Below are 144,179 nucleotides of genomic sequence, written 5' to 3'. Positions count from 1 at the left end.
ATAATAATAATAGCTATGACTTACAAAGTGACTGCTATATATCAAGAACTGTTCTAAGCACTTAATATTTACATTTACTCATCTAGTCCTCATGACAACTTATTAAATGAGCCCCATTTAATAGATGAGGACTTGAGACCCAAAAAGTTTAACCTATCTGAATCAGCATACCTTAGGGAAACAAGAATCTGTGTGAAACAGGTATTCTTATTTTGTTTGTTTGTTTTGTTTTGTTATTTGTTTTAGATGGAGCCTAGCTCTGTCACCAGGCTGGGATGCAGTGGCACAATCTTGGCTCTCTGCAACCTCTGCCTCCTGGGTTCAAGCAATTCTCCTGACTCAGCCTCCCAAGTAGCTGGGACTAGAGGCACCCACCACTGTCCCTGGCTAATTTTTGTATTTTTGGTAGAGACAGAGCTCTACCATGTTGGCGAGGCTGGTCTCGAACTCTTGACCTCAGGTGATACACTCACCTCAGCCTCCCAAAGTGCTGGGATTACAGGCATGAGCCACCATGCCCAGACAAAACAAGTATTCTTTCAGGGTGCTACAAAGCATAACACATTCTCTATATCCCTGGAAATCTATGGTAGTCTCAGTCTAAACTATTCTGCCAGGGAATCACTCTCTGCTTATTCACCAAACAATAATTAGAAATAGCTTTCCCTTATGGAAAGCTCATTGTGCAAATAAACACTGTGCTAAGTGCTTCACGGGCATTAAATTTCTGTATTTTATTTTTTGTTTCTATTTAGAAAACTGAAAGTCAGAAGGGTTAATTAACGTGCCTAAAGTCACATAGCCACTAAACAAGAAACAATGAACTTATGCTATAAGTCCTGCATCACACCTGGCAGTAAGCACCACCTATGTGTTCATTTTTGAGTAAGTATCATGGTAAGGTCTTGGTTAAGTATCAGAGATACTGAGATAAAAAAGCAGGAGATAAGGGTCCGTTGAGCAAAACATGTGGAAAACAGTAATTACAATGTCTTAAAAATGGTTGTTTTAATTAAATGGACTGCAGCATCAGGAAAGCACCTCACATAGGACATAGCACTTGACCTGCCACTTGAGTGCCACATGGGAAGTTAACTGTCGCAGTGACGTTGGACTAGACGCAAAAGGAGTCTGACAGAGAATAAGAATATGCTTTTTCTTGTCTGAAATATTAGCCTTCTAAAGATGCCACAGTTGGAAAAACATTTTTAATATGCAAGCAATATTTTACTATGAACTATTATACTATTTTGCATGGGCTTGTACCATACCATGGCCTAGAATGCTCCTTCATCCCTCTCCACAAATTTCTATCTCATCCACCCTCAATTTTTACTCAGCCATAAGACTCACTATTCCTAGGGCAGATTCAGATCATACCCTCCTTTTACAAAGTGTTTAGCTCACTATATTGCAATTATTTCTTTCCATCTCTATTTCACCCGTTGAGTTGTGAGCTTTAGAGATCAATGTGGAAGGCCCTTCATATTCATGAGTTTTAGTTCCAGGAAACTCATCAGTTCTCAGCATAAACACTGGAAAAACAAACAAACAACAAAATCTCCCCTTTTGCTTCTCAGGGGGAGAGGAAAAGTAACCATTTTGAAATATGTTCAAAATATTGACCTCCTTAATAATGCTTGCCCTCAAGGGAAACTATTTTACCAAAGACTAAGTGATTTGGGATTCACAAAGGTCTAATAAAAGGAAATTAAGTGAGGAGGGAGCTGAACAGCATTCATGAAGGTAACAGCTCAGGGGCAAAGTCTCGTGAAAAACCTGAGACCTTGTCAGAAGTATATAGAACATCTCCTCTTAATCAAACAGTTTACACTACCTATAAGGGGCTCATGTATAATAACAGGACTATAGCTAAAAGAACTGCAAGCCTCTTTAGGACCCTATTTAAGAAAGAGTCTCTGGGGAAACCCAGTAAACGCAACCTTACACTTAGCCAGATAAACATGAAACCTCACAATCAAGATGTATTTACTTGAGTTCCTTTACAGAATACATGTCTAATATTCAGCAAAAATTGTAAATCATGGTCACAGGCAAAAAAAAAAAAAAACACAATCTGAAGATATAGATAAAGCATCAGAGCCATACAGATGGAGCAGAGATTTTGGAGTTATCACACTGGGAACTTGAAGTTACAATGATTGATATTGATGTGCAAGAAATATAATGGAAAAAGGAGAGAACATGCAAGAATGGATAGGTAACATAAGCAGAGAGATGAGAACTCTAAGAAAGAATCAAGAGGAAATAAAGAACACTATAATAGAAACTGAAAATTCTTTGTATTGGGCTCATCAGTGAGTAGATACTGCCAAAGAAAGTGCCAGTGATCTTGAAGATAGGTCAATATAAATTTCTCAAATAGAAAAATAAAAAGAAAAAAATGAAATAAGCAGAAAAGAAATTTAAGAAATTTGGGACAATTACAAAAAGAATAATATATACATAATGATAAGCTCAGAAGGATAATAAAGACAGAACAAAGAAGAAATAGTTGAAGTAATAATGGCTGAGCACTTTCCAAAATTAAAAACAGACATTGTACTACAACTATGCAGGAAGTTCAAAGAACCCCAAGCAGAATAAATACAAACACTAACATCAAGATATCTCGTATTGAAGCTGCAGAAAATTGAAGGCAAATAAAATATCTAAAAAGAAGCCAGAAAGCAGAAAAAGGAAATAAAAACACCTAACATATAAAGGACCAGAATTAAGAATTACATCAGTCTTATTTTCAGAAACAATGCAAGCAATAAGAGAGTGAAGTAAAATATTTAAAACATTGGAAGATAAAAAACCCACTAACCTAGAATTCTATGTCCAGGAACCTTTTTTCAATAGTTTCCAAATTTTTGTCAAAGATGAAGGAGAAATAAAGACTTTGTCAGGGAAACAAAAATTGAAAGAATTTGTTGCCAGTAGACCTATTTTGCAAAAATGTTTTAATGTTCAGAGAGAAAGAAAATGATACAGGCTAGAAACTCAGACCTACATAAGAGATCATTTGAGAAGGAAAGGTAAAATAAAACCTATTTTTCTTGGTCTTAGCCGATCTAAGACTGGTGGTAATAGCCTGTAGATAAATTAAATGAGTGATAGAAATGTCATAAGAAATAGGAGGGACAAATTAAGAATACTCTGTTAAAAGGTACTTACAGTGACTATGAAGTGATATGGTGTTATTTGAAAGTGGATTTAAATTAGTTACATATTTCATATATTAGTTGTATATGCCACCACTAAAGCAAACACTAATTTCTTTAAAGAAGTATACTTGAGGGCTGGGCACGGTGGCTCACGCCTGTAATCCCAGCACTTTGGGAAGCCGAGGCGGGTGGATCACGAGGTCAACAGATCGAGACCATCCTGGTCAACATGGTGAAACCCCGTCTCTACTAAAAATACAAAAAATTAGCTGGGCATGGTGGCGCGTGCCTGTAATCCCATCTATTCAGGAGGCTGAGACAAGAGAATTGCCTGAACCCAGGAGGCGGAGGTTGCAGTGAGCCGAGATCGCGCCATTGCACTCCAGCCTGGGTAACAAGAGCGAAACTCTGTCTCAAAAAAAAAAAAAAAAAAAAAAAAAAGAATTATACTTGATATGCTAAGAGAAAAGAGAAAAGATAAAATAGAGTCATATAAATGCTCATTTAAAGCCAGAGAAGGCAGAAAAACAGTGGAAAACCAAGAGAAAAGAAACAATTAATGCACCAAGGAAAACACAATTATAATATGATAGATATTAATCTAACTATATCTATAATCACTTTAAATGTAATAATCTAAATATACCAGTTAAATATACAGTCTGTCAGAGCAGATTTTTAAAAAAATTTATGTTTCTACAAAAGAGTCCACTTTAAATATAAAAATATAGATAAAGATGCATAATGTGAATGCTAATCAACCAAAGCTGAGATATTCATATTAATTTCAGACAAATCAGTCATCAGAGCAAGAAAAATTGTCAGAGATAATAAAGCGAATTATATATTGATAAAGTAGTCAATTCCCTAAGAAGACTTTACAATTCTTAATGTAAACCCAATAAAAGCATTACAATAAGTTGGACCAAAAAATGATAGAACTATAGGAAACATAGACATGTTACTATTTTAGTTAAAAATTTTGGAATACCTCTATCATTAATTGACAGATCCAGCAGGCAAAAAATTAGTAAGCATGTAGTTGAACTGAACAACACTATCAATCAGCAGTATTTATTTGACATTTGTAAAATACTTCATCTAACAGCAGAATGTTCATTCTTCTCAAGCTCACATGGAACATTCACCAAGGTAGAGAGCTTCTTATGACATACAACACATTTAAAAGGAATGAAATAATAAAAAGTATGCTGTCAGAATACAATGGGATTAAACTGGAAATCAATGAAATTGATTTTTTAAAATCCTAAAATATTTGGAGGTTAAGCAGCCCACTTCTAAATAACACAAGGGTTAAAGAAGTCTCTAGAGAAATTTTAAAAATATTCTAAACTAAATTAAATAAAAATATTACTTATCAAAATGTGTGAAATGCACAAAAAGCAGTTATTTTAGAGGGAAACAGAATTAAATGCATATATTAGGGAGAATATATATATATATATATGGAAAATAGAAAAAAGATCAAATTAAATAAAAAAATATGCAGGATAAAAAGATTAAAATTAAAGCAAAAATAATTGAATTGAAAACAACTGGATTCCAAAGGGAATGCTTCCAGTTTTTGCCCAATCAGTATGATATTGGCTGTGGATTTGTTGTAAATAGCTTTTATTATTTTATGATATGTACCATATATACCTAGTTTATTGAGAGTTTTTAGCATAAAAGGGCTGTTGAATTTTGTCGAAGCACAAGACAAGGATGCCCTCTCTCACTGCTCCTATTCAATATAGTATTGGAAGTCCTAGCCAGAGCTATCAGGCAAGAAAAGAAAATAAAGGGTATTCAATTAGGAAAAGGGGAAGCCAAATTGTCTCTATTTGCAGATAACATGATTGTATATTTAGAAGACCCCATCATTGCAGCCCAAAATCTCCTGAAACTGATAAGCAACTTCAGCAAAGTCTCAGGATACAAAACCAATGTGCAGAAATCACAAGCATTTCTAAACACCAATAACAGACAGACAGAGAGCCAAATCAAAAGTGAACTCCCATTCCCAATTGCTACAAAGAGAATAAAATACCTAGGAATACAACTAACAAAGGATGTAAAGGACTTCTTCAAGGAGAACTGCAAACCACTGCTCAAGGAAATAAGAGAGGACACAAACAGAAGGAAAATACATTCTATGCTCATGGTTGGGAAGAATCAATATTGTGAAAATGGCCATACTGTCCAAAGTAATTTATAGATTCAATGCAATCCCCATCAAGCTACCAATGACCTTCTTCACAGAACTGGAAAAAACCACTTCAAACTTCATATGGAACCAAAAGAGAGCCCCTATAGGCAAAACAATCCTAAGCAAAAAGAACAAAGCTGGAGGCATCATGCTGCCTGACTTCAAACTATACTACAAGGCCACAGTAATCAAAACAGCTTGGTACTGGTACCAAAACAGACACATAGACCAGTGGAACAAAACACAGGCCTCAGAAGCAACACTACACATCTACAATCATCTGATCTTTGACAAATCTGAGAAAAACAAGCAAAACAAACAGGGAAAAGTATTCCCTGTTTAATAAATGGTGTTGGAATAACTGGCTAGCAATGTGCAGAAAGCAGAAACTGGATCCCTTCCTGACACCTTACACTAAAATTAACTCCAGATGGATTAAAGATCTAAACATAAGACCTAACACCATAAAAATCATAGAAGAAAACCTAGGCAAAACCATTCAGGACATAGGCATAGGCAAGGACTTCATGACTAAAACACCAAAAGCATTGGCAACAAAAGCCAAAATAGACAAACGGGATCTGATTAAACTCCAGAGCTTCTGTACATCGAAGGAAACAATCATTAGAGCAAACCAGCAGCCAATGGAATTGGAAACAATTTTTGCAATCTACCCATCTGACGAAAGGCTAATATCCAGAATCTACAAAGAACTAAAACAGATTTATAAGAAAAAAAAAGAAACATTCAAAAGTGGGCAAAGGATATGAATAGACACTTTACAAAAGAAAACATATGAGGCCAAAAAACATGGAAAAATGCTCATCATCACTGGTCATTAGAGAAATGCAAATCAAAACCACATTGAGATACCATCTCACACCAGTTAGAATGGTGATCATTAAAAAATCTGGAGACAACAGATGCTGGAGAGGGTGTGGAGAAATAGGAACACTTTTACATTGTTGGTGGGAGTGCAAATTATTTCAACCATTGTGGAAGACAGTGTGGAGATTCCTCAAGGACCTAGAAATAGCAATTCCATTTGACCTAGCAATCCCATTACTGGGTATATACCCAAAGAATTATAAAATGTTCTATTATAAAGACACATGCACACATATGTTCATTTCGGCACTGTTTACAATAGCAAAGACCTGGAACCAACCCAAATGTCCATCAACAACAGACTGGATAAAGAAAATGTGGCACATATACACCATGGAATACTATGCAGCCATAAAAAAAGATGAGTTCCTGTCCTTCAAAGGCCATGGATGAATCTGGAAGCCATCATTCTTAGCAAACTGACACAAGAACAGAAGACCAAACACCACGTTATCACTCATAGGTGGGTGTTGAACAATTAGAACACATGGACACAGTGAGAGGAGCATCACACACTGCAGACAGTTGAGGGGGCTAGGGGAAAGACAGCGGGGGTTGGGGAGGGATAAAGAGGAGAGAAATACCAGATATGGGTGATGGGGGATGAAGGCAGCAAACCACCTTGCCATATGTGTACCTATGCAACAATCCTGCATGATCTGCACATGTACCCCAGAACCTGAAGTACAATAAAAAAGAAAAATGAAAACAATTGGAAAATAAATCAGTAAAACCAAAAGCCAAGTCTTTGGAAAGTTCAATAAAACTAATAAATTTCTAACCATGTCAACCATGAAAAAAAGAGCAAAGATATGAATTATTAACATCAACATAAAAGAGGGCTCTCTCTACTGATCCCATAGACATTGAAAAGAAAATAAACATTTTGAATGGTACTATGTGCGTAAATGTGATAACTGAAATAAAATGGATGAATTCCTTGAAAAGATAGTCAAATAAATATATATATATCTAGTAAAGAAATTAAATTAATCATAACCTTCCAAAAACAAAACCTCATGCCCTAATGGTGCCTCACTGATTAGATGTGTGAAACATTTAAGAAAGAAATTATACCAATTCTCTACAAACTGTTTCAGAAAATAGAGAATATTTTCTAACTCATTCTGAAAGTCCAGCATTACCATCATACCAGAACCTCAGAAAGACATTACAAAGTATGAAAACTACAGACCAATATCTCTGGTGAGTATAGATGCAAAAATTCTCAGTGAAACAATAGCAAATTGAATCCAAGAATATATAAAAAGAATTGTGTACCACAACCAAGTGAGATTTATCCCAGGTATGCAAGACTGATTCAGAATTCAAAATCAATATAATCTATCATATCAACTGACTAAAAAGGATAAATTATAATATTTTATCAGTAGATAAAGAAAAAGCATTTGACAAAATTTAAAATCTATTTATGAAAAAAATAAATAGAATCTCAGAAAAAGTAGAAATAGAGGTGAACTTCTTCAACTTGTAAGTACCTCTATAAAAAACTTAGAGCTAACATTATACTTTAATGGTAAGAAACTAGAGGCTTTCAGGCTTTCCTCCTAAGATGAGGAATAAGGTGAGGATGTTCACTCTCATCACTTCTACTCAATATCGTACCATAAGCCCTAGCTAATGAAATAAAACAATTTTTTAAAAAGTCATAAAGATTGGGAAGAAATAAATAAACTGCCTTTATTTGCAGATGACATAATTGGCTATGTAGAAATTTCTCAAGAGCTAACAAAAACAAAATAAAAACTTCTGGAACTACAATGTGATCGTAACAAGGTTGTAGATTACAATTAGAATTTAAAATTAAAAATACAATACCATTTACATTAGCACCAAAAAATGAAATAGGTATAAACCTAACAAAATATAGATAAGATCTGCATGAGGAAAACTTAAAAACTGTGATGAAACAAGTCAAAGACCTAAATAAATGGAGATGTATCCAATGTTCATGGATAGAAAGACTCAATAGTGTCAAGACATTAGTTTTGATCTACAGATTCAACGCATTCTCAATCAAAATCACAGCAAGTTATTTTGTGGATACCAACAAGCTGATTCTAAAGTTTACATGGAAAGACAAAAAAATCCAGAGTAGTCAAAGCATTAATTTGAAAGAACCACAAAGTCAGAGGACTAGTACCATCTGACAAACAACAAACTAATATTCCTGATACTTACTGAAACAAAAATCCTCAATGAAATACTAGCACCCCACATTCAATAGCATATTAAAAGGATTATACACTTTGACCAAGTAGAATTTCTTCTCACAATGCAAAGACATTTCAACATGTGAAAATCCATTAATGTATTACACTACATTAACAGAATGAAAGACAAAACCACATGATTATCTTAATTAATATAACAAAGGCACTTAACAAAATTCAACATCCTTTCATGGAAAAAAAACAACACTCAACAAACTAAAAACAAGAGGAAACTACCTCAATATAATAAAGTCCATGTATGAAAAGCCCACAGCTAACATTACACTCAATGGTGCAAGACTAAAAGCCTTTCCTCTAAAATCAGGAATAAGATAAGGATGCATGCTCTTATTACATTTACTCAATAAAGTCCTGAAAGTCCTATTCAGGCCAATTAGGCAAGAAAAAGAAATAAAAGCCATCCAAATAAAAAAGGAGTAAAATCATGTGGATGACATGATCTTATATGTTGAAAACACTAAAGAATCCACACAAAAAAACTGTTAGAACTAAGAAACAAACTCAGCGCAGTAGCAAAAAATGAAGTTAACATGCAAAAATCAGTTATGTTTCTATGCACTAACAATAAACAATCTGAGAAGAAAATTAAGAAATCCCATTTACAGTAGTAATAAAAAGATTAAAATATTTAGGAATAAACTTAACCAAGGAGATGAAAACATTGTACACTAAAAACTACAAAACATTGCTGAAAATAATGAAAGAAGAAAATAAATGGAAAATTATCCCATGCACATGAATTGAAAGACTTAATACTATTAAATGTCAGTACTACCCAAAGCAGTCTACAGATTCAATGTGATCCCTGTTAAAATCTCATTGGTATTTTTGTTGCATAAATAGAAAAAAAAATCATATTAAAACTTATGTAGAACCTCAAGTAACCCCAAATAGCCAAAACAATTTTGAAAAAGCAGAACAAAGTTGGAAGAGTCACACTTTTTGATGTGAACGCATATTACAAGGCTACAGTAACCAAAAGAGTGTGGCATTGACCAAAAAAAAAAAAAAAGACATAAAAATTAATGGAATAGACAGCACAGAAATAAATCTATGCATACATGGTCAACTAATCTTCAACAAGAGTGCCAAGACTACTAAATGGGGAAAGGACAGTCTCTTCAACAAAAGATGCTGTAAAAACTGGAAATCTACATGCTAAAGAATAAAATTGAAACCTTATGTTACTCCGCATACAAAATAAAACTCACCTAATGAATTAAAGGCCTAAATATGTGCCTTAGTGTATGTTGCTATGAAAGAATACCACAGACTAGGTAATTTATAAAGAAAGGAAGTTTGGCTTATGATTCTGGAAGCTTGAAAGTCTAAGGGCCTGGTGCTGGCTTTTGGTGAGGGTGTTCATGCTGCCTTGTAACATGGCAGAAAAGCAGAAGGGTGAGTGAGAGCACTTAAAAGACCAGAAGCATGTGGTGCAGACTCGCTCTATAACAACTGGCTTTCAGGGTAACAATATTAATCCACTCAGAAGTGACCCATCCCTATAACCCAAATACCTCTTCAGAGGTCCTACCTCCCAAGAACACTGCATTGGGAATCAAGTTTCCAACACATGAATTATGGAGGATAAATACTCGAATCATACCAATTATAAGACATCAAAACTATAAATCACCTAGAAAAAAGTATAAGGCAAAAGCTTCATGATGCTGGATTTGGCAATAATTTCTTAGATATGACACCAAAAACACAAGCAGCTATTGTAACAAGAAACAAATGAGACTACATTGAACAACAACAAAAAAAAAAACTCATGACTCAAAAGACACCATCAACAGAGTGAAAAGGAAACTAGAATGAGGAAAAGTACTTATAAATCATATATTTGATAAAGGGTTAATACCCAGAATAGAAAAAGAACTGCTACAACTCAACAACAACAAAATCAAATAAACTTGTTAAAAAACAGGCAAGACTTGAATCAACATTTTTCCAAAGATGATACAAAAAATGGCTAACATGAACATGAGAAGATATTCAACATCACTAATCATCAGAGAATAGCAATCAAAAGCACCAGATATCATCTTACACTCATTAGGATGGCTAACACCAAAAAGAAAGAAAGGAAGGGAAGGGAAGGGAAGGAAGGGAAGGGGACGGGAGGGGAGGGGAAGGGAGAATGACAAGTGTTGGTGGGAACATGGAGAAGATGGAACTTGTGCACTGCTGTTGAGATTATAAAATGGTACAACCACTATGGGAAAGAGTATAAAGGTTTCACAAAAAAATAAAAGTAGAATCTAGCAATCTCACTTCTACATAAATATTCAAAGAGAACTGAAAGCAGGATCTGGAAGAGATATTTGCACACCGACGTTAATAGCAGCATTATTCACATTAGCTAAGAGGTGGAAGCAACCCTAGTGTCCATTGTTGGATGAATGGATTTTAAAATGTGGCATATATGTACAATGTAACATTATTCAGCCTGTAAAAAGAAGAAAATCTTGTCACATGTTACAATATGGATGGACCTTGAGGATGAAGGAGTGACAAACATACCACTCCCACATATTTACTATTTAAGTTAAAGGCACTTTAAAAATAGCAGGTGCAAAAAAATCATCCTGACTTTTTTGCTGTTTCTTAAAAGCAGAAGATGAAATTCTCATTTGAAAGTTGTCCTTGCTATGCTAAGGAAAAAGCAACCTTCTTATCATCAAGGATGAGGAAATGGAGGCTGAAAGAATTTTGTACAAACAAGCCTTGTTAAACTAACCCTTACCTTCCTAGCTGTTTCTCCACTCAATTAATCAAATTTCCTAGCATAATCCCCTTTGCCTTATCACATCTTCACAACATACCATTCTTTATCTTATTCAGGTTATAAGTAACTGACTCTAACTGCTTCTTTGAGTCTTCATTTCTTTATGAATGCTCCTGTACCACTAAAAACTTGGATTAGATATATTTGTATGTTTTTTTCCTGTTAATCTGTCTTCTGTCAATTTAATTCCCAGACCCACTAGGACCCTAAAAGGTAGAGTTCCTCCACCCCACTACAAAGACATTACACTAAGTGAAATACGTGTATCACAAAAAGACAAATACTGTATGATTCCACTTATATGAAGTACCTAAAGTAATCAAATCCATGAAGACAGAGAGTTGAATGGTGGTTTTTCAGGAGCTGTGGGGGAAAGAAAATTGGGAGTTGTTTAATGGATATAGAGTTTCAGTTCTGCAAGAGAAAAAAGTTCTGGAGAGCTGTTTCACAACAATGCGAATGTACTTCACTACAGAACTGCACACTTAAAAACAATTAAGACAATAAATTTTATGTTATGTGTTTTTTATCATATAAAAATAACACTTTTTTTGAGAAAAGTTCTCACTCTGTCACCCAGGCTGTAGTGCAGTGTCACGATCATGGCTTCCTACAGCCTCAAATTCTAGCAATCTCCCCACCTCAGCCTCCCCAGTAGCAGTTACTATAGGCATGCACCACCATGCCTGGCCAAAAAAATTTTTTTTAATTAGTAGTTGCTAGAGGTTAGGGAAAGGTGAAGAAGAATGAATGGTTGGAGCATGTGGGACATTTAGAGCCATGAATCCATTTTGCATATTATAATGGTGGCTATGTGACCTTATGAATTCACTGAAACCCATAGAATATACAATACTTGACATTAACTGTGGACTTCAGTTCACAATATTGTATCCATGTTTATTAATTGTAGCAAATGTGCCACACTAATGCAAAATGTTAATAATAGAGAGCATCAACAAGAGAATGAGGTGCATAGAAACTGTACTTCCTGCTCAAGTTTTCTGTAAACCTAAAAGTGCTCTAAAGAATAAAGTCTATTAGATAAAACTAATTAGTTAATTCGTAAAGCAAGTAAAGATAAGAATAAATCTCTCTTTGAGCTCTGTGGCTCCATGCTACCCATGTGCTGTCTATTCCTATGAAGACCCTTAGTTTTAGAAGTCTCCCTTGGCATTCATATGTTCTTCCATATGTGTTCATATGCTATAGTCTATATCTTAATTTAAGCATTGCAGAACTTTGAAACATCATTTCATTTTTAAAACAAACATACTGGCCATGTCTTTGCCTCTGTTTCTGCCCACACTGTCTCACTCCTAGATGTCCATATAATTCTCACCTGTTCAATGTATCCAGAGGCATGAACAAGCATAAAATTCTCCCTCTAATAATGGAATTAGAGCATCCTGCTACACATATCCCCCAGAAAATAAAAGGTTAAAGTACACCAAGTTACAAGTCAGACTCCTCAAAGGCATCTCCATCAGTGTCTCATCAGACAGAGCCTGTGTCCCTTTGGGTCCTAGACATTCATCATGGGTTGTTTTCAAGGGTCCTACATATGAATGTATCTACGAGCAATCTGATGGCCACACCTATTTTCATCTCTTCTCTCCTTCCTCTCCTTGTCCTCATACAGCTCAGCAGTCAGAGCTCCTTTGCTCAATTATTAACTGTACTGAATACATTGAAAAAAGACACAGGAAAACCAACAGAAGAGAGGGATTTTGGTTATTACTTTATTCACCATGATCTTGACAACTCATACATTTTTAAATGTTAGCAGGCAGTGCTCTAATATTTACTATGCATGTGTCCTACCCTATAATATATTAATATAAGTTCCTTCTTTTTAAGGATGAGCACTTCTGGTTTGACCTTTTAGAAAAAAGAAACATTTCATTATAGTGCCCTGACTCTCCTTTCAGATTTACTCTAAGTGAAAATGACTTTCAGGTATTTATGTAATCCTCAGATTTTTCACAATTCACACAAAGCTGAGAACACGTATTGGTGTGGGCTCCTTTACCTGGAAAAGGTAAACTATTTCAGCTCACGATCATCAACTGGGCCAAGTAAGTACTTTAGTTAGCAAGTATATCAATGCCAAGTAAAAGATCTTTAGCTAGTATCACCAAACATTAAGAATATCATCCAGTCTCCCCATCCGTAAATAAATCAGGAGGATGGTGAGAGAATTGTGTCCAGAATCATTTCACCAAAGGGAATTTGGGAGTTGAAACTAAACCCAGGTCAGCAGCTGCTCCAATATGCCACACCTCTCTGAACCGGCTGCTGTATGATAATTATAATGCTTTTCTAACTTAACTTTTAAAATCCAAGCAGCACAAGCAATTAAAAAAACAAAAACTGAGTCAGAATGCTTTGAGCTGTTTAGCTTAAACAATAAACAGATTTATTATGCCATATAATGAGAAGTCTGGATGTGAAATAGCTTGACAATTGGCCGAGAATCACAACAACTTCCCCAAGGACTCACGTTCTATCACTTCTTGTTCTGCTATTTGACTTTTACCACCCCACTTGTTATTTCCATGGCTGTAAGAAGGCTGAAGCAAGGTGAAGCATCCTATCTTCAAACAGCAACAGCCAAGACCTAGGGAGAGAGTGCTCCTTCTTCATGCCACCTTTTAATAATGAAAGAACCCTTTTTAGAGAGCCGCAGCACTGCTACTACCAAAATGAATTCTGTTCAGATGTTAGGCCCATTTAAAAGTGTGGTTGTTTGCTTTTTTATTGCTGAGTTTTAAGAGTTCTGTGAATATTTTGGATACCAGTCCTTTACCCGATATATGTTCTGCAGAGATTTTCTCCCAGGTCATGGATGTCTTCTCATTCTCTTTACAGTGTCTTTCACAGAGCCAAACTTTTTCATTTTACTCAAATCCAACTTGCTCATTTTTTTTAATTTCATGTATCATGCTTTTGGTGTTGTATCTAAAAAGTCATCACAAAACCCAAGGCCACCTCAATTTTCTCTTATGTTATCTTTCAGAAGTTTTATAGTTTTGAATTTTGCAATTATGGTTATTCTATTTTTCTTATCAGTGATTGCTGTAGGAATGGGCAGAAATACATTTGCATTCCTACAGCAATTTCTGGTAAGAAGAATGGACTGACCATAATTGGTTTCAACTATCAGTTTTCTAATTTCTTCTGACATTCTAGTCATCTGGCCGATTAGTCAGAATTCTCCAATAAACAGAAAAAAGGGGATGCGTATGGAGATTTACTATAAGGAATTGTCTTACATGGTTATGGAAGCAGGGGGATACAACATACGCAGTCTGGGCTAGTAGGCTGGAAACCTAGAGGAGCCAATGATGAGCTTCCAGTCTGAAGGCAATATGATAGAGAATGCCCCCTTGCTCGGGTAGGGGGAGGGCTATTGTTTTCTTTTTCTATTCAAGCCTCCAACTGATTGGATAAGGCTGACACACATTACGGAGGACAATTTGGTTATTTGAAGTTCACTTATTTATATGTAAACCTCATCCAAAAACACCCTCCAAGTTGACACATAAAATTATCCACTACAAGTCTAAACTTGTCAACTTGGCACTTGTATGCGTCTCCTTAAACCACACGTAACCTCCAAATAAACACAAAAACTAGGTCATACTTCAACCTACCCTTAGTGCAACCAAAAATGCACCATTTTCCTCAAAAAAGGATGAAAAGTCCTTTTTTGATGTTTTTTATGATGTTTATGCTTCTTGATATCTTATAACTTAAATACTATGATAAAAAGCCAGTACAACTTATGTTACCAGATAAGGGAAAAAGAGAGGGGAGAAAACAAAGGTATTTGCTATATATGTATGTATGTGTATACAGTAACATGCCACATAACTCTGTTTCAGTCAGTGATGAGCAATATATATAATGGTGGTCCCATAAGATTATGATATTGTATTTTTACCATATGCTTCCCATTGTGTTACAGTTGCCTATAGTATTTAGTACAGTAACATGCTGTACAGGTTTGTAGCATGGGAGCAAGGGCCATATAACCTAGGTATAACCTAGGTATATAGCAGGCTATACCGTCTAGGTGTGTGTAAGTCCATGCTATGATGTTCACACAATGACAAAATCACCAACCAATGCATTTCTCAGAACATACTCCCATCATTAAGCAACATATGACTGTATACATGCGTGCACGCACACACACACACACACACACACATATTTATAACAAAACAAAGAGAATCTACTCATAAACATTATAGACCTCATTTTGGTAACAGGTTACTTATACATAGATGGTATTCATACTATGTTCTTCCACTACTCATTCACATTCATTCTCTCTCTCTCTCTCTCTCTCTCTCTCTCTCTCTCTCTCTCTGTCTTTTGAGACAGGATCTTTCTCTGTCACCCAGGCTAGAGTGGAGTGGCATGATCTTGGCTCACTGCAACCTCCACCTCCTGGGTCCAAACAATCCCCCACCTCAGCCTCCTGAGTAGCTGGGATAACAGGCACACACCACCATGCCTGACTAATTTTTGTAGTTTTTCCTGAGACAGGGTCTCACTATGTTGCCCAGACTGGCATTTTATATTCTCTTTACCTTCAGCAAGCACCTCAGCTGGCCATGGTTCTTTAGCTGGTGGGGTGATGCAAACCTTTACTCTTGAAAAGTCTGGGCCATTCAGAGTCTGAATTGGGATACTGTCAATTTCTATTGATTTTAATCACAAGGCATGGTGATACTCAGAGATGCCCTAGGGATCTCCTGAACTCCAGACATGCTCTTCCTAACCTCCATTGTGGAGCAGTCAGGATCAGTCGCTCCAGTCAGCACAGTAACTTACTTCTTAGCCTCCTAATTCAGAGGTATGAGGAGTCCAAAATGGCTGGGTGGCAGTCAACTTCCAGTTCAATGGAATCATTTTTGTGTTTCTTGGTGGAAGCATTTTTTTTTTTCAGAAATAAGTTCTCTAGATCAGCCAAGAATAAAGTCATGATGAGAGAAGGCAAAAATTTTGCTAGTGGATCACTAGGGATAATGGTGAGTGGTGCTACTCCCATTTCTGTCCCTTGATTTCTAGACCTGTAAATCTTGGCCATGAGAGAAACAGGATCACATGTTGATGCTGATTCAGAGCATACACAGCCTCCTGGACAATATTGCTCTAGCCCTGCAAGTCATTGCCACCTTGCTGGCACCATAGTTGAATGTTCATAAGGCCATGCAGCATTCTATCAGATCAGCTGTTTCAGGATGGCAGAGAACGTGGTGAGACCAGGAGACTCTATGAGCTTGGGGTCATCACTGCACTTCTTTTGCTGTGAACTCAGTCATGTATCAGAAGCGATGCTGGATGGAATACCATGACAGCTGATAAGACACTTCCTAAGTCCACGGATGGTAGTTTTGGCCAAAGCATGGCATAGAAGGAAGGCAAATTTGTATCCAGAATAAATATTGAATCCAATAAGAGCAAATTTCTGCCCCTTACATGATGAAATGGTCCAATGTAATCAATCCACCACCAAGTATGTGGCTGATCACCCCCAAGGAACGGTGCCATGTCAGGGACTCAGTGTGATCTCTTGTGGTGGCAGATTGGACACTCAATGGTGGCCATAGCCAGATTGACCTTGGTAAGTGAAAGTCCACTTTTTTCATGAGCTCATTGAGCTCATTGAGTGATGACTAGAGAGGCTGGAGAAAGAGACTGACTGAGACTCACATAACGGTTTGTCCCATCCACTTTATTAAAATCTTCTCCTGAAGTCATGGTGTACAAATGTCTCCATATTTCTGCCAAATTCAGAGAAATGTTGCCAAAATCAGATAAATCTATCCATACACCTCTTTTTGAAATTTCTTTGTCACCAAGTTTTCTAATCGTTCTTTCCACTTTCTTGACCATACAGCCAAACCACTGGCCACAGCCCATGAATTAGCACATAATTATATTTTTGGTTCTTTCGCTTTCCAAGCAAAGTGAACAATCAGGTGCGCTGCTCAAAGTTCTGCCCACTGGGAGAATTTTTCTTCACCGCTGTTCAGGAATGTCCCAGAGACAGGCTGTAGTGCTGCAGCTTTCCACTTCCAGCTGGAGCCTGTATGTTGTGAAGCCCCATCTGTAAACCAGACTTGAGTCTCCTCTTCCTCTGCAAATTGATCCAAAAGAACTCCCATGAGGCCATAAATGCAGGTTAGGAGAGGGAGAGCAGTATAGCAGGACTGGGGCCATGGGTACTTGGGCCACTTTTTCATGTAAATTACCTGTGCCTTCAGGGCCTGCTTGAGTTCAGTCTTATATATACCACTTCTATTTGACTGTTGCTGTGCCTGCCAAACTTAATGCTTTAGTGGATTAGATTACACTGGTTCATGATGGGCAGGACATGTCCCATAGTAACTCTGTGGCCAATGATTAAATGTTCAGTCTCCACTAAGGCCCAGTAGCAAGCCTAGAGCTGCTTCTCAAAAGAAAAACAGTCATTTGTGCACCATAATTCACCTGTAGAAGCCTGCCAAAGGTGCCAAGCCAGCATGCCTATCTGCTACTGATGCTTCAACCACCACTGGATATGCTGGATCATATGGCCCAAGCAGTAGAGCAGCTTGGACAGCAGCCTGGACCTGTTGTACAACCTTCCTCTTTCTGGGTCCCATTCAACACTAGCAGCTTTTTGGGTCACTCGATAAATAGGCCACAGCAACAAACTCAAACGAGAAATACGTTGCTTGCAAAATCCCAAGGGGCTTCCTAGGCTTTGTGCCTATTTTGTGTGTGTGTGTGTGTTTTAGGAGGGGACAGATGCAACAACTTATCCTTTACCTTAGAGGGGATATCTCAAGGTGCCCCACTCCACTGGGCCCCTAGAAATTTCACTGAGGTAGAAGCCCTCTGCGTATTTATCATATTTATTTCTCATCTTTTGGCAAGCAACTATCTTACCAATTTGTCTAGAGTACTTGCTATTTCTTGCTCACTAGGTCCAGTCAGCATAATGTCATCAATGTCATGAACAATGTTAAATCTCAGGGAAGGGAAAGGTGATCATAATCTCTGTGAACTAAATTATGACTCAGGGCTGGCAATCTGATAAACCCCTAAGGCTAACTGCTTATGGTGGATCTTATGAACAGGAATGGAGAAAAAGGGATTTGCCAGATCAATAGCTACATATCAGGCACCAGAAAATGTGTTAATTTGTTCAAACAATGCAAACACATCTGGTGTAGCAGCTGCAATTGGAGTCATCACCTGGTTAAACTTCCAATAATCCACTGTCATTCTCCAAGATCTATTTGTCTTCTGCACAGGCCAAACAGGAGAATTACATGAGGATGTGGTGGAAGTCACCACCCCTGCATCTTCCAAGTCCTTGATGGTGGCACTAATGTCTGCAGTCCCTCCAGGAATGTGATGTTGCTTTTGGTTTACTATCTTCCTAGGCAGAGGTTGTTTTACTGGCTTCCACTTGGACTTTTCCATCATAATAACCCTCACATCATAGCTCAAGGAACCAACGTGGGGATTCTGCCAGCTGCTGACTATATGTATTCAAATCATGCTTTCCAGAACTGGGGAAATAACCACAAGATGAATCTGGAGACCCACTGGGCCTATGCCAAAATGTATCCTAGCTAAAGCTTTATTGATCACCTGACCTCCGTAAGCCCCTACTCTAAACGATGTTTGGGTCTCCTAGAATTAGTGTCAGTTCAAAGCCAGTGTCCAGTAGTTCCCAAAATGACTATTTCCTTTTACCTGATGCACTGCTACCCTAATAAAAAACTGAAGAAAAGATAGGAGAGAAAGATAGGAGAAAGATTAACAATATAAATGTTTGGTAGTATGTAAGGGTCTTTCCTCAAGGGGATGCAATGCAGTCCCCCTCCACCTATCATCCAAGAGGTTCTGAGTCTGTAAACTGGCTCAAGTATATAATCAGTTGAGGAAGTGTGACTCTCTATTTTTATGACTTAGGTTAGACTTTTGTTCACTTGATCAAGAACTTTCTGCTTAGACAGATCAAGTAAACATTTAGTAGGCTTCCTACCCATTTTGGTTCTAAGAACACCATCATCAGATAGCCCATGCCTAGGTCTGCAGTAGCCAAACTATTCTGCTTGCCGCCTTGACTCTGCTTTTCACTGCCTTAACCATGCTCATCTTACATTTGATGGTTGAGTGCAGCCCCCACTTGGCCCTTGCCACCCTAGGATTCAGTTACACTCATCACATTTAGGTTTCCCAATTAAGTGGCCATAGTTCCCACGGAAGGGTCTGGCCTACAGAGAAGAGCAATTATGGAGCTTTTCAACAATAATGCAGCTTTCTTCACAAATATATTTCTCACAGTATTGGTGAAAGCAAGTCTTCTTTATCTTCCCAGTGTGGGTGAGTAGATCTTAAATGATATATCCACTGTAATGTTCCACTCTAAGACTTTGAATCCTTCCTCCACATTAAATTAGGACCCACTAGACATTTTCAATTTGCTCACCATGAGACATCTTTTGGTCTGTATTTCAGCCAGTCAACCAGTTAGAACCCTTTATGACTCCACAAGCTACAATATTTAATGTCAAATCTCTATTTAGTGAGACCATATCAATAAATTTGACTTGATTCAACTTTATTTTCCTTCCATCATTATCCCACGCTCTTAGTGTCCATTCCCATGCAGATTCCACAGATTAGAAAATTCAAGAAGTTCTTTTGGAGTGTAGCACACCTCATCATGGGTCATACTTTGTACCTTTGGGCCAAAGGTACAAAGGACACCTTGTCATGAATCAAAGCACACTTTGTCATGGATCGTACTTAGTACCATTGGGAGTCTTCTGAGATTTGAAGTTGTGGTTTAGGAACAATGAGAAATGGTGTGGTGGGTACTGAGGAGAAACAGTGCTGCCTAGCATAGCAAGTGCCTGAGGAGAGACCATTCTACTTTACTCTGGCAATGCAGCATTCTATCCCTCAAATAGGGGAGGAATGGCAGACCAGGGTAAGGCTGCTGCCACTGGGATGGAGTAGCTTCTTCTACAGGGGAGACCTCTTTCACTAGCAAAGAAGACAGAATTTAGGGGCTCAACTTCCCCAACTTCACCAGTATTTTCGTACATGTCCCCAACTCAAATTATAGGGTCCCGTTCCCATTCTTTCTCAGTCAGTGGTCTCAATCTAACAATGCAACACTGTGAGTCAGGGGATTCAATTCAACCAGTGATAAGATGAGATTCTGCATTTGATTTTCAGCAATCTCAGCTCTGCAGCTGCAGGCGATAAGAATTTCCTTCAAGGCACATATTAAAGTCTTTAACTCACTTATACGGGACTGGAGCCAGGAATTCACATCCCTGAGCTCAACCTTTTCTTTCACCATTTTGTCCAGTAACATTAGGAGCAATTAGCCAACCTTATTATGTTCATTAGTTTTCCAGAAATATTTCAAAATATCATATGTACAGTTACCCAGCTTCTTTCTTCCTATAAGTGGTTGATAAAGATATACCCATGTGGATATATTGTGCATTATTTTTCCAGATCACATCGTGAACACTCAAGAGTTCTCCTTACTACTGAAAACAGTCATCAGAATCTTTAAATCTAATCAGAATGCAGAGCCAATTCCAGAAACCCCAGGACACTCATACTTAAAATTATATTTCTCTATAACCATTTCTGGTTCCAAAATCTCTGTGAGTCAAGGATCTCCAGAGAAATAAGACCTCTAAGTGATATATATACCTATAGTTCTCTCCCTCCGTCTCCCTCTTTCTTTCTCTCTCTCTATGTATATACATGTATAACTACAAACACACATGTTCATGTATCTATAGATAGATAGATATAAACACACATATACACATACACACACACATATATATACACACACATATAAAGAAGTTTATTACAAGGAATTGGCTCATGTTATTATGCAGGCTTGTGAGTCCAAAAACTGCAATGTGGGCCAGGAGGCTGGATGCCCAGAAAAGCCAATACTACAGATTAATTCTGGACACAGTCTGCTGGAGAATTTCCTCTTGCTCAAGGAGGTCAGTCTTTTTCTTCTATTCAGGCTTTCCAGTTATTGGATGAGGTCCATTCATATTATGGATGTCGGTCTGCTTACTCAGAATTCACTGATTTAAATGTTAACATCATCCAAAATTACCCTTCAAGTTTACACATAAAACTGACCATTGCTCCTGGTGCACTTTATAAAATACTGATGCCCGGGCCCTATCCCCAGAGATCTTGATTTTCTTGGTCTGGTTTGCAGTCTGATCATCTGGAGGTTTAAAAGTCCCCAAGGTATTTCTGTTATGCTGCCAAGGTTAAGAACCTTTGGATTAGATCAATTAAGATTTACACTCTTAAAACTGGAGGACAGCCCAGCCTTTCGAGAACCACAGGCCTCCTGATACCAAAACAAAATTGGGGTTAGCAAGGAAGAAGCAAGAGAGACATGCCACAGTGAGTGAGTGGTTTTAGATTGGGAACCCATCATCTCTGCCACAAACCTTAAACATAAATTATTTTTTATTGTGTATTAATGTTTTTCATCCTCCTTGATTTATATGTGGCTATTTAAATTTACATGTATATAAATTAAATATAAATAAAACTAAGCATTGGATTGCCTAGTCACACTAGGCACTTTTCACATGCTCAGGAGGCGCCTATGATTAGTGTCTACCATATCAGTCAGTGCAAGGATAGGATATTTCCATCTCTACAAAAGGTCTGCTTGAGCATCACTGATCTGGAATAACACATATAAGCCCAGTTCAGTTTGCTCTGTGCCAAAAACTGAAGACATAGAGATTATTAAGGCCCAATTATGGCCTCACAAAGCTTACCATGCAACTGAAGGAACACGGGATGCAAACGCATAATTACAATAAAATGTGATATTAACAATCATAACATACTCATTCCACAAATATCTTGGAGGAAAAGGGTATCATAATCTACTTCTTTGGTTCTCTTTTTTTAACCATCTACTTTTAAAAATATTTCAATCCCATTTTTCCCCTAGGTATTAAAATAATACTCTCGAAAGAAGAACGTCTATAAGCATAGTTAATAGAGTGATGGGATAAAAGAGACTTTTTTACTTATTTATTTTTTGAAGTGGAATCTTGTTCTGTCACCCAGGCTGGAGTGCAGTGGCATGATCTCGGCTCACTGCAGCCTTCGCTTCCTGGGTTCAAGCAATTCTTCTGCCTCAGCCTCCTAAGTAGCTGGGACTACAGGCACATGCCACTACGCCCGGCTAATTTTTGTATTTTTAGTAGAGACAGGGTTTTACCATATTGGCTAGAATGGTCTCGATCTCCTGACCTCATGATCCATCGGCATCAGCCTCTCAAAGTGCTGGGATTACAGGCATGAGCCACCGGCGCCCGGCAGACATTTTGTAAAGTAGCTTGCCCACGCCATGAAAAACTATCTGTCCATCGTTTTCCTCAGATCAGGAGTTGACTTGTAGCAGCCATGTCTGTAAAGTGTGATCCCAAACTCTTAGCCATATTTGGTGGAATCAGAAAGACTTCCATCTTAGTGTATCTGTGTTGCTATAAAGGATTACCTGAGGCTGGGTAATTTATAAGGAAAAGAGGTTTATTTGACTCATGGTTCTACGAACTGTACAGGAAGCACGGCGCCAGCATCTGCTTTGGGTGAGAGCTTCAGGCTGCTTCCACTCATGGCGGAAGGTGAAGGGGAGCTCCCACATGCAGAGACCACACAGTGAGAGAGGAGGGAAGAGTAGGGGGTGCCAGGATATTTGTGGAAAACAACCAGTTTCCAACCTGAATGGAAATGAAAAGCATGAATCCTGAAATTTCACCAGGTGTTGGCCCTCCGTTGGAAAAGTCTCAAGACACAGAGGTCTGCAACCAGAATGCAGCTTGTGAACTCTGACGTTTACAGTTAAGCCGATAAAGACATAATTTTAGCTACTCTGGTGTAGACAAGCGCTTTGGGCAACTCAGTCATGAAAGGGTTGTGTGGCATTACAGTTATTCCATTTGAACAGGGCAGTCTGGGGTGGCCTGGGGTGGCTACTGTCACACACACAAAAATGAATATGCATCAGGCTGTCTAGACATGCCAAGAAAACAGGGGCCTCAACAGTGGAAAAGAGAAATAGATCCATTTTGGAAGTTTGTTTTTTTTTTGGTCAGCCAGCAAAATATTCTTTGTCTTCACTCTTTCTTCAGCCTCTGACTCAATCCTTGCCTCTAGAACTCCTAACAGAGACCTGTTTTAAGACATCGTGTTAGCTCTTGCTTTTGCCAGTTCACACTCCCCTGCACAGGCTGAGATGGATGGTCACACAAACCTGGTCTTGCTAATCAAGATCTTCCCTCCTGATGGGTCTGTCTGAAGCTGGCCAGAGGTGGGAGATGACCAGAGGCCTCTGATCTCTGCGGTTGTCGAGATTACTGAATGAGAAGGTGACTTCAATTCTTGAAGCCCTGTCCCCTGCCATGTGGAGGAAGCTTCTTGCACTAGCAGAGAACAGCAGGCATTTGGAAACATTTAGATAAATTTGCAAACCTTTAAGTGGATTAGTAATGTTGATTTTCAGAGAGCAGAAATGCTGGAAAAGGAAAATATAAATAGAGAACGAAAAGATGTTTGCTTTTCCAATATAGCCTTAATATTATTACAGCTTTAATTCTGTGAAGTACATCTGTAAAAAAAATGCTGAAGTGGATTGAATGATGGTCCCTAAAAAGATACGTTTGAGTTCTAACCTTTGGAACCTATAAATGTGACATTGTTTGGGCAAAGGGTATTTGCAGATGGAATTGAGGATTGCAAGATGAAATCACCCTAGATTATCAAGGTGGGCCATAAATCCAATGACCAGTGTCTCTAAAAGAGACACACAGAAGAAAGAGAGAGAGACCTAGAGATATAGGAGAATGCTTTGTGAAGATGAAGGCAGAGACTGGAGTGATACAGCCTAAACCTAGGAATACCTGGAGCCACCAGAAGCTGAAAGGGGCAAGGAAGGATTCTCTCTGATACGGTCTTCAGAGGGGGTGATCTTAACAAAAGCTTCATTTGGGGCTCTGATCATCAGAATTGGAAGGAAGTAGATTTCTATTATTTTAAGCCACCAATTTCATGGCAATCTTGACAGCAGCCTTGGAAAACTAATACAAATACTATATAAAAAAAACATGGTTTGCTGAATCATTCAAAACTTTGGCTTTAGGAGGTATATACCTAAAACCCACTTCCTGTTTGTGTTAATTCTTGGTCTAACATTAAAAGAAAATTCAATAAAATGTTTGGTGTTTATCCAAAAATATTTTCTTTCAAGCTAAGCCAGATTTGGGGAAAGTCCTGGCTTGGTTTCACAGATTGTCTTTGAATCTTATTTCTTAAGTCAAAAGCCATGTCACTTTTTACTGCCACTAGAGGTAGCAGATAAAGAGAATTTAAAAGAGAATCCTTATCTTTAAATAAATTTCAGACTTCTTATATAGGGTAAGATGTTTCTAACCATGTGAGTATTTTGACAGATACACTTATGTCATTTAAAAGGATTTTCATTGTTCAGTTCCATAATCTTACATTTCAGACTAAGATAAAACATGCAGAAAGGGTAAAATTGCTCTTATCCTTTATGAAATAGGGGACACAGTGTCTTCCATACATTTAAATTGGTTTCTTTGTATGTTTACATGTTTCTGAGGCTTGGAGCAACCAAGGAGCAGAAATGGCACCTCCCTCTTACAAAACATCATAGGGTCCCCAGCAAGGAAATCATCCTATGCGATTCTGGAAAAAAATTAAACAATTATATTTTAATTGATTCTTACAATGCCCCAGTGTGGTGGTTCAATATCTTTTCCAGTCTCTTGATAGATAAAGAACTGAAGTGTTAAATGATTTTCCCCACAGCCTTCAGTGGCTCAGGAAGGATAGAGCTCTGCCTCCCAGGCATTCACTTTAGAGCACCAGGTGCTAAGTATTAATTTAATCATCTGTACTGCTCACCTACCTGATCAAATCTTCAGAGAGGCACTGCTTGTCCTTAAGTCGAAGCCAGGGGTGCACTGCTTCCAGAACAGTTGCTTCCAGAACAGCTGTAGGTGGTGACCCATTTGCAGTTGCTTATGTCTGTTATCAAAGCCAGAAAAAATTGAAGCTGGCATCTCCCTCCCATCCCACAACAGGCAGCCACTCTCAAAGGCTCAGATGCCTGAACTGCCATTAAATCCTCATTCTCCTCTCAGAATGCAACTCTGCCTGCAGTGATAACACACTCAATTGCTATCATTACAGCATGGATTTGTCCAATGCCATATAAAGAGACGAAGTGTGGGGTACTTGAGAGCATGGGGGATGCTCTTGAAGAAGACTGAGACAGGCAAAGTTCTCACAAAGGGCAGTGGAGATGCTAAAGCATTCCCCCCAAACAGTGCTCCCACCCTACAGAGAAACAAAAATCACAGAGGAAGGATGCAGATTAAAGAGGCATTTTTTTAAATCCAGGTATTTTATGCTGACTATGAAAATGTGGCAGTGGAGCGTTACAGATATCCTCTAGGTAACATTGCTCATGTGGTACTGTGCCCACCCTTCATCAGGCTTTGCCGCTGTAGTGCACCAGCCTGGCTTCCAAATGCCTACCTGCCTATCTGCCTTCGCTCCTTCCTTCGTTCATTCCTTCCTTCCTTCATTCATTCATTCATTCTCCTCTTCCTCCCTCCCTCCCTTTCTCTCTCCCTTTCTTTCTTTTCTTCCTTCCTTCCTTTCTTCCTTCCTTCCTCCTCCTCTTCCTCCCTCCTTTTCTCTCTCCCTTTCTTTCCTTCTTTCTTTCTTTCTTTCTTTCTTTCTTTCTTTCTTTCTTTCTTTCTTTCTTTATAGTCTTGCTCTGTTGCCCAGGCTGGAGTACAGTGGTGCAATCTCGGCTCACTTCAGCTCACTTCAAACTCCAAGCAATTCTCTGCTTCAGTCTTCCAAGTAGCTGGGATTACAGGCATCTGCCACCATGTCTGGCTAATTTTTGTGTATTTTAATAGAGACAGGGTTTCACCATCCTGGCCAGGCTGGTCTTGAACTCCTGACCTTGTGATCCACCCATCTCAGCCTCCCGAAGTTCTGGATTACAGGTGTGAGCCACCGCCCCTGGCCCAAATGCCATTATTTTATCTCTGTGCCAGGGAACATTCTCTGGCAGCTGGAGTCCTGTCAGTCAGCACCAAGACTTGGTAACACCCCCTTTATCCCTAAGAAGCCCTTGAACAAAGACTGACAGAAAACAATGTGTCCATACACCAACTCCTCCATATTCTGAACTGTGTGTACCATGCTGGTACCCACAGCACCCCAGCAAGATAGAGCTCCAATGCCCAGGTTGGTCATTTGTGTCACGGCACACTCCTTTTTGACTGTCTTCCTTGCCTGCCTTCCTTTTCCTTCCTATTAGTGTTTCCTGGGATCACCTCCAAAGAAGCATACGCTTGTCTCAAGGTCTACTTCTGGGGAAACCCAACTAAGAGGGTTAGGAAAGTTGTCAATAGGGAGAACCTCTCTTCTGCCTAAATGACTTCTGACTTTGCATCTCCAACGGCTTCTCTGTTGAAGTGTGCTCTCATTCTTTCAAGAAAGTGTCAACCAGAATAGTCTTCTGGTCTAAATTCACATTTTCCTTCTTGCCTTATGATTTAATTGTTGACAGAGTAATACTTTCAGATCTATCATTTTTAATATACCTAGAAAGGGTAATATGCCAGGGTACCAAGGTGGTATGGGTGGGGGCCTAGGTGAGAACCTAAACTTTCTCCCTACCCAGCAATCCCAGGGAGTCCAACCCTGACCCCAGCTATCAACAGAGCCAAGTGAAGAACCGGAGCCATTTCCACCACCTTGAAAGTAACCAACTGACATCCACTTTTCCCCAATGGAATAGTGTCAGGTGAGCCCTTCTGAAACACAGAATTTAAATAAGATCCTGAATCTTATAATAGTCAAAACATCAGGTTTCAATAAAAAAAACTCTTGTTGTACAAGACACTAGGAAGATCTCAAACTAAATGAGAAAAAGTAATAGACACCAACACCAAGATGGCATCAATGTGAGAAATATCTGACAAGGATTCAAAGAAGCCCTCATAAAAATGCTTCGGTGGCCAATTATAAAAAGACTTAAGACAAATTTTTAATATGAAAAGTCTCATAAAAGATTTGAAGATATAAGGAAGAGCCCGAAAAAAGTTTAGAACTAAAAAATACAGTACTATGGAGATGTCTACACATATCATTTTGAAAATTGAGATGAAATGAACCAATTTCTCAAAAAATACGAACTACCACAACCCACCCAGTGTGAAATAGTTGATGTGAATAGCCCTACAACTGTAAAGGAATTGAATTTGTAATTTTAATACAGTTAAAATCTCCAGGCTCAAAGGGGAATGGAGAATTCTAACAGATGTTTTAAAAAGAATTAACACCATTCTACACCACATCTTTGAAAAAAATAAAAGAAAAGAAATTACTTCTCTTTTGGTTCAGATCAAAGACCTAAATACAAAACAAAACAAAAAGCATAGTCCAATATCCATTACTAATATAGATGTGACGATTCTTAACATAATATTAGCAAATAGAACTGTCAATATTAAAAGACAATGCAGGTCTTTATGTCATGACCACTTAGGGTTTATTGTAGAGATGTAAGACTGATTCAATATGCAAAAAGCAATCAATGTAATCCACCATATTAACAGGTTAAAGAAGCAAAATCACGTGATCATATCAACTGACAAAGAATTGACACTGTCAAATTTAACACTCATTAATGACAAATACTGTCAGAAAGCAATAAATAAAGAATAACTTCCTCAACTTCATAAAGAACATTTCTAAAAACCTATAGCTAATATCATACATATTGGTGAAAGATTAAATTATTTGCCCTTAACACCAGAAAAAGGCAAGGATTTTCACTATTAACACTGCTATCCAACATACTACTAGAAGTTCTAGATAGAGTAACAAGACAAAAAAAGGAAATAAAAGATATACAGATAAAGAAGAAATAATACTGCCCATATTTACAAATTTTATGATAGTCTATGTGGAAAATTCCCCCCAAAATCTACAAAATCTCATAGAACTAATAAGTGAATCTGGTAAGTTTGCAGGATACAAGATTGACATATAGGCACACATTATATATTTATATACTAGCAATGAACATGTGGAAACTAATGTTTTAAAAATGAAATTCTCAGAAATAAATCTAAAATCTGCACAGGAGTTGTATGCTGAAAACTACAAAATACTGATGAAAGAAATCAAAGTGGATAATAAATGGAGAAGCATACCAAATTTATGGATTAGACTCAATAGAGTCAAGAAGTCAATTTCCTCCAAATCGACAAACGGATTTAACAAAATTCCTATCAAAAATCCCAGGAATAATTTCTGTAGACATAGATACCATTATTTTAAAACTTATGTGGAAAGGCAAAGAAACTGGATAAAATAACTAAAACTATTCTGAAAATAAAGTGGGAGGAATTACTTAACCCAATTTTAAAACTTAGATAGCTACAGTAATCAAAAGTGTGTGCGATTGGGATAGTAATGACACTTAGATCAGTGGTTCAGATTAAAGACCTAAAAATAGCTCCACACAATTATGACCAACTAATAGCAAAGGTATCAAAGCATTTATATGGAGGAAGGCTAGTCTTTCTAACAATCGGTGCTAGAGTGATTGGATATCTAGTGGCAAAACATGAACCTACACCTAAGCCTCAGACCTACCTCAATGTAGATTTAAATGGTAAACATAAAACTGTGAAACTTTTTAGAAGCCAACAGAGAAAATCTTTGGGACCTAGTTCTTGGTGAAGAGTTCTAATATTTAACACTAAAAACATAATTCATAAAAGAAAAATATTGACACAGTGGACTACAACAATATTTGAAACTTTGGCTCCACAAAAGACCCTGTTAAAATTAAAAGAAAAAGTAATATTTGTGAACTACATATGTAACAAAAGACTAATCTATGCTGTATAAAGAACTCTCAGAAATTAACATTAAAAGCATAATCCAATTAAAAATTGGCTAACAACGTGAAGAGATATATGAATGGCAAATGAGCACATGAACAGATGTTCAACATAAGTAACCATTAGAAAAATGCAAATTAAGACCATGATGATATATCTGGACACATGTACCAGAGCAACTAAAATTAAAAATGGGGACAATACCAAATGCTGGCAAGGATACAGAGAAAATGGATCACCATACATTGTTGGTGGAAATGTAAAATGATCCAGCAATGCTCAGAGAACATGCATTATTTTGTGTCTGAACTATTTCAGTCAGCATTATGTTTGTGAGATTCACCCATGTTGTTGCATGTAGCTATAGTTTACTTATTTTATTACTGTATAATATTCCACATATGGATATATCATAATGTATTTATGTTTTATGGTTGAGGGACTTTGCAATGCTTGCACATTGGGATGATAGAAATAATACCACAACAATATTTTTAATTATTGGTATTGTCAGTTTTTTATTAAATTTTAGTCATTCTGTTATGGAAAATAATTACATATTTAATTTTCATATCTCTGATTACAAAAGAGGTTGAACATCACTTTGGGTTTGTGGGTCATTTGCACGTCCTCTTTTGTGAAGCACCTGTTCAATCTTGCTTATTTTCTATAGAGCTGCTGTGCCTCTTCATTTGTAAATGTTGCAACTGTCTTCCACTCTGTGAGTTGTATTTTGTCTTAGTAATGTCTTTGGATGAACGCTTTTTTATACAGTACAGACACATTTCCTGTTTCAAGGGAGGAGAGAGGCCAAGGCACTACCACGTTTCCATAAAAATGGTGTAGTTTTGGAAGAAGGATGAAGTCCATAGGTGAGGATGCTGCTTGGTGCACCTTTGGTGTACTGAGGCAGCAGCAAGCAGCACCCTCAAACTGCGGTGCCAACCCCAGGACCCAAAGCAGGCACTGACGGCTTGAAGTGCAGACAGTGCCCAGCACGGACTGAAGCACATGAAAGCTTTCTAAATGTAAACGAGATCCTACCCTTCCCTCCTTCCTCCAAATTCAGGAATCCTGGAAATAAAATGGGCAAGACTGAGGCAATGCAAAGTGGATAGCAATGAGGAACCAGAAAACAAGCTTGCAAAATTTAATTTGTTGGGGTTGATGGTCCTGGAAAAATAAAGGTGACCAAAGAAGGAAATTCCTTCTTGGATTTCAGAGAGTTACCAATCTCATCACAGAGGTAGCTGTTATGATATGGGAGCCAAAAGAGGAAGCGGCCAGTGTGAAGAAGGGACAGCTCCATTGGGTTGAGAAAGAAAATTGAGGTAGAAATAACTCGGAGAGGAGAAAAGTTTAAATGAAAGTTTCTCAAACTTAGTTTACCATGCCCTTTAGCATTTCAGAAATGCTTCTAGGTGCATATAAGCCAAAAGAAATGTCTAATAGCGTAATTCCACTTACTCATTAGTTAAGTTTGCACAACTTAAAACCTATCTGTTTTGACAGCTTACAAAGGATCCTCATTGTTTGCCTACTTGCTACAATGTGTTTGTAACCCCAAGACCAAGCCTCACAGTGCTTTTTCAAGTCATTGAGTGGCATGCGCAAGATAGTGAACATTCTGAGTTGCTTCAGCCACAATGTTCCCATCCGAGGTGGCAGTGGGTTGTTCTGTCTTCTTGTTGAAGCAAGTACCCTTTCTGTGGTTTGGTGCCTCATTTCTCTCACTTTTTGTGCTTTATGTTAGTGAATTTGCTGTTTAAAATGACTCAAAACATAGTACTGAAGTGTTTTCTAGTGTCCCTAAGCACAGGAAGGCTGTGATGTGCCTTACAGAGAACATATACGTGTTAGATATGCTTCTAACACCATTCAGGCAGGAGTTACACTGCTGTGCTGTCGGCCAAGAGTTCTATATTAATAAATCCACTATATATAAAATAAGGTGTTTTTAAACAAGCTCACATACAGCAAGGTTATGTGTTGGTTTGTTGACGAAACTGTTGTCAGAAGCTCACAAGAACCACTCCTTTATTTCCCCTAGGAATAATGGTCCAGTATTCACTAATTCAGTGTTTGAGGTGACTTTACGGAACATAACTACTGCAAATAATGATAATTAACTGTAGTTATTTGAAAAATAATATATATAAATTGAAGGGAAAAAACATGCCTTAACTTCACTCTTAAATACCCCAAATTGCTTAAGTAACTTTTGCTTGCTGATTGCTGCAAAAGTTCCCAAATGTGGAATCAGATTGAGAACCACCACCTTCATCTCTGGTTCCACTTTGCTTTTCACATACATTTAATAATAGCAATTGCTGGGAACACAATTTCAAGAAGATATAACATCAACAATACAAATATTGCATGTTTTAATGATGAGACTGGTAAGTTACATTACCCCACAGGAATATTACATATTCTGTGCTTCCCTTGAAAATTTAAACTATCCTGCAGAATCTTAGTAAATTTGCTGTGACTCCCTGGGCACCTCAGCACACTGTTTGGGAACTGTGGGTCTAATCAAAGAAAGTATAAAGACAGAGTGAAATTAGGGGTTTCAGCACCACTGCAACCTGCAGTGGTCAAGGATCAATTAATTGTATTCTGCTTACGAGATAACCAATATGGCTATTTTTCCAATATAGAAAATTTATGAGAAATGGTAAAAATGTGGCTGGAAAATGAATTTTGGACTAGCAGATGGATACCACTTTGAAATTGTTTAGTTTTAGCGATTCAAGGAAAGTTTTAAAGAGGAGAGAATGGATTGGTTAATTTATACATAGATATGCTTATATGACATGTAGATGTATCTATGTGTAGAGATAGATAAACTCATGTGTGTGTGTATTATTGTTATGTTTTAGAAGCATCATGAGGGATGGATTGAATTGAGAATAAGTTATAATTTATTCAATAATAAATATATTAATTAATAATAAATAAATAAATAATTTATTCAATAATTTTGGTGCAAGTTGAATAAGAATCTGATGCAAAGCATTAGGAAAATATTTTTTTCAAGAATATATTAAATTGGATTGGTGTGGTGGCTCATGCCTATAATCCCAGCACTTTGGGAGGCAAAGGCAAGTGGATAACCTGAGGTCAGGAGTTCCAGATCAGCCTAGGCAACCAACATGGCAAAACCCCATCTGTACTAAAAATACAAAACTTAGTCAGGCATGGTGGTGGGGGCCTGTAATACCAGCTACTTGAGAGGCTGAGGCAGAAGAACCTGGGGGGCAAAGTTTACAACGAGCCGAGATCACGCCACTGCACTCCGGCCTGGGCGACAGAGTAAGACTCTATCTCAAAATAAATAAATAAATAAATAAAAGACTATATTAAATAGATTATGTGAATACAGGATTCAAAGATTTAGTTGGCTACTAGAAATAAAGTGATGTGAACATATCCTCTGACTCCCAGCTTCTTTGGTTGGGCAGCTAGGTGGAAGATGATGCTATTAACTAAGCTATATCCCTCCCTCCCTTTCAGATTCTTTGCATTCCTGTGAGCTGAGGATAAATTAAAACTCGGTTTAGTCCGTGTGTCAGCTGATCTGTAACATCACTGGTGGTGTCCATCACTGTTTCATTTTTTCTGTCAATGCCAAACCATATTCTGCGCTGAAGATATGGAATGCGGCTAATTTTAGAGTTTCAGGGGCCCAAGCCTATACATTCCAGGCTATTTTCAGATTTTGTTTTCAAGTCAAGCCTTATTAAGTCAAACCTATGCCCATTGGTAAAGGTACCCAGGCAACTTTTCTAAGATGAGCATACATGGGTAACAATTATCACCCACCTTCCCTCTGGATTGCAAACACTGTCCATTAAACGAAGAGACAGGGCTTGCTAGGGGAGAATGGGGTTGGGGTGAGTGTGGGCAGGGGTAATGAGTTTGACCACAGTCCAAATCTGAGGAGTGCTCCTGGATCTGGTCTTCTGAAGAGGTCAGCATGTGCCCCAGACAGAGAGACATAATCTCTGTAGTGGAATGGTATCCTGCTGTCCTGCTGAAGAATGCTGAGCAGGCCAAGCCCACCCCCACTGAGGGAAGCCTCCGTTTGCAGGGTAGGTTGAGGGTAAGAAACTAAAGCAAGGGCAGCCAGATTTTACCAGCAAGAGGACGGTGTACTTAGATGGAAGCTACCTGATGAATGTCAGGTGAAGAGGCAGAGCCGGCACTGATGATTCCACATTCACCTAACAAACATTTACAGAACACAGAACACAGCAGATGACATCCTCGCTATTACTGATTCAAGCAGTCAAAGAATATATGTAATTATACTTTAAAAGTATTTACTGCCTTATAATATTTAATAAATGCTCACCTCTATTATCATTGCTTCTTGTTATTCCTTCTTCTCCTGATATCCTGGGGCTTGCTCCAGTTGGGTGTTCTCATTCATCTTTTCAGCAGGATTTCCTTGAACAGCCCTTTAAAAACAGCAGAACTCCCACTCCCAACATTCTCTGTCTTCCTTCCCATCTTATTTTTCTCTGTGGCTCTTATTATCACCTCATATAACTATATGATTCATGTATGAATGTGCTTATCGTCTATCTCCTCTTCACCCCACGCAAGAATGTCAACCCTATAAAACCTGGGATTTAAAAAAATCACATTTTCACTGCTGTTTTCCAGCATCTGAAATAGGTCCTAGCATATAGAAGACAATAAATATTTCCTCAATGTAATTACGGTTTTGTTAAATGCAACAACAAGAAAAAATCCCGTATGTCATGACGTTATATTTCAAAAGAACTTAACATGGTCTGGGGTATCAGTAAGTTTTCTCTGAGAAAATGAGATTTAAGCTGATGATATGGAAAGGGGGGTGGTCCTGGCTATGACTACAACACCTCCACCCCAACCTCCCCCCACCTGCCCCGCACCCTGCCTGTACCCACGCACCTAGGTGAGGACAGGCATTTTGTTTTCCTGCCCAAATGTTGCATTTCCCCAGACCACCCTGGCCTGCCACGCCCCCATCCTGTGCCTATAATAATCCTGAGACCCTAGCAGGCAGACCCACAGGTGGCTGGATGTTGAGAGGAGCACGTCAACTGAGGAACAAACTCGATGGCTGGAGATGAACGCACCAGGTACCGGCAGGCAACAGGCCATCCACGGGCAGAACTTTGTGGAGTCTGGCGGGGAGTGTCAGAGGAAAGCCCAGACCAACGAGCGGCCTGACTCCAGGAAAAACATTTCCCTCTGGCTTCTCCATCTTCTGAGAGCTACTTGCACTCCTTCTCCAAGCCCACATGTGATCTGATGGTTCTGATACACCAAGGCAAGAACCCCAGGATACAGAAAGCCCTCTGTCCTTACAATAAGGCAGGGGTCTAATTGAGCTGACTGACAGAAGCCGCCTATGGATGGCAGAACTAAAAGAGCACCCTGTAACACACACCTACTGGGGTTTCAGCTATAAACATTCATCCCTAGACCAGTACTTTTGTGGAGTGATGGGGTTGGAGCCCCACAGCCTACTGGTCTGTATACTCCCTTAGAGGTTTGAGCAGCAGGGCACTGAAGAAGCCAGCCACACCCCCATCGCACACCCTGCCTCCCCATTCACTAAGACCTGAAGGATGAAAAGAAATGAGATCGAGGAGGTAGAGGGCAGACACCAGGCAGGGAGACGCGGGCAGGGGCTGGGCAGGAAGGCCCCGTGCAAGGAGTGCGGGAATGAGTGCCGGCCAGAAGAGGGACCTGCACGACAGCAACTGCATGATGCCCTCACAGGCTGTGGAAGGCAATTACTGGGGGCCTTTTCAAGCAGAAAGGAGACTGTGGAGCTCAGGCTATCATGGAGGAGCTGAGCATCCTCGCCACATTTTAGAACATTTTCCTGGAAAAATGTGCTCCAACCCTGCAGTACATTGGTTCTTAAACTTTTTCATCTCAGAACTGCTTTCTATTCTTAAAAACCACTGAGGATCCCAAAGAACTTTCATGTTTTTATTTTTATTTTTTTAATATTTTTGTTTGTTTGTGAGACGGAGTCTCACTCTGTCACCCAGGCTGGAATACAGTAGCACAATTTTGGCTCACTGCAACCTCTGCCACCCAAGTTCAAGCGATTCTCCTGCCTCAGCTTCCGGAGTAGCTGGGTTTACAGGTGAGATCTACCATGCCTGGCTAATTTTTGTAGTTTTAGTAGCCACAGGGTTTTGCCATGTCTACTAGACTGGTCTCAAACTCTTGGCCTCAAGAGATCCATCCACCCGCCTTGGCCTCCCAAAGTGCTGGGATTACAGGCGTGAGCCACCCACGTCCGATCCCCAAAGAACTTTCATTTATGGGGGATTTATCAGTTTTATCTGTTGATATTTATTGTATTTGAAATTAAAACTGGGAAATTTTAAAAATAACAAAAACAAGCTATTACAGTAGCCTAGCCCTCTCGGTGGGGGATCTGTTTCAAGGCCCTCTGTCAATGCCTGAAATCAAGGAGAGTACAGAACCCGATGGCAGTAAGTCCCAACTTGTGTCCCTTCGTGTCTTCCACCCACAAATTTAATGACTTTTCACCTAAACTAAGCACTTAGCACTAACTGTGGCCATAACTTCTGCAGTTTGAGGTGTGACAGTAAAGCTAGTACAATGTTTTTTCTTCATTGAAATTTCATGGATAGAAGATTCATTCTTACTGTAGATCTTAGCAACCTCAGCATCTAAGTTTTTCTTAGTAAATCAGAAACTTTCGTTTTTGCTTAAAGGAAGAAATTTATAGCTTTCTCTTTGGCATATCCAAATTGCCAACATCACCACTCTTGTCCTTTGAGGCCATTACGAAGTAGAATAATGGTTTCTTGCATACAAATACTGCAATACTGAGACAGTGGATCTGATTGCTGAGACAGCTGAGTGACCTAGGGGTGGAGGGAAGAGACAAGCGTGGACCCATTGGACAAAGGGAGGATTCACACCCTGGGCAAGACAGAGTGATACAGCAAAGGTTTCATTATACTGCTTAGAATGGTGCATAATTTAACACTCAAAAATTGTTTATTTCTGGAATTTTCCATTGACTATTTTCAGACAGTAGACTGTTTCTGCAAGTAACTGAAACATCCAAATTCAAAACCAAGTTTAAGGGAGGAGTACTGCACATGCTAATGGAAAACACATATTTTGGTGGAAAAGTCACTATATTTTTTCAAATCTCGTGAGATAAATCACATCACTTCTCACTTTTGCAAACTGTTTTAATTTGCCTGGGTTAAAAAAACAGGTAGATCATGGCTGCATGTGCAGTCACTCTGCTGCAGTATCACATGCCACAGCCTCAAAAAAATCCACTCTGCCTCACGAGAGACAGAGAGTGAAAAAGGCAAACAACACTTAGTATTATTACAAAAATAGTACATCTGACTCCACTAGCCCTTTTGAAAGGACCTTGAGCACCCCCCAGATTCCCTGGCCACACATAGAGGCCTGTGCCCCAAGAACCTGCCTGCATGTGGCCAGTCCACGCTGACATTTTTGGACTGTGCCATCTAGAACATTCTTCCATGAACATTACCATTCTCAACAATAGTAAAATCATGAAAGTATGTGTTTTCCCTCTTATCATCTCTCAATGACTCATAGACAGGAACACCCCAAGCATCCTCAACCACCCATGTGTGTCAGACCATCCTTGCATGGCTGTAAATAAATGCCTGAGGCTGAGCAATATATAAACAAAAGAGGTTTGCTGGCTCATGGTTCTGCAGGCTATAGAAGCCTGGTGTCAGCACCTGCTCAGCTTCTGGAGAAGCTTGAGGGAGCTTTTACTCATGACAGAAGGTTAAGTGGGGGTGGGTGCATCACACAGCCAGAGCAGGACCGAGAGAGAGAGTGGGGAAAGGTGCCGCATACTTCTAAACAACCAGATCTCTTGAGAACTCACTCACTATCAGAAGATAGCACCCAGCAAGAGGGATCTGCCCCATGACCCAAAAACCTCCCACCAGGTCCCACCTCTACCACTAAGGATTACATTTCAACAAGAGATTCAGAGAGGACAACATCCAAACTACATCAGCATGTAAACTAGAAAAAAAAAAAAAGGCACATTTTAAAGAGTGCTAACCTTTTCAGAACCAATTATTCATTATGTCTCATCAATATTGCCACCATAAGTTAAGCTGAACTAAAAGAGTAGAAGAGATTGATTCTGTCCCTCTAATATTTGTACATGTCACAAGATAATTAGTTCCCGTAGGCAAGTCACTCAAAAATTTAAAAATTACATGGAATGTAATGCAGTTTACTTTCATATTTTTTCACTTTTATTTTTTGAATTAAGAAATCTATGGATATCTAAATTGTGCTATTTAATATATAACTTATCATCAATCCTAATCATGTAAAAATACTCTTGGGAAGCTAGAACTGATTTTAAGCTGTGTTGGAGACCTAGAACTATGTTGAGGGGAATAACTGGAGCTGAACAAGAGAAATATGAGACAATCTAGTACTACTTCTAAAAAACTGTGTAAGGTTTTTTGGAAGAAAAAAAAAATCGGCCCAAAGTTTCTACTTTGTATTCATGCTTCCGATGTCTCTTAAATTATCATCATTATTATCCATTAGTTTCTATAACTAAAGCTATTTTGTACCATTTCTATCATTGACTGAAAAAAATTTAAATTGCTGTAGGATTTAGACTTCTGAAATGGAATGGTGTTTTCAACTCTGCTGTAATTGTGCATCAGAACAGGCTGTTTCACCTTAGAGTGATTAGGGTTTTGTGAGAGATGTATAACAAATTGCAGGGCTAATCAAGGGAAAATTACCCTGCAGTCGAGGTGGGTTTTAATTAATTATATTGCCAGCTTGTTAGGGAGAGGTCTTTGAAAAGGTAATCAAAGAAACATCACATATGGGCTGTTGGTTCTCTTAGCACTATTTTTAAAATGGAAAATTCTTGACTGCTCTTCAGTCCATCTTCAAAGCCTCTCAAGGTCTTAGAGTGGAGTTATGTGTCCTTCTGGTAACTTTCTGATTTGTCTCCCTTCTCCCTGTGTGGAAATAAACAAAAAACACTGAAATAAGAACAAACGAAGGGCATTTGTTCAGAGCTTGCCATAGCAAGGGAGTTGGCCGCCATCACTTGTGTTGGCAGAGGCTCAAAGGCAGGCAGAGGAGTGGGAAAGCTTCTTAGTAGAAAGAGGGGAGGGAAGGCTCCAGGCATGCCCTGATTGTAGGCTGTTGGTGTGGAGGAGCTGGAAGTGACTGACTAGAAATAGGGCCTCCCGTGTGATTGGTTAGGCAGGTATGTTTGGCTTACTCTCTTACCTAGAAAATACACAAGACAATAGGAGCAGGCACCTGTTCTGTTATTAACTTCTATATCCACAAACTCTAGAACTGAACTCCTCTTTAAAGGAGGGTGACAGAAAGCACTTGCACATGGTGGGGCACGGTGGCTCATGCCTGTAATCCCAGCACTTTAAGAGGTCGAGGCAGGTGTATTATTCGAGGTCAGTATTTCAAGACCAGCCTGGCCAACATGGTGAAACCCTGTCTCTAATAAAAATACAAAATTAGCTGGGCGTAGGTGCATGCATGCCTATAATCCCATCTACTTGGGAGGTTGAGGCAGGAGAATCGCTTGAACCCAGGAGGCAGGAGGTTGCAGTGAGTCGAGATGGTGCCACTGCACTCCAGCCTGGGTGACAGAGAAGACTCTGTCTCAAAACAAAACAAAGCAAAAACCCCTTGCACCAAAAGCTTGTTATGAAATCAATAAGAAGGGAAGCAGAAAACACTCTTCTTTATGGCCAACATCAACGACAAGTAGAAAACCACCAGCGTTGCAGGTGGAACCATAAATGGTTCACTAAGACTAGCAGTGACTGTTTCTCACTTTCCATCCCTCTTTGAGACAGACTTCAAGTATGTCCACTTACATTATCTTTTAATTTGAAAGAAATGACTAGTAACTTCACAGTGGAGAAAACCGGTAGGTACCACCTTAACCAAGTAACCGGTTAACCTCACCCAGGATTGGAACAAATAAACATAATGGGCCTTGCAAACGATGCACTGGGGAAACATAACATTCTGTGCCCCGCCTGGCCGAAAAGAAAAAGGTACAAGATAAAAAGCATAACCTAATTTTTTTTAATCTAACTCTAGTCATCAGGGAAAAAACCGATGAGCCCAAATTGAGGAACATTTAACAAAACAAAATAAATAGTTTAGATTCTGCCAAAATGTTAATATCACGTAACCAGTACACAAAGGAACTGTTTCAGATTAAAAAAACTAAAGAGATATAACAGCTAAATAGAACACATGATGCTGGATTGGATCCTGAATGGAATGTGGGGGTTTTGGTTTGTTTGTTTTTATTTATTTTTTGCTTAAAGAACATTAGTGGGAAAATTGGTGAAATTTGAATAAACTCTGAGATGAGATAATAATATTATTATCTATTTCCCTAAGTAATTATGATAACTGCACTCTGGTTATCTAAGACAATGTTCCTGTTCTAAGTAAGAACAAAATGAAGTGTTTAGGGCTAAAGGGGTATGTTGTATGTAACTTGCTTTTTGACAGTTCAGGAGAAAACATAAACAGTCTAGGAATAATAAAGCAAACATAGTTAAGTGGTGATATTTAGGAAATATAGACAACTGGTATTATTTATCTAGTTCTTCTGTAAGTCAGAAAATATTTCTAAATAAAAAGTTAAATGTAGACAAAAATTAAAATAAAACCTTGTTCTGAGGATTAAATGAGTTAATGCTTACAAAGGATTTAGAATACAGGCCTTAAAATATTAATGATTAGATGTAATTATTATTATCATAGAATTAAGAAGTGGCAGGGCTACCTCAATCTGGCCTATAAACCTGTATCCTTAATCCCCTCATCCCTGTACTTCATCATTCAGAGTCTAGAGAAACCCAGTGAGATAATGGATAGAAAAGTCTTTACATAAACTGTGAAGTGCTGTGGTTTGGTGAATGTCTAAGCATGGGTATGAGCTCAGATTCTTGTGTACAGCTATCTGATGACCTTTGTGTCCATTGCTGATGAGGTTCTTTGGATTCAGAAAGCTCAAATAACAGCACTAAAGGGACAAAGTCAGAACTAAAACCCAGAGGTCCCAACTTCCAGTTCTGTCTTTTTAATATTGGGTAGTGGGCTGCAAGGAGAAGTTAGGAAAGGATAATTTCTCTCACACCCTGACATGTTTTTCTACTGTTCTGTCTGGTAGAGCTCATTGCCCGCTGAGATCAGGTGGTGGTCCCAGGACTCCGCCTCTGAGCCCAGCCTCTATTTCTGGACCGGAGCCCACAGAAGAGCACAGGTGTCAGCAAGCCTAAACGCAACCAACTGCATTTCAGTGTTATCTTTCCTACTGCAGATACTGAAAATGGCATCATTCCTTTATCTGATGCCGAAAAATAATGTTTTTCTCTCCACCTGAAAATACTGACAGAAGGGTAGAGGAAGCTCCTACTGGCCAAGGATTTTGGCCCCTTCATGTATCCAAATATCTGAAACATTTTTTTCTAATGGTGGTCTATTTCCTTATGAACATTTCCAAAGACAAAGTGAATTACTTTTTTTTTTTTTTAAATCTATGGATTGGCTAGGAAACAAATGTTCCAGTCTTAGCAGTGGATAACGTGCTCCAAAAAGCAAGAATCTGAAGTTCGTTTTTTTATACTGATCAGCCACATGAAAATTTGTTTCACTGATTAAGTAGGAAGAGCCCAGATATAGATGATTTTCCTTTCTGGGGTACTAACTTCCCAAGCAAGGGAAGAAGTCAATGTGTTTTTTGCAATGCTACGGATGGAAAATCTCAGGTAGATCTGAAAATGAAGATACCATTTTGAGAATATGGTCCTAAAAATTTCTATCGGTGACACTTTTCTCATCTGTAAAACAATCTATAGGTTTATTATAAAATTTGAGTAGCATAATAAGTGATAGAACAATATATTTCTATGAACAATAGTTAAGTGAAACAAAATAGCCCAGATGCAGCAATGGTGGAGTTAGAAATATTTACTTTTCATCCCTGCCCCACCTGAATGCTTCTCAGCTGAGTAACTGAGCTTCCTGATTTGGCTGACTGTTCATGATGTGCTTCAAGTTCCTGAAATGGGAAAGAATTGTCCCTGTGAAAGCTCAGCTGGCTAATTAACAGTGGGTAAGAAAAGGAGAATTGAGGAGCCCTGGCTTTAAAAAAAGAAAGAAAGAAAATTCATGTCATTATGAGCAAATGGATAACCTCAAGTGGATTTCTGAATGCCGCCTATCTGTAGCAGTAAGTTTATTCTGTTTTGTTGTTATTGATGATTTTTTAAGGAAAATAACAGTATAGTGCCAGAGGAGCTCAGGAATTCCTCACAAATCTATAGACCAATAAAAAATTAAATAATCTGCCCCGGTGTCTCTGAGCAATTAAACCAAAGGGTGCCACAATGTTTTACTTACTATTACACTTTGACAGAAGCGATCATCAGCATATAGCTTTTTGTATATAAACTGGCTTTGTGGTTTCGTTGGGAAGCAATAGATTTAAGTCAGTTTAGTGACTGTGTATTTACTGCCTCAATCATAAGTAATGAACTCAATCCACTTAAAGTTTTACAACAGTAATTTGCGTATTTGCCTTAAGATGGTAGTTTTTCTACTTCTATAAAGTTGACTGTTATTTGGGCACTTTTATTTAACTCATTAAAATTTCTTTAAGACATCAACTTTGGCAGTATTTATGCAAAAAGGACAGTAAGTGTATAAAATACATATACACTATAAAAAGTGTATAATTTTTTCTGTTTCACGGTGGTGTTTTAATAATGGCTACTGTCATTTATTAATTACTACAATTCATTAGGTATCACATTTCAGGAACTGAGGGAGACACTTTTAACACAGGAGCTCTACTTCTTACAACAAACCTTGAAGGTTAGGCACTTTTTTTTTTTTTTTTTTTTTTGGTGACGGAGTCTCTTTCTGTGCCCAGGCTGGAGTGCAGTGGCCCAGTCTGGGCTCACTGCAATCTCCTGCTTCAGCCTCCCCAGTAGCTGGGACTACAGGTGCGCACCACCACATCCGGCTAATTTTTGTATTTTTAGTAGAGAAAGGGTTTCATCACGATGGCCACGCTGGTCTGGAACTCCTGATCTCGTGATCCACTAGCCTTGGACTCCCAGAGTAGTGGGATTACAGGCGTAAGCCACCGCGCCCTGCCAAAGGTAGGTATTATTATGTCCATTATGCAGAAGAGAAACAGAAGCCCACAGACTTTGCAACCCTGTCTGTGCCCCTCTGCTATTAAGAGGGTGAGTCTTTCTGCAGGATTTCCTGTTTGTTTTGTCACTTTTAACCACACTGTATGTATTTCACATTTATAAAATATACTTTTAAAAAAATCTCTGTAACACATTGCCCATTCAGGCAGTTCCGCAGAATTCCAAGTGTCAAACACAATTAATACAATTGGGGAAATACTGACTAAGCGTTTTCGGCCCACCCTTTTGTTTGAGCACAGTGCACTATACCCACTCGGTTTTAGTTTCATTCCCGCGTTGTTTTACATTTCTGTAAATTCTTTGAGGGAGTTTGGGCGCCCACTGTCTAGCTCAGAGTTCCAGGCTTAAGGTAGGCACTGACTGCTGAATGAATTGGGTAGCTAGTTAATTGCTTCCTCCTCCAAAAAAAGCCTAAATTACTTAAATTAACGTACTTGTGGGTTTTTAAGTAATACATTTAATCGAAGATCTCTATCTCCAAAACGTGCATCCCTGTAGCGACTGAGGGTGTGGGTGGTGTGATGGGTGACTAACCAGTCCCACTGAGATGGGCCCAACCTTAAAAATATTACCCATCTACCTGGGATTCCCCTACACCTGAACAGCTCTTTGGGTTAGCGAGAGAACCAGCGGGGTGGAGCACCCAATGCCACGAGCGCGCGCGGAGGGCCACGTTGAAGTTCAGAGGAGTATTTACCAGCAAACAAAGAGCGGCGCGGTTCGGGGTCCTGGGATCAGCTGCCGCCGCCTCGAGAAAACGCAAGGGCCACGGTGAAAGTGGACATTCCGCATGCTACCAGATAGATACTCGATCTGCGCCTCCCCGCGGCCCCGCCCGCAGGCTCCAGCTGCCAGCTGCCAGGCCCGCAGCCGCCCACTAGCTCCCGAGGCCGCTTCACCACGTGTCCTGCCGGCCTCTACCCCAAGAACTTTCCGTCCCTCTTGGAGCTGGGGACCTGCAGTGGGGAGGGGCAGGCAGGTGGGGGTCTCCAGGGAGCACCGTCTCCGGACTTGGCGAGTTACCCTTCCCAAATGGAAGGTGTCCCGCAAATGGAAGGTGGCCCACTCCCAAGCCCATCCCAGATCTTTAGAGTAGCTCCGGAAGCAAGGGCCAGGCGGCAGCGCGGAGCCTGGCGGAGCGAGAGGAACAAAGGGAGAGAGCGAGCCGGGAAGGATGCTGCGCTCCCCTGCGCCCCACCCAGCAAGCCGCCAAGCGCGCAGGTAGCTTGGCCTTCGGCGGTGTAGAAGGGAGGTGTTGGAGCGGGTACACAAAGACTCACTTCCGCCGGGCCAGGCGCCCGGACTCCCTCCCCGCCGCCCACAGTCTGTGCGCATTCCAGCATCCCTGCTGCCGCCCGGGACCCGAGTGCCCCTGGGGTGCCAGGCGAGGTGCCAGGCGGGTACTGTGCTGGTAACCCTCGGAAGAACTAGGGCTGGATAGAGGCGGCGGCCGGGGAGAAACACGCCTTTTTAGGCAGCCGCGCTGCCCCGCACCGCCCCACGCAGCCCAAGTCTGCAATCACTCTCCGCGAGAAGCAGGGATCGGCGCGCAGCCTGGGAGCGCCCCGCCTGCGCTCGCCGGCTGGCCGAGCTGCCGGGTCGGGGGCGCGGGGAGGGGGCAGCTCAACTTCTCAGTGCCCAGCTCCCGCCCGCTAGGTGAATCTGGAGCCGGGAGAATGATAGGGATGGCGGAGAGGGAGGGGGCTCTGGGGCGAGCGTAGGGGGAGAGCGGAGCTCGGGGGCGGGGCGCGGCGCAGCCTCCGTGCGGGGGCCGGGAGCCGCCGCCTAGCCCCGGGGCTCGGGGCCGCGGTCCCTCCAAACGCTGGAGCCGCCGCCGCGCTGCCCGAAACAATGAGGCGCGCGGCTCGGGGCTGAGCGCAGCCCCCTGCTGCCTTTGAGGCCGAGCCACCCGCTGCGCCCCGCCGCCCGCGCTAGCAGCTGCCGCCAGCGCGGAGCTGCGCTGGCCCCGGGGAGGTGATCCCGCAGGCCGCCCGGGACGCGAACGCGGGCCAGCTCCAAGACCCCCACCGTGGCAGAAGGAGGACTCGAGCCCGCGGCAGGACGACTCCAGCCGCTTGCTCGCCCGCCTTCTGCAGCCCCCAAGTTCCGCGGCGTGCGTCGGTAGCTCCCGGGCCCCGGGTCCCAGCTCTAGCGGGAGTCAGTGTGAGTGTGGGAGCGCGTGGCGCGCGCACCCGAGAGGCTCCGGGGGAATAAAATGTGACACGCACGCCTCTGAGTTCAGTGCCGCGCGGCCAGGGGGAGCGCCGAGCCCCGCGGTGTCGTGCGCTTCGAGGCGCGGCGTGGAGAGAAGGCTGGTAAGGGAGGGCAGAGGGTAAGGGTGGGTGACGCCTTCCTCGGTGGCGCTGCAGCCTGCGCGCTGCTCTGTCGGAGTTACACTCCTCGATAAGTGGCCAGACTCGCGTGTGGGGAATGTTGAAGGTGGTTTGGGGAGAAGCAGGAAATTCTGGAGAAGCGAACGGGAGGACACAGTTGTGCCCCTACTTCTCAGTAATGGTGCTCTTTTAATTTGGCTCCTAGAGTGAAGATTTTTGTCTTTCTTCAGCCAATCCCCGTACAAAACTGCACTTCTTAAAGGTTAAAGTGTGTTCTATTGATTTCTGGTTCTCTGTGGGTATAATGTTTGAGGTAGTAGGGATCTTTAGAATCCTAAATAACCGAATCTTAATTCTTACGCAGTTGGCAGGCGTCAAACTCCGCTGTTGGGTTTACTTTCCGCGGTGTGCAGAGTGGGTATTTGATGCATTCTTTTGAGTAGAGAGTGTGATGTCCATCTCATTTCGGATTTGCTGGTGCTGTGCTGGGGGACAGAGTGAAGTTAAACTCAAGGCTCCCGAAAGTGCTGCCTTCCAAAGAGCTGGATAGCTGTGTTTGGAGAAGCTGTGCTTTCCAGGAATTTAAATGAGAGTTTTTGTGATTGCCTTCCAGGTCTCTCCTCCTAGTACCATATTTGTTTTGTCAGGCTGAACTTTCAAAGCTGTTTTGTAATCTGAGAAGCACTTTAGGGGGGAATGTAATGCTTGGCTGGATTTTTGTGAACTTATTTTCATTGGACATGCGGAAAATTTGGCGAGAGGCAAACCATATTTGGTTGAAATCATTGTCTTTTGCGCCACTGCCGTTCTGACCATGAAGGGGCATGCTGGCCCTTGTCGCCGCGGACTGTCTGCTTGGGTGAGGGGATCTTTGGTGGGTGGGTTGCGGCACATTTTGTATTTAGAGAATTTTTGGCACACTTGAAAAACCCCACTCTGGTTACTTTGATGCTTCAATTTTTGAAATTCTGATCAACATTTTTTGCCAATTTGAAATATAATTTATGGAAGAATTCTAATAAAGTGAAGTGCTCTATATATATGATATATATGATGTATATGTGTATATACATACACATCATGTATGAATGTAAGTACACACATCATATGAGTATTCGTGTGTGTGTATATATATATATCATCCTGTTGCTGCAAATTTAGAGTTAAAATTTCTTTTAAAAGGAAAAATGATGTGTGGCCTGGAGCCTATTTTTACCACTGCCCTTCCCCCATTATTTTTCTGGAACTCACAACCAAAATTTTTATAGCATTAGAAGAAACTGTTGGCAAAGGTGAATGGGTATTGTGCTCAAAACTGATGAAATCCTAAAATAATTAGGTGAAGTGCCTTGAATTTTACAGCAACGTTAAAAAGGCACTCAGACTTGTTGGAATTCTCGATCCAATTCTTATTGCAGTAGGTATAAATTGTAGCATCTTACCTTTTTGCTTGGTGCTGTGAAAGCTTCTGGAGTTTTGAGCCAAATCTCTTGCAGAGATTGTGATAGGAGTCTCCGCTCTATGTGGAGTACTGAGCTCCATAGTCTAGAGAGGCAGTAAATGGGTACTCCTGGAAAGAGTGAGGTCAGAGCAAGGACCAACATTTGTTGAGTTTGCTATGTGGTGCACATGATCTAGGACACAAGATAAAAAATTGAGGATATTTAGACTAGAGGATTCAAGGTTGAGATCATCTAACATTTGAAAATATGTGAATGATTTATTATGCAGAAGAGGGTAATCATCTGTGTTGGGTTTCTGATGAGGATAATTAAGAGGGAAAGGGCTTATTCTGTGGGATGAAGACTTAAGTTGAGTCTAGGGAGTTGTGGCTAATCCAGCCAGCAAAGATTGGTTAAATAGTGAAGGGACTGCTGAAAATATTCCTGCATGTGCTTGTTACTGGAAGGTTCCCCCCGCCCGGGAATTTCTCCTCTTTCTGAGACAGTTTTAAGTGTGTGAGGCTCTGGTCTATTGCTTATTCTGATACTGACTGAAATTTTATCCTCCAGGTTTAGAATTTATCCAAGCATTTCTCAAGTGCTTAGCTCTTTTCTGAAATGACAAACTCATTTCTAGGTTTCTGCAGCTCCTGCTTAGGTGAATACATGATAGATTCCTTTCCAAAAACTTGGAGATATTTGTCCTCTGGGAAGCTCTTAATTAATTTGCAGATTTGCTACCTCATTGGTGAAACTTTGAATAAAAATATCTTATGAATGATAATAATGACAGTCTTTGTTAATGCATTTGCTCTTTAAGCATATTGCGTTATTACTGATCGATTGAGTTTTTACCTCTCCTAGATTTTCTGTAGTATCATCCTAAATTTTAATTGCTTAAATTAAATTAAGTACTTAATTTAACATGCATAAATGTCTAAGGGAATCAGATAGTACCCTCCTGGTAGGTGTATGTTAAGTTTTGATTTTTTTAAGCATTGAAAGCTGAAAGCCCATCCCCGGCAAAAAAAAAACCTATATGGGATGAAATTCCCAAATGACTATAAAAGTAATAATTGCATGTAATTAGATACTAATTTTGGAAAATGGAAGGGAAACGCAGGTGCACATTTGCACAGAAATTTTCAGTGTTCTTACACCAATTGTGGATATCAATGCCAAGGACTGAATGGGCTGTAGATGACCAGTGTCAGTTACCACACTTTCAGTTTAATATAGCTGCTATTTTTCTGAAAGCTCTCCTTCCAACTTTTGACAAATTTGTTTATAAATGTTATTAAGTACACAGTGCAAAGACATCAGTGTTAGAGAAACACGGATTTATTACGCCTCTTCCAAAATTTGAAATTTACCCTTACTTGATCCAAGCCACCTCCCACCCCTCCCATTGAATTGATGGGGGAACATTTGCAATTCAAAATACTTGAAATCTACCTAGTCCACAGGTGAAATACATTTAAAGGGGATGAGGTATGACCTGGGTAGTCCTAAGGCTTTGTAGGAGTTGGTCTGGTCCAGCCCCAGCATTGGTCCTAGCTCTGGTAAAAGCAGGGTCCCAGCAGTTGTGGGACTATTTTCTTCACTTGGCCACCTGCAGCTTCCTGATTATCCCACAGTACCATGCGCCTACTGGTGTTTTGGGGGAATTGTTCTGTGCATGGAAAGGACATCAGAGGCCTGCTGCCCACTGTAGGGAACTTACATCTGGACAGAACTGTTCTGTTCCCTCCTGGCTTCTGCTGCCCTCTGTGGTCTTGTCTAGGGAAGAAGTCCAAATTGAAGGCATGCAGTGGCTTTACAAAGCTAGAGGGATGTGAAGGCTGGGTTTGCAGTTTTGCACTGGACTTGCTTAGAGAGCCAGGAAGCTATCGGGTGGTGGTCTTGAAGCGACCAGCACTGGAGAAAGACAGCTTTATCAGAGCTCCGTTTCCAGGGCTGGAAAAGGAAGGCTTAGATTAAACCCTTTCCAACATGTCTTCTGGTGTGAGAGTCCACAAAACTCATCATTGTAAGTTCTGGCATACTTAACAGCTAACTGCTGTGCAGCCCCAGGAGACAATCGCAATTCAAGAATATTAATAGTAGCTAATTGGCACTTACGATGTACCACATCCTGCCATTTGCTTTGCACAGATTATCATCATTATGCCCATTTTATAGGTGAGAAGACTGAACCTCAGAAAGGTAAAGCGCCTTGGCAGAGCTGGGATTTGAACCTGTTTATGGGTGTCCCAGACCCATGCTATTAGACTGAGATCCACTCAACAGAGGAAAACAAGAATGACAACTCCCATCATTGTGTGGGGCCAGAGACCAACAATGACTATAAGCTTTCATGTTCTCAAACCAGGCTGAGCCTGCTGGATGGGGAAGATTGTCCATGATAGAAGAGGATTTCAGGGAGCTCATGTATACAGAAAGTATGTGTTCATCAGAACCTGGAAGCAGAAAAAGGTTTAAGCTGCAACTTAAAAATGGGCCATGAAATGTGGAATATCCAGGCAGTCAATATTAGAATGAAATTTGGGCTGATATGAAGCATGTCATATCAAGTAAAATTTCCAAGGAAAAATTTAGGCTAAGATTTAAGAAAATGATTCATCTGTTTTGAGTTACTGGGTTGGTGAAGAGAGCAAGCTCAGAAAGTAGTCTCCTGAGACATTTAGAAATACATTGGCTAAAGCATTAGAGAACAAGAAAAATCCTGCAATATCTTGATTGTAAGCCTTTGTTTTCAGAAGTTTATAATTCACACATTAAGTTCTACTCTGGGCTGCTTCTACTGTTTGAGCCCGAGAGAAAAATGCTTTATTAAATTTAAAACAATTGGTTTTCCATGTTCAAATTACACAAATTTTTCAAGTAGAGGTTCTTGCATGTTGGTAATTGTGGTTTCTAAAATGACTTAGCTGTAAATTAAATATGGGAAAGGGTAAGTCTCTTAGATAACCCAATAGCTTTCATTATTTAGAAGTAAAATGTAAAAGTAGCTTCTTTGAAAGTATAGTGATGACTTCTCTGAAATGTAAATATAATATTATGTGCTAAAAACCTGTAATTGTATGACTGACCACAAATGGGTGGAAAAAAGTACAATTAATATAGGATTTGTTTTCTAAATGATAGAGCTAACCCAGTTACAAAATGGAACTGTACATGTAGGATTAAATGAATGAATTTGTTTTTACTGTTAGAAGAGGAATCTTGCTATGTAAATTATATTTTAAAATTAGGGAAAGTATACCCCATTAGAAATCTTGTAGGGCCTGGTGCAGTGCCTATAATCCCAGCGCTTTGGGAGGATGACACAGGCAATTGGTTGAGCCCAGGAGTTTAAGACTAGTCTGGGCAACATAGCAAGACCCCCATATCTACAAAAATTTTTTTGAAAAAATTAGCTGGATGTAGGGGATGCACCTGTAGTCCCAGCTACTCAGGAGGCTGAGTTGGGAGAATCACCTGAGCCCTGGAGTTTGAGGCCGCAGTGAGCCATCATCACACCACTGCACTCCAGCCTGGGTAACAAGTGAGACCCTATCTCAAAAAATAAAGAAATAAATAAAATTTCAGATGAAAAAGAGGACTCTTTAAAAAGAACACATACACATGCAGACACACTCACACACTCACAAGTAAGCACCAGAGGAATAAATTCCTGCATTATGTATTGTTACATCAGTAATCAGGAGTGGGAACTTGAATTAGGATACTTGAGCATCATTTGTTGGGATTCATGGCTGTTGCCTAACAAAATTAGGACAAGAGCCTAGCCCTTCCGACTGAAAGAACATTCTTTTTCCTATTTGACTTATCTCTGAGAAAATTTTATGTTCCAGATTACATGTGGCTTGTGAGAAGCCAACCAACATGTTCAGGGTTTAAACTTTCTCTTAGTTTATTATAAATAGGATACATATGGAAAACATACGTTTACTTTGATGTATACATATATGTGAGTGTGCATGTTTTAAATGTTCTTTGTGACGACAGCAGACGTGCTCAGGGTTCCTGGGTCCCTTTGGTGATGTGCAGAATGTATTTGACTGTTGAGAATAACTTTTGAGATTGGCTTCTCAGGCAGGTCCTCTGGGGACCCTGGCACCAGGCTGATGACTGGAATCCTACATATTGGTTAGCTGTTCTCTGTAATGAGAGGCTAAGCCACTTGAGATGTTTTAGGTCATACTGAAGTTCACCAAATACTATAGGTGATTCAATCTGTTTTCTAGAGAGTGGATGACTATTTGGAATTGCCCTGCATTATATCATCTTCTAATCACTATAGACATTAGGCAAAATAATTAAGACCATAAACCTAAGAGTTATTTTTTTAAAAAAACTGTATGCTCTAGTTTCTAAGGCAAGTTTTAAGTGATTTATGAATAAATAGGAAATAGACAAATGTAATATGATTTCTTTTTTAAAAATGTCAATATGTGTATAGATATTTATATAATGTATATATTGGCCTATAATTTCTATTGTTTAAAGGGCAGCTTACCCCCTCCCAGTGACAGTGTAGTTAAAAAACATTCTTCTGCCTGATGTTCAAAATTAGTAGTTGGGAGAGTTGAACTAATTAAGTAATTGTCCTGACTCAATACTTGGTGTGTTAGAATAACATTCATGGGGTGCCATTATTATTTCATTAACTATTTGAGGCAGGAGAGTTTCCAAAGTTGACTTGATAGTAGTAGGAAAATGTCTGGAAGGTATGGCTTTAAGATAATGTGATTGTGTCCATAAGTTAAATCTAAACATTTGTTACTTGCCTCTCTCTACACTTTGCACCACAGAATTAAAACACATCATGCTGTATTCTCATCATACCCTAGTAATATCCACATATCACTATTGGATACATACACAGAAAAGACAGGGTTAATTTTTTCATTTGGCATTTTTCCAATATTTTCTCATGACAGTTAAGCACAGTATTAGATGTAGAACCAGAAGTGGGTAAAAGGAAAGCTTTAGACTGTATTACACAATGTGCTTCTTAAGGGGTAATGGGAAGGACTCCTGGCCTAAGGAACCTCTGTTGTTTCTAGATGGTGTATATCTATCCCAATTATAATATGGAAGCCCCAGATAAAATTAAACAAGCTCACCTTACCACAAATGTCCATGTCGATCCCTGTTTTTCAGTTGCCCAAATTAGATGAATCTTGTTCTTACCACGCTGTGTTGAAAATGAGAGGTGAGTTTATAATATAGAAATATAGTTATCCCTCAGTATCCTTAGGGGATTGGGTCCGGTATTCTCTCTGGATACCCTAATCCACAGATGCTTAAGTACCTGATATAAAATGGCATGGTATCTTTGTCTAACCTAGGCAGATTCTCCTGTATATTTTAAATCAGTTGTTTGTAGATTATTTATAGTACCTAATACAATGTAAATGCTATCTAAACACTTATGCTGGCTTCGTTTCTTAATTGTTATTTGAGAGACAGAGGTCTTACTGTTCTCTCCAGGCTGGTCTTGAACTCCTGGACTCAAGCAATCCTCCCATCTCAGCCTCCCAAAGTGCTGGGATTACAGGCACATGTCTCCACGCTCGGCCTGGTTTTTGTCTTTTACAATCAGGGTCTCACTCTGTTGCCTAGGCTGGCTGCAATCGTGGTGCAATCATGCTCACTGCAGCCTCAACTTCTTGGCTCAAGCAATCCTTCCACCTCAGTCTCCTGAGTAACTTGGATTACAGGTGTGCACCACCACACCTGGCGACTTTTTAAAATGTTTTTATAGACATAGGGTCTACTGTGTTGCCCAGGCTGGTCTTGAACTTCTGGTCTCTAGCGATCCTCCCACCTCATCCCCACAAAGTGCTGGGACTATAGGCATGAGCCACTATGCCAGCCTACACTGTATGTTTATTGGCACTATTTTTATTGTTATTTATTTATTTATTTTTCCAAATATTTTTGAGTGATGGTGGGTGTCATCTGTGGATGTGGAACCTGTGCATGCAGAGGATTAACTGTAACTGGCATACAGATTTGGTTTGGGAATTACTGCGTGTATTCAGCACCTAAGCAATAGCCACTGAATGTTCAGGGTGGTGGGCACAACCTTCAGCCAGGCACAGGGTGCAGCCCTTCAGGTCCCTGCTCAACCCAGACAGTAAGACCTTGGTCACAAGACTGTTCCTTAGAACTGCCCCTCACTGAACTGAAAGGCATGCCCACATTGATTTGTTTGCTTCTCCTTCAAATAACATTCAAGTTTTGTGTGTGTGGAGAGGTTGTAGGGCATGGTACTATAGGAAGGTAGTCATGCGTGGTTTTGTTTATTTGTGATATATATATATATATATATATATATATATATATATAGTGGGTAGAAAATAAGTATTCATGAATGCAGTAAGGTATTTGAGCACTCCTCTTGTTTATTGTCTGTAGGTGCCAACCAAATATTTTTATAGAGATGCGGTTAAGCCCCTTGGCATGTTCAACTAGGTACTACGAAATAAAATTTTCTTCATTTGGTACTGACAGTCTCTAAGGTGGAGGAGAAATAGAGACTAAGTCACAGGCCCCATTGTCTGTGATGGTAGAATGGGATTTAGATAGTAAATTTTACGAAAAGAAGTTCACGGGTGCAGATATGTTCAGGTGCTTGGGTGAATGACGTTATTGCATACAACAAAAGGCCTGGAGCTCATAGGCCTTCCATCCTCATGTGCATATACATAGATATGCAATATTTTTATCCAGATTTACTTTCATGTGACATTGTCAGCTCCATGTAATCTCACATGTCGGATTTAATCAACTTCAAGTACAAAAGATTGAAGTGGAATATTGCCCCCAAACCACTTTCTGGGATCTAAGGCTTACAAGAAGCCAACTTGGCTATATCCCCAGCTTGAAAATCACAGAGGCCATAAGAGGATTTCCTAAACTTTCCAAAGGTGGTATTGTAGTCAGTAACCACTGGCCCATGGGATGCATTCCCCTCATAGTCTTCAAACCAGAAATGTCTAATGAACATTTCTGGATGATGTCGAATGGAATTTAGGAGGAAGAAAGGATACAAAGAAACATGTCATCTTTACTTTCCCCCACGTACCACTTTTTTTCTCTCTAAATAGACTCTTTGGAGTCCTGAACGTTTCTCTTCCTCATTTAGGCATGTCTTTCTCACCAATGTGCTTCTTGTATCCAGGTGCATACAGAGGAAGCTGTGGCGCCTGCTCCCTCCACGGTGCAGGTTTACTCTGGCTTTTACACAGTAACTCTACCTGTCTTGTTTTCTTCAGCTGTATACCTTAATCAGAAAGTTGCTAAGTGAAAAATTAATTATTAAATCTTTTGCCAGTGCCAGCTGTGCACAAAGCATTGTTTGATGAATTTTCATAAACCAAACACACCTTTGTAACCAGCACATCAAGAAGCAATTCTTACCAGCCCCACGGAAGCCTCCTGGTGCCCTCTTCTGGTTACTGTCCCCCAATGGGTGCTCCCTATTCTGATTTATAGCAGAGTAGATGAGTTTTGTGTCACCTGCTCACCAGCTTATACTTAAAAGTTTAAACAAAATAACTTTTAAACAATTTATCTTTTAAAAAAAATAATTAAGGTAAAGTTAACCAGGAATGAAGTATTGGTTGTGCTGTTACAATACAAAAGTTCAATATTTGTTCATCATTGAAACTTTCATGCTGTCTGAAGTTCATTTTGTTATTAACAACCCCAGGGTTGTTATAATATAAAAGCTTAGTTTTGCCATTTGTTCAGTGCTATAGATCTTTCTTCAGTTGACTACAGCCAGAAGACCAAAAGTAAATTTTAAAATGTAGTACAAGCCAGTACATTTTACTCTAAATCTTGAAGATGTATTTTAATATGTTCCAGTTTATTAAAAACAGTGCTGGACATATAACATTTATATGGAAAAAACACACTTTAAAAATGAAATTTGTGTTCAGGCATGGTGACTTGCACTTTTATTCTCAGCTTTCAGGAGGTTGAGGTGGGAGGATCTCTTGAGCCTAGAGGAGTTCAAGACTGCAGTGAGCTATGATCGCTCCAGTGCGCTTCAGCCTGGGGACAGAACGAGACCTTATCTATTTAAAAGAAGAAATTTACTGACTTAATTCAATTTTATTTGGCATTTAACTTGTAGCCTCTGAATTGTGAATTTGGAATAATTTAATATTGGAAGTAGACATTGATATTGAACCCTCAGCCCAAGGAATCTCTGTTATTTCTAGATGATATATATCTATCCCAATTATAATATGGAAGCTTATTAAATGAACAGTTCTAGAAGCTTTTCTACATAATATAATTAGATCTCTTAGGAGGTGTTTTAAAGCAACTAGCTCATCAGGGAAAGTTCATCAGGACATGGAAGATTAAAGTCATATAGATTCCTTGTAATTTTTGTTCTTATAGAGGAATTCTACATTGCAGTTTGGAAATAATAAATGTAAATATAAAAAGCCAGCCCAGGCCTGTCCCGTACCCCATCAGTTGCCGGTCCATACTTGGAGTGTGCTGACCAGCTTTGAGAGATGTGTCCATGGTACCAAAAACTTAAGTTCAAAGGAATATAAAGAAAAAGTAGAATGGGCTGGACGCGGTGGCTCACGCCTATAATCCCAGCACTTTGGGAGGATGAGATGACTGGATTGCCTGAGCTCAGAAGTTCAAGAACAGACTGGGCAACATAGTGAAATCTACTCTCTACCAAAAATACAAAAAATTAGCTGGGAGTGGTGGCGGCGCTTGCATGTGGTCCCAGCTACTCTGGAGGCTGAGGTTGGGGGATCGCTTCAGCCTGGGAGGTGGAGGTAGCAGTGAGTGGAGATCACACCCTGCACTCCAGGCTGGATGAACAACAGAGTGAGACCCCATTTAAAAAAGAAAAGAGAAAAAGTTAAATGATATCTTAAAATTGAGAAGAATGGAAGAGAATAAGAAATAGAAATGATTTCAAAAGTAAAAAAAGAGAACAGGCAGATTGCCTAATGAAGATCAGGTGTTCTCATATTATATTGTATAAATTCAGAATTTTCTTACAGCCAAAGAAGTTGGCTTAATCCAGAGCCAGATGCAAATGGTTCCATTTGGTGTGGAGCTGCGTATTTGGCAGCCAAAGCTGACATGGCATTAAGGTTCTAGTGATTTAGTGTCTGCTTCCTGAAGAGGAAGCTGTCTCTGCTACCTGCTGCTGCAGATGCTGGCTTGTCTACAACGTGCCCTTGGGCATGTGCTATTTAAGTGGCTTGAAAATATGTGATTGATTATGCTTCATGTGCTTGTCCAGAGTCTCTGCCCTTATGGAAACAGTGACATTTACAGTTTCTAGAGGGTGAAGTGTTTCTTGGGCTTCAGCATCCAGTGTTTATCTACTCTTTAAGGAAAACATTGAGTGGAAGCCATGCACTGCTCATGGCTAACAGAGTATTATATATTAGAATCCATTTTACAAATGTCTCCATCCACTCTTGCCCTCCTCCTGCACACCCATCCCTTTGCCGCTTTGGTCAAGAGTCCTCCTTCCAAACCTCAAGCTCAATCCTGTGCCATTCTCTCCTCCTTAGATGTCCCAGTCATCCTCCATTGCATACAGGACACTGTCTGCCGTTTTTAGAACATCACGTGCTTCTGGCTTAGGTCCAAGCTCATGGTCTCCACTTTTCTACTCCCCAGTCAGCCACAGCTACCTTCAGGATCTCTCCTTGACCAGATTATTAAGGACTTGGTTCTTTCTCTCTCCCACTGCCCACTTCCCAACCCGTAACTTACACTAACTCCCATTCATTTACCAGCAAGCCTTCCCTGACACACACACCTAACGTGAGTTAATGGTTCCTACCTGCACCACAGCATCAAGCCTCTGGTGTTACACTTGCTACTCTGTTATAATTGACTTTGCTCCCTTCCCACCCTTGCGAAACTGTGAGTTCCTTGCAGGCAGCCTCCAGAACTCTGTGTCCCAGCTGTCAAGCGTGTTGTGTGGTACTGAGCCCTGGAAACTTCATGAATCTATGTCAAATGGATGGATCTAGGAGTCCTATTAGATTGAAAGGATGGCTGTCTACTCTCTAATGTGATTTCTAAAAACAAAGGAGAGTGGGTGGGATTTTTCCCCCTCTTTCTTCAAGTAGAATCCCTATGAATAGGGCTCCCCAAATTCTAGTGATCCATTTATAAACAGAACATTCCCTAAGGACAAGGGATAGACTGTGCATTCCTTGGCCCAGGTGGGCCCAGGTGGGCCCAGGTGGGCTATTCTGCACATACACTGTCTTATACTTTAGAGTTGCCACTAATCACTGGAGAAACACATTTACCAGCAATGTTAGGAAATCACTGCTAAGCCATTCAACCTAATAATTTTTGTGCCACTCATGGCTTTCACAGAGAAAACCTGAAATTCACATTTCTCTTGGAAATGATTAAAAATAGGGTTCAGCATCTTTGTTTCTTCCTTTAGCAAAGCATTTGGAACTAAGGGACATGTGTAATCAGTAAATAATTAGTAAATATATTGGGTTGGATCTGTCCATCGAGGATTTATAAAAAGCACTTTGTCTTGGATTCATAAATGTTGTACAAATCCTACAATTAGAACTACATTCATTTTCAGCACATGGTGTGATAATAAGGCCGTTCCAGAACGAATGGGCTCAGCAGTGTTTTGTTATTATGCTGCTTGCCCAAAAATTATCTATGAATAGCTATTAAAATTGGGAAAAGGTACTTCTACACCAGGGGGAATATCCAGTATCAGCTGTCCATGAAGAATTATAAATGCAGGGCCTTGATCTTGGGTTCAGTCCAACCCCGTTCCAGATGGAGAAACTAACACACACCTTTAGCTTAAAGCCCAGGGAAGGTGCTGTGCTGTCCCCTGCCTGTGTGTATCAGATGCATGGCTGCGACCCCATTCTGCCATCACTCCCTGCAGGAAATGGCTACAGGGCTGAGGACATCTGTGGAGAGAGATGAAGGGTCAGTGAGCATTTGGGGTCATTAGAGTTTATGTGGATCTTTGTGTATTTTCTGAATTTCTTTTCAGACTCGCAGCCTTCTGAGTGAGCATTTTGTTTTGTTTTATTTTGTTTTTTGAAATTTTGCAGCTTCTTAAAGGTGAAGTTAAAATCAGGGGCATGCCTGGTACATGTCAGTTAATTAAAGGGACTATTTTCCTTACTCTGAACCTGTACTAGAATCAAAATAAAAAATTTTCAGGGATTGAAGTTAGGAATGTTAAATGATCTTCAATGTTAAGTAGAACTTCACAGGATGTAATGAAAGCACATGAAGCTTAAAACAAAAGGAACCCTATCTCTGCTAAAAATACAAAAAATTAGCCAGGTGTGGTGGTAGGCACCCATAATCCCAGCTACTCAGGAGGCTGAGGCGGGAGAATCGCTTGAACCCAGGAGGCGGAAGTTGCAGTGAGCCAAGATCGTGCCACAGCACTCCAGCCTGGTCGAGAAGAGCAAACTCCAAGCAACAAGAGCAAAACTCCATCTCAAAAACAAAACAAAACAAAACACAAACAAACAAAAGGATGCATGTGGAGCATTTGAATAAATGATGTCATGTCTCCATTTACACAAGGGACTTCTCATACGAGTGAAGAAAGAAGAGCCTAAGTGTGGGTGTCCTCACATCCGTGGAAATCATTTTAAATCACCTTCATAAGCAACTTAAATGGACTTCAGTGACTTCATGGATGCTGATTATTAATGGTTGTCATTCCGACTGTGTCAGCTTGGCAGTCCCCACCACTGCCCGGGGCTGCTCCTGATTTCCACAACACAAGCACAAACTCAGGTCTGGCCCTGGACTCATGCACCAGACGAAGAAAACTTAGTCTTCTATTAGGAACCTGAATTGGTTGCTAGAGCACTTCAGTATTGCTGTTATTTCAGATAATATATAGTCATGTGCCACATACAACATTCAGTCAATGACAGACCACATATAACACAGGGATCTCCTGAGATTCTAATGGAGCTGCAAAATTCCAATCTCTTAGAGACTTGTAGCTGTTGTAAGGTTGTACTGCAATGCATTACTGCATTGTATGTTAGTGATGATGCTGGTATAAACAAACCTACTATATGCCAATCATAAAAGTCCATCACATACAATTGTGTGCAGGGCATGATACTTGATAATGATAATAAACGATGATAAAGTAGCAACAATAAATGTGTTATTTGTTTATGTATTTGCTGTACTATACTTTCATCGTTCTTTTAGAGTATACTCCTTCTAATTAATTAAAAAAAAAAATTACCTGTAAAACAGCCTCAGGCAGGTCTTTCAGGAGAATTCCAGAAAAAGGTGTTGCTATCGTAGGTGATGACAGCTCCATGCATGTTACTGCCCCTCAAGACCTTCCAGTGGGACAAGATTGGAGGTGGAAGACAGTGATATTGATGACCCTGCCCCCGTGTAGGCCTAGGCTAATGTGTGGGTTTGTGTCTTAGTTTTTAACAACAAAAAAGCTTAAAAAGTGAAAAATAAATAAAAAAATTTTAAGCATAGAAAAATGCCTATAGAATACATAGAAAGAAAAGGTATTTTGTACAGCTGTACAATGTGTTTGTGTTTCAACAAAAGTTAAGTGTTACGAAACAGTCAAAATTTCTAAGAAAATAAAAAGTTTATAAAGTTTAAAAGTTACTAAGCTAAGTTACTAATCTTAAGCTAAGATTAACTTATTGTCAAAGGAAGAAAAACCTTTTTTGTAAATTTAGTGTAAACTTATACTTTGCCTGTTTGTACAGTGTTTATAAAGTCTCCAGTAGCATATAGTAATGTCCTAAGACGTTCATATTCACTCACCACTCACTCACTGAGTCACCCAGAGCAACTTCTAGACATGGAAGTTCCATTTATGGTAAATGCCACATACAGGTGAACCATTTTTAAATTTTTTATACCGTATTTTTAGTGTATTTTTCCTATGTTTAGATATGTTTAGACACATAAATACTGTTGGGTCACAATTGCCTAGTATGCAGTACAGTGATACACTGTACACGTTTGTAGCCTAGGAGCAAAGCAATAGGCCATACCACACAGCCTAGCTATACAGTAGGCTGTACCATCTAGGTTTGTGTGAGTACATGCTGTGATTTCATACAATGATGAAATTGCCAAAGGATATATCTCTCAGAATGTATCTCTGTCATTAGCAAGGCATGACTATGTCAAATTTAAAAATCTGTTAAAATTCTTTCACTTTGCTTAATGACCTTAGATCCCCACACACCCCCAAGCCCTTTTCATTTTCCTTATGAGCTGTGCTATGCCATCTTAATAGGGTTTACATTGCTGGTCGGTTTCTCTGCACTTTTTAATTATATTGTTGTCCTGGAGAAGGTTTTTGATGACTGGATGTGGTTAGAAAGATCTGTGACTCTATTCCGGAATGCTAATGTCTAGGAAGGCCTCATCCTGTGTCCAAACCAACCTGTCAACCTGAAAAATGTTGGGCTCTTCAGAAAACCCATAATCATTGGATATTGGCACTGGATTTGAAAGGATCTCAATCTTCTGCAAGAAATGATGAACTTGGCTTAGGCACACCTTCAGTAATGAGTTTGGTGTTTTGCATGTTTATTTGTTAGATTGTTTTTTCAACTGATTTAATTCCTTAAGAACGTGTACTCTCAGGCAGTGAAAGTAAACACAATTTTGTGGCTTCCTAGAAAACTGGTAATAAATAATAAGGATCTAACAAGAAGAAGTGGCCTGGGTTTACTTGTTTACATTTCATGACTATCTGGGCTAAGTGGAAGTTTTCACATTTTTGGCCCTTTTAGTGAATTACTATTAAACATTCAGTTTATACATCAAAATCCCTATCTTAATTCATTTTTGGAAAGAAAGGCTGTCTCTTGGTGTCCAGGAAACAGAAGACTAGCATTAGGCTGGGAGCTTCGAACAATGCCAGAACTCTTCTCTCTGGCCAGTAAAGGGTGGGGAAAATCTCATTCTGCGGGGATCAGAGGATTCCTGTACAAAAATTGGCTGAGTATAGCGCCCCCCACCCACCGAGTGACTGCCTGTGCAGAGCTGGCTTTCCCACCCTCCTCTCACTGGCCATCTTGCAGGCAGACCCCAGGCACGTCAGCTTTGTTAGTTCTGTTGGTCCGTCACACCAGGTGAAGTGGAAAGTGGCACAACACAGTGGCTTGCCTCATCACAGTCTCCACGATTAAATAAAGGACTGGCTCTCTCTCTGGCCCAAAGGTCAGGTGCCTTATGGGCAGGGCCCTCCGTTCAGTCCCGCTTGGTGTCCAAAAGTGGTGAGGTGCAGAGAGGACAGTCGGAGGCCCAGCCACCTGGGCTAGTGCAAGGGAGAACAGCCAGCAGGGGTCTCCTTGGAGCTGTCTGGGCTTAAACTTCAGACTTGGATGCCCCCTACTGCTGTGTGTGAGCCTCCCTATCAGTCAAGTTAATGAGAAGAGCTTAAAAACAAACAAACCCTTTCTTTCCTCCCCAGGGTTCTTTCATGTTCTCAAAGGTCTGACTGACAGCTTTGAAGGCCCCACTTCTGCCCAGAGAGCCAAAGCAACAGCGGGAGGGGGTGTCTGCACTTTGTAAACAGCCCATCCCCTCCCTCTCTGGGTGGGAGCGGGAGCCCCTCTGCCCCCATTTCCAAATCGCAGGCTTCCTAGGATGGGAGCAGTTATCCCTGAGTTTAAAGGGCGATCGATATTTTGAAGTTCCTGGGGGAGAAGATGAAAGGATGAAACAAGATGTGTTGTAGTGTGCTGCAGAAAATTAACACAGTAGCCCTAGTTTGGTCTTTGTCTGAACGTGTCAATGGAAGAAGACAAGCTCTGTGTACAAAGAAGCTGCCAGAGGCCCACACCCCTTTCCCCATTGGTTGCACCTGCTTGAAAGGTGCCCTTCCCCTCCAAATGGAGAATTCTAGGGGGTCTGCAGCTCCCTTCCAGGCCTTCCTCTCCTGGAGTACCTGTCTTGTACTTGTGGGATATTCTGTTCACCACTCCCAAAACCCCCTGCAAAGTGCACCACTTCTCCCCGCCACCAGTTCTTAAGATATGAGAGCTCATCTCATTTGCCTTTATGTCCCCAGTGGTTAGCAAATTCCTTCCACAGATATTTGTTAATCAAAGAAACTCTGTTCACCATAGATGTGGGTTTGCTACAACCTGGCAATGGCCCATCACCAGTCTACTTTGAATCTTACCACTGGTTTCCAGCAGACTGTAATGACACTCCCTCAATAAATAATGCATTTAATTTAATAAGTGGGTTTTTTTTTATTGTACTGCCTGATTCATGCTCTCTAACCACAATTCACATATGTGGGAGCAAAATTTTAGACATTTAGAAAAGCACATTCTGAGGTTAGAATTTCCTTCAAGTTGACCTATGATGTTGTCTCTGAAACCCCCGGACTCTACACAGATGCTAGATTGATGATAGTTTTGTCGTATTGGATTCTCTCCTTGGCATTCTTCAGTTTTCAGTCTCCCAATCCGATTCTTTCTCGTCTCCCGTCTGTGTCTGATACAGCAGTTCTAAGTGTTAGCGGCAAGCATGTCTGACGCACTGCTGGAGGATTCCGGTGCAGTGATCTTCGCTTTGGGACTGGTACACAGATATTTAGTTTATTATGGCCAGTTCTAAAAATTTATGACCTATGAAGAGTTTATTTTCAGTAAAACTGAGGTCAGAATTGGACATTTAATCTGAAATCCATATGGCACGGAGATGCATGGTGCATGAATGCACTTTGTAACCTGTACAGGGCAGCCTGTGAGGAGAGATGGGGGCTTTGGAGTCCAGAGACTTAGTCTCAAATTCCAGGTCCTGCACCTTGCTGAGATTTGTGTGAGTTACCTTTTTCTTTCCTTCTTTCTTTTCCTTCTGTTTGCTTTAACAAACGATGAAAAGTTCCTCCCCCTGTAAAGTGAGAGTAAATCATCTGGTTCCTTTTGACAAACAGTGTTTTAAATTGCCAGCCAGCACACCTGTGCTGGACTCAAAGGTAGCATTTGTGGCCACTATTATTAGGACGCAATAGAAGAATTAAAGGAAATAGAATTGGCTGCATGTCTAGCACTTTTTTTTGGCTTTCGCTTAAGCAGCATAAGTAGCATAGGGTTTTGTTTATTAGTTTCTTTCTTGCCTTACCTTCTTATACAATACCTTATTCTTTGAGGTGACTTACAATTGATTTAACTTATAACCCTGACAGTGGTTTTTATGGGGCAGGGGATTCAGGAGGAGTAGTTGAGGAAGAAAGAACAGAAAGGTCTGGGATAGAAATCCCCTGACTTTGAGTCCTCTGTGGGACACAAGCGAACAGAATTTTAATCTGCTGCTTCTAGTCTACATTTGGTGTTCAGTGGAACAAACCCTCTTTGAAACTGAATGCCTGCTTAGCAGCCAGTGCTCATTTTGGCAGGCGGGGGGCCTTCCTAACCACACTGTGCTCTGAAAGATTAGACCTGCATGAAGTGCAGCCTCTGGTTAGAGAGGTAATCAAGTATTAGGGAAAAAAAAAAAAAAGGGCAGAAAGACTTTGAAGTTGCATAAACCTCATCATTTGGGATTTTTGAGGTTCTTAGAAATGACTTCACCTTTGTTGTCTCTAAAATCATAGGCTTTGCCGATGCACCCCCGGTAACAAAGTTAGACGTCCCTGGCACAGAGTGAATACTTGTTCAATGAATGGAAAAACCACAGCTTAAATGATTCAGAGAAAGGGGGGGAAATGAAGAAAAGGGAAGAGGGATAAACAATTGTCACATGTTCAGATTGCCAATAGTGGAATCATGACAAAAAATTTCTGAAGCTGAAGAGCCCTGTTGCTTAAAATAAATGGCTGAATACAATGGGGTCAAAGCAAAGGAGCTTTGGAGTCAGTTTGGATTCAGATACTGACTCTGATGCTTCCAAGTTGTGTGACAACCAGGGCTGACTGTGGGACGCGTGAAATTAGAAGGTGGAGCCATTTATTCAAAAAAAAACAGGAAAGAAGTACCCCGCAAGGTCCTTCCCTTCCCACTGCTTCCCTGCCCTCCTTTCCCTTCTCTCCCTTCTCTCTGGAATTGTCACAATGTTTTTAATGTTCTAAGTAAAGAAAAATTAAAAATTTAGTTATTGGTATGATTTTTTCTATTTAGTCTTAACTTGTGCAACTCCAATTTTAAATGCAAATTTAAGAGCATTTGGCATAATCACTGAAATTACACTATTTGTTTTCTTTTTTGTTGTTGAGATGGAGTCTCACTCTGTCACCCGGGATGGAGTGCAGTGGCACAATCTCAGCTCACTGCAACCTCCACCTCCCAGGTTCAAGCGATTCTTCTGCCTCAGCCTCCCGAGTAGTTGGGATTATAGGTGCCTGCCACTATTCCTAGCTAATTTTTTGTATTTTTAGTAGAGACGGGGTTTCACCATGTTGGCCAGGCTGGTCTCAAACTCCTTACCTCATGATTCGACCACCTCGGCCTCCCATAGCTGTCACATGCCTTTGTATTTCTTTATGACCAGAACAGAGGAAACACTTCCAAAAGCTGACTCTGTTGTTTTTATGTGACTTCTTGATACATGCATGTTTCGCCAACACATTCTACCTTCAGCTTCCTGAGGAGTAAAGGCAGGGCTTTCCTTCTGTGTCACCATTTGGAGCACAAGTGGTTGGCCAATACAATGAAATGAGAAAGGACATGATAGGTGCCTTGGTCAGTTGTGTTTCTTAAAGTGCAATTGCCTTATTTTTGTGTTTGAAGCTAGTTCTGGTTCTAACAGAAAGCATGGCCTCTGAGAGCTGTGGGATCTTGTCATAGAGGTACCATACTCACCTTGCACTCATTTTGAGTCCTGCTGAACTCCCATGCATTGTGGCCTCACCAGAGTCCTGTGCTCATTAGGCATCATGAATGTTGTCTGCAAGTTAGCAGCAAGGAATGGTGGGCAGGATGTGACACACACATTACCCATGTCTGCTTCATCGTTCCACTCTCTCCCATCCAACTTCAGGTACAGCACGCACAGTCAAAGAGTTACTGAAAATTTCAGGCAAGCGGCAGAGGAACATTAAAACAAATGTGGCTCTTCTGAGTGTGGGGTCCCACATGACTACACAGGTCACGTGCCCAGGAAGCCAGCCCTAGAGACTTTTGATGGATTCTTAACCTCAAGGAGCCTTGGTTTCTTCATCATAAAATTGAGGCCATAATATTACCTAACGCATCGGTTGTTCTTCTGTTTAAATGAAGCCATCTTTATAATTTATGTACTAATACCCTTGGTATCTTATAAGCCTTTAATAAAAGTTAATCCCTACCACTTCTACTACTGAGCACGTTTTCAAATGTGATGGCTCTATTGTGGTAAAGACAGCCTAATGCAAATGTAAGTCAGGGTCATTAAATGTCACCTCTAGAACTGAGCAGGATGCAAATAAAATTTAGTAAGTCACAAATATATTTTATTTTCTCTTGAAAACAGTCATTGTACAAATGAATAAGCAAATAAAATGTAGTAGCCTAAAGGCTTTGAAGAGCTAAGCCATTCTATGAAAGTGTAAGGCCTGAATTCCAGTCCTACATCGGTTTACCTGTGGGCAACTGGTTTTCCTCCTCTGTATCTGTTTTCTTGTGTCTAAAGTGAGAGCATCACACATGTCTGACGTGGGTCCTAAAGATTGTTACATCATGGCTTAATGTCTTATAGTGAAGACTGGCCTAAGGTAAAAGTTAAACCACATAAATAAATGTACATATAAGGTTGAGATAGAAAGGAGAGGTGTAACAAAGTTTACTGTTGCTTATTACCTATTACTGTTACCTGTTGCCCGGGTGTTTCCATGTGTTAAGCACAGTACAGCTTTCTTTCTCTCCAGACAAGGCTTTTCCCTAGCAGAACTGATGCACATGTATAGCATGTCAGTATTACGTAGACACATACTGTTACATAGCCATGTTTCACCTACTGTGCTTTCTGCATCTGTTTAAAGGGTCCTGCATAAATAAAGCTCTCTAGGTAGACTGAAGTGTCTGGAATTAATATTCTTCTATGGGCAGAGTTTTCCTGATGGAGTAAGACACAGTGGTGTGCTGGAGTTGGCTTGTACCTTTTCAGGAATTTTATGAGCCAGTTTAAAAACTGAGAGTGGCAAATATTCAACACTCATCACGTTCTGATTATTTTATTTCATTTTGCTATCCTCTGTGCTCTTGAAGTTATTTACTTTTATTGTATCTGAGTGGTAGAAATACTCAGACAAAACAAGCTCTTGCACATTGCATCACAGTTCTGCTCAGTAACAACCCATTGGTGGTTTGAAATTGGCAGTAGTGGAAGTATTTGCACCACAGAATGGGCAAACACTAACAATCAGGGTTCTTCCTCCACTCCCCCTCCCTGATGATTGTAAAACATTTAATAGTACACTACCAAGTAGGAATCAAATTTGCTGTCAGAGTTCCTTTTGGAGGATTTGTTATAAGCTGTAGCCATTGCAGACTATTAGAGAACCCATTAGAAAGTGTGCAAAGGGAAAAGACAAGAAGAGAATAACAGTCTTTGAGCATCTGTGCCTGGCAATACATTAATTGCCTTTCCTGTGGAGCCCAATTAAAATCTTCCTGAAGGCGGGCTAGGTTGTATGATGTTCTATCTATCTTCCAGTTGAAGAAACTGATGTGTGGTTTAATAACTTGCCCATGTTGATATAGCTAGTAAATGCAAAAACTTATTTTGGAAGTGTATTTGAATCCAGGTATTATTCAAATGCTTCTTGTCTTTGCCTTCTCAAATGGAAATGGGAATACATTTTACAAAAAGAATAGTGTTAAATGCTATAGTAAGATTTCTGTGAGTATGATGAATTCCATATTCTGTCTTTCATTCATGTATTCGTACATCAAACACTGAAAGTAAAATAATATGCTAATCACTGGTCATGTAAAGGTTCTGCCTGGGGAGGAATATACCTATGAAGTGCTGCAGGAGCATGGAAGAAGACCAGGGGCCATCAGAGCAGGATGCTTAGGAAAACAGCCTTTGCATAGGCTTGCAGGTGTGTGTCTGGCAGTGCCTGTAGTCTCCAGGGCTTGAAGTGCTGCAGGGAGAGAGATTGGTTTTGATAGAGGTAACAAGAATTACAGGATTGAGGTCAGACAGACATCTGTGGGTAGTTTAGAGATTCCAGCCAGCAGGTTGTACGTTGTTTCTGTGGAATGTGGTTGCCCATTTTCTCAGCCTCCTCTGGCTTTTACTCCTGGATCACTTCTAGTGTAGCTCTTCTAGGGGCATGCAATCCAAAGGAAAGTTTTGACATGACAGGATCATGGGCCATGTCCCTCAGATTTTGTTTTAGTGAGTCTGGGGTAGAACCCAGGAAGTTGCATTTTAAACACACCTCCGTAGAGGTTCTGAGGCAGCACCTGGCACCATACTTCTAGAAATAGTATTGTTTTGTAGCTTCTGTGCTGTCTTTCCAAGTAAGAGGAAAGAACACACATATAATGATAATAATATCTCTTCCTAGCTCCACATCATCTTTTATACCCAGTCTCTATCAATCCCCACAATTACCCTGAGAGATGTTCAGAGCAGTTAATTACTCTTCTTATTTTACAGTTGGGAGAACTGGGGATGGGAGAGGTTAATTAAGTATGCCAGGTCCTGCCTTTAGCAAATGGAGGACCCGGGTTTCTCAGTATTTTGCAGGTGTATTTCCTTGGTAGCACAGTGCCCCATAGTGGCTACTGCCCACGTGTTCTGCGGATGCCATCTCATGGTGATCTGCTCTGGAACCAGCCTCAGAAACATTGTGCATTAGAGAGGGGGTCACCTGTGCTCCCCAAAATATTTTGAACTCCATTGGAATGATTCTACATACTTTACAATATAGAGGTTTTGTCTTTGAGGTTCCTCATTCCCAATTTCTGCAGCTTCCTGTTTAGCTACAGAACTCCAAAACATTCAAGAAACAAAAATCTGTGATCCGATCTGTTCTGTATCATTGGATGACAAGGAGCATATTGTGAGTGGAATAGATTTCTGTAGGTTGTAAGTATTTCAGTCCCTTTCTATTACTTAATGACAGAGAACAAGAGACCAAACGTGAGCCAGGCAACCTGTCCTCTCATTCTGTGTCTGCCTCCAGCTAGCTTTGTAACCACAGGTAACTTGCTTCATTTCTCCAGACCACAGGCTCCTCATTTGTAGAAAGAAATTTGGAGTGCTTGTAAGGCCTGTCCCAGCTGTAACACACATGATAGCAAACTTCCAAGGGAGAAAAGTATTCCCAGTAATACCATGTTCTTTGGCTTTTCTAAGACAATAACAACAAAAAAAGACATGTACATTATAAGGAATGCACTCATGATTCTGTTATTATATTCATTTATTTTGGGGTTGGGAAAATAGAAACATATTTTATCAAATTAATTAGATTTAAAATACCTCAATGATTTGTTTTCTCTAGCATGTAGTCATTTTCTTGGCTGAGTTGCCCTATCTCTGTCTAGAAATGTTTTTTTCTATGCCCTGCCTCAGTTTGGTGCCTGGGTCATAAAATAAAGCATAATCAAAGTACACTCTTCTCAGCCTATGCTCCTCACTTGTTTTCACTTAGACCGAATTTTTGTTTTATTGCAGAATTGGGACTAAAAATTTTACTCCAATGAGTCAGGCAACCATGCCAGAAATGTTCTTTTTTTTTTTTTAAAGCACATAATTCAGTGTAAATCCATAGTAGCCATACATGGCTTAACTTGAACTTTACGTTCTGAGAGAACCAGAATATTTTTTAGGGTATTTTTTTCTTTGAAATGAAAGTAATAAGCTTACACTGTTGAGAAATGAATTCTAGGTTAGATTTTTATCAAACTCATCTGACACTTTAAATAAATTTTAGACTGATGAATTCAGTGTTTGTTTGATAGAGTTCATAAACATTTTCCTTTCTCAAAAAGCAATCTAGGGAGTATGTATTTGTACTGTAGTTAATGCTGTGTTAAGTCAGTGTAATATAGCTGCTGAAAACATTTGTAGAGCAAAGGAAAAAAAAAACCTTTATTTAAATCTTGCCAAGAGCAGAAATAAAATGAGCAAAAGCACACTGGAGTTAGAGGCAACATAAAGATGGGTACTGCCTCGCGACTCTGGTGCAGCAGCATTAGCATTTTATTTAAGCTGCATATCATATATGGAATGATCACTCATAATTTCATGTCTCACTGTGTGGCTTGCAAGGGATGTTTGTTGAGTGAATAAATGTTGGATTAGTGCTTTCTTTTCTGATACAGAACTATCATTTAATCAGCATGGAAATTAGATGCAGATACCCTCATTGTAATTTTGTTTGTATATTTACATAAGAGCATGAAATAAGAATAAATGAGGTCAGGGGTTGTGGCTCATGCCTGTAATCCCAGCACTTTAGGAAGCCGAGGAGGGCAGATCACTTGAGGTCAGGAGTTCGAGACCACCCTGGCCAACATGGTGAAACCCCATCTCCATCAAAAAATACAAAAACTAGCTAGGCATGGTGGCATGTGCCTGGAGTCCCAGCTCGGGAGGCTGAGGTGAGAGAATCACTTGAACCTGGAGACGGAGGTTGCAGCGAGCAGAGATCATAGCCACAGTACTCAAGCACGGGCAAAGAGTGAGACCCTGTCTCAAAAAATAAAATAAAATAAAACAAAAATAAAGAAAAGAAAAAAAAGAAAGAATTTCCATAGGTCAGAGAGAGGTTAGGGCAGTAAGGATAAGGGGCTGGGATGGGCTGAGATGAGAAGATAAACAGGTTACTTGTTTAATATGGATATTAAAGCAGAATTCCTCAGGCTTTGTGATTCATGGTGTCATCTCAGAGACACAATTTTTAGATAGTGGTTTTCTTCCCCTTTGCTGTGCTGTTTTCCTGTGTCATTCTGGTTAGTTTTGTGTTCACAGTCAGATGATTTAGCCACAGTTAGAGTCTGACTGGTCTACTTTTCCTTTAGTTTCTACCACTGACATTTGAAGAGCAGATTCAGGTTTCCAGCAATTGGCGTTGGTGCCTCCGAAGTGTGTTAGACTGTAAAACTGCTGAAGCAGGCAGAAGTTCTGTGCAGTCAATCGAAGCGGGGAGGGTATAGCTATGTTATTGTTTCTGCTTTTCTCTTTTTCTAGTTTCATACAACACAAAATAAACTTTCAAACGTACTTCTAAGTTCCCATATCCCAATCGTATATGGTTGAGTTTTAGCCAAAACATTTGTGAGAGAAAGCCTTTACTGATCACAGTTGGGGATGCTAAAACCCACTGCACCTTCTTCATGTAATTAGAGGTGATAAAACATTAAAATTATATTTCAAAAGTTGTTGCTAGTCTATTTCATAGAAGCCTCTTTCCATATCACAATGTATTTATAGAGTCGGTAACAAGGGGTTTACTCTTTATAGAGAGGACCTGTGATACAAGCCGTGTGTCAGTGCATGGTGTACAGCGCTCAGCTGCCCTACCCTTTGCAGCTCTTGTTTCCTTCACTTGAGATGCACCCCGTCCCCAAGTACCTAACTCCTCACTAGCCCTTTGTTCCCAGCTTAAATTTTGCTGCCACCGAAAGAACTTCTTAGGCTCCCCCATTGAAATTATGCCCTAAGTCTTTTGTCTCACCACAGCACCTTAATCATTTCCTCCTTCACCTCCTTCCTGGACTGACTGAGTACTTACTATGTGCCTGGTACTGTTTCAGGCTCTGAGGATGCATGGTCAACCAGAAAGACAGATCTCTCTGTGGGAGCTTAGGGCTCATGAGAGAAGAAAGGCAGTAAACAAGTAAGCATATCCAGTGGCATCAATACCAAAAATCCAAACAAAGCTGACCAAGAGAGGTAGAGAGAAAGGGATGCAAACGGGCTGCGGGGAACCCCTTACTGAATAGGTAGCATTTGAGCTAAGACTTCAACAAAACTAGGAGGAAGCCAAGCTGGTTCTAGAGCAGGCTTGTCCCAGGAAGAGGGAAGGGCCCAAGTAAATGCCCAGGAGCTGTGTGAGCTGACTCAGGGGCAGCAAGGGGCCGGGGAGGGAGAGCAAGGAAGCCAAGGCATGAGTAAGAGATGAGAGCAGAGAGACAAGCAGGGACACAGCCTTGTAGGCCACTGCAAGGAGTCTTTTTTTTTTTTTTTTTTTTTTTTAAGTAGAAGTATAAGGAAGAATAATGGAAGGTTGAACACAGGAATTGGCCATGTTAAAGTTCCATTTGAAAAGTGTCACTCCACCTGCTGCATGGAGCATCTACAAGAGAGACGGGGGAAGCAGGGAGACCAGTTCAAAAGTTCTTACATAGTTCAGGTGAGAGGTGACTAGGTCCACATGGGGACAGTGGAGAAGGCAACACATTGTCAGAGTCTAGATGTATTTTGGAGTTGGGTTGTCAGGGTTGACACTTAGATACTGTCAAGTGTCTCCAAGGAGGATTCTCCTTGGTGGTTGGGATTGGATATGGTTGTAAATGGAAAAAGGAATCAAGACCACCACCAAAGTTTTAGACCTGGGCAACTGGGTGACTGGCCATGCTGTTTACTGGATGGGTAAGACTAAGAGAGGAAAAAAGAATAGCAAATATTTGTTTGGACATTAAGTTTGAGATTCTCAGAACACATTTAAATGGTGATATCACGTAGTTTGTCGATTTTGTGTATCTGCAGTGCAGGGGAAACCAAGGGTATAGATATCAACTTGGAGGACATCAGTATATAGAGAACAACAGTTATAACTGTGCATGTGTGAAGCAGATGTGCATTTTCCTTCCACTTCCACAAGTATTCAAAAAATGCAACTTTATCTAAGTCCAACTTAGGCTATATTTTGTGACCCATTCCACTGAGTATAGGGAAATTTTACTGCCAACCCTTTTAGGTGATTAAATAAGTTGACGTTGTAAGCATAGGTTCTTTTTTTAATCCCTCTAATTCCTGTAATGACATTGGGGGGATCGTCTAGTCCTTAGTTAGCATCCACTTACACGTATGTTGTACTGTCCCAGCATTGGCAGCCAGCCTGGTCGCCTGCTTTGTGAACCATTACAACATGTGCTGCCCTCTGCTGCCTGCCCCCAACTCCCATGCCTTCACGTCTCCTTTAGGTCTGCTGATTTTTCCTTCCTTGGGGCCCATCTGGCTGTCCTCCCTTGCCATTGCCAGCACAGAAAACTCTGGCTCACACATTCATCACAGTGCTTCCATTTCCAGTGGGGTAGGGAATTCCTGCAAGATCCTCACATCTAAGATTCAAAGGTGTAGAGTGGGTCAAGATCCCTTCTACATTCAACCCCCAAACTTACCTAGGGCTCCAGTGTCCTCTTCTTCCTGTGCTAGCCCAAGAGGGTTTGGTGTTGGCAGGATATGAGACTCCTCCTTGGAGACACTTGACAGTATCTAAGTCATCTACTTCAACTCCCACTCTTGTTTTCCAGCAGCCCAGAGATAATTTTTATCTTCCCTTGGCCAAAAGAAAACTGGCTTAGCAAGTATTCTTCCCACGTTTTGACTTCCCTTTTTCACTCCTTGAAACACAACTTTTGAACTTTAAAGCCAAGAATTGATATAACTCCCCTCTGGTTCCTTTGCCACAATTATCCTTTAGGGCTGGGAGTCTTGCGTTTAGCACTGTGAATGGAGGAAGATCATGGGGTAACAGGGAATGGAAAAAAAATCAGGTAAAACTGCACAGTGTCCTGAAGAATTTGTATAATTTCTCTTTCCCACGTTACTATCAGATGATGTGGGAGAAGTTATATTTGATTTGCTCAGCATTTTTACCTAGACTCCAATACAGAGCAGGTGCTCAAATGTCTGCAAAATCAGTAAAGTGAGTAAAAAACATGAAGAAAGGCCGGGCGCAGTGGCTCACGCCTGTAATCCCAGCACTTTGGGGGGCCAAGGCAGGTGGATCACAAGGTCAAGAGATCGAGACCATCCTGGTCAACACGGTGAAACCCCGCCTCTACTAAAAATACAAAATATTAGCTGGGCACAGTGGTGCGTGCCTGTAATCCCAGCTACTCAGGAGGCTGAGGCAGGAGAATTACATGAACCCAGGAGGCAGAGGTTGCGGTGAGCCGAGATCGTGCCATTGCACTCCAGCCTGGGTAACAAGAGCGAAACTCCGTCTCAAAAAACAAAAAAAAACATGAATAAAGTAAGTAAAAAAGTAAAATGAGTAAAGTAGGTGAGTGTGTAATGCATGATCAATTCTGTGCTTCTGTGTACACATGCACACATATACAAAAAAGTTTTTATGCTGCTATTCACATGGGAACAGTGACTCACTGACTGGCCATGACTGGAACTTGTTGATAAGAGGAAGATATGTTAGCAAGCTAGTCCTCATAGATAGAAACCTCAAAAAATATTTTATAATATTTAGAAATTATTCCTAATCTAGCATCTTGTTTATTGGCATTGAAAAGTGAACACTGGACAAGTAGACTGGAGAGAAAACACCTGACCTGTGTCTAGGTTATTCTTGCCGGCAGTGAGGCGCTGTTCTTGAGTGTCACTCCAGCAACCTCCTAAGGCCGTGCTGCTCACACCTGCCCAGAGAGGCCTCTCTACGGACAGAGAGCACTCAGCTCAAGAAGAGCAGAGGGCAGAGCTGAAAGCCCCACACTAAGAAATTTCTCTGAAGGCTCACACTTTGTATTAAATATTCACATAGATTTTACATTTGACTCAAAAACATATGTGTATATGTGTGTGGGTTTTGTCTTATTTTGTTTTGTTTTTGAAATGGAGTCTTGCTCTGCCACCCAGGCTGGAGTGCACAGGTGCAATCTTGGCTCACTGCAATCTTTCTCTCCCAAGTTTAAGCGATTTTCCCTCCTCAGCCTCCCGAGTAGCTGGGATTACAGGCACACATCACCATGCCCGGCTAATTTTTGTATTTTTAGTGAAGATAGAGTTTCATCATGTTGATCAGGCTATTCTCAAACTCCTGACTGTAGGTAATCTGCCCACCTCAGCCTCCCAAAGTGCTGGGATTATAGGCATGAACCACCGCACCCAGCCATATGTGTATTTTCATATCAAAATTAATGGATTTCTCTCAACCCAAGTCTTCTATTAAAATCACCACCTCATGGATGGCTTTTCCTGTGACTTCTATGGATAATGTATCCCATTATAAAGAGCAAGGTGTTAGGTCATTGGCAACTTGACATTTTCTTTGAATAAGGTCTTAAAATTTCATCCTCAAAAATCAATCTTAAGAGGTGTCCCTCTTAAGAGGGTAGCCTCTACATAGCCTTGCAAAGCAAACAGCTTCCATCTGTACATGCCCAGAAAAATGTTCACCTGTCTATGACTTTCACTGGTACCTCTACATCTGCCAGGGTGATTTTTGTATATACCAGGATCATCTTTTCATTTGCATTTATTTTATGAAACAAAAAATTGACCAAGATTCCTGTGGCATATTATTAAATCTAAATATTGACTGTTCCTCAGGGCATGAAACTTGAATGTATTGGTTGACTAGGCTGAGAGTGGTGGCCCTGACTGGCCACCTGCATGGTGCCGATGCCCCCTCACCGTCTTATGCCCATTCACTGCCAGCCCAGTGATGCCCTGCATCCCTCCTGGGCTACATTGCTTTCCCTAAGAAATGTGGCTTCTGCTGGTACAGAAAGCTCCTCGTAAAAGCCACCTGCTGGCCACCTATGCTTTTGCTCTAAAACCCACTTACCGTTTTAGGAATTCACCTAACCTTTCAAGTCTCAATGGCAAGTATACATCTTCCATCTTCTTAGTATTAGCCATCAGGGCTGAAGTGAATTTACAGCTACAGTCACAAGCCTTGGCACCTTTCTGGTATGAAGCATAAATATTTGAATGCTAATTATTGTTAAACAAACAGTCCACTGAGTCCAAAGCAGATGAATGCTGTTTCTGGAAGCCAGCAGACCCTAGCTAGTAGGCAGCTTGTGTTGTGTCTCCGCACAGTCACTGATAGACGTCTGGAATCATTTCCACCTCCCCGTTCCTCAACTGGGAGCTGCCCAGAGTGGCTCACATATGGAAGTCTGTGCCTGTTATACTAGTTCCCATCTGCCCTGTCTCTTGAATGAAAACCCTGTACTGCTGGAATGACCTGACCCAGAAAGATAATACTATCATCTTCTACAAGCAGCTCACCTTTGTCCAGCCCCCGCTCACCATGAGTCTGCCCAGCATACACGTTCTCATTCCTGGCACCTGCCAGCCCCCTGACTCCTGCAGCAACTGGACTCAGACCTAACCCCACAACAGCCTAACCATGGTTTTGCCCGGAGCCAGCCAGACACCTCCACCAAGCTGAGAAGCACGGTACAAGAGGCACCCTTCCCCTCCTGAACCAACCAACAGCCCCTGGTCAGGCAATCCCATTACAGTACATTTCCACCGTCAACTTTCTTAATTTCAGATATTCATTGATTTCAGAAATATTTATTTACTAGTAATATTGGGCCCAGGTGTTCCACTGACTTGAAATCACTGATTCTCCTCCATACCCATGCATCCTTCGATGTCCAGCTCTGGACCTCCTCTTCTTTGAAGCCTTTCAGGATTACTTTCATCTATATTGTTGGCATTTATTCAGCAGTCCTGGTACCAAGCAACAACACAGGCAGAACCGTTTTTCCTTCCTACTGAGGTAGCAAACCCCTGCAACCGCGGGCCTAATGCCTGTAGTCTCTATGGAAATGTTAGTAAATCGGTAGCCCACTCTGCCTAGGCAAAATCCGCTTGGCAGGTGTCCCGGCACTAAGCTATCTCTGGCAAATGCAGGGCATGCAAAAGTATGCATTATAAAGCCTAACTGGGAACATCAGTTACCCCAACAAACAAAGCTAGGGATGGCAGGGGATCACTTGTTCTGCTAAATGTAGGGAGCTGGAATGAAATTAGGCATAGTACTTTCTAGCCAAAAGGAAAAATAAATCTTGTTAAAAGTTTAAGGCTGGTGCCCGAGTTGACCCTAGCAATTTTTTTCTGGCTTCATGTTCTAGTGAAAAACAGATAGGGGCTTTGGGACAGTAAACCAGAAAGAGGCCAATGGAGCTTTCATAGGCCTAATGAGACAAATAATGTTTACTAAGGAATTTGTTGTCAAGATTAAACTGAGACGAGGAATTGAAACGAGACATGTGTGTGAGGTGCTAGATACAATGCCCAGCACAGCACAAGCATTTGGCCAGTGGCAGCCTGGGATACCTCTGCTGCTCATGCACCCACCCGCCCCCTGACTCCTGCCACGACTGCTGTTAATGACTCAGACCTAACCCTACAACAGCCTAACCATGGTTTTGCCCAGATCCAGCCAGACACCTCTGCCAAGCTAAGAAGCACGTAGAAGAGGCATGTTGGCTGATGGGAATACAAGACTGAATAAGGTTTAGTTCCCCCATCCCCCACCCTGCTTTCATGAACCTTACAGGCATCCCCATCGTGGGCTACTCAACACATCAATTTATATTAACCAGAATCCTGGGCACCAGTTTTTTAAACTTATGCCTCAGACAAGCGAGGTCACTGGGTCTGCCAGCCCTAGGAGTGGTCTTCCTAGCAAGTGGGATTGCTCCATGCATTCTGGTGTCAAACGGTGCCGTCACAAGAAGGGGGCACTGCCTGCAGGGGGGCTGCCCTTCTGAGGCAGCAAGGATTTTGCAATTGTGCAGGACTCTACTCCTTAGAGAGGGGGATGTCCTCCCCATACCACAGGCTCCGCTGACCTGACCGACCTTTTTCTTTCTGTTCTTCTGGACATTAGCTTAAGAATGGGCAGAGGCTAGAGGGAGAATGAATTAGGGAGTGCATCCTTGGTGTTCTGCCTTTAGCAGTCTGGAGACTTTCTCACATTTACTAAAAGCAAGGAAAGAAAAGGGCCCGTTTGTAAAGAGTGCCAATGAGGGTGTTAAGAGATCAAAGAATTCCAGCTGAGGGAGGTATCTTCCTCTTTGCTGCAGACTGGATGTTTTCTTGGGTATGTGACAAGAGCTAATTTTAGAAAAAATGATTCTCGAAAGAAAATGACTCCTGAAGGCCATTAAGATACACAAGTGTCTCACTACAGCTCACATGCTAAATCTTCTTTATGATCTCAACATTAAAATAAATACTTAGACTTAGCATTAGTGCAGACAACTCTTCCACACAAAAAAGGACACGAGTGTGACTCAGACCCACACAAAACCTAGCCAGCTGGAGATTCGTAGCAGACACATCAATCAAAGTGTATAAAGAAAAAAAAAATACCAAACAAAAAACACTCTGGAGTCAAGAAAACGGACAATAAAGCTTGTCAACCACAGGGCTTAAGAGGGACATCGTTAAAGTGGCAAGACCTAGAGTTAACTTCTCTTTGCCTTTGAACAAAATAAGAAGTTAGCTGCATTAACCTTAAGGTGCATTGTAATGTTCCTTTGCGGCAGTGTTTACATTTCAGTTTCATCTGACAACTCGTGATAAATTGTGCCTTTTGGAAAATGTGATTTCTCGAAGAACAATTTGAAGGAGAATTTAAACACTCTTTTGTGCTAGTTTGAATATCCATAGGAAATGTGACTCATGTCTTTGTTTGGGAATTAGTATCTAAGATATGGGCACTGACCTTTCTAGCAAGTGGAACAATCACCGTGATTTCTAGCAGTGGGGCACTTTTGATTCTGCCTCTAAAAATAGGTGTTCCCTAGAGGCTTGGCCAGAAAGAGCTGAGAATGGGGAGAAAGAATGGAAATGGAGAAAAGTAGTCCAAATAGGCAGAGAAGATCCACTGGGAATTCAAACCTTTGCATTGCCAGGTTACAACTGCAGTGGAAAGGAAAAGAAAGTCACACCCAATCCAGTATGAGTATAATCTTGCCGGTGCTCTTCCTAGGGGAAAACTGGCAAGAACGTGACAGCCCCAGTCACTTAAACCATCTTAGACAAAGCACATGTGAAGGTATAATTAAGGAGCACTTTCCCATTGGTGCCTGGGGACAGATCATTTGCCTGATGGGCCTCTTATATCCCCCAATGTCATTTATATCACACCAGCTAATGATGGGATATGACAGTGAGTATTACTGATGACTTTCTTTAAGCTGTATAATTATAATATTTCAGATATACTATATTGGAGGAAAAGATGCATTTTCTATTGCTTAGCCTAGGCTTATGGTCATTTCAAGGGAAAGAATGATCCAGGGCTGTAACACTGAGGATGCCCCCGCCTCTCTCTAACCTGGATTTGTTACAGATATGCTGATGACTGAGACCCATGATGCAGATCGTGATTCCCATAACATTCTGCTGGCAGAGGGTTTGACATTGCCTTTAGACTTAATCATCTTGGAGAATGTTCCCTTAATTGGCAGCAGAAGGTTTACAGCTCCAGAGGCTGCAGCGGAGGCTTTTGGATTATTAAAAGTTGAGGCTTAATCACAAATTCAGGCAGTGCAGCAAATCCATTCCTTCCTTTCATTCCTGTGCATTAGGAGCCACTTAGGTTCCACCTAATGAAGAGACTACATTCTTTGCACCGGAATACTCCTTTCAAGATTCTCAGAGAGCTTCACAAACCCTGCCTCTTTCTACTTCTCAGCACAGCAGGCAGAGAGAGCAAACTCTGCCACAGGGTCCTGGCACCAACGCTGCCCTCTCTGTCCTGCTAGGTGCTTCTTCTCTTTGTTTATGTCCTCTGACATCCTCTCATTCTTCTCCCTCCATTTCCTGTATGTCATCTCCCCATGACAAACAAGGCTTCCCATCTTCCAGTTAGAAACTAGGCGTTTTCATATAATGGAGGCTATGGCTGTGTTGATGCAAAGAAAAATAGTTTTTTTAAAATCCTGTAAAATATTAAAACCTGAGCCAGTATGAGTGACCATGGCCCAGCAAACAGTCTCAGGAAGTCCTGAGAACGTGTGTCCAAGGCGATTGGGTCACAGGTTGGTTTTACACACTTTAGGGAGACAGGAATTGTAGAAAAAATCATTAATCAATACATGAAAGGTGTGCACTGGTTCAGCCTAAAGTGGTGGGATATCTCGAAATGGGGGCTTATAGGTCATAGGTACATTCAAAGATTTTCTGATTGGCAGTTGGTTGGTTGAAAGAGTTAAGCTTTGTCTCAAGACTTGAAGTCAGTAGAAATAAATGCTTGAGTTAAGAGGGGTTGTGGAAGCCAAGGTTCTTGTTATAGAAATGAAGCCTCATAGATCGTATCCTTCAGAGAGGATAGACGGTAAATGTCTCTTTTGGGACCTTAAAGGTGTTCACTCATGTTTAATCTCTCCTAGGTCCAGGAAAGGCCTAGAAAGGAAAAGGTAGGCTGCAGTAATCGAGATTCTCTACCAATGCAAATTTTCCCCACAAAAGACGGCTTTACATGGCCATCTCAAAATATGTCAAAGAAATATATTTTGGGGTAAAAGATTTTGATTTCCTTCAGGATCTGCTAGCTGTCATGTGATGCTATGCCAGAGTCACATTGGAATTTGGTATCTAATTGCCACAAAGAGTCAGTTTGAACAGTTTATTATCTCTATTTTAATATAAGTCCTGGTCAGTTGTATCTAAACTCCAAAGGGAGAGGGGGGTATATGGAGACATGTCTGACCTCCCTTCAAGTCATGGCTGGAAATTTAGTTTCTCAGGTTTCTCTGGGGTCCATCTGGCCAAGTGGGGGTCTGTTAGGGTCGGTTGAAGGATTTAGGAATTTATTTTCAGTTTACATCTGTGTCAACCTTAAATAATGAGGTTCAGAAAATATGATTAAGTACAGAGTTTATTTGAGCGCAAAGCTTGAGGCTGGCCACCTGGGAAAGCACCAGCTGCAAATGAATGGGATCAGTGTTTCCAAAACGGAGAAGTTAAAGTTTCAATTATGTAGGCAGAGACAGAGAAGTTCCAGCAGGATCACAGCATTTTCTATACAAGACCATGTATATATGCCACAGCTGTTTGATTGGTTACAGATTGTTCCATTTTGAGGAAGAATACTTTATTATTCCATGAGGAGGTACAATGATCTGAGAGGGTCTTATCTCTGGCACTGCTTGGTCTTTCCAATTATTTGCAGGAACAACAAGGCAAAAGTTGCAGCTATCCGCCACATGACACAGGCTGCATAGCCACATTTCTCTCAAGGTTCAAGATAATTGCAAGTTCAGTAGCTTTAAGCTTGAATTATTTTAAATTTGAATTATTTAATTTTACGTCTGATAATTCAAATCCTGCCATGAAATTTCACAAGTTCACTTTCTCAGGTTGAGTTCCTATGGCATCTTGACTAGTCAAACCAAGGTAACATTAGCTTCTCTGGTGTAGGGGGCACTGGCTGTCAGCCCCAAGCCCTCTAGGCCAGAGGTTTTGAGCTCCTCCCAACAGCTCAAAGCTTTGTTTTTGCTGTTGCACTTTCCACCACTCTGCACACATCTCACCTTTGCCTCTGTTTTTTAAAAATATTTTCTGGAGCAAATGCTGAAATCAGAAACCTGAGTTTCTCATTTTTTCATTGCCCACCAGAGCTGTTGCTCAGTGCAGGGAAACCAGGAAATGATGACTACCAGTCAGAAACAAAAAGATTGCCTTTTAAATCAGCTGCTGCAGCCTTGGTGCTCCCAGCATGCAGCTTCTAAAACGTTTGGAATTTCCTTAGCGATAGGACTGTTTTCATTATGCTAACGAGGGAACTCACTTTGTGCCCCCAGATAGCTTCAGCTTGGGCTCTGATCACCAGAAAGATCAACCAGATGAAAATGCAGGATTTGAACTTGGGCTGCCCAACCTCCCGGGAGAAGAGGGGCCCTGGAGATTAAGTTCACTCACATGGCCAGTGATTTAATCAATCATGGCTAGCTAATGGAACCCTAATAGCAACTCTAGGTACTCTAAATTCTGGGGTTCAGTGGAGCTTCTGGTTCATAAACACACTGATGTGCTGGGAGGGTGACACACCCAGATTCCACAGGGAAAGGCCATGGAACTGCATTCCCCTCAGATCTCACCCTATGTGCATCCTTTACAATAAAACCATAATCATAAATACAGTACTTTCCTGACTTCTGTTAGTCATGTTAGCTTTAGCAAATAATCAAACCTGAAGGGTGTCCTAGAGTCTGGGGGTTGGTAGTTGGACAGGTGGAGGTGTGAGTGGCTTTGGGACCCCATACACAGCTGGCATGGGAAATGAGGGCAGTCTCCCGGAGGAGACCTGAGCCCTTAACCGATGGGGCCTGCACTAACTCCCAGTAGCAAGTGTCAGAATTATATCGCAGTGCACCCAGTGGGATGCAACAGAATAACTGTTATTAAGGATAATTTTGCAATTTCTAATGGAAGTCTCGAAGTATCAGAAACACATTCTAGACCTACATGTTGGAAATTACAGCTGGAAGCACTGTCCCTGAGTGGACAGGTTAGACAGATCATGTGGAAGGTGCTACTCAAAGTGTGGCCCAGGTGATGCACATCCACAGCTGTATGTTGCCAGTTCCTGATGTTTACAGAACTTGAGAGCAGGCATTTAGAGACTTTTTTAGCAATTAGACAATGCCAAGACATCCAGAAATGGAAATATGAAAATATCACACAGTGACAATTTGGGGGAAAAATTATCCTTCACTACAGATAGTTTCACAGGAGCATAAATTTAGAAAATATAGCCTTGGTTGGAATGACCAGATGGAATCAGAACTTAAGGTGAAAGGTGTGAGCCATAGGATGAAGCAAATGGATTTGCATGTAGTATCTGCTGCTTGCTAGCTCTGGGGTTCTGGGCAGGTTACTTAATTGCTCTGGGACTCAGTTTTCTCATTTAGAAAATTGAGATGACGTTATTTCCTATCTAATTTGATGCTGGAAACACCAAATAAAATAATCCAGGACAAGTGCTAAACATAGACCTGCATATATAGTATGTTAACTGTAGGTATTAATTCTTCTACGTTTGCTTCTTGGCATCAGTGGTTCTGGCTTGGTTAAAGTATATTCTGTCTATGTAAGTTTGATGTATTACTGTACATAAAATCTATAGCCTTGCTCTTACGTGAATACAAAATAAAGCAAACACTGTTTAAAAGCCACAATTTATACATGTAAGTGAATGTTGCTTTTTGTAGAATCCCTCTGAGATATTAGAGCCTTATCTGAAAATGTTGCAGTTGTTGGAAGCATTTTTGGAACTTCTTTTTTTTGCTTAATTTTTCTTTTTAATTATGGGTACATAATAGTTGTATATGTTACTGAGGATTTTTGGAAGTTATTTAGCATTTACATTAGAATTTGTTCCAATGATCTTCTGATGTAACAAATCACCTTAAAATTTAGTTTACTCGGCATCATGCAGTATGCCCCTGTAACAAACCTGCACATGTACCCTGGAATCTAAAATTTAAAACAAATACATATATGTGTATATAAGTGCATTTATATACATCTATACATGTCTCAAACCAAAACAAATAAAAAATAACTTAATGGTTTAGAACAACAATCTATCATCATCACTCACCGTTCCATGAACTGACTGGGCTAGGCTGGGTCTCTGTTCGGGTCTTCAGTGGGGTTGCAGTCAGATGTCAGCTGGGGATGGAGTCATCGGAAAGTGCAGCAGGCTGGTCATCCAGGATGACTTCTTCACTCTTCATATTTGGTGCCTGGGCTGGGATGGCTGGGACAGCCGGAACAGCTTGGGGCTGACTTGGCATCTGTCATTCCATGTGGACTTTCCTAGCTTGGACTTCCTCTGTGCCTTCTGGGCTAAGCTTAGGGACATGTTTTCACTGGTGCCTGGTTTCCCCCAGAGTGAGTGTTCTGAGAGGCAGGAAGTGGAAAATGCCAGACCTGGGCCTGGTAACTGGCATAGTATCACTACCACCATATTCTACTAGTCCGAGCAGTCATCGAGCCCATCCTTATTTAATAGGGGGAGACACAGACCCTGCCTCTCTCTGGGCAGAGGGTCGAAAGATCTGTGTCCACCTTTAATCAGCCATAGGGCCACAAAAGGAACGTAGGTTTTTTCTACTTTGGCATGTCCTTTCTCACCGGCGACATTGTATGACTTTCCAGGGTGACCGCACTGAGGTAGGAACATTCATTTTGATTTCAGTTCCTATCTTTTTGAGTGAAAACACAACCATTGCATTGCAGCCATGCCCCTACATGCCTTTGCATTTTGGCATTGGTCAGTCTGTCCCGGGGAAGGAGCATGGGGGTCACAGATTTCCCCTGGCAGCTCCTCCCCTCAGAACCACCCTACTTCCTGAGTATCTAATTTCTACTAATGACCTCCTTGTAGTCTGTGTTGCCCCCTTCCCTGCCTTACCTGCCACCAAGGAATCTCCTGAATGCCCATGGAACCACTGCATCACTCCCTTCCTCTCAGAACTTCACTCACTCCCTATTTCTTATACAGCATGTCCCCAGACATCCAGGTGGGCACTGAAGACCCTCCAGAGCTGGAAGAGGATAGCTTTCCAATTATGTTTTCCCCAAATGGTCTTGCTGCTTCTTCCAGCACACCCACCCAAACACCCATGCATATCCACGGACACACAAAGCCTCCTGCAAATCACACACACAAACACAAGCTCACATTATTTACTCAGCCAATATTCATTGAATATCTGCCTGTGCTTGGTTTTGTACTCGGCTTGAAGTTCCAGCAAGCTTAATTATTATTCCACAAACATACCTTAGGTTATTTTGCCTTTCCAGGACTTTGCTTAAATTCCTGAAGTTAGGAGCATTTCTTTTTTTTTTTTTTTTTTTTTTTTTGAGACAGCGTTTCGCTCTTGTTACCCAGGCTGGAGTGCAATGGCGCGATCTCGGCTCACCGCAACCTCCGCCTCCTGGGTTCAGGCAATTCTCCTGCCTCAGCCTCCTGAGTAGCTGGGATTACAGGCACGCGCTACCATGCCCAGCTAATTTTTTGTATTTTTAGTAGAGATGGGGTTTCACCATGTTGACCAGGATGGTCTCGATCTCTTGACCTCGTGATCCACCCTCCTCGGCCTCCCAAAGGGGAGCATTTCTTATTAATGTTTTATTGTTTCCTTTAGTATCAAGTGCTGTGCTACCCACATAGGAATACATATTAGTTGCAATACTGTACAGAGGAGAGGTTCATTCTGTCTTTCATTGTATCTTTTCATCTCTGCCCCCTTTTGTTACCCTTTCTCTGAGCCTCATCTAGAATCAGCAAGCTCTCTCCTCATCTCTCCTCCTATTTAGAGTTTTAAAGTACTTCCCACTTATCTCACCAAAAGCTCACGGTAAGGGTGAAGTAGGAGAGCATTTTGGGGGACATTGTTGAAGACAACAGGCACCCTGAAATAACATTCACCCACAGACACAGTCACTGAAGTATTGCTTTATTCAGTGCCCTCGGTGGACTTCCAGTATATTCTAGGCAGCCTTCCAGGCTGGGGAGGACAGGAAGAATCAGATATGGTCATCACTCCTTAGAAGTGCACAGCAGCGCTACAGTAAAATCTGTGAGCTCTGAGTTTTTGGTAGTCTGATAAGTAGATAAGAGAAGGCAAACTATGCTTAACTCTCTGGCTTTGCTTTACCAAATAGGATTTTTTTTTTTTGAGATGGAGGCTCTGTTGCCAGGCTGGAGTGCAGTGGCGTGATCTCAGCTCACTGCGATCTCAGCTCACTGCAACCTCTGCCTTCCAGTTTCAAGTGATTCTTCCGCCTCAGCCTCCAGAGTAGCTGGGACTACAGGTGCACACCACCACACCCAGCTACCAAGTTGGAATTTGGTAATCTCAGAAGTAGAAAGAACTTGTGGACAGGGGCCCTACCTCCCATAGTAGGTGGGAAGGCACACATGTCCCTGAGTTACATGGGGAGAATTTTGCAAATATACACTTATCCCTCTTCTCCCTCCGAAGACTCATCTGAGTTGGTGAGATCCCTTGTCTTGCAGAGGTTGGTGGGAGGTGGGATCGGGGGGACAGATATCACACCTGGATTTAGCTAAAGCTCCTGGATGATTCTGGTTTCTAGTGCCCCTTCTACAACCCCAGCCCACCACTACAGAAACACTGCTCAAGATAGAATGTCCTCAGCAGCATCTGAGCAGATGTCTCATGTTGGCTAACTGTGGCATCTGGCTGTTTTTCAGGTTCATTCTGCCACCCATCTGCTTTAGGACACAAGGTGCTGACCCTAGAGACCTGCCATGAAACCACACTTGAAGCAATGGAGACAACGAATGCTTTTCGGAATATTCGCTTGGGGGCTCCTCTTTTTGCTGATTTTCATCTACTTCACCGACAGCAACCCCGCTGAGCCTGTGCCCAGCTCCCTCTCCTTCCCGGAGACTAGGAGGCTCCTGCCAGTGCAGGGGAAGCAGCGGGCCATCATGGGCGCCGCTCATGAGCCCTCCCCGTCTGGGGGCCTGGACTCACGCCAGCCGCTGCCCCGCGCGCACCCAGCTGGCCCCTTTCACGCAGAGCCCGGAGACCCGCAGAAATGGGCCGAGTCCCAAGATGTGTTTGAACATGAAGAGTTTTTTTCATCCCAGGTGGGAAGAAAATCTCAAAGTGCTTTCTATCCGGAGGACGACGACTACTTTTTTGCTGCTGGTCAGCCAGGGTGGCACAGCCACACTCAGGGGACATTGGGATTCCCTTCCCTGGGGGAGCCAGGCCCGCGGGAGGGAGCTTTGCCGGCTGCACAGGTCCAGAGGAGGCGGGTGAAGAAGAGGCACAGGAGGCAGAGAAGGAGCCACGTGTTGGAGGAGGGCGACGACGGCGACAGGCTGTACTCCTCCATGTCCAGGGCCTTCCTGTACCGCCTCTGGAAGGGGAACGTCTCCTCCAAAATGCTGAACCCGCGCCTGCAGAAGGCGATGAAGGATTACCTGACCGCCAACAAGCACGGGGTGCGCTTCCGCGGGAAGCGGGAGGCCGGGCTGAGCAGGGCACAGCTGCTGTGCCAGCTGCGGAGCCGCGCGCGCGTGCGGACGCTGGACGGCACCGAGGCGCCCTTCTCCGCGCTGGGTTGGCGGCGCCTGGTGCCCGCCGTGCCCCTGAGCCAGCTGCACCCACGCGGCCTGCGCAGCTGCGCCGTCGTCATGTCTGCAGGTGCAATCCTCAACTCTTCCTTGGGTGAGGAAATAGGTAAGTCTCAGCGGGGGGACCAGGTCTCCCTGTCTTGAGCCAGTGGGTCCCTGGGGGCTGGTTCTTTCTGGCACGCCTCTGGATCTCACTGGCAGGGCAAGCTGGGGTCTCTGTACCGGGTCTTTCTAATGTTAGCTGGAGATTCTTCGGGTGATTTCCCCTTGCTGGCACAGAATGAGTCTGTCTGGGGTCACAGCAGAGGTACTCTTCGGGGGACTCTTAGAGCAGGGATTTGGGGAATGCTGCGGAGCAGGAAGGGTCCTCCCCATAGCTGATGCCGGTAGGCAGTGAAAGGAAAGCACTGCCCTAGGACCTCAGCGTCCCTCTCACTGTTCAGACTTTATATCCCACAGAAGCCACAGTCTGTATGGATAGGCGCCCAGGTTGGCCCCCGAAAGCCGGGTGAACCCATCCTGCAATGGGAATATGGGAGGGGAGCAAGAGGAGGAGGCAGGAAAGCAGGAGCTGCCCAATCAGGGCGTAAGCTCCAAAGAGTAGGATGCACGAAGATAATGTTGGTTACTGTTGGCTTTGAGAAGAGCCCAGCTGCTGTTGGGAACATCTTTCCAATGGGAGAATAAGTTCTGGCCTCCCAACTGGTGCAAATCCAAACTTTGGGGCACTGCCAGTGCACCTAGCAGGGACCTTCTCCAAGGTGGTGAATAACGTGCAACACCTGGGCTTCCTCCCTCCCTACAAGGCTCTGTCTTCACATCCCTGTCAAGAACCCTGGAGCACATCTGTTTCCCAGCTCCTGTATCAGTCAGGTTTCTGCAGAGACTCACACCAGGAGGATATGTGTCTATACAAAGACACAGATTTATTTTAAGGACTTGACTCTCATGATCGTGGGGGCTGGCAAGTCTGAAATAGGTAGGGCAGGCCAGCAGATGGGAAACTCAGGAAGGATTTCTGTGATGCTGTCTTGAGGTAGAATTGTTTCTTCTTGGGAAACTTCAGTCTTTGTTCTTAAGGCATTCACCTCGCTGGAAGAAGTACACCTGTATTTTGAGGGTCATCTGCTTTTCTCAAAGTCTACTGATTTAAATGTTAGTCACATCTTAAAAACACCTTCCCGGCAACATCTAGACTAATGTTTGACCAAGCAGCTGAGCACCATAGCCTAGCCAAGATGGCATACAACATTAGCCGTCACTATTTCTTCCTGGTTATCAAGTAAAATACCAGTTCTGAACTTTTTTGGTTGATGGAGGTGTGGCAGGGTTCAAACACGTTTCTCTCTTGCAGAGTGGGGTAGGTTCTGCACCAGATGGGCCAGCATTGGCTCTCCACAGAATTCCCTTTCCTCACTGGATCACATTCATTTCCCCACCTCACCCAGAGACACCTGTCTTGCCAGAGATACCCTGGCTCTTGTGTTGCCATCGCTGGGCTCTCCCTCAGCAGTTTCAGATCCCTTTGCTCCTGGGACTCCCCCTATGCCCAGGCTAATTCCATTGCTACACCAGTCAGCAAGTGGCTTGGCCCTTTGGGTTCATTCATTTGGCAAATGTGTGTTTAGCCCCCTATTATGTGCTTGATTCTGTACTAGGAGCAGTAAAACAAATGTGAATCAAATACGGCCTCAGCCTCAAGTCCAGATATAAAACAATCATGTCCTGGACACTCTCACAATAGGCAGTGTTAGATCATAAATGGTCTGAAAGTGACATTCAGGGAGTGTTGCTTCCTCTTTGCAAATGAGTAATCTTGTTGTCTTCATTTTAAGTGGATCCATTAGTTGTTCTGTGTCCTTGAAGAGTGGCCCATGTTCCAGAGTTGCCTTGGAATAGGGTGAAGCCGCTGCAGGCAGGCTGAGAAGCCCAGACCTCATCTCAGCAGAAGTCTTTGGTCATGAAGCTGAATGAGAACATTTTTTTACGTTAAAAAAAAGATAAGCAAGATAGTAAATCTGGACTCAGGGTCTGAGGTCCCTGTGTCCCCATGCTGACATTACAACAGCCTCATAATAACACAGTCCATGTGTCACATAAACTTGTAGCCAAAGCCAGACCAGAGCAGCCTGCAATTTATTAAGAAGAGGCAGTGGTTTAGAGGTCCCCGGGGTGAAATAACACCACAGTTCTTTCTCATTTCTGAGGGTCAATATTAATAATGTGGAGAAGGAATTTAAGTATTATGCTTGGAGCAGGCAGTAACTTGCTTCCGGTTGGGTTTTGTTTTAAACACCTCTGCATCAGAGGTGAAGATCTGGATTGCTCTTGCATGTCAGTGAGCAGTCCCTTGTTCTTTATTTCTGCATAAATATTCCTGACCAGAATCGTGTAAACTCTATTTAGAATTTGGATGAGAATGTGAAAGACACTGAGAAGTCCATGTTTCTGAAAAACTTGAAATGCCAGTTATATCTTTATTAATTTCTAGTATCCAAATCTAATTTATTTTGCATGCACTTATATGAGTATAATTAGAACTGTAGAATCACAACTGAAGAACATGCCTGGAAATTTCTTTAAAATTCTCTTTATTGTTTTGTCTAGGGTCCTTTGGAACAGATTGTATATCTATTATTTTAAGAACATGTAAGCATAGCATGGCTCAATTTGTACAAACAAAAAGTTTCATTTGTGTAAGTTGGTATCTCAGCATCAGCAGTGTACATGCCAGGTGCTGACCTCACTCCTTCCTATTCACCCGAATGCATGCAAGCAAACCCACATAGCTATGAATGGCTTGCAGAATAAAAACAAACTCTGGCAGCACATTCCTTCAGGCAGCTTAGAATACTGGGGGTATGCTGTAGCTAAATTCATGTTGGCCCCTAAGTATCTACTTGTGAATCGGCTAAGTGAAGATCAAAGACTTACCAAAGATCACAATCTTATGAAAAATTGAAGGCAAAGCTAGAAAGTATCTCAGATGGTCAGTGCTTATCAGCCCTACCTCTGCTCTGCCAGGAGGACCCCTCTCCACGATGATGTCCAAGGGAGACCCAGTCAGTCTCAGGTTTGCTTACTGGCTGCCCTTTAGCTCCCCCTGGTGTTTGCTCCACTGGCAGTGCAGCCCCATCCCCCTAACCTTCTGTTGGAACTGAGTCACGCAGTGGAATTGTTTGGGTTAGAAAAGTATAACAGTTGTAAACACTTCCACTATGAGTATGTTATTGAAAAACAAACTATTTGTTTTGGAAACCTGGATCATTCTTTCCTAGAGTCATGAGATGATCTGTTTTCACGCATGCATATAAGCAATAATAATTAGCTTCAATGCAGTGCTACTAACATTCCTGCGAAAACACGTTACAGAGAAGAAAGGTCTGCTCTGAATCACCAGTAATAGCCTTCATGCGGGAAACCAAGTTCTGTGTACTTGAAACTAGAATTCTGACGTGCGCTTGGGAAATGGGACATGGAGGGAGGGAGAGAGTAGGGAGTGGGATGCATAGACTGGTGGAAAGAGCTTGAGACGTGACATGTCCTGTTACCTTTAAAAACAAGCAGGAAAGAAAAAAGCAGTCCCTATACTCATTCAATGAGCATTAGTTATTTATTGATCACCAACTCTCTACCAGATCCTGTGTTAGACACAAAAATGGATAGGTCACAGCCCCAACTATCCATACCGGCACACTTTAGTGGCAAACAGACAACTCCAGTGTTGTGGATCGGAGAAGGACAGAGAGCTATGTAGGCTGACAGAACAGAAATGGCGATGGAATCCTAACCTCCCTAAGGGCTGGTGGCTGGGCAGAGAGAAGAGGTTGGGAAAGATTGCTCCAGGGAGATGAGTCCAAACTGAAGGCCCAGCATCATATGGAAGTGAGAAACAGCATGGTGTGCATGTGGTGAGAGCTATAAGGAGGACACAGGCTCGTAGGGAGAGAAGAGAGAGAAGCTGACTTGGAAGGCAGATCATCTTCATAGATGGCCCGCAAACCACTCTATGAAAATTAGGCTTCACTTAATAATTGTAATCATAGGTACCACATATAGTACAGTCAAGGCCCTGTTCAAAATGCTTTTTTTTTTTTTTTTTGAGATGGAGTCTCTCGTTGTTACCCAGGCTGGAGTGCAGTGGCACAATCTTGGCTCACTGCAACTGCCACTTCCCAGGTTCAAGCGATTCTCCTGCCTCAGCCTCCCGAGTAAATGGGATTGCAGGCACACACCACCATGCCTGGCTAATTTTCTTATTTTTAGTAGAAATGGGGTTTCACCATGTTGGCCAGGCTGGTCTCGAACTCCTAACCTCATGATCTGCCTATCTCACCCTCCCAAAGTGCTGGATTACAGGTGTGAGCCACTGGACTCGACCCAAAATGCTCTTTATGTGCAAACTGTTGAAAACCTTACAACCCTAAGCGATAGATAAGTTTGTTCCCATTTTACAGATAAGGAAATGAAGGTGCCTCCAGTCACATGGGCAGAGTCTGGATTCAAATCCTAGTCTAGGTTTCCAGAAACACTAGCTCTCATCCCTGTGTCCCTGATGCACAGGCATTGCAGATTTTCACTTTAAAGAGATTACTCCGGCCAGGTGTGGTGGCTCACGCCTGTAATCCCAGCACTTTGGGAGGCCGAGGCAGGTGGATCACCTGAGATTAGAAATTCGAGACCAGCCTAGCCAACATGCTGAAATCCCGTCTTTGCTAAAAATACAAAAATTAGCCAAGTGTGGTGGTACACGCCTATAATTCCAGCTACTCAGGAGGCTGAGGCAGGAGAATAACTTGAACCCAGGAGGCAGAGGTTGCAGTGAGCCAAGATCATGCCATTGCACTCCAGCCTGGGCAACAAGAGGAAAGCTCTGCAAAAGACAGAGAAAAAAGGAAGGAAGGAAGGAAGGAGATGAGGGAAGGAAGGAAAGAGATGGAAGGAAGGAAGGAGATGAGGGAAGGAAGGAAAGAGATGGAAGAAAGGAAGGAAGGAAGGAGATGAGGGAAGGAAAGAAAGAGATGGAAGGAAGGAAGGAAAGAAGGAGATGAGGGAAGGAAGGAAGGAAGGAAGGAAAGAAGGAAAGAGAGAGATCACTCCAGGGCCTGGGCTTCAGGGTGGGAGGGAAGTAAGTCAAGAGGTAAGGGTTACGGGTCCTGGGGAAAAACAGGGCTCCCAGGGTGGTGGGAAAACACCGCTTTGTCCAATCCCGGGCTGGCCATTCTTTAGTGACTGGACGCTTGCTCTCCTGCTGTTTCAGTTTTCTCATCAGCATAGGAGAGGAGGAGGATGTGGGGAATGGGGCCTGGGGCAGGGCAGTGACCGGATGCTGGAGGGCTTGCTGGCCCAGCAGCTCCTTGAAGGGCTTTAATTTTCCTCCAATGGATGCACTTGTCTGGCTCCATTCTCAAGGTCAACACAGCATGGTTCTGGCCTGGAAATGCCTCTTCCAAAAATGAAACTTGACTTTCTTCCCCTTTTGTTTGCTGTCTGACCTATTCCTTTTTTTCTAAATATGAATGGACAGCTTCTATTCTCACAGTGCATTATCGAGGCATGCACAGCCAGGTGTACGTTTACAAAGCATGTCTGCATGACAGACAGTCTCCATGCACCCTCCCCTTCTATCCCAACCCCACGCTGCTCATAGAGTCTGTTCACAGAGAGCTTGCACTGGGCCTAGGACAAGCCCATATGACTCTCCTTCCTTGCCCTCTCCACACAGGTGGTCTTTTAATTTTGTCGACTAATACCATCTCCAAAGGAATTACACTGCAGTACCTTTCTGTGCCCTGTGCCTCGTGAAGTCCTTGGATGACTTAGAACACAGATCCACAATAAGACAACGGGCATTTAAATGCTGGGATGTTTTCAAGGGTGATACAATTAATTCAGATTTATTAGTCAACTAATAGAAATGCATCCATCTCTTGGGGCCCTTGGCTAGGCTATGTCTGAGGGGTGGGCAGCGTGGTTTGGAAAGAACTGGGGTTGAGGAGTGCTGGCATCACACTTCCTCTCTGGCTTGGAGCTGACTCCCTCCAAGCACCTGCAGTCACCTTGCTGTCTGGAGTCTCCTCTCACTGTCTGCAACCAGAGGATTGCCCTAGCTTGGCAGTTGGAACAGTGAGATCTAAGCTTACCCTTAGACTTTCCGAGACCCTTTCAGGGGACCATGAGAAAAAACTCTTTTTGTAAGTGTACTCAGAGTTCTTTTCCTTTCGGTTGTTGACATTTGCACTGGTGGTACAAACACAATGATGTGTGAGACTGGGGCTTCTTAGCACAAGTCAGGGCAGCAGAACACAAAGCTCAATCTTTGAATACACATGGTTTTCAGATTTGTTGGGACACATGGGGAAATGGGAGAAAAACACCTATGTGTACCAGTTCACAAAGGAAAAGCCCTTGTGTAATTGCATTGTGAGCTGAACTAGCCACCTTCTTCGTGAAATACAATTTTAACTTGAAAAGAAATGTTAATTATTCAGACTTGGATATTTGGCAGATATGCTCTCAAAAAGGAATCAAGGGAGCCTGTCACTTTTAGGAAAATAACTGATAGTATTTGTTGTCAATGATAAAATTTAAGTTTGAACCATGAACTTGGAAGTTATCCAGACTATAAAATGGTGAACTCCATGATGATACTAACCAATGTGGTGTTTCAATTCTTTATAACAAAATGTATCACAATTTGGAAGATCTTCCTAACTTACTGAGCTGATAGTTTTCAGATGATCATTGTACAATATTATACAATTATGCATGAGTGAAAGATCTATTTTAAGAGAAAAATAGACTACAAGTTTTAATGTAAAAGAGAACAGCAATTTCATTGATAGATTTCAGATTCCAAATTATAACCAACCCCTAAGAAATTGCCCTTGTAGAGCCCTTGTAGAAGAATATTCACAGCTCTTTCGAAGGATTCTTAAAATAGCTCTCTCTACTCAACAGTGTGTCTGAGCTTTTATATACTTCAAATAAAACAGCATACTGCAACAAGTTGAATTCAAAAGCAGATATGAGAAACCAACTTTCTAAAAAACCAGACCTTAAAGAGACTTGCAAACACTTAAAACAGTGCCAGTCTTTGTAGTATTCTTTTTGCTTTTGAAAATATAGGGTTTTTTAAAATTGAAATAAAGTTATTTTTAAATAAATTAATAGTTATTTAAAAATTCCCTGTTTTACTTTCTAGTATGATAAATATTAGTGGATATATTTCATATGTCCAAAAAGTCTTTGCATTATCAATAAATTTCAAGAGTCTACTGTTTGAGGTAATCTAATTTTTCTATCTCAAATATTATTTGAATTTTTATGACAAAACATTTTTCAACAAAAATAAATAATAAATCCATTACCTCAATAAAGTATGAATAAATTCTTAAATTGTGAAGTAAAAACCTGGTTTTAGTTTAGAGGCATTCATGTATTTTGGCATCATTTATACAAAGAATAGATCCCCTCGAATGTAGAGATTGGCAAACTTTTTTAAAGAGCTTAGTAGCAAATTTTTTAGGCTTTGTGAACCATGTCTCTGTCTCAACAGCTCAACTCTGCAGTTATAGACAGTGTGTACAGAGAGTGTGTCTATGTTATGGTGCAACTTAATTTACTAAAACAACTGGCAGGCCAGATTTGGCCAGAAGGTCATAATCTGTCAACTCCTGCAAAATTTCCCCTAAAAGAACATTGCGAGGTTTTGATGACATAGCCACCTACACTTTATGCATTCATGTGTTCCAAAAGTGTATTAATTTTGGTGCTAAAACTGGACTTTGAATTCTTTTAAGTTCAGGGCTTGTCAGTGAAGGCGCCTTATATAACTGTGTTTTAATGGGGGCATGCATGGTGAGTTTCTTCTGTTCGGGGAGCAAGAAGAAGGAGCATGTAACAGGGACTCAGGGAAGAAGGCAGCTGCCTCAGGCACTTGTGCAGGACCCAGGTACCGTAAATGCAGCTCCTGTTGGGCATGTCAGAAATACCTCTTTTCGCCTCTCTCACAGATAGGCAGTGTCCTTGCTCCAGACCAAGCTTGGAATCTGCATGAGATATTTGAAGCTAAAGAGGGCCCTTAGAAAATTACTTTCTTGCTCACTGACTCTGGCTTCAGGCTGGTCTCTGGGAATTTCAAGACACATGTATGTTTATAGACTGCCTTATGCAAAGGAAACATACCTCTTATTCCCAATGCTAAATCAGCCGAACCCACTTTCCTTTACCTCCCACTCTTCACCTCCTTGTCAGCCTCCAGGATAGAGATCCTTGTTTTCATCCAAGACCTCTCAGCCCTGCATTCAGAGAACTTGGGCAAGTCTGGCTGTCAAGTTGAATGAAGTGAGATGTAGATTTATGTTGCATTAATAGTTCGAGTTAGGCCAGGCATGGTGGCTCACGCCTGTGATCCTAGCACTTTGGGAGGCCGAGGTGGGTAGATCACCTGAGGTCAGGAGTTCAAGACCAACCTGGCTATCATGGTGAAACCCCATCTTTAAAATAAAATAAAATAAAATAAAATAGTTCAAGTTTGGTGAAGCACAGTGTGTGGTCACAGAACATAAGAGCCCTGGCAGCTGGTGGCGCTGGTGATCTCTCCATCTCACCCATCCTCAGGGGCTAGAGCAGTCTAGCAGGCTATTGCTGCTAATGCAGAATGCTCTAAGGTTGCTCTCACACGGGTCTTCTTGGTATCGACAGCAGTACATAAGGCTGCATGGAAGTCAGGGCTGATTTTCTTTCTTTCTTCAACATCAAATGCAGAATCTCTGCTTAAGGGCTGGCTTTCTTTTTAAGCATACGCCAGCACCAAAAAGCAGCGCTTTCCTCTAGTGTCTTTACCTGCTCCAGTAGAGTCTCCCTCAAGAATCTCCCAAAGTCTTGGAAGCTTTGGGCAAATGGCCACATATAGCATGTCAATTGTAAAGAATGTTGAAAAGGTAGCAAGTATCTAAATATCACTTAGATGATACAGTATCACCCACAATGGAATAGATTTTATATCTCTATATATCCATATTGATGTTTCCTCTAGCCAAGATCTCATTCTCAATGAAGAGTAAATTCTCTGAAAATCATGTGGGGATATCTTAACTTTATTGGTGGTATGTAATTAGCTTCAGATATTGAAAAATTTGCTTTAACATTTTTTCCTAGATTATGTGATCCTACAGAGAGCAAAAGTAAGCTTGTCACTTATGTGCCCTTAGATTCTCATGATGCAGTATTGAGATTTAACTCTGCTCCTACACGTGGTTATGAGAAAGATGTTGGGAATAAAACCACCGTGCGCATCATTAATTCCCAGGTAAGACAGATGAAGCGTTTTATGGATGCATGTGTCTTATGTTTAACTGGATGAGTGAAGAGAAGTTACCTGGTTAATTATGATCATGGTACTTGTTTGTTTCTGTCACTCTTACAATTAATAAGAATTAATGAGGAAAACTGCAGAGAAATAGGAATTTAGACATGACAGGAATGGGGGAAATGAGTAAATAAGATTAAAAGGAAAAATTGGTAGAAATAGAAATATATATATTTATAATCATAGACTTAGCGTGTTGCATTTTGTGAACTGAGAAAAGTTAAACTTAGAAGAAATAGCAGTACAGAAAGCAGAGGATAAAGGGGAGAAAAGCAGAAGCATAAAAGCTGAGGATCCATAGGACATCTTTGCAACTTTAGTCTGTTATTTGGAAATTTTTAAAAAATGAAAAGGAATTGTTTAATTGGAAATAAAAAATATCATTTCTTCACATTCTTAGTAAGAATGCCTTGCAAATTTATAGCAAAATCATCTCAGAACAAATACACCGATTTCTAGAGTTTCAAAATATGTAGAAAAAATGGGATGATGAGTGATTTATGGCGACTTGCTTACAGAACAAAAGATTAGCTTTCTGCACAGTTCACTGCACCAGGCAGCCTGCCGTAAGGTAAGAAACAATTACCATATTTCCTTAATTCAGAGATGTCATTTGACTGTAAAATCCGCTATTCATTTAATAACATCTTTTCACAAAGAAGGAGATAAAGGCCACCAAATTAGAATATATATCATCTGTAACATACATTCTAACTTCAGAAACTTTAACATGTGAAGGAAAAAAAGTACATCATAATAATGGTTAAAAAAATATATATATGTCTTAAAACTGAGGAAAAATAATACATTGTTTTTTTCCCAAAACAACAATTTTAAAAAGATGATTGGCAGCTGAGATTGAAGAACTCATTCAGAACTAGGTAGGGCCACAGAAGGAAGGCTGCGCTGGCACCCTGGAGGCTCCTTCAGAACTCACTTCATCCACACCTGCAACTCAGTCTCCAAATTACTTGTGAAGGCAATTGTAGAAGACGTTGTGGGGCTTGAATTAGCTAGGGAGTTGCATCCTTCAGGACCTGGATTCAATACCACTAGACGTGAATGCATTGCTGGTGAAAATGTCAGAATGTGGTTTTTTTTTTTTTTTAAGTAATTTCTCCAAACATTCTTTAAGTGCTTCTGCCTGCAATGCCTACCTCTCTCCCTCCCCGAGAAGAAAATACAAAGTCTGGGCCACCTTTTTCTCACCCTAGTTCCTTTAAAGTTTCACCTCTTTTTAAAAAGCAATTTAAAGAAAAACAAACCCTGACTTTGAAATGGTTTTCTGTGTGTTTGCAGATTCTGACCAACCCCAGCCATCACTTCATTGACAGTTCACTCTATAAAGATGTCATTTTGGTGGCCTGGGACCCTGCCCCATATTCCGCAAATCTTAACCTGGTAAGTGTTTCCCTGAATGTGCCCACCCCAATGGTCAGATAATGGCTTTGACTAATTAATCATAAGACCAAGGAAGGATTAAGCTTTGACAGACAATGAAAGTACCCATCAATACCAATTTAATGTGTGTTTGTGAACACCATGTTGATATCCAGTTACAGTTGCACACTTGTGAGCATTAATCATCTAATGCCAAAGTGCTTTTGTGCAGAATTGGTGGGCAGGGGGGCTGGGTGGCAGGGAGGAATGTAGAATATCTAAATATTCAGAAATTCCTAGTTACACTAAAGGGTTGGCTGATTAAACTTAGAATTGTTTCATTGTGTTAGGGCTACATTATCTTTCAAGTAGAGGGAAGACCTTTTGAAATAAATCGAAAGTGATTGGCAAGAAAAGCTCAGTTTTGTGGCTCCACAGCTAATTTTTATTTAAATGGGGCCTGTTCTAGGCTTTTTTTATGTGTGTTCCTGTTTGACTTCTACTTCTTAATCTGTTTAATTTTATGCAATGGGGCTGAAACAAGTTTATTACTAGCCATAAAAACACAAACAGGTTATATTTGGGACATTCTGGTAAATCATTGCCTACCTAAACGAGCAGCCAGCTGCTTTTGATGAAACCCTTCATGAAAAGCCAGCATGTTTGTTTTTCAGTGAGGGCTGGAAAAGATGGATAGTATTTAACCTAGTAAGAGATGCTGTCAGGTCTGTAAATGAGTGTCTTTGACTTGGTTAGTCAAGACTAGAGAGGATATAACCTTCTTAAAATGAGTGTCGGGAAAAGATCTTTGCTCCTCCGAGAGGTAACTTTCCAAGATCGAAGCAGGTCCTGGAGAAGGAGCATTTTGGTCACTGTTGACCTTGAGACTAAGCCTGGACATTTACCTTGCATGATTACTTATGATTCTTGGCGAAGTGTGCAAGTCAGAATCATCTGGAGAGTGTTTTTCAAAATCTATCTGTCAGAGCCCCATCTCCAGAAATGTAGGATATATATAGCCTCAGTGTGTATTTTTTGAGAGGGTCTGCAGTTGATTCTCATATGTACCCTCCACTGAGAATCAAGCATCAGATGGGTGTTTGAACTTTTCAACTTCCTTTCCAGCCTGAGATCCCCTGGTTTTAAGCTCTGGCAGCTTTCTTGCTGTTTGTGAACAGACTGAGTTCTAGCTATTGGACCTTATTTCTTCCTCTGTTAGAAGCAGCCCAGCCCAGGGCACCTTTCTCTAGAGCCTTTGCTGCCCCTTTCTGTGGGGCCTTTGCTGCCTTGTGAGGCCCCAAGAGGAGGGAGGGTAAAGGAGGGATTCCCCCTCTGGCCCCACATTCCTCTTGTTCCCTTGCCAGTGCCACATGGCTTGGGGGCTTAGCTTATGAAAGATTATCTGGTCCAGTCATTCTCAAAGCTTTTGAAACGACAGTGCCATTTCGTTAGTGGAATATTGCCTGGGATCTTAATATAACCCACTATACACTGTGACGTCTGTTTAAAGTGAGTTCTACAAGCTAAGCTTCTCCCCACCCACCCTCCCCAAATCTATGTCATGGTTACAGCTGAGACGCTTCTGAAAACTTCTTTTTCAAAAAACATCCTTATCGACTTTTCATACAATAGCATACATTATATAAATAAATACAAGTGTACATTTTGATGAATGATAACAAATTTATATACTCATGTATCTACCATCACAATGAAAAACTGGAATATTTCCATCACCCTAGAGAGCTCCTTTGTCAATCCATCCTAGTCAATCTTCCCAGCCCCAACCCAGGCCCAGGCAGTAACGATAAAATTTCTGTCACTATAGATGAAATTTGGAAAACTTATTTTTGAAATACACGGATCTAGTCTCCAGGGGTCAACAAACTACACCCATGAGTCAAATCTAGCCACCACCTGTCTTCATAAATAGTGTTTTATTAGAACACAGTACACCTATTCAGTATTTATTGTCCATGGCTGCTTCTGTGCTATGATGGTACGGTTGAGTAGAGGTAACTGACTCTATGGCCTGGAAAGCCCAAGGCGTTGAATATCTGGCCCTTTGCAGAAAAAGTCTGCTGATCCATGATCCAGTCCATTTTCCTTATTTTACTCAACCACAAAGTATTATCTCTGCTAGGGCTAGCACTCTGGTCTCTCTTTGTCCTCATCCCCTCATTCCAGTGAAGAAGTGTCTGTAGATGTCATGAGTCGTGATCTTTCACATCCTCTAGCCCCAGCCTGGCCCCTCTGCCTCCAATCAACCAGCCATGCGCTGTCTCCTTTCACAGTGTAGTTCGTTCTACTTGACTGCATTGATTTTTTTTTTCCTTAGTGGTACAAGAAACCAGATTACAACCTGTTCACTCCATATATTCAGCATCGTCAGAGAAACCCAAATCAGCCATTTTATATTCTTCATCCTAAATTTATATGGCAGCTCTGGGACATTATCCAGGAGAACACTAAAGAGAAGATTCAGCCAAATCCACCATCTTCTGGTTTCATTGGTAGGTGTTATGTTAAAAATTGGAATGATTGGGAGGGCAGGCAGGGTGAGATCTGATATTTAACAAATATACAGTCATGTTATACAGGTTGAGAATACCTTATCTGAAATGCTTGGAACCAGAACTGTTTCTGATTTTGGATTTTTTTCAGATTTGAGAATATTTGCAGATATTTAACCGGTTGAGCATCTCTAATCTAAAAATCCAAAATGCTTCAATGAGCCTGTGGGCACACAGAAAGTTTTGGATTTTGGAGCATTTCAACTTTCGGCTATTCAGATTAGGCATGCTCCACCTGAGTGGTAAGAGCCATTAACAGGTGGTTTTGGAGGGAAGGTAGGTTAACTAAGGAAAAAAGAAACACTTGTGTAACAGACTACTCCAAATTTTCAAGGTGTAAATGGAAGAACTGTTTTATTTTTCTCGTGACATTATGGGTCAGGACAGGCCTGGCTGGGCAGTTCTTTCTGTTCCACATGGCGTCCATGGGATCATCTGGTATATTCAGCTGCTTTGTGGGATGACTTCACTCCCACATCCATCCAGTCCCTTTGCAGGGATGGCTAGAGGCCCAGCTCATGCCTGCATACAGTCTCTCTAGACTCTGTGCCTGCACACAATCTCTCTAGCATAGTGGTCTCAAAGTAATTGGACTTCTTAAATGGCAACCGATGGATCCTAGGGAGAATGTTTGAAAACACAGGAAATCAAGAATTTGAATTTCAAGAATTTGCATTTTTCTCTGCCACTGCTGGTTTCTTAAGGCCAACACCTAAAGACTTTCTATTGGTCAGGGTCATTGCAGGGCTCACTTGATTCCAGGGGACAAAACATAGACCTGCCTTTTGAGGCAGGTAAGGTAGGCATGTCCAGGAATCTGCAGCATCTTTAATCCATTAAGCATGCCTGTTCACATAGCTTATGCCATGCTTGGCTGTGGAGCTAGATCCGTGATCACAGGATAATGTGTTGTGTTGTAAGATCATGAGTGGGTATGGGCTTTGATGAGACCAGTTCCAGTATCTCATTTAGCTCTCCTCACCAAAGAGTACAGCATCTTTCATCTACAGATGGGTTTTATACAACAAGAGGGCATCATACGGGCTTACATTTTTTTTCAGTCAAGCTTTGATCCTCAGAGTTTTTGGTTTTTACCCCATTTCTTTATGTTTTAGCTTATCACCCCATTTTTTCTTTGATATTACCTGAGTAGGGTAATATTAAGGAATATCCTAGATCCTTTTGGCAATATGAAAATCTGTACAAGAACCAACGGGTATTGGTTTTGTCTTTAAAGAACTGTAATGTTCTCTACCCCAATTTCAATGAATTTAAAACTTTTTTCCTTTCTTGTGCTGTGCAGTTCTTCCCCATGAATAAAGGAAAGATTTGTGGAGATAACCCTAGTTTGGTTATGGATTCAGGACACACAGGTATCCTGGATTGCAGATTTTAACGTGTGTTTTTGGTATCATAATAATGTGAAACATTTTACATATAACTTAAGAAAAAATTTACAATATGACTGCATGTTATTTTCCTTAAGCTCCGCTTTTTTCTCCCTTTTAAACTCATGCCTTTGACACTCTTTGTTTCCAAATCACTCTTTTGAAATCCTAAGTTCTTTATCTTTCATATGGTTTCATAGGATCTTGTTGATTTAGGAAAGAAAGTATAATCTAGTTTGTCAGCAAAGGGTAAACAGGATAGAATAATGCCTAGACAGCATAATAGGATGTGACAGAAGTTTAATAACGTCTTTTTCATATCATCACCCTCTCATGAATTCATGTGGCTAATATTTGATTAGAGCAAAAGTTTTAAAGCACAGTTAGAGGGGCCTGTCAGATACACTTATTATCAACATGCGGTTTAAAAACTTCAAGTTAGATAGTCATAACTGAAAAAAGCACTTTCCTATGTGTTTTTGTGAAAATAAATCATTCCATATAAAGCCAGCTTCTTTTTAAAGCTCTTTGCTGAGAATTTAAAGATTCAGAAGCTGAAGATTATCTTTAAGGCTTCTTTGACATGCATAACAATGGGCTGCAGTTTGATGTCATTGCAAGAGGTTGAGGTTGCACAGGGTGGGTTGAATTTGAATTCCCCTCTACCACTTGCTGGCTTTATGACCTTGGGCAAGTTACTTAATCCTCTGACCCTCAATATCCGCAGAAGAGAAATGGAAATACTAATAGAACCTTTCCAAGGATGAGGTAGTTGGCCAGTTTATAATCATTATTATTTTCTAGCACTGTACTGACCAATATGGCCACTTACATTTCAATTACTTAAAACGAAGTAAGAGGAAAGCTTTTGCTTCTCAATCTCACTAACCCCATCTCAAATTCTGAGTCCTGATGGCTACCACATTGGACAGTGCAGAGGGAGAACATTTCCATCGTCCCAGAAAGTTATGTAGGACAGCACTGTCATGTTCTGCTAGTCAGAAAAGAATGAAAAATAGCAAGTTGATAAGATCCCTCAGTTCCAACTGGGCAGGCTGTGCTCTGTGGGTGAGGGTTGGGGATGGCCAAGGATAGAAGAGGCAACAGAAGACATGGTCTGGTGTTGTTAAATTTATCTGTGGCCCTTGTGCCTTGTCATGGTGAAGCATGTGAGAACCCTCACCAAGGATGGGCAGTGGAGACAGCTTAGGTGAGTTCTGCTCAGCAAAAGTCCAGCACCTTCTGATTACCCACGAGGCTGCAGTAGTCTTTGCCCCTCTTCTTTGATCTTGTTCATAAATAGGCTGAGAGCCAGAATCTGTTTTATAATTTATCCAACATCCTTAATAGCAGTCAAATGATGTCACCCACATCTCAATCTGTCTGCTATAAGAATTTTAAAAGTCAATGATGACTGTTTTGTTTTTTTTTTCTGTTATCAGAAAGTGTTCTCCAAATGCCCCCCTCATGCTCTGAGGTCATGTTGAGAAGGTATTGACTTATTGTCTCAGCACGTTCTTGTTTCCAAGTGCTCTAACCTCTAATGTCAGCTCCTGAACAAAAGAACCCATCGAAGAGCTGTTAGAAGGGATTAGAACATTTCAGTTTGCACAGTCCCATCTTCAGTCCTGGGTACACAGGTCAGCAGGATGGTCACCATCACAAAAGATCACCCTGGCAGTGTCCCTGGCCTCCTGTTGTTCTGATCCACAAAGGCCTGCACTGGAGGTGAAACAGTGTGCACCACTTCCTTTACTGATGTGCTCATTAGATACGTATATATACACATAGCTGCACACATGGTTGACCTCATAATACTTTTATTTTCCAGTATTTTTGGCTGAAACCTTTACTGATGTGTTCATCTTTACAGTCTCCCATGCAATTACTTATATTTTGAAACCCTCTGATGTAGTTTGGATATTTGTCCCCACCTAGATCTCATGTTGAATTGTAATTCCCAGTTCACCTGGGCCTGGAGGGGAGGTGTTTGAATCATGGGGGCGGATCCTTCAGAGCTTGGTGCTGTCTGCATGATAGTCAGTCCTTGTGAGAGTCGGTTGTTTTCTGATTTCTTTTTCTTTTTGTTTTTTTGAGATGAAGTATAGCTCTGTCACCCAGGCTGTAGTGCCTTCATGATAGTGAGTTCTTGTGAGATTTGGTTATTTTCTGTTTTGATTTTTTTGTTTTATTTTGTTTTTTGATTTTGTTTTTGTTTTTGTTTTTGTTTTTTGAGATGGAATCTTGCGCTGTTACCCAGCTGGAGTGCAGTGGCACAATCTTGGCTCACTGCAACCCCCATCTCCCGGGTTCGAGCAATTCTCCTGCCTCAGCTTCCCAAGTAACTGGGAATAGAGATCTGGTTATTTGAGAGTGTGTGGCACCACCTCCCACCCACTCTGTGTCTTGCTCCTGCTTTCAATATGTGAAGTGCCAACTCCGACTTTGCCTTCCACCATGAATAAAAGCTTCCTGAGGCCTCCTCAGAAGCAGATGCCAGCAGTATGCTTCTTGAACAGCTTGCAGAACTGTGAGCCAACTAAACCTCTTTTCGTTATAATTTGCCCAGTCTCAGGTATTTTATTATAGCAGTGCAAGAACAGACTAACACATCCGCTGCATACATTTTCTTTATACATGCTTAGGAATCTGCATCTTTGAAACAGAGAGACTCTAAAAGTTGACTGTGTTGAACACAAAAAAAAACATTTCTTTGTATGGAGATTAGCCAGTGGCAGTTAGATTCCCAGGGAGATGTTACTGAGCCCTTTGAGGGTAACACTATTGGTGTATTCAAGGCCTTGTTACTGGGGCCTGAATTCTTCATATAGGCGAAAAGTGGGGAACAAGGAAGGGAAGGGTCATCATCAAGTGGATATTAATTGCACACTTTCTGTGTGCCAGACACAGGACTGGGCCCCAGAAACCTGGGGGTAAAGAAACCAGACAAGGGTCCTGCCCACCCAAAACTTGCAGGACAGCCGTAAATAAAATCATTATAAAGTATGATAAGTCCAATGAAGGACAAGAAAAGGATTCAATGGATTGTCAGTGTCTATTTTGTCTATCTTGTATTTCTGCTGTTAGCCTGGTACACAGCAGATACAAAAAATAATTACTTGGTGAATGAATATTTTAGCTCAATGTTTTTCAAAATTTAGCATGTATCAGAATCACACAGAAGGTTTGTGTGTTACAAAACCATTGCTGCACAGCCAAAGTTAGATACTAAAAAGAACAATAAGCATTTATTCTCTCACACAGTTTCCATGGGTCAGTAATCTGGGATCCGATTGGTTGGATGATTCTGGCTCACAGTGTCTGATGGTTACAGTCAAACTGTCTGGATTAAGGCTGGATAATGTGTTTCCAAGATGGCTCACTTGCATAGCTGAGGGTAGGAGGTTTCAGTTCCTTACCACATGAACCTCTCTCCGTACAACATGGCAGCTGACTTCCAGCGAACAGGGGATCTGAGAAGGAGCAAGGAGGAAAGCACAATGTTTTTACGATGTCATAAGGTAACACATCTGCTACATTCTCTTAGTCACACAAGTCAGCACCATTGTTATGAGAAGAAACTACACAAAGACATGAATAATAGCAGGCACAGTCATTACTGAGTCAGGAGAGTGGCTGTCACAGTTTTGTAAACCAAATTACTGGGCCCACCCCCAGAGTTTTGAGTAGATGGAGGTTGTGAGAATTTGCATTTCTAACAAGTTCTCAAGTGATAGTGACACTGTTGGTCCTGGGGCACACTTTGAGAACCATTCTTTAAGCTTTTTGGAATCTTAAGAACTTTAGAAATCTAGTCCACAGGCTTTGTACTGATGGGTGTACCAGCAAGGTGATATGCATTTGGCTCAATAGAAGGACACAACAATCTTTAATAGCTACTAATCATGTACTTATTGCAACTTTAGTCCCAAGTGGTATAATTATTTTTATTTGTGTTTAGTTAAAACAGTGTAATGTATTACTAAAAATATAACATTGTGATATATTTTTGTCTTTTGAAATTCTGTAACATTAAATCCTATATTCCAGCATTACTGGATGTTTTAACTACAAATATAATTATTCTTTTTGTTTCTTTGGAAGACATAACTATAAAATTTACTCACTTTACTAATGAACTCAGTTTTTGTTCTTAAAACTTATTGTGAAATGAGATACATAACAATGTGGAATGTAAATGTTTATCTTAAAAGTGGATTTTTATTTGTTCCTATCAAGTTGGGACCCAGATTCTTGGATATACTGATTAGGGGGATATAAGATTGTAAAAAGCAAGCAAAGTTCCAACTCTCATTGATTTCAGAAAGTCATCCTCTCCCTAACATTTGAGCAGATGAAATTTGGTGTGGTCTACTTGAATGTTTCTCCCTGTAAAATTTGTATGTTGAAATTATAACCCTCAAGGTGATGACATTAGGAAGTGGAATCATTGGGAGGTGATTAGGTCATGAAGGTGGAGCTACCCTCGGGATAGGATTAGTGCCCTTATAAAGGAGACCCCTGACAGCTCATTTGCCTCTTCCACCGTGTGAAGATACAGCAGAAGGATGCCCATCAATGAACCAGTAAGTGGACCCTCACCAGACATTGAATCTGCTGCACATTATTCTTGGACTTTCAGGCCCCTAAATCTATGAGAAATAAATTATTGTCATTTATAAGCCACCCAGTTTATTGCACTTTGGTACAGCAGCCCAAATGAAATAAGACATTCAGCCAACACCTTACTCTCAAAAAGCATACCATACCTTTTGCACTTTCATTAGCAACCCCTAGCCCAGTACCAGTAGTCTCCCTGATGGCTCATACATCACATGGTCTTGCCTTGTTGGATTAGGAATTCTACGTGTGTGCGTGTGTATGTGTGTGTGTGTGTACATGTGCATGTGTGTTTTCTGCTGGGAAAAGGAAAGCAATAAATATTAAAGGGAAAAGGAATATAGAAGCCACTTCTGTTCAGTGCACCAGTCTGAATGTTTCTTGGTTAGTAGGCCTAGAGATATTGTGACATCAGAATTGTCGTTGATCCAGTACCCCATAGGCAGGGCTGAGCTTTTTCTTTGGTGCTGTAAGAGCTGTGCATTATCATTTCCTATGGAGAAGAAAATCAGATTTCCTAGTGAAATCAGATTTGGACAGAAATACTTAGTTTGTAACTAAATAAATTATTCCTGTTTTATCTGAAAATAACAGGGCTTCCTTAGAGAGACAGATCAATAAGTTTCAGAATTTGAAGAACACATTGACCTAGCATTGAAGAAAGCAAACTCTAAGAGCTTCTTCACCAAAAGTCATTTTATTGTTGGTAAAACACCTGATTTCAAAAAGTTTGCAATTCACGTACATAGATAATTTATCAAAGATAACAATTATTCTGTTTTCTTTATGGTAAGTGAATTCTAAAACATGTGAACAATTATATTGTTGACATACTATAAATACATTTTAATATTAAATTAGTTAAGTAATGTTTTTATTACATGCTTACTTCAATATTAATAAGATTCTTACTAATGGAAAAACCGCATGGCAAAAATAGCAAAAACCACAATTACTTTTGTACTAACCTAGTACAATTTGAAGTCAGGTCATGTGATTCCTCCAGTTTTGTTCTTTTCACTCAAGATAGTTTTGGCTACTCTGGATATTTTGTTATTACATATGAATTTAAGATTGTTTTTCTGTTTCTGTGAAGACTGTCGTTGGTATTTTGGTACGGTTTGTATTGAATTTCTAGATTGCTTTGGGTAGTATGGACATTTGAACAATATAGATTCTTCTAATCTGTGAAAATGGAATATATTTCCATATTTTTGTTGCCTCTTCAACTTGTTTCATGGATGTTTTATAGTTTTCATTATAGAGATCTTTCACTTCATTGGTTAAGTTAATTCCTATGTATTTTATTTGTAGTTACTGTAAATGGGATTACTTTCTTGATTTCTATTTCAGATTGTCCATTGTTGGCATACAGAAATGCTACTGATTTTTGCATGTTGATTTTGTATCCTGCAACTTTACTGAATGTTTATCAGTTCTAATAGTTTTTTGGTGGAGTCTTTAGAGTTTTTCAAATATAAGATCATGTCATCTGCAAATAAGGATCATTTGACTGCTTCCATTCCAATTTGGATGCCCTTTACTTCTTTCTCTTGCCTGATTGCTCCAGCTAGGACTTTCAGTACTATGCTGAATAAGTGATGAAAGTGGGCATCCTTGCCATGTTCCAGATCGTAGAAGAAAAGTTTTCAATTTTTTTCCATTAAGTATGATACTAGCTATGAGTCTGTCATATCTGGCTTTTATCTTGTTGAATTATGCTCCTTTTATTCCCAGTATTTTGAAGGTTTTTATCATGAAGGGATGTTGAATTTCATCAAATGCTTTTTCAGCAGCAATTGAAATGATCATATGTTTTCTGTCCTTCATTTTGTTGATGTATCATGTTGATTTGATTTGCATATCTTGAACCATCCTCACATCCCAGGGATAAATCCCACTTGGTTGTGATGAACGGTTTTTTTTAAATATGTTGTTGAATTCAATTTACCGATATTTTGTTGAGGTTTTTTAAATCAATATTTATCAAAGATATTGGCCTGTGGTTTTCTTTTTTGATGTGTTTTTGTCTGGTTTTGGTATCAGGATGATACTGGGCTTGTAGAATACAGTTGGAATCATTCCCTCCTCCTTAATTTTTCAGAATGGTTTGAGTATGACTGGTGTTAGTTCTTCTTTAAATGTTTGGTAAAATTCAGCAGTAAGGCCATTGTATCCTGGGCTTTTCTTTGCTGGGAAAACTTATTACAGTTTTGATCTCATTATTTGTTATTGGTCTGTTCAGGTTTTGGATTTCTTCATAACTCAATCTTTCCAGGTCATATGTGTCTAGGAATTTATTCATCTTTCTATGTTTTCCAATTTATTGGCATATAGTTGCTCATAGTAGCCTCTAATGATCCTTTGGATTTTTGTGGCATCAGTTGTATTATGTCTGCTTTTTCATTTCTGACTTTATTTATCTGGGTCTTCTTTTTTTATCTTTGTCTGGCTAAAGATTTTTCAATTTTGTTTATCTTTTCAAAAAGCCAACTTTATGTTCCATTGAGCTTCGTATCATTTTCTTAGCTTCAATTTCATTTATTTTGCTTGATCTTTATTATTTCTTCTACTAGTTTTGGTTTTGGTTTGCTCCTGCTTTTCTAGTTTTAAAAGATACACCATTTGGTTGTTTATGTGAAGTTGTTCTAATTTTTTATTTAGATTCTTATAGCTCTAAACTTTCCTCTTAGTACTACTTTTGCTTTATTTCATAGGTTGTGTTTTCGTTATCATTTGTTTCAAGAAACTTTTAAATTTCCTTCTAAATTTCTTCGCTGAACCACTGGTCATTCAGGAGCATACCATTTTATTCTCATGTGTTTATGTAGTTTTCAAAATTCGTCTTTTTAATTCCAAAATTACTCTTGTTAATTCAGTTTTCTTCCATGGTGGTAAGAGAAGATACTTGATACAATTTCAATTTTTTCAAATTTTTTTATTTATTTATTTTTTATTTTTTTATTGCATTTTAGGTTTTGGGGTACATGTGAATAACATGCAAGGTTGTTGCACAGGTGCACACGTGGCAGTATGATTTGCTGCCTCCCTCCCCTTCACCTATATCTGGCATTTCTCCCCATGCTATCCCTCCCCAACTCCCCACCTCCCCACTACCCCCCTCCCCCCCAACAGACCCCCGTGTATAGTGCTCCCCTCCCTTGTCCATGTGTTCTCCTTGTTCAACACCCGCCTATGAGTGAGAACATGTGGTGTTTGATTTTGTGTTCTTGTGTCAGTTTGCTGAGAATGATGTTTTCCAGGTTCATCCATGTCCCTACGAAGGATGTGAACTCCTCCTTTTTAATGGCTGCATAATATTCCATGGTGTATATGTGCCACATTTTTCCTGTCCAGTCTATCATCAATGGGCATTTGGGCTGGTTCCAGGTCTTTGCTATTGTAAACTGTGCTGCAATGAACATTCGTGTGCATGTGTCCTTATAGTAGAACGATTTATAATCCTTTGGATATATGCCCAGTAATGGGATTGCTGGGTCAAATGGAATTTCTATTTCTAGGTCCTTGAGGAATCGCCACACTGTTTTCCACAGTGGTTGAACTAATTTGCACTCCCACCAACAGTGTAAAAGTGTTCCTATTTCTCCACATCCTCTACAGCATCTGTTTTCTCCAGATTTTTTAATGATCGCCATTCTGACTGGCGTGAGATGGTATCTCAATGTAGTTTTGATTTGCATTTCTCTAATGACCAGTGATGATGAGCATTTTTTCATATGTTTGTTGGCCTCATGTATGTCTTCTTCTGTAAAGTATCTGTTCATATCCTTCGCCCACTTTTGAATGGGCTTGTTTGTTTTTTTCTTGTAAATCTTTTTTAGCTCGTTGTAAATTCTGGATATCAGCCCTTTGTCAGACGGGTAGGCTGCAAAAATTTTTTCCCATTCTGTTGGTTGCCGATTCACTCTATTGACTGTTTCTTTTGCCGTGCAAAAGCTGTGGAGTTTGATTAGGTCCCATTTGTCTATTTTGGCTTTTGTTGCCAATGCTTTTGGTGTTTTGGTCATAAAGTCCTTGCCTACGCCTATGTCCTGAATGATTTTGCCTAGGTTTCCTTCTAGTGTTTTTATGGTGTTACGTCTTATGTTTAAGTCTTTAATCCATCTAGAGTCAATTTTAGTGTAAGGTGTCAGGAAGGGGTCCAGTTTCTGCTTTCTGCATATGGCTAGCCAGTTTTCCCAACACCACTTATTGAACATGGAATCCTTTCCCCATTGATTGTTTTTTTCAGGTTTGTCAAAGATCAGGTGGTTGTAGATATGTTGTGTCGCCTCCGACGCCTCTGTTCTGTTCCATTGGTCTATATATCTGTTTTGGTACCAGTACCATGCTGTTTTGATTACTGTAGCCTTGTAGTAGAGTTTGATGTCCGATAGTGTGATGCCTCCCGCTTTGTTCTTTTTACTTAGAATTGACTTGGCTATGCGGGCTCTCTTTTGGTTCCATATGAAGTTTAAGGTGGTTTTTTCCAGTTCTGTGAGGAAGGTCATTGGTAGCTTGATGGGGATAGCATTGAATCTGTAAATTACTTTGGGCAGTATGGCCATTTTCACGATATTAATTCTTCCTAACCATGAACATGGAATGTTTCTCCATCTGTTTGTGTCCTCTCTTATTTCGTTGAGCAGTGATTTGTAGTTCTCCTTGAAGAGGTCCTTTACGTTCCTTGTTAGTTGTATTCCTAGGTATTTTATTCTCTTTGTAGCAATTGTGAATGGCAGTTCGTTCTTGATTTGGCTCTCTTTAAGTCTGTTATTGGTGTATAGGAATGCTTGTGATTTTTGCACATTGATTTTGTATTCTGAGACTTTGCTGAAGTTGCTTATCAGTTTCAGGAGATTTTGGGCTGAGGTGATAGGGTCTTCTAGATATACAATCATGTCGTCTGCAAATAGAGACAATTTGACTTCCTCCTTTCCTAATCAAATACCCTTTATTTCTTTTAAGAATTGTTTTGTGGCCTAACACAGAGTCTATCCTTGAGAATGATCCAGGTGCTGAGGAAAAGAATGTGTATTCTGCAGCCATTGGATAAAACATTCTGTAAATAATTATAGGTCCATTTGGTCTGTGATACAAATTAAGTCCAATGTTTCTTTGTCGATTTTCTGTATGCAAATTGATTGTATGATCATTGATTGTATAATCTTTCTAGTGCTGAAAGTGGGCTGTTAAAGTCTCCAGCTTTTATTGTTTTGGGGTTTATCTCTCTCTTTGGCTCTAGTAATACTTGCATTATGGATCTGGGTGCTCCAATGTTGGGTCCAATATATGTCTTCTTGCTGAAATGACCCCTTTATCATTATATAATGACCTACTTTGTCTTTTTTTATAGGTTTTTGGCTGGAAATCTAAGTTACCTGATACAAGTGAAGCTCCTTCTGCTTTTTTTTTTTTTTTTTTTTTTGATGTGGGGGGGTTCCATCAGCATGGAATATCTTTTTCTAGCTCTTTATTTTCAGTCTATGTGTGTCTTTATTGGTGAAGTGTGTTTCTTGTAGGTAAATGATGATTGGGTCTTATTTTGTTATCCATTCAGCCACTCTATGTCTTTTGATTGGACAGTTTAGTCCGTTTACCTTCAGTGTTATTATTGATAAGTCAGGACTTACTCCTGCCATTTTGTTGTTTTCTGATTGTTCTGCAGTCCCTTCTTCCTTCTTTACTTCCTTCTTCCTTTTAGTGAAGGTGATTTTCCTTCTTGTCTTCCTTTTAGTGAAGGTGGTATGTTTTAATTCATTGCTTTTTACTTTCGTGTACCTGTTGTATGTTTTTCAATTTGAGTTACCATGAGATTGGTGAATAATATCTTACAATACATTATTTTAAACTGATGTCAACTTAACACCGATTGCATAAACAAAGAGAAAGCTAATAAAAATTCTACACTTTAATGTCGTCCTCCCACTTTTTAAGTTTCTGTTGTTTGTCTTCGTGTCTTTTTTTAATGTCTGTGTTTTGAAAAGTTGTTATAGTTATTATTTTTGATCAGTTCATTTTTTAGTATTTCTACTCAAGATATGAGTAGTTTATAGACTACAACTAAGTGCTAGAATATTCTGTCTTTTTCTGTGTAGTTACTATTACAGTCTGTTTTATACCTTCAGATGATTTCTTATTGCTCATTAACATTGTTTTCTTTCAGATTGAAGAATTCCCTTTAGCATTTCTTGTTGGATATGTCTAGTTTTGATGAAATTCCTCAGTTTCTGGGTGTCTTGGAAAGTATTTCTCCTTTATGTTTGAAGGATATGTTTGCTGGATATACTATTCTAGGGTGAAAATGTATTTTTTTTTCCTTCACCACTTGAAATATATCATGCCATTCTCTTCTGGCCTGTAAGATTTCCACTGGGAAGTCTATTGCCAACCATATCGGAGCTCCACTGTATGTTATTAATATTTGTTTCTTTTCTCTTGCTGCTTTTAGGATCCTTTCTTTTTCCTTGACCTTCAGTAGTTTGGTTATTAAATTTCTTGAGGTAGTCTTTTTCTAGTTAAACCTGCTTGGTGGTCTATAACCTTGTACTTGAATATTGGTATATTTCTCTGGGTTTTGGAAGTTTTCCGTTATTATCCCTTTGAATAAACTTTCTTCCCCTATCTCTTGCTCTACCTCCTCTTTAAGACTAGTAACTCTTAGATTTGTCCTTTTGAGGCTATTTTCTAGATCCTGCAGGTGTATTTTATTATTTCTTATTCTTTTGTCCCCTCTGACTATGTATAGCCTGCCTGCAAGCTCAGTAATTCTTCCTTCTGTTTGAATAATTCTGCTATAAAGAGACTCTGATGCATTCCTTGGTATGTCAATTCAATTTTTCAACTCCGGAATTTCTGCCTGATTGTGTTTAATTATTTCAATCTCTTTGTTAAATTTATGAGATAGAATTCTGAATTCCTTCTCTCTGTTACCTTGAATTTCATTGAGTTTCTTCAGAACAACTATTTTTAATCTTCTGTCCAAAAGGTTACATATCTCTTTTTCTCTGGGATTGGTCACTGGTGCCCTATTTAATTTGTTTGATGGGGTCATTTTCCTAGATGGCTCTGAGGCTTGTGGATGTTTTCTGCTGTCTGGGCATTCAAGTATTAGGAACTTATTGTAGTAGTCTTCACAGTCTGGGCTTGTTTGTACCCAACCTTTTTGAGAAGAATTTCCAGGTTTTTGAAGGGACTTGGGTGCTATGATCTAAGTTTTTGGTCACTTCAACTGTATCTGCATTAAGGGGCACCCCAAGCCCAGTAACGCTGTGGCTCTTGCAGACTTGTAGAGGTATTGCTTTGGTGGTCTTGGATAAGATCCAGACGAATTCTCTGGATTGCCAGGCAGAGAGTTGTTCTCTTCCCTCACTTTCTCTCAAACAAACAGTATTTCTTTCTGTGCTGAACTGTCTAGAATGGGGACAAAAGCACCTCTGTGGCCATCATCACTGGGATTGTACTGGGTGAGATTTAAAGCCAGCATAGCATCTGATCTCACCTAAGGCCCATGGTAACCATTGCCTGGCTACTGCCTGTGTTCACTCAGTGTCCCAGGGGTCTACAGTCAGCAAATGATGAAGCCAGACAGCTTGTGTCCTCCCTTCAGAGTAGTGAGTTCCCTCTGACCCTCGTTGGGTCTTGAGATGCCATCTGGGAGCCAGGGCCTAGAGTAGGAAACTTTAGCATTCTACCTGATGTTGTATTTAGTGCAGCTGACCTGGCACCCAAGCCACAAGACAAAGTCCTCCCCATTCTTCTCTCTCCTTTTCCCAAGCAGAGGAGTATCTCTCATGGCCACTACCAGCCCAGGCTCATAGCGAGTATTGCCTGGCTGCCACCAACGTACCTTTAAGGCCCAAGGACTCCTCAGTCAGCTTGTGATAAATGCTACCAGACCTGGGATTCTTTTTTCAAGGCAGGAGGGCTCCTGTCTGGCCCAGGGCAGGTTGAGAAGTGCTGTGTTGAGAGCCACGGCCTGCTCTGGCACCCTAAGAGTCTGCTTGGTGCTCTACCCAACTTTGCCCGAGCTGGTACTTTTGCTGCAACAAAGTCCCCTTTACTCTTCCTTCTCCTTTTTTCAAGCAGGAGTCCTTCCCTGTAGCCACCACCACTGGGAAAATGTTGGGTGTCACTGAAGCCAACATGGCTTTGAGTCTCACCCAAGGCCCACAGTGAGTACTGCCTGACTCCCACTGCTGGTTATTCAGGACCCAACAGCTCCGTAGTCAGCAGATGATGGATCCTGAGTCCTTACCTCCATGAAGCAGGTTCCCTTCTAGCTCAGGTGTATCTAGAAATGTCATCCAGGAGCTAGGGCCTGGAATGGGGCACTCAGGACTCTGCCTGGTGACCTTTCCTATTGTGGCTGAGCTGGTATCCAAGTTGCAAGACAAAGTTCTCTTTAATTTTTTCTCTCCTCTCCTCACAAAGAAGGAAGGAGCCTCTTCCAGATCTGCAATCTGTGCTGCCTGGAGTTGGGGGAAGAATGGTGCAAGCACTCCCTTGGCTGCCCTAGCTTGTGTCTCACTAGGTTGCATGCCTCCAAGTCCACTGGCTCTGAGCCCAGCACAACACTAGGACGTGCCCAGGAATGGAAGTCCTGTGGCCTAGACAGCCTTTGAAGTTTATTTAGGACCCAGGAGCAGGGTCCTAAATTTATTTAGCCCCTGGTGGCGAGGCTTGCCAGAACTCAGGTTCTGACCACGGGGATGGATGATTTGCCTTTGGCTAGGGCTAGTCTAAATGCTCCCTCCATAGGTGCTGGCTGAGTTCTGCCCCGTGTTGCTTTCTACTGTGACAGGGCAGCACTGAGTTTGACTGCATAGTCTCACAGTCACTGCACTTTCCCTCCCACCAAGTGCACAGATTCTCCTCCCTGATGACAGATGGAGGAGGCATGGTGTCGGCAAGGTAAGACTGTCTTTCCTGCCCCCCTCAGTGCTCCTTTCAGTGGTAAGAAGTTAAAACCAGGTTCTGTGATCACTCACCTGATTTTTTGTTCTTACAAGATGCTTTTTCATCTGGATAGTTGTTGACTTTGGTGTTCCTGCCGGGAGGACAATTGGTGGAGGATTCTATTCAGCCATCTTGCTCTGCCTCCCTATATCCTTATTAAAGTTTTAAAACTTATAATGTAAACTGAAGTTAGCCCTCTCAAATTTCTACATTAATATTTTAAAATCATGTTTTCTATGTTTTTAACATCAGATTTTTGTTATTACTGAGCAACTTCACCTGACAAAATATTCTGAAGAATCATTATTAGAGTTGAATATTTACTGCAATGAAACATGGAAATCTGACTCAAAGTTGCATATCGATTATTGATCGTTATTTTTCAAAACATTTAAAACGTAACTAACTTGGCAAATCGTTTTGACTTTTGATATAAAGGTCATTACCTTGGAATTCAGTAAAAGCCTGACTAGCTGTTTAAGAAATCCCATTTTAGTAACATATGTAAGGCTGAGGAAGTTTAGAGTTACTATTTATCCTCACATAAGTATGTGTCCAAAGCTTTCGCTAAACCTTAAAGAAGAGAATGACTCTGCCTTGCTTCATTAGTTTTTCTTTGCAACTTTTAAAAATAATCTCCTAGAACTTTGCAGCCCTATAAAAAGAAAGAAAATAACACATAAGTAAATGTTTATACATTTTTTAAAACACCAAATAACTTCACCCTACTTTCTGGTACTGTCATCCTGACCTTAAATCTTGACCACATCTAGATCTTAACATTGTTGTAATGAACAAGACTCCCTCACTGTGAAGCACCACAGCACAGCACACACTGTACCCTGAATGAATGAACAAATGAATGAATGGGAGGCTGTGATTTATGTCATCTTATAGACTCTATCCTTTGATTTAACTGGTCTCATATGCAGAAGGGTGGCCACCCTCCTGGCATGCCACTTTACGTGTGCACTGTAGCTAAGATCTTAGATTCTACAGAGACCAGAATCAAATCTTGGCCCTATCACTGAATAGCTATATGACCTTGAATAAGTTACTTAGCATCTCTAAACCCCAGTTCCTTCATCTATAAAATGAAGATGCTGATAGTACCTTTAACTTTGAATTATCATGTGCCTAAGCACAATAACTAATATTTACTGATTACTGTTATTGTAATGTGTGTCATCTAAAAATTTATGCTAGGTCAAATAAGACTCTTTCCCAAACAGAAAAGGACTGTTCTTTCATTAAGATCTATAATCAAGGTGAAAATAGGCTTTTGTTTTCTTTGCTATTACAGAGATCATATAATTACATCAAACAGATAAATCATAACGTATGCCTTTGTTTAGTTTTTGAGTATTCTGGTTGTTTCAGAGTGCTTGATATTGTCAAACAATTATGTTAACATGTCATTACTATATTTATGCATTGATATGAACTACAGTATGTGCAGTATGTGACTATATAGACTTTTCCTTAAACTATTTCCCTGAGATAAATTCTCAGGAGTATTAGTGCCAGTGCAAAGGGTATGACATTCTGGTGATTATTGGTAAGAGCTGATATGTTCCTTTCCTAAGAATTATGTAGTTGAGTTTCTAATTAGACTCCATATTTGTCCTCTGTGTTCACAGAAGAAAGTATACTAGTAGATATATTGGATTGTATTACATGTACCATCTCCTTCTCTAGAGAAGCAATAAAGGAATTCATACACCTATTATTGGACTGCACATGTATTTTTAAAACTAAAAAGATGTAACATGAATCAGGGTAATTTAGATGATCCATAAGGACTCGTTTCTTTGGAACAACTTCTCCATCTCATTAGCTTCCTTACACTCAGCCCATTGGGAGCTACTTGTTCACATATGAGGAACATTTCTCTCTTTCATCCCTAGTTGGATACTAGAGATTTTATCTTGTTATTCAGTGCAGTGAAGTCATTTTGACTGTGCTGTAGCCTGACTGAGGATAAGGAATAATTTACCTGGAGTCCTACAGCTTCTATTTTGCCCACCTAATGACATATTTTTATAGGTTAGTGATCTCACCTGGGGTCCTCAAGCATGGCTGGATGGGTTTGCCACCTGCATGCAGTAAGGTATCCAGGCACACCAGCAGTCACCAGCCTCACCCACCCCAGCTCCCAGCCTGAGTGCTGACAGGCAGACAGGCCTTGTAGCCAGGGGTTCTGCCCAACATACACACAGAGTGAAACTCCTTTATAATGTACAATTGCCAATTATTTTTATTGCAGAAGCCACCAACATCCCCACCTTGCCTTTTTTTTTTAGAGAAATCACTACTCATAATATTATAGCTAATATTTCTGAAGTTTACAGGTGCAAACACTGTAATTTCATGCTAATTTATATATGCACAAGAATAATAGGCTTAAAAACATGTCATAACTTATTTCTTTTCCATTTTATATTGCCCTTTGGAATCTCATTTTTCAATATATCACCCAAACACAGAACATTAACACAAAATAAAAAGCTACTTAACATCTGTATTTAGGATTGCATAAAATGTGTCACACTTCTGTTGGTTAGGAGCATCTTTTTGTATTTTCCTGTAAGTAATGAATCCTGAGTGTGTGATAACAACAAATAATGCAGTGTAAATGAGCTAAAAATTGATCTTCCAGTATTATTCTTGTATTTTACTATTTTGTTTAGGGTGGTAGAGTCTTCTTAAATTACATCAGGTTCAAATTTCCAAACCATCTTTTAGTTACAAATATTTTTAGAACTGCCACTCAAAAAGTCACTTTTATCTCTTTAAGAATCTCAAGTGTAGCTCTCATTATTTTTCATTTTATGATTGAATTTAAAGAGAAACCACAAAACAGCTGCTAGAGTTCTATTAACCTGGCATATTTAATACATTTAGCCTTTGACCCTCACCCCTCATTCAGAAAAGTGTTCTGCAGCGTTCTATTGGTGACTCTTAGAAACTGCTAATTTACTTCATGTGTGTGTTTTGTTCAACTGTTTATTAGAATTGATTTTAACTGGTAGTTTTCCTGTTACTTGTATTATGTTCTGTTTTATATCCATAGCTCATTTTGCTATTTAATGAAAGGCTATTTTCATCAAGGAGAAAATTTTATTATTCTCAATGATTTGGAATGTTATTTTAAATATTCTGCCAAGTGGAAAGCAGGATAGTTTTGGCATAGCCACAGTTAAGCTAAATGCTAAATTATTATGATAGACTCTGATAACACATCAAATATATCTATATGCTAAGTAAAGATTTATTTTAAAAAACCCTCAGTCATCTAGAATTTGTGATAATCTGAATGTGTGTTAAAGTTTGCCTTTTATTCAGGTTTTGGAGCAAATAAATAAGTGCCCATTCTGCTTATTATGCTGAATCATATAACATGATATTTTATCAAGACCAGGAGAAATGCTTTTCAATTGGTTTGATAATTACCTTGCATTATACGACATTTAAAAGCATACAATTTGGCACATGAATGCCTCTTGAGTCATAATTGCCTGGAAAATACTAATACTTATTTTCTTCAAATGAATCCCTCATATGGACTCATTTGTAAAGACTGGCAATGCAAGAAACTTAACGTCAATTCTGTTTAAAGATTCTAAACAGCTGCCTCCATGCCCATTTGATTGGCTTGGAAAAATACATTTAAAAGTGTCCAAATTTTGATCTGCCTATCAAAAAGTCCAGGCTCATGTTGAAAGCAGTAAAACTTTTATTAGTGATTAAAGTAGTTAAATTTTTATAGTCCTCAAACAAAATTACTTAGCATAAAAGTTTCTTAAATGCTTTTTAAAAGCTGTCCCTTACTGAATTGCATGTTATTAGATGATTTGTATTCTTCTTGCATTTTAGGTAGACCTGACCAGACATAAGAGAGGAAATTAAAAAAGAATCAATAACATTTTTAGCATAACCAGATGTGAATTCTCCACATCAGTCTGGCATGGGGAAATGATTATGAAGTAATGCAATACTTTTAATTTGTGCATATATGGTATCTGGGCAGAAAAGACAACACAGCTAGCTTGACTGCTTATCCTCAGGAACGCCAGCTTATAAGACTGGCCTTTGCCTGATGTCTGGGAACTTGGATTTTTTGGGAAGGTTCCCACCCCTCTAACTGATAAGAGTGGTTCACTGTGTGTGTACTGTTTATGCAAGAAATGTGGTTTATGCTAAACACTTGCTTTCCTTCTGAGAGTCTGGAATTTTAGTGGATGCCAGGCAGAGACTGCTGACATGACCAGTTTCAAATAAAACACTGAGTACTGAGTCTCTAAAAAGCTTCCCTGGTTGGCATCATTTCATTTGTCTTGTCTCCATTATTTCTGGCTGCTGTAACAAATACTGTAGACTGGATGTCTTAAACAAAAGAAATTTCTCTCCCATGGTTCTGGAGGCAAGAAGTTAGAGATCAGGCACTAGTTAGTTTGGCTCCAGGTGTGCATTTTCTTCCTGGTTCGGAGACAGAGCCTTCTTGCTGCTTCCGCATGTGGTGGTGTCGCAGAGAGATCATCTCCACAACATCCTTTCTTACAAAGGCACTAATCCCATTCATGAGGGCTCTACTCAAGTGACCTAATCCCCTCCCAAGGCCTCACTTCCTAATACCATCACATTCAGCATTAGGAAGGATCTCAACCTATGAGTGGGAGATGGAGACACATTCGGTTCACAGCAGTTGTCCCAACTCATTGCTGGGGGAAATTTAGTCTCTATGCCACTCCCTAGGAGAGGATTCTTGAAGCTCACACCAGGTTTCCCCTGGACTTTTTACCCTGTGTGCCTTTTCCTTGTGCTGATTTTTTTGGTATTATTTCGTATAAGTCATCATCATGAGTAAACCTCTGTGCTAGATTCTGGGTCTTCCTATTGAATCACTGAACCTAGGGATGGTTGGTGACTCAGAGTTCATTTGAGAGCCGTGTGATGTTGATAGTCATTCGTGAATAACAAGGCTCAGCATCAGGGCATTGCAGAAGAGATCTGGTGGTAACACATAAACATTTTTCTCAGTATGACGTTTAGGATACTTGCTTCAAGTCATCCTAAGAATGGTCATGGGCTTTCTACCTGTTTTTAAATTTAAAGGTGAAATCTTTAGTTTTGTTTAATTTTGCTATGATTTTAAAGAAAGGCGCTCTAAATCTCTGATGATTAGCACCGTGGTCAGCTTGATAGATGTTGAATTTAATTGAGGAGGCCTCCAACAGCACTTAAAGACTCTCTTCTTCCCTAATCCTGTTCCAGTCCTGCCTGCCTGCAGTATCTACTCCCCACATACCCCATTCTCTAACGCACATACCCTGAACTGTGTAAGAGCTATTATTGTATATGTCCAAAAATTGACATCTACTTATGTATCTTACCTTTTGCAAAGTATGAAGAAATGTATTCTTCAGGTTTGTGTAGTGCTAAGTACTATTGTTAACTCTTAGAAAAATTGATGTGTAGATGGAATCAAATTTAATAATCATATCACTATTTATTATATGGCAGAGTCTGAATCTAAACTCAAATTTATGTAAAACAACAGCCTTAAAGAAAATTAAAAGGCAACATATGCATATGCTAAATGAATTGATCAGGCTGTCTGAAAAAAAAAGTTAAAATATTAAAGAATATTATACATCTTTGGCACCATAAATCTCCTTTTCTACCTTTCACATTACACAATTAGGTTTTTTTTTTTATTACTAGGTTTTTTTGTTTGTTTATTTTTTGAGACAGAATGTTACTCTGTCACTCAGGCTGGACTGCAGTGCAGTGGCACAATCATGGCTCACTGCAACCTCAACCTCTGGGCTGAGGTGATACTGCCACCACAGCCTCGAGTAGCTGGGACCACAGGTGCAGACCACCATGCCTGGCTAGTATTTTTGTATTTTTTTGTAGAGATGGGGTTTCACCATGTTATCCAGGCTGGTCTCAAACTCCTGGGTTCAAGTGATCCACCTGGGTTCAAGTAACCCCAAAGTACTGGGATTACAAGCATGAGCAACTGCACACGCTGCTCCACAGTGAGTTTTAAATTAATTTTTTCCTTTTTTTTGAAGATGCCTCCATACCAATTCGAATATCAGTGGCTGCAGCTGGCTGCCACTTAAACACTAGGGTAGATTCTACTGTTATTTAAATTTTACGATGCTTCAAGCCATGGTTCATAGCTTCAGAAAGCCACAACTTCATGAGACTGCAAAACAAGATGGAGAAATCGTTGTCGCTGAATCTCTATCGGATAGGCAAAGGTCAGGAAGGACTGTACAGAAAACTCAGGACAAACACCCACTCTCTTAGCATCTATTGGCTTTCAATTTGGACTGCCATGAGCTAACTGACAAATTCCTCTGTTTCTGAAGCTGAAAAGTTATTTTAAAATATAGAGTACTTACATAAGAAAATACTAAAAGTGTACCTATTTACATATATTGAAAGCATAACTATTTGCATAGTCTTATGACAAAATCTATATTGTATCTTTAGCAGATGACATCATTTAAGATATAACAGTTAACCAGCAGCAGGGGTAAAATTTTTCTCTAGAGAAACAATCAGATTCACACATTTGATATCTCTTTGAGTGCAAGAGGATAGCAAGGATGTGTAGGGAAACTCCCTAGGGTTACTTGAATTTGGTAGCAGTTCAAATCTAGATTAGCTGTCAACATGCAGAATGTCTTGCTACCTATGAGACAACTTAGGAATTCCTCAGCAGTTCTCAAAGAATATGTGTGTTAGAACAATCTGGTCCTTAAAGCGTGGAGAGTAGACCAGCACTGGTCCAGGAACATGTGTTACTGGTCTACAACTAGATTAATGTAGAAATTGGAAGTATTTAGATACCTGATAGCAATTTCACATAGGCATGGCATCCAAATAGGTGATCATTTTTCTCATAATTGCTCATTATGGTATTTTACGAAAGTTTCGGTCTGTAGTAGGTGGGAATTTTTTTCTAAATGTCCTGTCACCTAAACAGAATGCCTGTTAAAAATTCAGATTCGTGGACCCCAACATAAACCAATGGAACCTGAATTTCTGGAAATGAAAAGTCCAGGAAGCTGCATTTGATCAAGCTGCCTGTGTCATTCTTTTTTATGCTGAACTTTGAGGACTACTCCTTATGGGGAGGACTAACTGCATGGCTGACATACTTCCCTAAGCATAAGACTGGCTTTTGAAAAACATCCAGTTTAAGAACCAGAGTTGCAAAAGTCACAGCTCCGACACAATTGACTCCAGTCCTTATGGATACCATTGTATTATTAGCTTATAGAAATGTCCAGTAGCAAAGACCTGTGGTTTCTGGGTACACTTCCACTGCTTCTCTCCCAGTGTTCCTTATGCAATGACTTTGTGCGAAAGACACCCTTGAAGCCATGCCCCTGCCATGTGCAGGGAAAGTGTTGTAATAATTATATTGATTAATGATGCCCATGATGAAGTCCACCCCCTTCAACGTGGCTCCTGGTGCAGAGCTGGCAGAGCAGATGTTATGCCCAGGTGAAGGGGAGCCCCTAGAGCTGGGCAATATGCAGCAACTTGGTCTGTAGCCCCTGCTTAGAAAACATGAAGCTGTTCTCAGACACAGGCTCTGGGAAAACTTCAGCCCTCAGAGAACATTCACACCACAGCATGTCTTGTTTGTTTAGGTTCGTGGGTTTTTTGGTTTTGTTTTGTTTTGAGACAGTCTTACTCTGTTGCCCAGGCTGGAGTGCAGTGGTGCAATCTCAGCTGACTTCAACCTCTGCCTTCCAGGTTCAAGTGATTCTCCTGCCTCAGCTTTCCATGTAGCTAGGATTACAGGTGCATGCCACCCCCAGCTAATTTTTTGTATTTTTAGTAGAAACGTGATTTCACCATGTTGGCAAGTGACTGGAAATAAATAAAATAATTTAATTCTCTGTGGGAAGATAGCTTTCTCACTCACCATGTGAATTCCTTGTATACTATTTTATACAGGGGAGAAAAAGTGTTTGAGAACAGTCATTACTAACCAGAAGGCAGATTTCTGATCACCTGCATTGCATGTTTCTGCACTGGTGCCCACACCCTGAGTGAGCATCACAATGCTTTAGGCTGACCTAAGGGAGGGGCAGCAGACAGGCAGCCACTCTGTCTTAGAACAAAGGAAGGAAACTGGCAGGAAGGAACTGGGAGAAAAACAAGAGGAATTGACCCAGTAACTTGAGGTTCTAACCATTGCTCTTGAGAGCAACTTTACTTCATGGAATTTGAACTGCATGATCGGCTTCTCTTTGTTAGGAATGTGTTTTACTCTCAACTATGATACTGTATTATGACTCTGACATCTTCTACACAGGCTATCCTTGCTGTCCCTGGAACAGTATCCCTTCTCCTGTTTCCTTCTACCCCTTGTCCACCAGGCAGCCCCTTGAGCTTCAGGCTTCTCCTCCTTTGGGCAGCCTTTCTGGATCCCCTTGGCAAAATTAAGCCCCTTCTCTCTTCTCTCCCAGTGTTCCTTATGCAGGACTCCACTGGGATGGGATTTTCGTGTTGCACACATGGTTAATTAACTAGGGAATATTACTGTCATCTTCAGATAAATGTTGGCTATAACAGGATAACTGTGCTCCTTTATATTTTTCATAACAAAGGATATCCCTTTCAGAAAAGAGAGAAGCATTCTTTTTTAACTTTCAGGTTAATAGTGGCACTGGTGGTGTTAAGAAAAGAAAGAAAGCCATTAACCTAGATCAAGAATAAAATTTACTCCATGATTGGCTGTTATAGCTGTTTATTTGGAACATTAAAAAATTAAAACTTTAACACTGATAATGCAGTGAGAAAAATAATTTTGTTAATACGAATCTAAACTCTGTGTCCCTCTAACTCCATTTTTTTTTTCCATTCAGACAACTACAGTGTTTTGTAATAGCTGATCCGTTGTACAGTTCAATGTTACAACTTTTCAAACAACTGTTTTGTAGTCAACTGATATTCAAGCAACTATTTTATAATCTAGTTTCTATAGCATTTGTTTCTTTGGAACATAACAGTCCCACCATTGCAAACCAGATGAGATATGTGTATAGAATGTGATACAGGAGACTCTAATTTGGGGGTTGCAAATCTGTCCCTCACTAGAGTGTGATTTCCTTAAGTTCATTGACTTCTTTTCCTCTCTCCTTACTGGGTCCACAGTGTGATTTCCTTAAGTTCATTGACTTCTTTTCCTCTCTCCTTACTGGGTCCACAGTGATAAACTGAATGAGCGAATATATATATATATATATATATATATATATATATATATATATAACTACATTTTAATATGCCCCCATACTCCCTGAACTGTATACATACCTCTTAATAGAAGTTATAACCTTGCAGATGTAATAATAATAAAAAAAGTTAGTGCAAAGTAAGTGTCTCTTGCCACAGTCATACCCCATCACCACCACACCCAAAAAATCATCCCTCTCATGTGGAGTTGTTCGTTAGATTCTAATTTTTTGTTTTCACGTCAGGAATCCTCATCATGATGTCCATGTGCAGAGAGGTGCACGTGTATGAATACCTCCCGTCCGTGCGGCAGACGGAGCTGTGCCACTACCACGAGCTGTACTACGATGCAGCCTGCACCCTCGGGGCATACCACCCGCTGCTCTATGAGAAGCTCCTGGTGCAGCGCCTGAATACAGGCACGCAGGGGGATTTGCATCGCAAGGGCAAGGTGGTTCTGCCGGGCTTCCAGGCGGTGCACTGCCCTGCACCCAGTCCAGTCATTCCACACTCTTAAAAAGGGTTACTTGGGAATCAATGTGCAATAAGGTACTACTGTTGTACTCAAAGTCACAAAAGAATACTTGAAGATAGATATTAGGCAATGTAGTTTTGAGTCTTTAAACTGTAATTTAGTGCTGGTCATGAGAATTCTTCTCTTTCTAAGCCATTGAGTATTTATTACCACTTTGAATATAGAAATGGAATTTTTTTTAAAAAAAAAATAAGGCTCAAGAAAGATGCAAAACAAAGGATAGCTGGAAAGAAAACACATGTATGGCCATGGGTATGATACCTCCGAAACTGTAAACAACTTTTTCTTCTGCAATGAGTACCCCTCATCAGGGTTGGTTTCAGTGACAGGTTTTGGTGATGCTCCTGACTGTATAAAGTGGTTTATGTTTAGAAACGTTCAAGTTGAGGTGCAGCATTTACAGCATCAAGCACATCACTCATACATGCATCCATCGTTAAATATCCTAGGTTTTATGACAAATGTTAAAATGATCACTCAGATGTGTTTAACAGCAAAAATTCCCAGCTCATCCTGGCAAAGGCTTGTGTTTCCAACCGTTGCATTCTTCTTCTCTGCTTCTCATTGCCCACTGAATGCTTTGCTTTCTGTGCATCAAAACAGATTTCTAAAACCAGAAAACATCAATCTTGAAAGGACCAAGGAAAAGCCAAATTCCAAATAGCACCACGGAGGAGACCCTTTGTTTCCCTGCATTATTTCATGACTCAACCAGGAGCATTAGTATCACATCCTCCAGGAGGCACATCACTGGCGAGTAACACAGAATCACGGGGCTGCAGGTGTCCCTGGACACTCCCCAGCTCTGGCTTTTCTGCCTTGCACCTCTAACCTGCAGATCTACCCCACAGCTTTTGCATAGTAAGTGACATACCTGACAATTGGCATAGCTCTGCTGGGGAAGACAGGGGACACCTTGCTCCTCCCAAACTAGAAGGAAGGATTTCGGAGCCATTGCTCTGTGCTTCTAGGGATGCATGCCTGTCTTTATTATATGGATTTGTGCAGGTTTTTATCAGCCTGCAGGAACTCAACAGTGGTGAGTGCTGAATCTTCACTAAATCTTCCTACAGACGTTTAGGAATCCACTCCTTGCTTTCACAGATATGTTTTATCTCAGCAGCATGACAAAGCCATATAATTAAATAATTTATGCAAAAGCATTGCTCATTAAGAAGGAAAATACGTAGATGCTTCAGAGGGAAAGGCAGCTAGAGGGAAATTTTCATCACAATATGTTAGCTATATTCAGGGTTGATTTTTTTTAATCTTAACTGTCACTTATACATTGAAATTTTTTTTTGCTACTAATATAGTGAAACAGAATCATTTTGTAATACCTTAATTAAACATGCTATTATTTCAATGTATAACCAAAACATATCTCTGTGATAGCGTTAAGATTTGTTGCAATGACAATAGCAGCTTAATTAAATGCATTCTCCCTTGCAAAGTGTACGAATGTCAGGAGAGCTTAGTGGAAAAGTTTTCTTTGTTTTGGGATTGGTTTCTTCTAGACTGTTCTCAGGACTACTTTCTTGAGCAAGAATGGCTTACAGAGACTGACGGCTTATGTTTGGTTAGCCTATTCAGCACATCTGGAGCTGGATAACAAGACATCTCCTATAGCTTATTATAATAGTGAAGGAGAAATTGGAAAGTTTAAATCACAACAATATTCAATAAAAGCCCATTTTTAGAGCTTTGTTATTAAGTCTATGAGAAGGGATAGATAACCTTGTCTTACATATTACCTTATGTCTAAGTAGACACAGCTGAGCCATGTTCCTTTCTAATTTCTTGACAGAACTTGGTCTTGTCCTTATGTTTACATGTGTGTAATAAGTTCAGCGACTCTGGAATATGAGTGAGGTGGCTCTGATGGATGACTGTTCCTCCTACGATCCTTGGGTCTTTCTAAGTCTTCCCTGCCATTAAAATGCCCCTGGCCATTGAAGTTCCTTGTACATTTTTACAAGTGGTTTTGCTTGTAAGCATCCTTATTATCCAGCACAGTGCCCCTTGGCTGACATGAGAACTTGGTTAGAGGAGAATTTATTGAGGTCGGTGTAAATATTCCAGTTCAAAAGCCTCAGAACCCCACACTTTAAAGATTTTTAAATAGCTTTTTGTTATAATCATTGTACTTTTAAAATAGTACTTTCAGTTTCATTGAGGTTACAAGAAAGACTGAAGAGTAAAGGAAATTTAATTACAATTTTTGCATTTATTATGGCCTTAAAGACTCTTGAGAATCAGGGTCTGTTCAACCGTCAAAAAATGTAATACACATATTAATATACTATTGACTGGGCATTCTTCTAGAAAAGTTTGTTATTTAGCTCCTAAAAAAAAGTTAGGCTGTAATAGTTAATGTGATGACTACTTCTAGTTTAAGCCAAATGAGTCCTAAGTGGCAGTATTTTGCCAGACATTGACTAAATCCATACATGCCACATTGACTGAATTCCAGTAAGCACACAGTTCTTCTGTGGAGTAGTTAACGAACAGTACATGGCACCTCACTGAATTTCTCCCAGGTTCTCTTTCTTCCAAAATCCTCCATCCTCTTTTGTGAAGGCAAGCTGATAAAAAATCCTCTTGGTGTAAGCTGAAGCTGTTAAGGATTCCTTTTTTCACTCTCAGGACCAACAAACATTCTTTTGTATTTCAAGATAATTTCACCCATTGTTGTTGTTGTTGTTATCACAAAGAAACTAATTTTGACCAGCAATGGCAATTCAACCACATCTAGATTCTCCCTAACTTATTTTTCCAGCCGGTCACACCAGGCAAGAGGGTAACCTTTAACAGACCTGGTGTTCTCATGGAATACCAATGCTAGTCTAGGGAGCTGACCTTTCCCATTATGTCCTTATAGAGCTGCTCTTACAGAGAACTTGTGCTCAGGACCAAGAGATGGTCAATTAAAAGTTGCATGTAAGTATCAGGCTTGTGCATTAAAATGGGCAAGGGAGGGGCTTTTACATTTTGAATTACCGGGTCTTTCCTTGTCTGCCTGAAAGCAGAGCTTTCAGAAACAGCACTTCCTGTGTCTGGTCCTCTTGGTCTTTCAGCCAGACGCTTAATCAATCCTGGACTCTCCAGTAGTCCTCAGTCATTGTAGCCTTAGCGTCTGCACCAGAAAGAAACGCTAAAATAATTGTCAGCATTTTCAAAATTAGGAAATCAAAGTAGCTGGGTCATTCTCTTACACGTGTATGAGCCAGTTCATTCTGCTGGGACAGATCAAACTTATGCTGCTGACTGACTCTTCTGAGCAGTAACACGTCTCCTGAATTAATTAGGTAGGTCCCTTTTGGGTGCATTAAGTGGGATCAACCTTAGATGAGCGCCAGTGTTTGATAGAAAAATTTCATACGCACGAATGCCATGATTCAAGTTCTCTCTCCAATTTTTCTTATAGATCAACATGCAGCACATGTGGCCAGTTACCTGGTTGAATTTCTGATTAGCCGTGGTAAAAGACAGAGAAAGAGAGTGACGTAGGACCAGGGGACTTATCAGAGAGGCATGAGTGAATCTATAGGCCAGGTAGCCTCCAAGTATGTTTTATTGTATTGCCTGTTTCGATTTCTGACTTTCTGATAGTTTAGAACTCTTACCCAGTGGTTACATGACTGATCAAGGCAGCTCCATCTAGAAATTAATTGTTTAGGTAAAATGTGCCTGAGTTTCAACTTGTCTTTTATACTCTGGATATTCTCATTGTGAGATTATTATGCCTGTTCCTGTCACTTGGGCATTATTTACATACTTGATAAATGAAAGGTATTTCTCTGTCAGTTCAGGGAAATAAAATGTAAGTTCTTGTTCTATTAAATGAATGAAGCCTTTTGGTTTAAAAAAAATCCAAAATATTCCTGTTCAAGCTTGAGCTGATTGAATTTAAAGAATTAAAGACATTGATCTAGTTCTTAGTATAAAAATTATACATGTAGATATAGTTATATAATTGTCTATATACATATCTACACACATGGTTGGTTTTATATTGTTCTTTTCATCAATATTTTTGACTGAAACCTTTAAAATAAATTTTATTTTAATTATGCAACCACTTTTTAAGAGAAGGAAGCAAATGTTATATGTCCTTCTGTTAAAAAAAAAAATTCTGTCCTCCACCAACCCCTTCCCACACACTCATACTCTGCACATCTTGGCTATGTTAAAATGGTCTGATAGAATTATTTAAAAGGCACTATGAAGGTAGAACATTACCTTAATGTTATATCCTAGTCAGAAGCCTGATTTCACACTGAACTTGGAAGGGAAGCTTGTCTATAGCTCATGGCTTTCAAAGATTGGAAGAAACATGTACTGGTTCTATGGAAAATACTCTTCTTGTTAGGTAGATTTCAAACAAAGAAATTGCATTGGTGGTGTTAAAATCTAACATTTATAACAAATCCTGTTTTACTCTAGAGGAAATACTTAGTCAATTCTTCCAGTGGAAACCAGTAAACTTTTTTAATAGCTATGGAAATTCTTTTGTATGATAATTTTTAAAATGAAATGTGTACTCTTCAAACTAATTAAGGCTTGAAGTTTTCCAGGAGTCACATTTTAAAAGTGTTTGTACACATTTTAACACTTTGATATTTTCTATTTTGGTTTTGTATATTTTTATGTATACACAATGTACAGACTTTTTTCTTGTAAATAAAATATGTTTTCATTTGTCTAGAAGTTTCTTGTTTTAATTCATAGAAGTAACACATACAAATTAGCAAGTGACAAAATAACAATCCATCCCTAGGAAAACAAATGGCAAAGCCGAAATCTAATTAGAAGACTGAGTGGCAACAGAAGGAACAGCAGCAGGCCTTCAGCCTTGAATATGGACGCAGCCTGGGCCTGAAACCAGAGGTGGAAGGCGGGGGGAGTTTCTTCCTGGGATTAACTGCCACATGCAGGAGAATGAAAGTGGTGAAATCAAGTGGAAAAGACATATTTAGGCTAACAAATCTTGATGTTGATTTAATAACCCAGCGTTTTGACGAATGCTTGGCTTTGTGAGACTCTTCCTCAGCTTGGCAGGGCATTATGTCTTGGAAAACATAAATAAGTTATTAGAGGAAAGCCTAAAGACAGCTGAGTCACCTACAACCCACCCCAATGTCAAATTAGCTTTGGTATTTTCATACTTGTGATGCGAAGGGAAAATCAGTTAATTAGTCTCCTGGAAAGAAATTGTCGGTCATTTGTGCTTTCTGTTTAGAATGTGAGGAAATCCTCAAATCAAGGAAGTCTTTGGGGTTTTCGATGTGGACAACGTGAGCAGGTAAGAAATTCAAAGTCATCTATCACCTCAAACAGCGGTGCGGAATCAGAGAGGACTCCCATCACCTTTGTGCTGTTGTCGTATTTCTTTCCCCACAGGATGACTGCTTTCTTCCAGGTAATTAAAACGTAGGCATGCCTGTGCCAGCCCTGATTGGGAAGGACTGGGGTGGATCACTGGGAGGATACCGTTCCATGCTCCTGAAGCAGCCAGGCACGCGCAAACCCCAGGAACTCTGGAGGCACACACGGGAGACTTGGTGTCCGTTAGCACTAGATGCTGCTGGGAGGATTCAGAGGAAGAGAAAGGAATTGTATGACATGTTGCACTCAGGGAGAGAGTGCTGGAGCTAGGGGAAGGACGTCAAGTGAACAGCAGGGTAGGGAGAGAAGGCTAAAGTGAGAGGGAGTGAAAAGTAAGTCCAGGGGTCCCAGATGCCATTTGCATATCAAAATCATCAGCTCGGAGACAGAACTACCTCGCAACCAAAGGCATACCCAGTCAACCCCACTGAATGCACTGATGTGCTGTGTTCAAGAGCCCCTGGTGCACAAAATGTGGTAGGGAGAAGGCTCTCCTGCATTAGATCTCTGCAAGTTCCTCATTGCCTAGAGCAGGAGCTGGCCCACAGCCTACTTTTGTAAATAAAGTTTTATTGGAACACAGCCATGCTTATTCATTCACATGTCTATATAGTTGCTTTCACTCTACAAGGGCAGAGCTGAATAGTTGCAGCAGAGACCTTGTAGCCACCATGCCTACCTTGCCCTTTACAGAAACGTTTTGCTGACCCCTGATCATGAATACAATCTGTGGAAAACCCTTTAGGCTGGTCTTGTGGTAGGCAATGTGCATGTAATCCTCACAAGACCACCTTCTAAAATAGATATTATATTAGCCCAGGAAAGTCGAAGTCAGAGAGGTTAGGTGTCACCCTATGACACACAGCCAAGAAATGACAGAGCCAGGCATGCAATCTAATCTTTGAATGGCTTCAAAGCCTTTGGCTGGGAGTATTGTGTTAGTCTTCTAACAGCAGTCTCACCCTGGGATACTGCCCTAATACTAAAAATTTCTACAGAGGATCATTACACTTTGAATATTGTGAGAAACTATGCTTTGAAATTTAAGGAGACTAACACTGGACTTTTCCAGAGGATTTTCCAGTCCTCTAAATCCCCAGAGCCCTGGAATCTTTCTGAACTGCATGTGTCAGTCAAGTACAATTTTTATTTTGTTATAAGAAGGCAGCCTCTCTGATTGTCACAGCCCAATCAATATAAAGAGTGCCTCTGATGTGGCGTAGAGAAAGTAGGCAGGAAAGATTAACATTCCACAAGCTCTATGCGCAGCCACCTCCTAGCTCAATTGTATCATGCTGGAGAGACAAGCCATACTTAAGAATGAGGCACCCCCAAGAAACTGATCAGAAAAGTCAAAGCAAAAGAAAAAAATCAATGACTTTGGAAAATCAATGACTCTTGTCATTGCTGGCCTATTATCCCAAGGATGGAAAAAAAGCTGGGGGCGGGGGGCATAGAAACAGCAACGTATCCTTTACTTTTTAAAACAATGCTGCCATGAAGAGGTTAAAAAAGTTTTGAGAGAGCCCAGGAGGGTGCTAGAAAACCTAGAAGAAGACATCCAGGGGCCTCGGCCACCCACATGAGCCCAAGTAGAGGAAAAGCCAGCCATGATGGTGACTCACAGAACTCATTTTTAGGAATATTGTGCAAGCAATTGCATTCTCGGAAGACTCTCTTCTAAAACTACATAGTAGGTATGGTGAGAAATATTTTCCCTTAACTAAATTTATTTCTTACCTCGAATCCCCTTTTCAATGCAAGGTAAAAATTACCCTATTTCATCTAATCTAAGACATCACTAAGTATAAAATGCACCATTCTTTTGCGCCCCAGTACAAAGAAAAATGTAATCAAACTAGAACATGAGTCTCCTGTCCTACTTAGGTGTGCACTGTGAAGCCCAGTAGCCATGAGCTGCATGTGAATTTGGCAGAGTTGAAATGTGGCCAGTCCTGAATTGAGGTGTGAAGCAGAAAATACAGGCTGGACTTCCAAGACTTAGTATGAAAGGTGAATGTAAAATACCTCAATAACTTTGTTATACTGATTACATGTTGAACTGATATTTTCAATATATTTCTTCAAATAAAAACATGTTACTAAGAATAATTTTGACCTTCCTTTTAATATCTTTGAACATGCTTACCAGAAGATTTAAAATTGTCTGTGCTCACATTATATTTCCAGTAAACAATAGTAACTTCAAACTTCTATATTTGTTGGAAAAGTTTTTTAGACTTATTTAGGCATAGGTTTTTCATTACATATCACCAGTAGATATAAAGGAAGGCATAATACGTGCGAAACTGATCAGTTAAATTATTCTTAAAACATTTATACTTACAGTAGTTCTCATCTGAATCACTTTTTGAATGAGTCATTAATTTCTATGATTTTTTCCTATTTTTTAAATTATACTTTAAGTTCTGGGGTAAATGTGCAGATCTTGCAGGATTGCTACATAGGTATGCACATGCCATGGTGGTTTGCTGCCTCCATCCCCCCATCACCTACCTTAGGTATTTCTCCCAGTGTTATCCCTCCCCAATCTCCCCACCCCCACTATCCCTCCCCTGGCCCCCACCCCCCTACAGAACCCAGTGTGTGCACTATCCCTCCTCTAACCCCCCACCCCCCAACGGACCCCAGTGTGTGATGTTCTCCTCCTTGTGTCCATGTGTTCTCATTGTTCAACACCCACCTATGAGTGAGAACGTGCCGTGTTTGGTGTTCTGTTTTTGTGTCAGTTTGCTGAGAATGATGGTTTCCAGATTCATCTATGTCCCTATGAAGGACATGAACTCATCCTTTTTTATGGCTGCATAGTATTCCATGGTGTATACATGCCACATTTTCTTTATCCAGTCTATCACTGATGAGCATTTGGGTTGGTTCCAGGTCTTTGCTATTGTAAACAGTGCAACAATGAACATACATGCACAAGTGTCTTTATAATAGAATGATTTATGATCCTTTGGGTAGATACCCAGTAATGGGATTGCTGCATCAAATGGTATTTCTTTTTCTAGATCCTTAAGGAATTGCCACACCATCTTCCACAACGGTTGAACTAATTTACACTCCCACCAACAGTGTAAAAGTGTTCCTATTTCTCCACATCCTCTCCAGCATCTGTTGTCTCCAGATTTTTTAATAATCGTCATTCTAACTGGCGTGAGATGGTATCTCAATGTGGTTTTGACTTGCATATCTCTAATGACCAGTGCTGATGAGCATTTTTTCATGTTTGTTGGCCACATAAATGTCTTCTTTTGAAAAGTGTCTCTTCATATCTTTTGTCCACTTTTTGATGGGTTTTTTTGTTTTTCTCTTGTAAATTTGTTTTAGTTCTTTGTAGATTCTGGATATTAGCCCTTTGTCAGATGGGTAGATTGCAAAAATTTTTTCCTATTCTGTTGGTTGCTGGTTCACTCTAATGATTGTTTCTTTCGCTGTTGCAGAAGCTCTTAAGTTTAATTACATCCCATTTGTCTATTTTGGCTTTTGCTGCCATTGCTTTTGGTGCTTTTGTCATGAAGTCCTTACCTATGCCTATGTCCTGAATGGTATTGCCTAGGTTTTCTTCTAGGGTTTTGATGGTATTAGGTCTTATGTTTAAATCTTTAATCCATCTGGTGTTAATTTTTGTATAAGACATAAGGAAGGAGTCCAGTTTCTGCTTTCTGCACATGGCTAGCCAGTTTTCCTAACACCATTTATTATACAGGGAATCCTTTCCCCATTGCTTGTTTTTGTCAGATTTGTCAAAGATCAGATGGTTGTGTATTTGTGGCATTTCTTCTGAGGCCTCTGTTCTATTTCATTGGTCTATATCTCTGTTGTGTCAACTAACAGGCAAAACAACCAGCTAGTATCAAAATGGCAGGATCAAATTCACACATAACAATATTAACCTTAAATGTAAATGGGCTAAATGCCCCAATCAAAAAACACAGACTGGCAAATTGGATAAAAAGTCAAGACCCATTGGTGTACTGTATTCAAGAGACCCATCTCACATGCAAAGACACATAGACTCAAAATAAAGGGATGAAGGAAGAGTTACCAAGCAAATGGAGAACAAAAAAAAGCAGGGGTTGCAATCCTAGTCTCTGAAAAAACAGATGTTAAACTAACAAAGATCAAAAGAGACAAAGAAGGGCTTTTTTTTTTTTTTTTTGAGATGGAGTCTCACTCTGTCACCCAGGCTGGAGTGCAGTGATGCAGTCTTGGTTCATTGCAATCTCTGCCTCCTAGGTTCAAGCAATTCTCCTGCCTTAGCCTCCCAAGTAGCTGGGATTACAGGTGTGGGCCAACATGCACAGCTAATTTTGTATTTTTAGTAGAAACAGGGTTTCATCATGTTGATCAGGCTGATCTCGAACTCCTGACCTCAAGTGATCAACCTGCCTCAGCCTCCCAAGGTACTGGGATTAGAGGCATGAGCCACCATGCTCAGCCAGTTTCTATGATTTTTCTATCTCAAATTGTCTTCTGTGCCACCAGAAGCAATGGCAATCCATTACTTTTAAAGAGCACTCCATGACTGTTTCCAGGACTTTCTTCTAAGCTACTGATACATTCTGTAATTATAACTGTTAAGTATGCCTGAAGATCAACAAAGCAAATTTCTGAGCTAAGAATGATAATTTATTCCTCGAGTTTACAATTAATCTTCATTTGTGACTTAATAGTTTTGGCATTTGCTGGCATTATTAGCAGACAACACTAGAGGCCAATGGCTTAATAGAAAAATATGGATGGTATACTTTACACTGAGAAAAAATAAGCAATTATAGTTTACCCTTGCAAATTAGGAAATAATTGCTATATTAATAAAGCAAGTTGTTGCTTTAATGTCTCCCAAATATAAGATTTGGGTTTTGCATCCATGACAGTTCAATAGGGTGTTTGGCCAACATCCTTCCACATGGGGAAAGTGGATACAGGTTTCTATAATTTGAGCTTCTTCCCCCTGCCTGATAGTTGCAGAGCCCCCCACGGCAGCCTCCACATGGACCACCGGATGGAGAGAGAGCTACAGGACCTCATGGACACTTTCAGGCCTAGCCTAGGATGGTGTGCAGGACTTCTGCCCACTGTGCTCTGGCCTGAAATCAAACACATGCTACCTATGTGACCTTGTGTGTATTACGTGATTTGGAAGATGATGTTGAATAGTAAGAGCTAACATTTATTTAGCACTTTATTCTATCCAGTGTCCTGCCATATCATACCACATGAAAGAATTTATTTAATATTTTTGATAAAGTAGCATTGATTTTGCATTTGACAAATGAGAAAACTGAGACAAGGAGAAATAACCTAGGTTACAGAGCTGGTAAGTGGCAGAGCCAATCTGGGTAGCTGGCTCCATAGCCCTTGCTCCCTTTGTTGTGCTGCTACTGTGTTATTGATTGTTAAAAGGAGCCTGCCCCAAAGCCCTATTAGCCACCAGACATACTAAACAGCCGTATTTAATGGACAGTATGAGACAAATAAAGGGTATTTAAAAATTAGCCTCTGTCTCCCTTTCCCAAGGAAAATAAGCCTGGAAAGTAGAAAATAACACCCATGGTTGAAACTGAACACCCACTATGTAGCAGATGCTGCACCAACATTACCTCATTAATTCTCACAACATCCTTGGAGGATAGATATCATCACCCCCATTTGATATACAAGGAAACGGAAGCTCTAGGAGGCTCTCTTACTTCATCAAGATCACCATGGCAGAGCAGAATATGAGCCCAGGTCCTTTTGCTCAAAGTCTGTAATACATTCATCCCACTTTTCTGCATAAGGAACAAAGTCAATGCAGGTATAAAGATGAGGGCTTCCCTGTGTCAAAAACATGGGGATATCCACCGTGAATGGGATTTCCGAGAAGAGTGTCTTAGACGCTAGCTCTTTTATGTCCTAACTCAGTGAAAACATCATAGAATGACTGCAACAAAGCCTTGGGGAGTTCCATGTGGCCATGAAAGCCATGTCTACAAACAAAAGTGCATGATGCAGGAACTAATATGATGTAGTGTTAAGGGAAACAAGTAAGATAGAAAACTGTATCTATGTTGTAATCTCATTAGCATAGACACACAAACATATTTCTCATAAATTTATACACAGATGTATGTATATGAGTCATACCTATATACTTATTTCTATGACTTAAAAATCTTTAAAGATGGCCTGGTGCAGTAGCTTATGTCTGTAATTCCAGCACTTTGGGAGGCCGAGGCAGGCAAATCACCTGAGGTCAGGAGTTTGAGACCAGCCTGGTAAACATGGTGAAACCCGTCTCTACTAATAATACAAACATTAGCCAGGTGTGGTGGCAGGCACCTGTAGTCCCAGCTACTCAGGACGCTGAGGCAGGAGAATTGCTTGAGCCCAGGAGGCAGAGGTTGCAGTGAGCTGAGGTCACACCACTACCCTCCAGCCTGAGCAACAGAGCTAGACTTCGTCTCAAAACAAACAAACAAACAAAAATAAAAATAAAAATCTTTAAAGATGCCAAAATAATTATAACAATAGTTATTATCTCTGGGCAGTGGTTAAAAGGGTAGTTTCCATCTTGTCCTAATACCTTCTATCACATGCATTCTTTAAAGGACAATAAATATAATCACAAATTTTTAAAAGCAAATTTAGAAAATATTAGGTAAGACTTGGCATCTAGTGAAAAGAGACTGGGCTTTGATAAATGGGATGAGTGATCAGAGAAGAAAATCCACATCCTGATTTTTGTTTATTCATTGTTTTAATCCAAGTGTGACAAGGGCCAGAGCCCCAAATGTCCACAGAAACACAGGCTGCACAGCACCCAGTGACCAGAATTGCATCTATATCTAAGGCCTTGTGGCAAGCACCTGGGATCACATTATTGATTAGAAAGGCATGGGTCAGTCCCTGCATCCCAAACTGGCTATGCGACCTTGTGGATATTACCTATTTTCTCTGAGTTTAGCTTCCTCATGTGTAAAATAGAGATAATGACAGTACCTACTCACTGAATTATTGCAATTGTTAATTTAGACGCTGCATGTAAATTATTTAACACAGTCTGACACCTAGTGAATATGAATTGTTGGTGGTATTATTATTATATTTTGATCTCCCCAGTCCAGTATATCTAAATAATTAATAGAAGAGAACACTGATGAATGCTAGACATTGCAGATGGTTGCTTTTTCAGGGAAATTTCATCTGCTTAAATTTTAAAAGTGGTATAAAACCAAGTCTTTGTGGTGATGATTTGTTTTCAAGGCTCTCTAAACAAAACTCTGCAGGAATCCTTTTTCATGAAATGAGAAATACAGGTAAATATGTTTTTCAACATTTTTTCTTGTTCCTCTTGTGGGTTTTTTTTTTTTCTCCATATAGAGGATCTGTGCCTGCTGTCAAGAGGTCTCCGATTCATGGCCTCAAGGACGAGGTCAAACATGTCTAAATGATTCTTGTCAGAATCTGCACTTTCACTAAACAAAATGAAGCTAGTAAATGGAGTGTTGCAAACAGCACAGCTACTGTCTGCATTCTCTTCTTTCCAGCTTCACACTGTATTAGAGCTTTCCCATGGTGTATTGGTTATTTTGCTGCACAACAGACCGTAGTGGCTCAAAACAAGAGTGATGTGTAATTCCTCATGCTTCTGAGGTTTTGCTGGGCAGCTCCTCTGCTCATTTCTCCTGGCACGCTCCAGGGGCTGCGTTCAGCTGGAAAGGCAGCTGGCTGGTTGGTTCAAGATGGTCACATGCACATGTTCAGCAAGTAGCATTGGCCATCACCTGGGTTCCTTCCTTTCTGCTCCATGGAGCCACCCAGGCTCCACTTCCAGCAGATCTCGAGGCAGAGTCCTAAGAGGGTAAATGGGAGAAGGTAAATGCATGTCTCTGGAAAAGGGACATGCATTGAGATGGGATGGTTTGTGGCTGTGGAGCAGTTCACCACACTTGAGTGTGAGCCCTCACTTCTTCAGCAGCAAGCCAATTGCTCCTTGCCCAAGTCACTGTACTTCCACTTTCCCATGACTTTATCCAAATTGGGAGCAAGATTCCCCACCCATAGGAAAGCAGAGAGATGTTCTCCCACAGGACAGCCTGCAGTTGACTCATTGTTGCCAATGCAGCACACTGGGGTCCCCTCTACATGGCAGAAAAGAAACTGTGCACCCCATCTCCCCAGAATCCTCACTCCATATGGGTCTGGGTAAGACTGTCAATCGGAGGCACTCAGAGGAGATTTCAAAGATAAAAGAGTGTGAAGGGCCATAAGTTTCTAGAGGCAAATGGGGGCAGGATGTGAGCAGATGCGTGATTTACAGTGGCTTCCTAGCAAGCTCTGGAGACCACTCCTCCCACCGGCCCACTTCATTACTTCTACGAGAATAATGGCAGGAGCTTGCCAGAAGTTCTGGAAAATTATGGGAGCTTCCTGGGGTGCACTTAAGAACTCCCCCTAGGTGTGCCAGCTTGAGATCGCTGGTAGCAGCTTCCCCAACTTTCACTCACGTAGTTCTTCCAGCTGTTTGTGCAAGCCACTATTTCTTTACATTAAAACCTCTCAACCTTGAGTGCATCGTGTGGCTTCTGTTCCCTATTTGAATGTTGAAGGATACAGTTTTTCTTACCAGAGGATTCCTCAGATCTGACCAGATATGAAGGTAGTGGACATCTATCTTATTGCCAGTGGAAAATGGGATGTTTACCACACACAACATGTTGTGGCAAAGCCATTAAAGTTCTCAAATGCAGTTAGTTGCCTGGAACCAAGTGACTATAGAAGGCCAACTATGGGAAAGTGAGCAGCTGCTACATGGAATGTTCTGATGCAAATGAAGAGTCCAAGGTTTAATATGGGGCTTAATGGTTATTTCTCACTGGACTGAAGATTTGGGGAAAAAGCAGTGACATGCTTGTTGCTTTAAATTCTCATCTTAAGGCATGCATAGAGAGGTTCTATGGCTGTCCTCAAGAAACCCCTTATTTCTCATAGCCAAACAACCAGGACTCAGGGAAACTAAGCAAGACAAAATTGAATCCTGAGAGTGGTTGCATTATAATGCAAAGTGAAATTGCAGTGTTGCCTGGTGTAAAGTTAAAGTGTTGATCTGGAAAGAATGTCCCTGAGATTAGAATGCAATCAGTATGATCCTATTCCTATGATTCTGAGGACCTTGAATCGTCCCACATCCCAGCAAGCCTCCCCTGCCAGAGCAGCCCTTTCTCCCCAAGCAGAGTAGGTGAGCCTCCTCTTACTTGAAGACTGCATAATAACCTCATCTGAAGTAGTTGCCTTGCAGGAGTTGACAATTCTCCCTCAGACCCACCTCACCAACTCTCAACACTTTCACATCTGTATTTAGAATGTAATAATAGCTATGGACTCACTGTGGACCATAGGGAGAGATATAAAAGGTGATCACAAAAGAGATTCTATATGTGACATGGTTTGGCTCTGTGTCCCCACCCAAATCTCATGTCCAGTTGCAATTCCAAATGTTGGGGGAGGAACCAGGTGGGAGGTGATTGGGTCATGGGGGTGAATTTCCCCCTTGCTGTTCTCATGATAGTGAGTGAGTTCTCATTAGATCTGGTTGTTTAAAAGTGGTAGCACTCCCTGCTTCACTCTCTCTCTCTCTCCTGCCGCCATGTGAAAACGTGCTTACTTCCCCTTTGACCTGCTGTCATGATTGTAAGTTTACTGAGGCTTCCCCAGCCATGCTTCCTATGTAGTGTATGGAAATGTGAGTCAATTAAACCTCTCTGCTTTATAAATTGCTCAGTCTCATATAGTTCTTTATAGCAGTGTGAGAATGGACTAATGCAATATGCATCAAAATAATTGTAAAATTTTATTGGTTTACATTGAGTGTAACCTGGAGAATATGTATAGAAATAGATTCTGAAATAAGATTCCTGGTAAAATCTCTATTTGGCCATACTGTTTCAAACTGCTTCTCAAGTTATCCATCAGGCTGCCAGATCTGAATGAGTGCCATAGTTATAGAAGGCTCTGTAGTTAATCCAGCCTTCAGGGCAAGATGCCTTACATAGGGGACATATGTCTAGCAGGTCTGGTGTGAACATTAGCAGGCCCTGATAGAAGATTACATATGGAAAATCCCTTAAAATTTTTGAATAAGATCATCTTCTCCTCTCCTCTCCTTTTAAGAAATAACTCCTGACATGCTTCTGGGCCGTGGTAGCATCTGTGTAACTCAAGATGCACAATAAGAGTTGGTTGTTCTCTAAGTCAGTGGTCCCCAACATTTTTGGCACCAGGGACTGGTTTTATTGAATACAATTTTCCCACAGAGAGAGGTTGGGAGTTAGGATGATTTCAGGATGAAACCGTTCCACCTCAGATCATCAGGCATTAGATTCTCATAAGGAGCGCACAACCTAGATCCCTTGCTTGCATGGTTCACAATAGGGTTCCTGCTCCTATGAGAATCCAGTGATGCTGCTGATCTGACAGGAGGCAGAGCTCAGGTAATAATGTTCACTCACCTGCCACTTGCCTCCTGCTGTGAGGCCTGGTTTCTAACAGGCCATGGACCAGTACCAGCCCACAGCCCAAGGATTGGGGAACCCTGCTCTAAGTCACTGAACCACAAAGCTGAGCATGGTAGGTGCTGTCCATCATCAAGTTGAACTGCCATGTGGGAAATTGGGCTTAAAGGCACAAGTAAGTTGCTTGAACAAGTGGCTCCAACTTCTGTGCACCTCTTCCTCTTGCAACAACACCTTTTCCTCATCTCACACCTGTGGCCCAATAGGAAGTTCCCAATGACCAGTGGACTGAGGAAAAACAGCAAAAGCAAAAAAGAACTCTTGACTCATTTTCATATGGTTCTGCTGGCATTTTTGAAAGCTAACAGCTGCAGCTCTATGGCACCACAGGGGAGTGACCTCAAGGGCAGTGGGAAGGGGGGGTCCTCCCAGGCTTCTTCACTATGCTGCAAGGAGAGGGGCCAGAGGTATGGAACCACATTGAGTGAGAGGCTATGGCTAATGGCATCACAGGATGTTCAGGGACTTGGAAGGAACAAGAGTGAAAAATCAATGACAAGTTGCTCTGGGAAAGAGTACTTAAATGGACCTTTCTGAAGTCACAGAGCATGAGGACATGGGTCCCCTGGAAATTCTTCCCGACTATGGTAGAGGCAGCTCTTATCAAACAGCAGAATAAGGTAGCCTGATGAGTGAATGTCAGTCACTCTTTCTGCCACCTCCCCAAAGGGGGCCCACTAGACCAGTATGTGAAGTGATCATACTGAGAGATTTTATGGTCAAGTATGAGCTCAACAATATGAGCTTTCCCTTACCAAAGCTGACCTGGCCACAGCATCTACTGAGAGCTCACCCTGACTGGAGGTAACACCAAGCCCTCTCATTTAGCAGCTTTCTTTCTGGCAGTCAGCTGGCCAGCTTATTGTGTATATTGCACCTGCTCCCACATCACAGGAGGTGGAGGCAGGGGAAAGGATCCATCTTCCCTGGAATTATTACTTTCTCTGAATATGGATTCACATTCCCTACCTGCAATACCTCTGCTGGTGCCTCTACTGGACTTTTAGAAGTCCTCACCCACTGTCATACCGTTCCACAAGGCAAGTCTTCTGACCAGTTAACTCATTTTACAAGCAGGAAGTGTGGTGATGAGCTTATACCCATGAAATCCACTGGTTTTACCATATACATCACTACAAATTTTAGTATCAATAAGCTAATAGCAATGTGACCAGGGACCAGTATATATTGTCATTTTGCCTGTAGCTAGAACACATGGATCAAGGAACGTCTCATAAACCTCTAGCAAAATATTGGCTCCCCCTCTCTACCTCATTGACCTTGGGCATTAGTTATGGGACTCACTGATGCCAATGGAACATAAATAGATGTGCCTAGGTCTGAGTCATGCATTTTTCTAACCTCATTTTTTTGTTGATTAAAGACATTTTGCATTTAAAGGAAAGGCCACAATTTAATTTTTTGTTACTGCAGCTTTATTCTTACAACCAAAAGAAGCCTAGATGATTCACCCAAATCTCCATTTGGATTTGATGTTTCCTCCTTAGGAGAGAGTCTGGCAGTGGATTCTAGCGCATTACTGAGAAGTGACCGAAGATCTTTCAGACTTGTTATCACAACCCATGCCTTGCCTATGTTCCTTCCCTCCCCAGATATCTTACAGGAGACCCCAAGTGTACAATCTGCCATGATTCAGTGCTAAACCATTTATTGTGCTCAATTAAATGCTTATCAAGAATGATGCAGGTGCTAATGGGATGTGTATGCAGGATCAAGCCTTGACATTTTGATATATCTTTTTGCTGGCTAGTGGCAGTGGAAAGGAGCTCTGGGAAGGTTAAGAGTTAATATGTTGCCACTGCTCCAGGGGGACTTAGCAGAATAGTAACATGGACGGCTGACCCTGGAGTTTCTAAAAGACAGCATTTGAGATTAAAAACTTCATGAGCCAAAATGTCAAGTTTGTAATTACTTTCCCAAAGGAGTGAGCTGATAGTGTATTATATTCCCCAAGCTTTAATTGCAGGCAGTACTTCAATGGCAGACGGGAATACCTGGATATATGTGAACAGCCTTGATGGAGAAAAGCCTCCTCTTCCCACTCCCCACCTCACAAAGAAAAATAACAAAAGCAAAACTCCAAGGCTATAGGAGATCAAAAATCTCTTCTTTGATATTCTATGCCCTATCCAAAAGTGCTGAGAACAAGCTTCTCTTTCCTAATTGTGGTCAGCATTGTTAGTGCTCTCCAAAATCCAGGTTCTTTCCTTTGGGAGTACAAAATAATTTTATTCTGAGGCTAAAACATATGTTTCTGTCTTCATTTGCAAGGTGTTGCATCCTAGAGGAAGAAACATGCTAGGTGGAGGGGATTGTATGGGAACTTTGGGTACTCTGGGTTGTGAAAGTTCAGAGCTGTCATACAGTTTCATATGTATGAGGCCAACAAGTAAGTCAGTATGAGATGTTCAGATTGGGGAATGGGCAAGGATGGAGGGAATCCTGTAATAGAAGGATGTGCTCCTGGGGCTAAAAAGCAGTCAGACTCAGGTTTTAGAAGAGTGAGTGGGAAGTTACGGGGCATGAGTAGTTTCCCAGGAGCCTTGACCCAAGATACACACAAAGACTTCATTTCCCAACCTTCCTTGCAACTGTCGGTAGTCACATGACTGAGGTTAGCCAATGGAATGTGAGCAGAGATGGTGCACACCATATCCACCCATGGCCTCTACAAACTTGCCACATTACATGTCCAAGTTTTTTCCCCCTCTGCAACCAAGTGACAAAGGCTGTGTGACCTTGGGAAGCCACTCTTTGAAAATGGCAGACCTTCCATCAGCCTGAGCTCTACAGCAATACAGATCCCTGTTAGGTCAAGACAGAAACTTTGGTAAAATGGTTACTTAACACAACTTGGAAAGAAGGAAACCAGTTGAAATGCTGCTTGCCGTTGCATTTAACATGATGCAAGAAAGAGATGAATTTGAAAATTTCTGGTCCGTTTACAAGCAAAAAAAAGGAGAAGGGAGAGAGAGAATAGAGAATGTGTGTAAATTTGGGGTCTGGCAGAGTTAAATAAGCTGAAAATATCTACACCACACATTTTTAGGAAAAAGACTAAAAAAGGTTTCCAGCAATAATGACCCATTAAGTTTTCTCAGTTAAGTGACTTGTCCTGTGGCAAGTATCAGATCAAGGGTGAGATTTTTTCCTACCCTACCCTTACCAGTGGTTCAAATGGCCTCAGAGCAGCTGCCATTACACTGAGGCCATATGGAATCCAGGAAGAAAATTAATTCAGACTTGATAATTACATCTAGGAAAAGTCTTGTGTTCTGACACCGAACAGCATGGAATCACACAGATTAGAAGGCAGCCTTCAGAGATTTCAAAGAATTACTTTGACAAGAAGGTTGGACAAACAAAAACAAACACCTTTGATGGTTTGAGTCTTACTACAACCTTGGCTCCTCAAACTCACATAAGCAGAAAGTGGGCAGTGGAAGTTCATGGTCTCTAAGAGGATATCCTCTCTAATACTCTGAAGGTCCCTTCTGCTATGAACACACAAAATAATGAACAAGAAAGCCCTCCCAGAGGACAGAAGCACAAAAAATGATGGACAGGGCAGTTCCTTCTAGGCTACACAGGAGAAACAAGATCGAATCAAGAACTTTGCCCCATGCCAGAGCAGAGGCTTGCAATTCCTGCCTGTAAGGATTTTATCATTGCTACGTACCAATGACTGCTGCATGTGCAAAACTGTTCCCTTTTCAACAGGTATATTTTTGTTGTGGTTATCTTATTCCTGCTTCAGCATTAGGAGTGAGTGTAATGGGGGGATGCCTGGCAGGATAGGAAGAGGATAACTTGTCCTTTAGTTTGTCAAACCATACAAAGCTACTTTCAGACCTGATAGAGTAGACTACACATAACCGGGAGAATGTGGACTTTCAACTTGATGTGGTATCTGGATAGGTCTTAAATCTTCTCCTCTAGGGAGAGAAGAAGGTGTGTTCTCTACAGAAATAAGGATTGAATGGATATTTGGGGAGCAGAATGATGGACTAGGACAGAGATTGCTGGTGTCACACCAGACTTGATGTTTTATTCTGCCTTTTGTATACTCAGATAGATAGTGTCTCCCTGTCTTCTTTAGAATTTAGACACTCTTCTTTACAATTAGTTGGGGCAGCATGACTGAGTTCCAGCCAATGCAATATGACTGAAAAAGTGATAGGCACCAGTTACTGGGCTGGTCTATAAAAACTTCTCATGTGTGATGAGGCTCCAGGTTTTTTTCTTAATGGCTGCATGGAGCCAAGCTCCCCAAATGTGCTGAACTACTTAAGAACTGCAATATGAGCAGGAAATAAGCTTAGACTTGTTTTAAGCCAAGTATATTTTGGCTTAAATTTTAACCCCATGTATATTTTGGGGTTGGTGTATTATTCCAACTAACATTACTCTAAATAATGCACTGATTGTCCCCTTCTGTTTTCCCAATTCCCTAGGCCACTAATCAAGATTGAACTTATAAATATGTAGTTAATTACAATTTTACCAATAGTTGGATGGCCTCCGTCTCCTCCACATAGCCCCTTTGTGCTCCATTACCCAAAGCTCCTCTGTTGGAAGTATTTTCTTCAGTTTACTTTA

The 144,179-nt window shown here is 40.8% G+C and overlaps 1 protein-coding gene across 6 annotated transcripts; it reads left to right on the top strand.

Annotated features, from left to right (window-relative positions):
* The first annotated feature begins 41,633 nt into the window (after positions 1-41,633).
* Positions 41,634-128,301, top strand: ST6GAL2 (ST6 beta-galactoside alpha-2,6-sialyltransferase 2). Of its 6 annotated transcripts, none has more exons than XM_012474297.2 (6): positions 41,634-41,685; positions 84,601-85,600; positions 94,710-94,807; positions 96,167-96,268; positions 98,586-98,760; positions 123,302-128,301. In XM_012474297.2, exons 2-6 carry the CDS (start codon positions 84,658-84,660, stop codon positions 123,571-123,573), a joined length of 1,590 nt encoding a protein of 529 aa, XP_012329720.1. In that variant the 5' UTR covers positions 41,634-41,685; positions 84,601-84,657; the 3' UTR covers positions 123,574-128,301. The 6 variants fall into 6 exon arrangements, with proteins under 6 accessions (XP_012329720.1, XP_012329718.1, XP_012329721.1 ...); XM_012474295.2 differs by lacking the exon at positions 41,634-41,685 and adding an exon at positions 43,826-43,897; XM_012474298.2 differs by lacking the exon at positions 41,634-41,685 and adding an exon at positions 44,939-44,991.
* Positions 128,302-144,179: the final 15,878 nt, after the last annotated feature.

This window comes from Aotus nancymaae, unplaced genomic scaffold, assembly GCF_030222135.1.
Source record: "Aotus nancymaae isolate 86718 unplaced genomic scaffold, 86718_ANA_hifiasm-v0.15.2.pri h1tg000155l, whole genome shotgun sequence".
NCBI lineage: Eukaryota > Metazoa > Chordata > Mammalia > Primates > Aotidae > Aotus > Aotus nancymaae.
This window is presented reverse-complemented; position numbering and strand designations above follow the sequence as displayed.

Bases quoted from the DNA above. Each gene is read 5' to 3' on its own strand.
- ST6GAL2 (XM_012474297.2), top strand. From the start codon at position 84,658: ATGAAACCACACTTGAAGCAATGGAGACAACGAATGCTTTTCGGAATA. The intron at 85,601-94,709 runs GTAAGTCTCAGC...ATGTGCCCTTAG, and splicing joins TTCCTTGGGTGAGGAAATAG to ATTCTCATGATGCAGTATTG. The intron at 96,269-98,585 runs GTAAGTGTTTCC...TTTTTTCCTTAG, and splicing joins ATTCCGCAAATCTTAACCTG to TGGTACAAGAAACCAGATTA.